We start from the raw sequence: 144179 nt of genomic DNA, 5'->3' as shown, positions 1-144179 counted from the left end.
CGAGTCACATTTTGGGCACTCTGCCTATATGCCAAAAACTTCCATTGCTGTGTCTTTCCTGGATTTGAAAAAGAGAGCGAGTACTTTTTAGTTTTAAATTGATAACATTACCCACCTTGAAGGCTTTGGGGGCATAATAGTAAATTAAGGAATGGATATAAGGCAAATTACCTAGGTAAAATCAAGTAGAATAACTAAGATATAATGAGGCTATTCACATGAGCAGCCTGAGCTAGTCACTGTCTCAGCCCCACCCCAGGAATTTACCCCAGGTTTTAACCTGGGTTTAAGGGCATGAGTGCAGGCAGCCTGTGCATTCACTGAGCTGGGCAGAAAGAGCACCAAGCTGAGGGAGGATCTCTCAATGCACTGTGCTCCTGGTAATGTGCATTAAGGGATGCCAGAGGACTTCCTCCTCTTCCGGCTCCCTGCTCTGCTGCTTCCTGTGGTACTGATCATATTGTTGGGTGAGCAGCAGAGCCAAGGGACAGAGCCAAGCCTGCCTCCCCGCCAGCCTTCCACCCCACCCACTTATTCATTCGTGTGTACGACCTTTATGAATGCTAAAATCTTCAGCCAACAAAACTGGATATCTAAAGCTAGTTCCAGCTAAAAGAGGTTGCAGTGTTTCAGTAATTCATTATGCCAGGTATAGACTTTGTGTGAAGAGCTTCCAGCACTTTAATCACCCTAGTTGGGGGGTTTCGTCAGGATTTTAGGTCTATCACCAAGTCAACACCCATGATGGAACAAGATACAATTTACACTTGGCTGCTGAGATGTATAAACATTGTATAGCCATGGTTCAGGCTTTGATCTGTCTCTAGAATCAGGTTGCTGGACCAGCCTCCATCAAGCTGCTAAAATTATACATAGTTGCTGACATCCTCACTCATGCCGCAAGGATGCAATGGGATAGGCGTGTGCATTTCGATTCGGGTGCAAAACGTTTTGTGCCTGAAAATGGCAATTTTGGAGGTTTTGTAACCAAAACAATATCAAGATTTAGAAAACAGAGATTTTTGTTTCCAAATTGAAATGATTGTGTTTCGGACAGAATGCTTTGTTCTTTGGAAAAGCATTGCAATTCAAATTGACTTCTCTGGCTCTCTCCACTCCAGCTGAGGCACTGAGTGATTAGCAGAAGATAAGATATGCAAAAACTGTTGAGCATGAATAGTTTAGTTAAGTGTTGTATTCAGTGTGATTGAAATGCAAACTGACCTTGCAAAGGGATTTGAAGACAGAAATACCCAAATATCTTTGGGAGCTCAATGCAATTCCAAAGCTCTTGCTAAAAGCCATGGTATAAATTGTGTGGAAAAGCTTTTTGAGAAGCTGGTTAGGAAAGTTCTGAAATTACACAGATTTTTCTTTCCAAAGGTTTAGAAAGAATCTCTTGACTTGTTCAGGGGTCTTTTGAAGAGCTATTTTGTTTTTCTTCTGATTTTTATGAGTTATAGGGGTGTCTAAGTTTTGTTGCCCAAGTTGAATAGTCTAATGTAATTTAGGCCACAATGTAATTTGGTGGGACATGATGTCTAAGGCAGTGGTTCACAATTTTTGCCATTGCAAGGATAGGTCATCCACATGGGACTACAGGAGACAAAAGGAGGGGGGTGGGGAATACCCCTGTCAATCTACTGACATCCCCAGGAATCTTAGTTGCTTCTCTCTTTCTTGTAACCATGATCCATGGTTTTGCACTTTCTTAAATGCAGTGATGATAAATCTCAACAATTCTGAACAGTAGGCTGATTTGTTTGGGCTACAGCTCACTCCACTTCAGTTAAAAACATTTGAAGCTGTTCCATAGTACCAAGGCAGTTCATTGGTCTATCTTGCTATCTCAAATGACCTGTGGTCACTGTTCCATTGGGAGGGAGTGTTTTTATTGAATGATTGCTTGAATCCACAAATGGGTTGTGCTGCTGTGCTAGTGCCACAGGGACAGGCCCCCACCTGCTGCAAAATTCTCAAATAACTGTGCCAAAAAATTAAGTGTCATTGTTGTTCATCATTCTCTTCACTCTTTCAACTTGTTTATGTGGGGCTTCAGGGGCAAAACAGTGGGTTGGGTGGCAGTGCCCCAAGGGTGGTGCACCCAGATTCCAAATAGGGCAAAGGGCTGGTTTCTTAGGAATTTTTGAGGTTTACGCATCTTTAAGATTCTTCCCCATAGGGAATAATGGAGGTTTCAGCAGCCCCATAACTCCACCTGGGGGGCACTGAGATGGCCCGAAGCAAGTGGTGGTGTAGTGCACAGAGGGTGCCAACCACCCCCCTGGATTGCTAACCCATTGGGGTACTGGGCTTTGTTGTTTCTGAGGTGTTGAGTTTAGATTCTCTGGTAGCAAATGAGATTTTTAATGAAAAACCATAAATCCACTCTCATATGCTACTAGAGAATCTACTCTCAGAACACCTCTAGAACAACAAAACCCTGTACTTCATGGGTTGGCAACCCATGTGGGTGGTTGGCACCCTATGTGCACTACACCGCCACTTGCTCTGGGCCACCCCAGTGCCCCTCAAGTGGAGTTATGGGACTGCAGAAACCTCTATTATACCTTACGAGAAAAATCTGAAGGACGCGTAACTTCATTAATTCTTTACAAATCAGTCCTTTGCCAAATTCCTCTGAAAAAGTTGTGGTAGCTTCCTTGTACCAACTGGGCACTCCACTCTGTACCAACCACACTCCACTCTGTGCCACCCCCCACCCCACCCCACATAAAGCTATAATTTTCCTGAAATCTCCATCATACCCTATGGGGAAAATCTGAAAGATGTGCAAACTTCAAGAATTCACCAAAAATCAGCAGTTTGCCCAATTCCTTTGAAATTTTTGTGGTAGCTTCCACTCATTGGGCATTATAACCCCCACCCACTCTTTTGACCATGTGACTGATTTTTTAAATCTGAATTAATTCAGATTTGGATTAATTCGGATACAAAACAAAACTGGGGGGCTTAATTTCGGACAAAATCCAAAATGGGGTTGATTCGGATTTGGTACAAACTGAAACAGAAAAAATACAAAACGCGCAACCCTACAATGGGAGCTGCATCCTTACCGTGGAAGGTTTCTGGAAAGCTTTCTCACTACTTCTACACATGCACATGCATGGGTGATCTGTGTCCCTAGAAGAACCCTGTGCCTTTTCAGTGATCTCCTGAGCCTCTAGAAATATGCTGTGCTTTCTGAAAATATGTCCCTTAGGACATACTAAACATTTTTAGTATGCAAGGGCACTTCCGGATGTAGAGAAGGTAATTGAAAATAACTCTCTCTATATGTGTGGGCACAGTGACACTGAGGAAGTCAGGATGTCAGCCAATGTGATTATAGGTTGTTTTGTTTTATGTATTTTTGAAGAATTTAAAAAACTACCATTGGGTTGTATATATAGAAAGTGAATCCACACTAAGCGCCTCTGAAATCAATAGAACCTGTCACCCATGACCGGTGCTAGCTCGTGACACTTTTCTGCCTGAATGAAGCTTCAGATGGTGTCCCCACCCTTTCCTTCCCTTTCTCTTTTTAGTCTACTTTCCAGTAGGCTTATCAAATCACCTGATATTCCGTGTGTGTGTGTGTATGCATTTATGTGTGTCTGTCTCCCATCAAATTTGCATTGCCTGGACCAATATGAACCAAATCAGGCACAGTTGTAGGAACACATAGGGTCATCTGAACAGTGTGATGATGTCATCCATCCCGATTCAAGATGGGGTTGTGTAAACATTTGAGGCACAAGTGGGCTTACTTGTGAACCGCCTAACCGATCTGAACCAGACTTGGTACAGTTGTAGTGGGTGACACATAGGGATACCTCAAAGGCATCATTTGTGATGATGTCATCCACCCCTATTCAAGATGGTGGACACATGAACATTTGAGCTGCAGTTGGGCTAACTTGTGAGCCACCTAACTGATTTGAACCAAATGTGCTACAGGTGTAGGGCTACATAGGGATAGCTCAAGAGCATACTTTGTAATAATGTCATCCATCCTGATTCAAGATGGCAGACACATGAACGCTTGAGCTGCAAGTGGTAACCAATCTGGACCAAATTCCGTACAGTTGTATGGACACATAGGGACACCTCAAAGGCATAGTTTGTGATAATGCCATCCACCCCAATTCAAGATGGTGGACGCATAAACGTTTGAGATGCAAGTGGGCTAACTTATGAACTGCCTAACAGATTTGGATCAAATTTAGTCTAGTTGTAGGGACAGTGAAAGGAAAATAGGCAGATTAGTTCTTACTGGAACTTGTTTGCTATTCAAATCAGGCCACCATTTCCTTCCTTCCAAATCTCCACCCCCCACTTCCTTTCTTATAGAGGAAATGGTGCCATTTTCCTTCTACTTCAGGCCATCCATGGAGGGTAGTGGTGGTACTGGATGGAATGTTTGTCACTCCTGAGAAGTGGGCCACAGTTTGACTCCTGAAATAGCCTGCTTCACCCTGATTCATGGTACAGCTAGCCCTGGTCATAACTAACTTGTCTCTGTCATTTCAACAGGGCTTAGTCATTGATACAGCCCATTGTCACCATGCTTCTGTCATTTACCTCATTGTGTACCAGTATCTTCAACTATACTACAGTCTGTGCTTTCTTTCATTGTGTGAATTTCTCAAGAGACTGCTTTGCCTGGCTTCCCAACTTGGCACACAGGAGTGTTAAGAGGTGATCCTGCATCTACCATGTACTGTGATTTTTGCTGTTCAGAGACTGATGAAAGCAAAAGTCTGCTCCATCAGAAGTTCAATGGGTGACAAAAATGTGGGCTATAGCCCTGATGGGAAAATCAAATAAAATGTTTTCAGGGTCATCAAAGAACAGATCTATTTATGGAAGCATAGTTTCTATGCTTAGGGTTATAAAAACATCCAGAACGGACCAGAGCTGAACATGACAGGAATTTTTGTACTGAATTCATCACACAATCTGACTGGGTTAAAACAGTTATTTTACTTGAGATAATGAAAGACCTGTTTGCTGTTTACCAGATTGTGGAATATTATCAGAGACCTCAGCTAGTAGGGAAAGGAAATTCCCAAAAAGGAACTGAGATACAATATAGCACTCAAGTCCTCGAGAATGGTGATATTATTAGGGTGGGTTCATATATCATGTGGTGCTTCAGGATCATGTGAGGTGCTACAGCCCCAAGGTGTATGCACGGCCTCTACTTCCATTGTAGATTTTTATATGCTGAGATTGGTTCACACAACATGACCAACTTCGGCATATTATCTGCTACTTGCTGCAGGGACCCCGACATCTGTAACTGAGATTTGAGATGAGGGACAGATGTTGAGTTCTCTGTAGCAAGTAGGCAGGATATGCCAAGACTGATGGGTTCACATTGCACAGCCAATCTCGAAAGTAGGGGAAGCATGCACTTCTGGAGCTGTGGCACCTTGTGTGAACCTGAGATGCCATGCTATGCACAGACCCAGACTTAAGAAGGTTTTGATAAGCATTTTCATTATTAAAGTCAAAGAGGAGAGAGAAAATAAAATGATGGATTGGGAAAATGTATTAGCATTTCCTTTTCTCCTTTTCCCAAATAATGATGGTATCAGTGTTTTGTTACATGGTTTTGTATTTTGGTATTCTATGTTTTCTTTTCTTGAGAGAAGCTAGCGTTCTCTCTCTCTCTCTCTCTCTCTCTCTCTCTCTCTCTCTCTCTCTCTCTCTCACACACACACACACACACACACACACACACACACACACACACACACACTTTAATACAAAATGAAAAGAGGGGGTGTTTGTGATTGATCTTTGTGTGTGTAATAAGTTTTATTAGAAGAGGCAGCTTCTTATATGTGTTGAGTCCAGACTAAGGAAGCACTGGTGTTGTGGATGTGCTTTGGGAAGGGGCAATTTTGGTTGATCTCCTAGCATTTCCTTTGTCTGGATGTTAGCCATTATTAATAAATCACCTATACAGTCTCCTGAAAGGGAAACTTGCCTTGTATTACCCATTGTTCAGGGAACATAAAATAATATTTCCTGAGTTCTGATATCCATTTATGGTCTTTACAAGTGTTGTGTACCTTGCTTTTCTCGCCCTGCCAACAGAGCAAAGAGGCACCTTTTAAAAAGTGGTGATTCTCTTTATTTAGCAGGGGGAGAGCAACTGACCCTCTCTGTCCTCAGCATAGCATCCTCCAGTGGCTGTTATTGGTGTCAATATTATATTTCTTTTTTAGATTGTGAGCCCTTTGGGGATAGGGAGCCATTTAATGTGTTTCTTTTACATCTATCTAAACTGCTTTCAAAACTTTTGTTGAAAACTGTTATAATTTTTTTTTGTCTTATTCATTTTCGTCTCATTCACCATTGAGGCAGTTCTCTGGAATATTCCAGAAGGTGAGAGACATCCCTAGAATCATCATTGTAGGCTTATCTCCCCACCACCAGTCATCTCAGAAATGATTAAATAATTGATTGATTAAGTGTCGTCAAGTCGGTGTCAACTCTTGGCAACCACAGAGATAGAGTCTCTCCAGGATGATCAGCTTGGCATTTAAGGTCTCCCAGGGATGCATTCATTGCTGTCGTAATTGAGTCCATCTATCTTGATGTTGGTCATCCTCTTCTGTTCTTTCCTTCAATTTTCCCCAGCATTATGGGCTTCTCAAGGGATCTGGGTTTTCACATATTGTGTCCAAAGTATGATAGTTTGAGCCTGGTCATCTGTGTCTCAAGTGAAAATTCTGGATTGATTTGTTCTATGATCCATTTGTTTGTTTTCCTGGCAGTCCATGGTATCCTCAAAGGTCTTCTCTAGCACCAAAGTTCAAAAGCATCAATACTTTTTCTATTTTTCTTCTTCAAAGTCCAGCTTTCTCATCTATAGAGGGTCACGGGAAAAACCATTGTCTGAACGATTCTAATCTTTGTAGATATAGACACGTCACAACATCTAAATATCCTTTACAAGGCCTTCATTGCAACCCTACCAAGTGCTAGTCTGCAGCGTATTTCTTGACTGCTGGATCCTTTACTGTTGATGGTAGATCCTAAAAGGTAGAAGCTATCCACTACGTCAATGTCTTCATTCTCAATTCTAAGACTGGTTGCTGTACCCATTGTAATAAGTTTAGTCTTCTTTACATTTAGTTATAGTCCCATTTTTTCACTTTGCCCCTTGACTTTCATTACTAAAGCTTGCAGATCATCTGCATTCTCAGCTATCAGAGTGGTGCCATCAGCACAGGTTATTGATGTTTCTTCCTCCAACTTTAAAACCACACTCATCTTCTTCCAATCCAGCTTCTCTCAGTATATGTTCAGCATATAAGTTGAATAAATAAGGAGAAAGTATACTGCCTTGTTTCATGGAACATGGGGAAACAGACTGGTGCTGATCTGGAACCAGTCTATTTCACCATGTTCTGTCTAGACTGTGGCCTCTTGACCTGTGTATAGGTTTCTCATGAGAACAATGAGATGTTCTGGGATGCCCATTTTCTTAAGGCTATTCCACAACTTGACATGATCAACACAATCGAAGGCTTTTCTGTTGTCCTTGTAAATATTCTTAGAAACGGGTGCCTAAAAGAAACAGGCACTAACAGAAAGAACACTGTGCTAATGGCATCAATTTAGGTAAAGGATCAAATGTACCCTTGTAGAAGCAATGAGATGACACAAGGCAATTTTAAGGCCTATTACCTCATTACAAATGACAGAGCATTTAGGCAAATCTGTACAATGAAGACAAGCAACATTTAGAAAAGCCCTGGAGTCAGACATTTAGAAACAATTTGTTCTTGACAGGTCTTTTTGAGGAGTTGGGCGTATGTGTGAATATGTGTATATGAACTTTACATTATGGAGATAGGAGGCCTGTAAGTAGGACATGAGGTGCGCAGAACCAATTCAAATTGAACCGGGTTTGATCTGAACATGCCCGGTTCAAACAGTTTGAATTCAAACTGAACCAGTCTCGAAAAAAGGCAGCTGGTCTGAGTTCTAACCAAACTGGGCCTGATCCATTATGCACCAGTTTGACCCAGTTTGATGGCTCGAGGGGCTATACGTGTAAAGGGGAATCTGATGTGGATTCCCCTTTACAAGCCAAGAGGAATCCTGCCTTTAAAAGGCTTCTAAGGGTGGCTGGGGTTGGGATGGTGAGAGAGCACATTGCTGGCACTGGCTCCTCTAAATCCCGGCGATCCTCACAGCAGTGTAGGCACGGAGGCTATGCAAATGGCCTTTGCATATGCACAGAGGCCAGAACCACACCACTACATGGGCCACGCTGCTGGGTGAGCGCCAGGGTTCAGAGGAGCCACTGCCGGGGTTTAGAGATGCCCTCTTACTATCGCCCATTGAATTGGGTTGAACCAGTTTGATCCCATATGATCAAACGGGTTGAAGTGCTGGTCCGTTTGACTGAACCGGTTTGCAGACTGGCGGTTCGATTCGGATTCAAACCAAACTACAAAAAATGGTTCTGTGCACACCCAAGGCCCATCGAGCCCAGCATCCGGTTTTGCACAGTGGCCCACCTCTGGGAAGCCCAGAGGCAAGAGCTGAGGGCATGCCCTCTCTCCTGCTGTTACTCTTGCATGTAGAAGTTTCAGGAGGGTGGGAAAGAAAAAAGATGAGTGGGTGTCCCTTTTCCTCCAGCTTGCCTCCTGGAACCAGTCCCCCACCACCCGCACTGGCAAGCTCTTAATAGTGTTACAAGGCTCCTGCTCCAGGCTGGCCGAAACCCTGATTAGGAACACACCTCTTAGGCACTGGAGCTACATTGCAATGTCTTACATATCCCTGTTTGTTCTTTCTGAAGCTACAATACTTTTTCTTTTATTGGTACAACTTCTCATTATGAAGACATGAAGATGCCTTAGACTAAGTCAGACCATTCAGTCTCATCTTGTGGTGACTAATCTAGAAAGACAGCTCCATCCACACATGGAGGTTAGTGCTTGATGAGTACAGGACACGTTGAGCCACTTGACTGAGGCAACACTGGGGCATGGCAGGGGCATCCTATAGAGATCATCAGGCCAGCAGGGTGACAGTGTGATAGAGGAGAGCTGGTCTTGTGGCAGCAAGCATGCATTGCCTCCTTTGCTAAGCAGGGATGACCCTGGTTGCATTTGAATGGGAGACTACATGTGTGAGCACTGTATGGTATTCCCCTTAAGGGATGGGGCCACTCTGGGAAGAGCATCTAGGTCCCAAGTTCTTTCTCTGGCATCTCCAGGTGGGGCTGGGATTGAGTCCTGCCTGCAGACTTGGAGAAGCCACTGCCAGACTGTGCAGACAATACTGGGCTAGAAGGACCAATGGTCTGACTCAGTATAAGGCAGCTTCCTATAAGTGGGGATGGACCTGGATTTGAGGACCATAGGAAGGCTGCCCTATCAGACCCTTGGTCCATCTAGTTCAGTACTGCCAACTCTGACTGGCAGTGGCTTTCCATGCTTTCAGGCAGGAGTCTACTCCCACCCCCATCTGGAGGTGCCAAGTAGTGAACTAGGACCTTCTGAATGCAAGCATGCAGATGCTCTTTCACAAAACTAGGGAACCAGGACAGACCCTGGTTAGCAAAGAAGACAATTCATGCTCATTATTACCACAAGACCAGTTCTTCTCCCATCTTTTAAAAGCCAGATCCCTTTCCATCTGGAAAGGGACCGATGAGAGGGGAAGTTTCAATTTATGCATGCTCCTTGCAAAGATCCTTAGCTTCCTACTCCCTCTCCAAGAAAAGAAATCCTCTGGGTTTCTGATGGGTGCCATACCTCACCCTTCAGGAGAGGAACGCCATGGTGTGCGCGTGTGCGTGCGCACGTGTGTGTGTGTGTTCTTAGCAAGGCAGTATCATTATATATATTTCTCTTAGGTGTCCCCACGCTAACCCCATGCATGGCAGCTCTCATGAGAGTTTGTGAGCAAGCTGCCACATAGTGACGGGGATGGTGGTGGGGGGAGGGGAGGAATCTGCGGTGGCAGGTGGGTGGGTGGTGTAGAGGGTGGTGCAGCCTCTCTCTTCGGCCCGCCTGCCGGCCCAAAGGAAGGAGGGCCCGGCCGCCAGGTGGTGGCAGGTGGCAGTGGTGGTGGGTGGCAGAGGGTGTGTGTGCACTCCCTCTTGGGCTCCCCTGCCGGCCCAAAGGAAGGATGGCCTGGCCACTGGGAAAAACCAGTGCCAGTGGCCAGCTGGTGGGCAAACCCGGGGCTGGGGGGTGCAATCCCTCTCTGGCCTGTCTGCCGGCCAAAAGGCAGAAGCGCTGGGGTCAGGAGCACCGGGTGGGGGGGATGGCAGCCAGCCCAAAGGAAGGATGGTCCGGCTAGCTCAATATTGTCTGCACTGACTGGCAGTGCCTCTTCAGGTTTTCAGGCAGGAGTCTCCGCCAGCAATACCTGGAGATGCCAGAGAGTGAATGTGGGACTTTCTGCATGCCAAGCAGATGCTCTCTGCCACGGAGCTTACGAACCCATCCTGTAGTAGCCTTGATGTGAAAGTCAAATTTTCACATATCGATAGTGTCATTCAAGCTAAAATTGGGCACATTTCCATCTAGATTGCCTTGAAGCGGAATATATATATTCTATGCATTAGTGAACTGCCTTGAACAGTATTGCCTTACCGTCGAGTTTCTAGTTTCTACTACAAATGAGTATGAGGAAGTAACCCCTGCCATTTTGCATCCCCCGCGCCCCCCAGTTTGATTTTTCCATATGAATGTCTGAAATCCCATTTCATTTATTTTTTTAAAAGCTTAAGCTTTGTGTAATCCACATCTAAGCATGCTATGCTAATGGAGATGGTCAAGATTAGAAACCCCAAGCCTGAATGATTTTCTTATGCATTATTTTGGTACATTTATCAGTTCGCCAGTTGGGTTTAATGGCATCTTTTTTTCCTGTGGGATGATTCAAATAGAAACTTTAAATTGCTAATGTTAAATGTATTAGACCTTATGCTATGGTTCTTTAAAAATATCCAGTATTTTATTCTGATTTGACAGCTAATTTTTTAAACCAGTTACTATAATCTCATGGCATTTAAAATCTTTCCCCCCCTAGGGGTGTCTGATTTAACATTATATGGGGGAAGAAAGTTGATATCTCCTTATTCTTGAGCATCCAGGAAGGCTTTATGTGTTTATAGAAGTGAAAGAGAGGGTGGAGGAGGGGAGGCTACTACAGCATACATGAATGTTACTACAGCACACATTCTCAGAATTGTGGGTTGAAGCAAGGAATATCCTGTTCCTTGTCTTCCTTGTACTTCAGCACCTTTGTAATAATGCCACCTATGCACAGGGGCTTATATGGAAGACCCCATATGCGGGCTATGTGAACTCCAGAGATGTAAGTTTGGGAGCAAGTTACGCCCAGAGACGTAAGTTTTGGTGGGGTATAAATTTAATAAAACAAACAAACAAACTCCACAATTCTGAATTCTGAACAATTTGAACAACAATAGAGAGAGAAAGAGACAGAGGTGCACCTAGGTGATTTTGGAGCCTGGACCTAAAGGCCTTTGGAGGCCCCGCTCTAAAGTTAAGCATCATTTTTTAACACATAGGTTATTGAAGGCACCACTCAGAACAGACTAAAGAAGATTTGAGGACCCCCAGGGGGTCCCGAAGTCCCGGGGTAAGAGCACCGCTGGAGGGAAATAATTGGTGCTGAGCTGAGTGCTAAAATTTAGGATATTTGAGAGTCTCAGCATACTCACCCCGCCAAAAAAAGCAAAGTTGCAAAGAGAAGTTTAATAATCTGGTAGAAATGCCTAGTGAAGTCAAAAACTCCCAGTTCATACGTAATGTGAAACTGGAGGGTCTCTTCACTTCCGGTTTCCAAACCTGAACATACAAACCTGGGGAAATGGGAGTTTGTGGGGGAAACTGGCCTGCAGTTCCCCTCACCAAGCTGTATTTGGAATATTGGGGCAGAATGGAGTTTCACTGCTGCAAACTCCATTTTTGCAGTGCCAGCATTATGTACAGACACCGGCAGCACAGTGTTTAGGACCCATGGAGCTAGAATTGAGTGAGGAAGCTCCTCCATCCCAGTTAGCTGTGCAGGCTGTCCTTCCGCGAAGGAGGAAGCCCACACAGCCAGTTTCCCCGCCTCTCTGCAGTCCTGCTGACTGGCTGCAGAGCGATGCTCTCCCCAAATGTGGACAGGAGAGTGGGGGGGGCACTGAACTGGGGGTCTGCTGGACTTGCAGTTCTGTGTTACATATGACCCAGGCCTATGTGTCTTTTAAGCACCTTCATTTGGAAGCAGCTTCTACTAAACCAGTCTCCTGTTGTGTCTGGTCAAATAAGTTCTGCAGGGTTTTTTTTTTTTTGCAGGTTGCAAGTTCAAGCACAACACAAACTTGCAAAGCTTGTGGACAGAGACACAACAGTGTGTGAGCATCCTGGGCAATGATCCCTGTATTGAATTCATTCTACCTCTTCAACACTCTTAAAAGGAAATCAGCCCTACTCTCCAGCCTTATCAGTGCTCTGAAGTGATAATTCAAGGGAGTTGTTGTTTATTTATGATCTTAGATCAAACATTATTCAAGGGAGTCTTTACACTCTCCTGTGCCAAAACAAGGTCATTTGGGGTGTGAAAAAGAGAAGAAAGAGAAAGCAGGCACAATGGTCTGTCTGTTAAGTGAATGTACTACAGAGTTTTCAAGCAACTTTTAAAATATGTGCATTATCACAGACTACACGAACCTGCTCAATATCTCCTATTTACCTTAATCGCAAGAGAGTCGGCTTGCAACCTAAAGACTGGAAGCAGCAATCCCTCCCAGCCCTTGGACCAAAGCACTGACCTGGGAAGATTTCAAAAGGGAGCGAGGCTTGTTTCTCTTTTGTTAGGGTGTGATGTAGGAGAAGAGCAGCTCCTTTTCAACCACAGAAGACAGAGGAGGAAGCAGGTGCTAGAAACACAGCTGGCAGCTGGCGTTTTAATGTGATACATGCGTTACTAATGTCATTACGATCTTCATTCATAATGCCAAACCAGAGCAAGTGTTAGATCTGACATTTAATTGCAATGCTGATATTATTTGCTGCCGGTTTCATAATTTATGCCAGGCTGCTTACAAAGCTGGTCATTGCCCATGCAGTAGCAGGGTTGGTTTAAGCCTACTGTAACTGTAGGGGGACACAGCATTTGTGGAGGGGAGTGGGGGGGGGGCTCATGCTGGGCTGGGGTCTGGGCAAATGAACAGCAACAGGAGGAGGTGGTGGAGGAAGCTGTAGTCTCATAAGACAGGATTTCACTCAGGCTGGCCCTCCACTGATACTGAGAAAGGAGGAGAGGCAGCAGCCGCAGGGCAGCTGAGGATGATGCCGGCCGTGGAGAGCTGACGGACCGCAAAGCAGGGGGGGTCTATCCCATAACGTTCCCCTGGACATAGGAAGCTGCCTTGCACTGAGTCAAGACTTTGGTCCACCTGACCCAGTATTGGGTGAATCAAATTGCACATCCAATTTGGGGTCAGCAGGTACAGGGGACACTGGTGTTGGAGGTGGAGGTCCCTTGAACCCTGCCTCATCTTGAGAGTTTGTTGTGCCAGACCTCGGCATTGTGGAGTCAGTTTCAGGGCTATTGACTGCCTCCACTTGTGAATCCTCAGGCTCAGGGTTCATGACAGAAGCTGCCCTTTACATAACAACATAGGAACATAGGAAGCTGCCGTATACTGAGTCAGACAATTGGTCTATCTAGCTCGGTATTGTCTACACAGACTAGCAGTGGCTTCTCCAAGGTTGCAGGCAGGAGCCTCTCTCAGCCCTATCTTGGAGAACCTTGGAACTTGAAACTTGAAACCTTCTGCTCTTCCCAGAGCGGCTCCATCCCCTGCGGGGAATATCTTCCAGTGCTCACACCTCTAGTCTCCCATTAAAATGCAATCAGGGTGGACCCTGCTTAGCTAGGGGGACAAATCATGCTTGGTACCACAAGACCAGCTCTCCTCTCTCTCCTTTGTAAAGAGAAAGTTGAATTAAAGTTTGTATCACTTGATATGGAAAATGCAGAGGCCTGCCTTCTAAAGTACACATTGAGTGGGTTCAGATGCCATGTGGAACCCAGGTTAATGCCAAGCTCCCTGTGACATCCCTCAGCCTTGGGTGCGCATGCCCGTGTGAGCATATCTACTTCCTTTCTCGGTTAAGATATGCTGAGATTGGTTCAGATATCACAACCAACCAACCAAGGCTTATTTTAACCTTCTTGCTTCAGAGAACCCACAATCTGAACTCAGGTTAGAGTGGTTTTAAGATCTCAAAAGCTAGTTGGTTAGAGTAAGTCAAGATTGGTTGGTTTAGAGGTTATGAGCAGTCTTGGAAAGTCTCAGAAAGGAAGTAGGCACTCAGGCAGGTATGGGAAGGGGATTGTGTGCTCCTGAGGCTGAGGAACATCACACAGAACTTGGCATTCACAGAGGTTCTGTGTGACATCTGAACCACCTGCCTATCGGTGGTTTTTTTTTTAACCCCAAAGATCCCTTTTCATTCTCTGTTGAGAAACAATCTGATTTAACAGGACAATTGGCAGGATTAACTATCCCTTATCTATTCCTGACTTTGAAGAAGCAAGATAGAAAAAGCATTGGCACTTTTGAACTTTGGTGCTGGAGAAGACTTTTGAGGATACCATGGACAGCCAGGAAAACAAAAAAATTGGATCATAGAACAAATCAATTCAGAATTTTCACTCCAGAAACAAATAACCAGCCTCAAACCAGCCTATCATACTTTGGACACATTATGCGAAGAACAAGCTCCCTTGAGAAGCCCATAATGCTGAAAAAAGTGGAAGCAAAGAGCAGCAAGGTGGATGGACTCGATTACGACAACAATGAATGCACCACTGAGAGACCTTAAAGGCCAAATTGAAGACACCGACTTGACGGCACTTAATCAGATCTATTCTGTCTTTGCATCACTGGAGGAGTTTTGATAGTTAACTGACTGGGTGCCAAAAGTTATCAGCCCTGGCAAAGCCTCCTATTCTTATTTATTTCAGAAGCCATAACCTTAGGTGAGTTTTCATCATTCCTTGAACAGTCCTTTGCTCACACGCATTCTGCACTCCAGTCCACTCCTTTTTGACCACTTTTCCCTCTTTCCCTTCTTTTAAAAGCACACATTTGCCCCAGACATATTTGGTTCCTTGTTTGTTGCTATCATCAGAACATAGGAAGTTGCCTTGTAGCTCAGTATTGCCTACATTGACTGGCCGTGGCTCTCCAAGGTCTCAGGCAGGAATCTCTCCCAGACCTACCTGGAGATGCTGCCAAGGAGTGAGCCTGGAGAACTTTCTGCGTGCAAAGCCGATGCTCTGCCACTGAGCTATAGCTCCATATCCTGAGGATTTCTGCATCACATCTTCATGGATGTTCACACAAAAATAAAATGCTGGCAAAGTATAATAATGACTTTGTAATTTGCTTCAATAAAACTGTCTTGATAGAAACTAGAGTGATGATGTGTTAAGTTTGTGCTCAAATGGCCCAGTAACTCATTATACCGATTGACATCCACTTACAGCTTATGTCAAACCACTGGTTCATCTAGTTTACTCTTGACTGCCAGCGTCTCTACAGGATCTTTCCAGGCAGGGATTTTTCCCTGCTCTGTGACCTTGAATCCTTTAATTGGAGATGCCAGAGATTGAACTGGGACCCTTCTGCATACAAACCCTGTGCTCTTCCACTTAGCAGTCATTTAACATTTCTTATTTATTTGGAAGATGTACTATATATGCTTCCATTCTTCACTTTTGAATTCATGGTGGCTTACAGTTAAAACAAACACACTAAAAGACAAGAAAACACAATGGCCTCTAACATCATAAACGTGCAGGATAAGAACATAAGAACAGCCCTGCTGAATCAGGCCGAAGGCTCATCTATTCCAGCGTCCTGTTTCACACAGTGGCCCACCAGATGCCTCTGGGGAGCCCACAGGCAAGAGGTATGTGCATGCCCTCTCTCCTGTTGTTGCTCCCCTGCAACTGGTATTCAGAGGCATCCTGCCTTTGAGGCTGAAGGACAATCATTAAATTAGGGCAGGCGCTTATATATAGTTAGGGGATGGTCTTCTGAAATAAGAAATTTTGTCAGCTTTTGTTTAAAATTGAACTGGGATAAGTGAGGCTAAAATCAAGGGGCAGGGAATTCCAGAGGGCCAGGGGCAGCATAGAGAATGCTCGCCCACACAACCCCTCTACACAATCTCTCAGGCTGGACAGAACTATACGGGAGTAGGTGGTCCTTCAGTTTCCCCCCCCCTTCCCATCAGACTTGGTATGACTTTTCCTTTTACCCTCTGTCTCTTCCCTGAAAATAAGAACCTTAAGCCACAAAAGAAAACATTTAGAAAAATTGTGGCAGTGCCACTGATCCAGTCCATCTTGTATCAATTAGGGATGTGCCTGATTTGTTTTGGGCACCTGCTGAGGGTGGGGGGTGGAGAGTGATAGCTTTAAAGAGGCAGCACACAGGTCCTTACTCCTTACCTGCTGCTTCACTGCCCCACTGCTCTTCTGGTTGCAGCACTGTCTGTCCCCAAAGGCTGTGCACAGTTGCATCACACACATGGGCACCGTGCATTCGCGGCAGCCATTTGCAAGGTCAGCAGCACCATGCTGACCATGCAAATGGCTGTGGTATGCAGTTACATGCGGCCTTTTGGGAAGGACAGCACTGCAACTGGAACAGCGGTGGGGTGGCAGAGCAGCAGATAAGGACTTGCATGCCTCCTTCTTAAAGCTACCACTATTCCCCACTGAATTTTTCAGCTGCAGCCACCCAAATTGTTTCAACATCTCTCTAATGAGGCACCAAAACAATTTGGGCACAAATCTAATGTTGATCCTTGAGCAAGTAGTGGGTCCCCAGACAGAATAATGAAGATGCTCATTAGGTATGGGGCTGTAACTCAGTGGTAGAACATCTGCTTGCATGCAGAAGGTTCCAGGTTCATCCCCTGACATCTCAAGGTAGGGCTGAGAAAGATTCCTGCCAGAAACCTTGAAGAGCTACTGCCCATCTGTTTAGACCAGGGATTCTTAAAGCTGGGTCCCCAGATGTTATTGGACTTCAACTCCCATAATCCCCAGCCCCAGTGGCCTTTAGTTGGGGATTATGGGAGTTGAAGTCCAATAACTTCTGGGGACCCAATGTTGAGAATCCCTGACAATACTGAGCTAGATGGTCCTTCTCAATATGAGGCAGCTTCCTCTGTTTCTATCATGACTTAACAGTTTAATTGCTACTTTGTTATGTCCTCTTCCAAGAAAGTCAGGGCAGATGATGTGGTTGCCCCACTTGCTTCTCAGAACAAGCCTGTAAGGTGGGTTAGGCTGATGGAAAGTGACTGGCTCAAAGATACCTAGTCAGTTTCATTTGAACCTGATCTTTCATGTCCTAGTCTCTGTGGCACAGTTAGTGTCATTGAACAAATGTTATGAAAACTGTGCTCTCTCTTTCCAGCTGCCTTCCCTTTGACTTCCAGGATCCAGGAGCTGCAAATCTGGAGCTGACAGTGGATGTCAGAGGTGCAAGGCCAGCTGGCCTTGCATCTGTTTTCTGTGTGATTAAAGATTCCACGGATGCAGAAAGGACCAGGGAACTGAGTTTACTGGGGAGAGACATTAAGAGAAAAATCTGTGTACTCCACTACCAATCTGAGAGTGAATGAGAGTTGTGAGACAGAATAAGACACAGCAGACTTTAAAAATTAAATAAATCTGGTACTGCAATGCATGAAAGGGTAGAAGAGAGATTTATTTAATTACAGGCATTAATACAGAGTTAGCAATGGAAACAAAGTGATTATTTCAAAATAATTTAAAGACAGATCCATTGCATTGTTTAACAACCAATTGCTAGTTAGGGAGTTCTAGAGAAGAGTATGGTTCTGTCTTGGGCAGGTTGTGACTGAAGGAGAGCTCATGAGGATTTAAACCATGACTTTTATTCATTGCCAGAACTTGGTCCTAGAAAACATGAACAAAAATAACAAGAGGACCTTTGAGCATTGCTATGTTCATTGTCCACAGCACTGAATAGCTGCAGCCATCTACCTGATGACTGAGATATGAAGGCTTCATGCTCAGAGGACATGTGTGCAGTCCAGGTGAAGCCCGTGGTCGAATATGCAGGAAGCAAGTCAGGCAGTGGCCTGGAGTTGAGATCTAGGCCAACAAGCCCGGACTGTAGATCTACTCGAAGGTTCAGAATTAGGAATCAAGAGTAGTCAGGTCCACTCTCCAGGACCCTGGAGAGCTCCCAGGGAGAAGCAATATCCTCCAACAAGAGACAAAGGAGGGGGTGGGGGTTGTTCTCATGACTGACAGCGCGCTAGAAGAGCATCCAGCCAGGCCTCAAGCCCCCTGTACACTCCTGAGAAATTGTCACGTGTCATAAAAAACCAAGATAGGAGGAAGGTGAAGTGATTGTGTGCTAGCCATCTGGGTAGGATGGCGCGGGGATGTGCTTTTTCTCTACCCTTGATACAGTGCTCAGTACACGATATGGGTTGGCTGCTAACTGTCTGTTGCAGCTGCCACATGATCACTTCCTCGTCCTCCTACCTTGCTTTTTGCCAACACATGGCCATATATTGGGAGTGTGCATGCGTCTGGGATCCCACCTGAACACTCTTCTTATCCAGCTGTCGATCTTGAGAACCAGCCTATTAGTTGTACCTGCATTCAGATGTCTGTACATTTCTGTGTGAATGACTGTACCTGCATTCATTTAAAAAGTAAACCTAGGTACAGACCCCCTACAATTCAGGATACAGATAGGAAGTGTACCTCTGTACCTGTGTCCCACATAACCTGTTTTTGGAATTAAAATGAAACAAAACGTCTAAATTTCACTCTCATCTACTGAGGCATGGTTAGAATTACAGTTTTGATGCAACCACCCCTGTTTTTTGTTTGGAAGAGTAAAAGCAATATACTAGGGCTCAACTGTTAGGCAGAAAATTTCAAAAATAAGGAAAGTAGTTTTCTTCGGCTGCGGGAAAAGGTATTTGAGAGGAAAAAGGGGAGATGAAAGAGACAGAAAGTGTGTGTGTGTGTTAAAAAAAAAAAGACCATGCATGGTTAAGATCTTGGTTTTTTTAAAAAGAGAGCATTAAAAATATTATCTATATGCCCCTTCCAGATAAATTCAATGGTCAGTTCGCAAGTTTTGTTATTGCTGTTGTGGGACTATAACTAAATGTAAAGAAGACTAAAATAATGACAGCGGGTACAGCAGGATTATTTTTCAAGGCTTCAACCAGAAAAACTCCAAACCCTAAAGAAAATCCCTGTCTTTAGATCTTGTTTTTTTCCTCTTGCTTTTTTTTTTTTTTTTTTGCCAACCATTTAACTTCCCTCACAGGCAGCACATCTTAAGGCGGTTTAAAGGCTCAGCATTAAAAGGATGGAGAAATCTTCCTTGCCACAAACAAGTTGATGACAGAAACCACGTAGCAGGGCGTCAGTGGGTTTAGGTGCCTAACTGAAGCTGAATGTGGTCAAAATTCAACCACAAATCAGGGGAATCATCAGAAAAAGAGGTAGCTGTGGTGAGTTACACATTGGCTAAAAGCCACAGGGAACTGATATCTATGAGATGCAATAAACACCAGTTCTGTGGAACTCACAAGCCTCAGAGGTGGAGACTAAAAGAATGAGTTTTCTCAAAGGACGAATCAGTAAACTAGAGTAAAGGCCTTTGATGTCAACTAGCCTATAAGAACAGAAGGAATAACAGCTGTCCTAATATGGTACGAGGTTCCTATGATAGAACAAGTATTTGAGAGCTCAGCAGGAGGTGCTTGGGGTCACCATTTTCCAATCCTAACCTGGAGTTGTGACTTTGACGACCTACCAGGTTCCATACTTTGCTGTGCTTGACCAACCCATACGTGAGGCTTACTGTGTTGCTATTCTATCTGCTGGAATTGGTGAGTTGCTAATAATGCTTTAAAATTTTATTCTGTGTGAGTGGGACAGAAACACCAAGGATTTGAATATAAGGGCTCAGTTAACTGCACTAGGTCACAAGAACATTGGCAAGAGAGAGCCGAGGGAGGGGGGCAGGCTCAATCATGGTTCCATTGGACCCTTCCATGTTATGTCCAAAGGCATATTAAAGAAGGTCTACCTCAACAAAGCATAAATTCTTATGACAAAGCAAGCTAATCTCTTATCAATACTATCAATGCTATTAATATGTTTTCCTTATCAATACATTCTATATTGTGAATAATGTGTACAGATTTATACCTGTTTACATTGTACATGGATTGTAAGGGTGTTGAACTTAATGTGTCATTAGGGCTAAGGGCTTGGTGAAAACTACCTGAGTCCCTCTCTTGGGCCGCACCTTTTTAGTGAGGAAAGGAGAGATTTAAAGTGCCAAAGTACCTCTGGTCTAGATGCTGGTACACTGTTGGTTCTTCATTATCTCTCACCAGACCCACAGTTGGTGGCAGTAAATAGGCTCCACCGAATGTGAGGCCCTCAATGGTGCAGATGTTTATTTATTTGTTTTATTTATATAACGCCCGAATCCAAAGGCTTGGGTGGATGACAACCATAAACACAATAAAAACACAACAAAACTATTATAACAACAATTAGTTAAAACAATTTTAAACATTCAAAGGTTACTAAAAGCCAGGCTTAAAAAAAGGTGTTTTAAGGGCTCTTTTAAAGGCAGACAAAGATGCTGAGCCACAGATATCTATAGGGAGTGCATTCCACAGCCCAAGAGTGATTACAGATAAGGCCCATTCCTGAGTTGCTGCCGGATGAGCTGGTGGCATCCAGAGACGGACCTCTCTTGATGATCTTAATGTGCAGTGGGGATCATGCAGAAGAAGGTGCTCTCTCAGGTAACCCAGTCCCAAGCAGTTTAGGGCTTTAAAGGTAATAATTAACCAGCACTTTGTATTTTGTCAGAAACCTATTGGTAGCTAATGCAATTGTTTAAAAACAGGCATAATGTGATCTCTTTGAGAAGCCCCAGAGACCAATATAGCTGCTGCACTTTGGACCAAGTGAAGTTGACTAAACTACATACAAAGGCAGCCCCTTGCAGAGTGCATTGCAGTAGTTAAGCCTAGAGGTTACCAGAGAGTGCACCACAGTTCTGAGATCATTATCTTCAAGGAATGGATACAGTTGTCGCATCAACCAAAGTTGATAGAAAGTGCTCCTGGTCATAGCCTCAACCTGAGAAACCAGAGTGAGGCCTGAGTCCAGAAGCACTCACAAGCCACATACCTGTTTCTTCAGGGGGAGTGCAACCCCATCCAGAACAGGAAGATCTATCACGTCCCTTGAAGTATGACCACTTACCATGAGTAGCTCCATCATGTTTGGATTCAGTTTCAGTTCATTGGGTGTTGGGCCCTCATCAGTATCCAGCTTGAGGGGTCTGGATTCACCTCAAGAAATGGATGTAGCTGATGTATCAGCTGAAGCTGATAAAAAGCTTTCCTGGCCACCACCTCAACCTGAGAAACCAGGAAGAGCTTTTGGTCCAGGAGCACTCGCAAGCTATGTACCTGATCTTTCAGGGAGAGTGTAACCCCATCCAGAGCAGGCAGATCTAAACCATCTCTCAGGTCCTGAGCCCCCACAGTCAGTACCTACATCTTATTTGGATTCAACCTCAGTTTGTTATCCCTCATCCAGCCCATTACTGCTTCCAGACCCCCAAAGTCAGTACCTCCATCTTATTTGGATTCAACCTCAGTTTGTTATCCCTCATCCAGCCGATTACTGCTTCCAGGCAGGCATTAGGGAAGATATGCCATTTCTTCAAGGGTAGAGATGGAGAAGTAAATCTGGGTGTCATCAGCATATTGGTAACACCCAGCACCAAAGCTCCTGATGATCTCTCCCAGTGGTTTCATGTAGATGTTAAAGAGCATTGGAGACAATATGGAGGCTTGTGGAACCTCCATACTTCAGTTCTTGTTTGGCAGAGCAATAGCCTCCAAGCGGCACCATCTGGAATCTGCCAGAGAAGTAGGAGCAGAACCACTGTAAAACAGTGCCCCCAATCCCACCTCCCTCAGGCCGTCCAGAAGGATACCATGGTTGATGGTATCAAAAGCTGCAGAGTGATCCAAAAAGATCAGCAGAATCATACTCCCTCTGTTGATAGCCAGTTGGAGATCATCCATCAGGTCGACCAAGGTAGTCTTAATCCCATAGCCCACATGAAAGCCAGTTTTAAATGGGTCTAGATAATCTGTATCATCCAAAACTGCTTGGAGCTGAGAGGCCACCACCCGCTCAATCATCTTGCCCAACCATGGCAGGTTAGAAACATGTCTGTAATTAGCTAACTCTGAGGGATCCAATGCAGGTTTCTTCAAAAGTGGTCTAATAATAGCCTTCTTAAGACAAAGAGGAACCCTGCCATCCCTCAGAGAAGCATTTATAATATTTACCAGACCCTCCCTGATAATATGATTATCAGATTAAATAAGCCAAGTTGGGCAAGGGTCAAGAGAACAGGTTGTAGGGCGCACAGTCTGAAGCAGTTTGTCCACTTCCTCAGGAGTCACAAACTGAAAATGATCCAATCTAATCCCACAAGAGGAGTTGCTGGACACATCCACAATAGACTCTGCAGTAACTGTGGAATCCAGCTTGACCCGAATGTGATAGATTTTATCCTCAAAGAAGTTGTTAAAAATGTCACAGTGAGTAACCAATGGATCCAAGTTTAAATTCAAGGGGGAAGGGTTACATACTAATTCCCTAACAACCATAGACAACTCAGCTGGGTGTGAGTTTGCAGAAGCAATGCGGACAGAAAATAACTGCTTCTTTGCCACCCACACTGCCATAGATCTTCAGATGTGCTTTGTTTTGTACCCAATCAGACTCATGCGGAGTCTTTCTCCACTTGCTCTCTAGTTGTCTACCTTGCCATTTCAGCTCCCGTAGTTCATCCGAATACCACAGGGCTGTCTTTAAAGCAAGTTGGAAAGGATGCTTAGGAGCAATTGTGTCAACTACTCTAGTGAGTTCGTCATTCCATGTTTGCACCAGAACATCAACAGAATCACTAGCAGGTTGGTGGTGGTGGAGAGGTGAAGTGGTGAGGTAGATGACTAGAGCGCAAGTGGAGAACATTGAAGCCCACCCCCAACAATCCTAAACCCTTCTAAGGCTTCTTGGAATCCTATTGGATCCAATAAACTCCTCGGGCAGACCAATTTAATAGGTCCTTCACCCCTGTAGAGGTGAGTAGAGGCTGTAAGTTCTACCTTAACCAAATGGTTAGGGTCCATGACAATGGGGAGATGACAGGGGTCCCCACCCACAGAACACCATCCTGATCAGAGCAAAAGACCAAATTGAGTGTGTGACCAGCATCATGTGTTGGTCCAAAGACCAACTGGAAAAGGCCCACAGTTGTCATGGCTGCTATGAACTCTTGAGCCACTCCCGACAACCCAGTCCCAAAATGAACATTGAAGTCCCCCCCCCCACTACCAACCTGGACCACTCAGCAACCACGTCCGTCAGCTCAATTAGGGACTCCAATGGGCAGTGGGATGATTGGTACATCAGCAAAAGTCCCAGTTTATCCCTGGTCCCTAGTCTTAGGTACACACATTCATTATAGACCAAATCCTAAACAGGGATCCTGGTAAGGGAGATGGTATACTTATAGACCACCTCACCTCCCCGCCCACGTCCTCTTACCTGCTCCACCATGGAGTAACCCTCTGGGAGAAGCTGGGACCAAACAGGACCACTAGCCTCTCCTGACCAGGTCTCTGTGATACATACCAAGTCAGCTCCTTCATCCATGATCAAGTCGTGCATTACCTCAGATTTATTGTGAACTGCCCTGGCATTACAGAGTAATAAGGTGAGGTTCTGTGGGTGGTTAGCATTGCTATCCAAGGTCAAAGAGGTGGTAGGCCTGCTGGAAGCGGCGATAGCAATTAAATTTCTGAATTCCTTTCCCCTATAATGATCCACTGGCCTACGAATGCCATAACTTCATCGATTACCCACTACCACTGGTATAGCTGTCCCAGGGTTGCTGTATCTGGCAATGTAGCCTCTCCTGCTGTCTCTGGATGCAGAGGCTTGAAATTTGACTTCCATGTTCATGGCGCAGACTGGAAGGCCAGAAAGCAACAGAGGGAACATGCATGAGCAGAAATAGTTCTATTTTATTCTGCATTTTAAGAAGGAGGTAGTGGAATGGGTTTCAGAGGAAGGCAACAAAGATTATCAGGGGTCTGGAAAACAAGCACAAAGATTGGACGAACTGGACATGTTTAACCTGGGGAAGACTGAGCAGGGAGATGATAACACTCTTCCAATACCTGAACCTAGACGAAAGCAAAGACTTGTTCTCTGCTGCCCAAAGGGTGTGGTGTTTTTGGTTAACCCATTCCTTGATCCTGGCCAACTTTTGAATGAGGCTTTGGTTATTTGTATTCCTGTCCTGGAGGTGGGGCTAACAAATAGCAGCACGAGTACTGAAAAGCAGTCTGTATTTGCCTCTCTGTAAAGGTAAAGGTAAAGTGTGCTGTAAAGTTGATTTTGACTCCTGGAGCCCAAAGAGTCCTGTGGTTTTCTTTGGTAGGATACAGGAGGGGTTTACCATTGCTTCCTCTCACGCAGAGACGATGCCTTTCAGCACCTTCCTATATCACTGCTGCCTGATATAGTACCAGTGGGGATTAGAACCATCAACCTTCTGCTTGTTAGTCAAGCATTTCCCTGCTGTTCCACTTAATACTACCAATTTCAATTAACTATTAATATTCCTGATTCCATTCCACTGCCTTGTCCTTGCATACCACAACTCTTTTCTTTTGATTCTGCAAAGGGCAGGACTAGATCTAATGAGCTTTCGTTACAGGCGGGCAGATTTTGGTAGAACATTAGGAGAAACTTCTGAACTGCAAGAGCTGTTTGATAATGGAACCCAATAACTGGGGGTAAATGGGCTCATCCTCACAGGAGGGCTTCAAGGAGCGTTTGGACAGCCATCTGTTGGTGATGCTCCCTAGCTCTAGATTTCCTGTACTGAGCAGCAGACTAGATTGATGGCCTCTAAGATTCCTCCAACTCTATGATTCTATGAATTTTGTGGTTATTTTTACAGTTGCTCACTGGAGATAAAACTTTCTTGCCAGACACCCTCAAGTGAAGGAACTGTTAGTCATTGCTGAAGTTTCTTTCTTTTTTCCATCCTGGATTATCCTGAGAGAATTGCTTACTGTTTATTGTGGCCTGTGAATAGGACTCCAAGTTTAGAGGATTGTATGCAAAGTATCTTCTGATGGTGCCCTTCCTGTGGATGGGCCCTGGGTGGTTTATCAGGCAGCAGGAGAGCTAGCGGGCCCCTGCAGTGATTTTTCCCTCAGTGTCATGGGTTGGCTATGGTGGGCTTAGCTGGTAATGAGTACTGGCAGCTTTCAGCACATGGCAACTGGACCACCATTTTGTCACTCCAGAGAAACATTACATCTGGGGCACTATGTGGGAATAAAAATGGCCACCCCAGCTAGCCTGGAGAATACCACTAGTGGGAAGGAAGGGGAAAAATGTAAAGGGCCCAATTGCAGTGCAGGTGTAACCATGTGTTGGTCTCTGGAGTGAAATAGGAGAGGGTTACAGAACTGGTGCCTGAACAGGGACCAATACTGAAATGAATTTAGTGGCAATTTAACCCTCATCTGGATTTTGGGGTAGCTTTCCAGCCTCAGCTGTGTAAAGCTGCATAAACAAGCAAAACACTGAACTCCCAGCTATGCTCTTGTTGTCCAACTCTTACCTGGATTATGGCACATGAGGCATCCATAATCATGGCCCCTCACCAGTTATGATATTTATATTATTAATACAAATATGACACAGGGTAGAAAACTACTCCCAAATAAATAGACTCCCTATGATGGGGTGGAATCTCTCCCATTCCCATGTTAAGTTAATTGGGAGGAAAACCACCCCAGAAATGAATGTGCTTTCTATGGTGGGGTGGTTTCTATCCATTCCCATTATAAGTCAATTGGGAGAAAAATCACCCTGGAAATGAATGGACTTTCTATGTTGGGGTGATTTCTATCCCATGGCCATTTAAAGCCATTTGGAATGACAGAAAACACCCTGTTTCTCTTTGGAAACTTCAGTTTTGCTTGCCTTTGCAAGCTCAATTGACCTTGAAAGACCATAGTGTCTGAAAAATAGTCTGAGAGACTGCATAATTCTCTGCTCCTGAGTTCAGAAAGATGAAACCAGCCCTCTCACAATGTTAGACCTAGTATTTGGAACAAGTTAATTCAGAAGAAGAATCTGACCTTACAGAAGCAAGGGATTTTTGCCTGCAGAATAAAGCCAAAAGGATCATAACAGCAGCAACCACAATGTGTCAGCTCCAGTAAGCCTGGCTTCAGTGGCTCAGACATTCACAGTATGTCTCTGGTCTTTCTCCATTCCTCCTGGTGGGATACAGCCCGGAAATTGGGGGTGGGTGGGTGGTGAGACTGGAGATTGGTTCCAGGTGGATAAAATGAGAAGATGTAGAGGTGGGATGTGTGGCACTGAGCAGTCTGCTGAACCTCACTCACCTGCCAGTGAAGATAATGGGTTATAGAACAAGCAGAAATGACAAAAAGTTGTCTAAAACCAGTGCATCACTGGCCCAATGTGTACATCTTCTGTGAGCACACAGGGATAGCGTGTGGAACAAACAGAGACACCATCACTCCCTCACACCAGAAAGGGGGAAGCAACATCAGGAGACATAGGAGTGGTGCAGGGTCGTGACATGCCTCAAAGGCCTGGTCAGAGTGAATGATGCTGTTCAAGCGATGGGAGGAAGCTGGGCAACAGCAGAGGCCAGCAGATGCTGGTGTAGCAGCCGGCATGCACAATGGTGATGAGGTGGGTTTTCTGACACCTGAGACTGCCCCAGAAGAAAGTGAGGAGCTAGGCTTGGGAAAGAGCAAGATAAGAGTGGGTAAGGAGATTCATCAGGAAAGGACAGGGATGGAGACACGAAATGGAGGAGGAAGTGGAAGGCCTTTGAAGGGATGTGCGGGTGAAACAGAGGTGTTTAGGGATGCATAGATTGGTGATGAGGTGAACAGTGCTGAGGTGGGTCCTTTGTCCTCCAGTGAGAGGCCAGAACAAGAGAAGTTTAGTCCAGCAGGTAGCGAGTGAAGCAACTCCCTCCCCTGCAATATGAGAGAGAGGTGGGAGGACCATGGTAAATACAAACACTGCCTGAAGTCCTGGAGAGTTACCACCAGCCAGAGTCAACAATGTTGCTCTAGATGGACCTATGGCCTGACTCAATAGGCAGCAGCTTCCAAAGTTCTGATGGAAGGGAAGGACCTTGACCTAACTGAACTGAAAGCGTATCTTGACCTGCTAGTCCTGGCTGGTGTGTTTCATACCAGTCAGGGCACTGTAGTACATTTGGGGCCTTCCTTCTTCTGTGCCATGATGCAGCTTAGATGGTTTGATTTGAGGACATCATAAGTAATCTAAGGTTTGATGACAAAGCCACACGACAGAAGACTGATTGCCATGCTGGCACCATCAGAAGTATCTGCACTTTCTGCTGCAGCTGCAATCACTTTAGGGCGGACTTATGGGGGAGTAGAAACGCCATGGAAGCTGGGGTGGAGCCATGATAGCGTGAACGGGTTCAAAGAACCAGAGCCACCATTGTCAGGGGCTGCGCCTCGTGTCCCAGCCACGCCCCCTGTGCCTGACGTCAGATGCAGGGTGTGTGGTTCTGCTTGCAAATGGGGCTGCATGTCCCATTTGTGAGCAAAATCCGACCAGCACTGCATTTGCAGCATGGCCAGGAGCAGCTCTTTAAGGCAGTGCCTTGAATGTAGTTGCGCCACGAATGCAGCGCTGGCTGGATTTTGCTTGCAAATGGGACACGCAGCCTCATTTGCAAGCAAAACCACACACCCTGCATCTGAGGTCGGACGCAGGGGGCATGGCTAAGGGGGCTGATGGCGGCGGGCAGAACTGGGGCTGCCGCTGGCCTCTCTATGCTACTGCATGGAAGGGAACATGTTTCTGTTAATTCACTCAGAGATTTCCACTCTAAAAGCCTTCCCTCAATTAGCTCACCATGCTGAGGATTTCAATCAGGTGTCTAACCTCCCCCCGCCCCCCACTGTTCTCTAGTATAATCCTTTTCTCCCTGTGTTGTATGGGCTTTTCAGATATTTTGGATTGGGACCTAATACACCCAAAGCAAGAACTGTACTCCCCTAAACCTACCCCCCGCCATACACTTGGTAAATGCTTAGCGTTTGATAGGGCAGCCCTTTGGAGGCAGATATTCAATGCAAATGATGAGACGTGGAGCAGTTAAGAGCACAAACACCACAACAAAGGAGGCTTCCGTTGCTTGCAATTTACGTAACTCCTGATGCAGACTGACTCTTCACCGGAAAGGCAACTCTCACCTGTTTCTGGGAATCAAAAGATTTGTTAATCTATTTAGCAGTGGTGTAAACACAGACTTTATAAGGCTAAGGGAACATTTCATCCACTCTAGTTTTGCTCAGAAACTCCCCTTCAGGGGTAAATAGCAGTTGTGAGAGGTGCCAGTTGTGACCAGGGAAAGCCATGTATTCTTTTAGAGGGAATTTGAGATGAAGTAAGAGAATCTAGAATCAATTGCTTGGTTGGAACAACAATTTCTCTTTATATTCTGAGGCTTATATTTGGCAACGTTGCCCTTTCCCCACACTTTGAAGATGATGACACCATCCCTTTGTCTACAGTCCAGTACTTGCACGTGCACACTTTATGCCCCCCCTCCGATGGTATAGGGCAGCAGTTTCAGACTTGCTGCAGCTGCTAAAGTCGCTCAAGGCTCCTGCCTGCTCCTCATAGCTGTTCTGACCCTTGCTGGTCTGAGGGCTGATGGTTTGGACACCGCGAAGAGGACCTTCTTTATGCTTTGAGAACCCACCAAAATCCCAGCTCCTCACACCTGAAACCAATTCCTGTTCGGTTCTTCTTCCCCAACCTTCTTCCCCCACTATTTTCAAGGGCCCTCATCCCATTCCACACACTCCCTGGCAACGGTTGCCTAGCACACATTGGCTGGATTCTCCTTCTGTCACAACATAGCTCAGAGCCATGGTAGAGGCAAACAGTTAAAGCTACAGCAAGGACCTCATTTGAATGTGCACCCCCACTGCACCCAAATTAGACGAGCTATGAAAAGGGCCAAGGCAAGACTTTTAGTGCATGCCTTGGCACTGTGGGCTGCAGTTTCTATTTAGAAAAAACAAATCAAGGCTCACAGAGCCAAGGCACACATTAAAGGCGTTTTCTTGGCCTTTATTGTAGCAATTCTAACAGAGATAACAGAAATGCCTTGGACGTGCTCCGCTTTGGACACTGGAAAAGAAACAGCCCACATTCTCAGAAATTCTGAACTGTTTACAGGAGTCTATCAAGTTGCTTAGCAATTGGTAAGACGCAATGTTTATTCAAGATAATAAAGGATCCATTCACTTTCATTTGCATTCTAAATGTATTTGCTGGTTCCAAAGTGTGATCTAGCCAAAATTCTTGGCCCATCTATTCTTATATTCTTCTGCTATGTTTCTGAAGCTAGATCTAGGCTGCATTCACACATAGCACAGAACTGAGGGTCCAATGGACCCGTGGCTCCCCCCCCACCCCCAGCGCACCTGTCTGCATTTGGACGTAACTGCCAGGACCTGAACTGTAGTCAGGGAGACAGCAAAGAGGATGGGGAACTCGCTGCCCAGATGGGTGAACTGGCTGCCGGGGATTCTTCCTTCTCATGAAGGACAGCTGCAACAGCGAATTGGAATGGAGAGAGGGAGGACCTTCCCTCAACTCTGGTCTTGGATAAGGCTGCCTCCAGTTCAGTAGTCGGACATAATGCTGCTAAACACAAACCTCAAGTCGGAGCAGCAAGGGTTCAAACGGGAGTTTGGGGAGGGAAACCTCAGGTCACTTTTTGAATGGGACAGAGGTTCCATGCATTCAGACATACAAGAAATCTAGTGGGGCTGTGCATTTAGGGGTGGTGGTGGAGGGAGTGGTCATTTTAAGAGGAGGAAGGCAGGTCTTAACCTTCCCCTCTGTTGCTCCTCTGCCATGCCCTACTTGCCAGCGTGACGCTTTCCTATTAAGAAGCCGCGTTGTCTGCTTTGAAAAGCCACATCATGTGGCTGCTTCTTGTTTGGGAACAGGAAGTTCCCTTTTCCCAGCAGCCCATGGGTGGTGTCGGCATGTAAATGGCGTCTGCACATGTGCAGACACCATCTTGAGTGGTCAGCAACACCATGCTGACCACTCAAGATGGCATCCGCACATGTGCAGATGCCAGTAAATGTCCCATTGCCGCCGCCACCCACGGAATGCTGGGAACAGAGAACTTTCTGTTCCCAAACAAGGAGCAGCCAGGTGGCATGGCTTTTCAAAACAGACAGTGTGGCTGCTTAATATAAACAGTGCTGCACTGGGGTGGGGAGCAATGGAGGGGCAGGTAAGACCTGCCTTCCTCCTGTTAAAGTGACCCACTCACCCCTGCCAAAATGATTCAGCTGTGGCAGCTTGAAGCATTTCGGTGCCTCAAAATAGAGGTGCCAAAACGCTTTGTACACATCCTTAGTTTCCACCCCATCACTTCAGTTGTTTAAACTAAGGTTCACACATCCTCAGTATGTAATCACAATTGCTCCTTCCCTCCCCATACTTAAGATTGTTATTATGGTAATTCTAAAAGGGGCAGTAGAAATACTGAAGGTGTTTGTATAATGGCCAAGAGAATGTCTGCTCAGTCGCCAAGACAAGGGGAAGATAAATTCTGGTTGATATTTGACCCCACAAGAGATCTAGCCCAATTGCCCTGACCCTAACTCTAAGCTATTCAGAAAAATCAACCTGTTTCTCAAGTTGCCAAGACACTGGTTGATATCCAGACTAAATTACTCATAAGTAGTCCCATTAAATTACTGGGATGAGTTAGTCATGTCCCATTTACTAATATGTAATTTATTCTGGATGTTAGTCACTAATTTAGTGGCTGACAACCACTAATTTAATAATTTAGTCTGGATTTCAGCCTCTGTAGTGAAGGTTAAGGGAGTATACTGTAATGACATTGCCTCTCACTTTAAATTCGAAGGGTGTTTTCTCCTAGTTGCCGTGGGCTTTGCTGTGGACCCTGGCAGAGATGCAGCCCCAAATTCCAGGAATTTCAAACTGTAGTCTAAAGTGAGCCATTCTGCTTATTATGAAAAGTTAAGGTAATCACACTTTTTTTCTATGTTGAAAGTTGAATGAAAAGTTTGAAAAACAAGATTCAGGGGATGTTTGACCATGGGAGACCAGCTAAACGTCCTGGGGTATAAATTCTCAAGACTGTTATTCTTCCACTATGTTTCTGCAAGCAGATCCAGAACAGATTACTTCCCATGGGTTGGTCAGTCCGAACTGTGCTCTTCTTGATCATCTCATGCTCCCTCTGGGATACAGAAGGCCGAGATTTTAAAAGCATCCTCTTGGTGCCAAATGGAGGACAACATGGTGATTGGGGGCTGGCACAATTTTGTCTTAATGGTTATGCTCGTGGTTTCTCCTTGAAGGTAAGAGTCTCCCCTAGATCTCTCTCCCCCCCCCCCAGACACCCTGATGCTGGGTAACTGATAAAATTGACTGCTCTGAAGTGTCTTCCCTCTTTTCTTAGAAAATAGTTGTAGAACTCATAAGAACATAAGAACAGCCCTTCTGGATCAGGCCCAAGGCCTATCTAGTCCAGCATCCAGTTTCACACAGTGGCCCACCAGATGCCTCTGAGAAGCCCACAAGCAAGAGGTGAGGGCATGCCCTCTCTCCTGCTATTGTTCCCCTACAACTGGTATTTAGAGGCATCTTGCCTTTGAGGCTGGAGGTGGCTTGTAGCCACCAGACTAGTAGCCATTGATAGACGTGTCCTCCATGAATTTAGGAACATAGGAACTTAGGAAACTGCCATATACTGAGTCAGACCATTGGTCTATCTAGCTCAGTATTGTCTTCACAGACAGAGGCGTATCTAGGGAAAATAGCGCCTAGGGCAAGCACTGAAATTGCGCCCCTTGCCCAAACGTCTGACACCCATCTTTCACATAACTTCACCATAATATCAGCTGAAAAATGCAAGTCAAGCTCATTAATCTTTTAATATCTCAAAAACTATTTAGCAGTGGATGTAGCCAGACCAAAAAATGCTGGAAAAGTACAAATTTCAGTATGCTGGGGCTCATGAAATACCCAAATACTATGTGGAGGTGTACTTGGAAAACTAAACAGAAGTGCCTGTCTAATTCTCTACTATGCATTGTAGCATCACTGTTACATAAGTTTTAAAAATAAATGGAGAATTTGACTTTTCCCAGATGCTCAGAAAATACTTAAGGGATATGCAGAGTAAACTGTGTCACTACTTGGAATATATTCTAGTATTTCAGGAACACAGTTAAAATGAGAGAAAGGGAACAAGAAACTCCCAGTGAGCCTTAATACTAAGGATTTCACACTGATTCAAAGGCAAACTCACCATTAATAGCCATATTATTAAGATATCACATTTAACACATTTATCACAAGAAGCAAAGTAAGAACAAATGAATACAATCCTAGCTCATAAGCTTCAGCTCAGTATTCACAAGCCCCGATTCTCTGTACATAGTTGCCAAACTAAGTATGTGTACAGCGACATATTATATTAATTTTTTTTAAACCTATAGCCCCTTCTGGGAGCTTCCTAAAGGCCATGGGGGGTGTCTGCAAAGGTTCCCCCTCCCCCACTGGCCTCGATTGTCTCACAGGGACCATTTGAGCATGTGTGGTGGCCATTTTTTAAAATAAATTTTGTTTTTAAAAAATGGCCGCTGAAAACAAAATGGCCACTGCTCATGCTCAAATGGCCTCTGCAAGGCCTGGCATGGCCTAGGGCCTCACAGAGGCCATTTGAGCATGCACTGTGACCATTTTGTTTTCAGTGGCCATTTTTAAAAAAATTAATTTTAAAAAACTCCTGCCCCCTTTCAAGTGGCGCCCGGGGCACGTGCCCTCCCTGCCCTACCCTAGATAAGCCCCTGTTCACAGACTGGCAGCGGTTTCTCCAAGGTTGCAGGCAGGAATCTCTCTCAGCCCTATCTTGGAGAAGCCAGAGAGGGAACTTGAAACCTTCTGCTTTTCCCAGAGCAGCCTCATCCCCTGAGGGGAATATCTTGCAGTGCTCACACATCAAGTCTCCCATTCAGATGCAACCAGGGCAGACCCTGCTTAGCTATGGGGACAAGTCTTCCTTGCTACCACAAGACCAGCTCTCCTCTACTTAGAATTTGCCTAAGCCCCTTTTAAAGCCATCCAAGCTAATGGCCATCACCACATCCCATGAGAGAATTCCATAGATTAATTATGTGCTGTGTGAAAAAGTACTTCCTCTTGTGGGTCCTGAGTTTCCCAATTTTCCGTTTCATGGAGTGACCCCTGGTTCTACTATTGTGAAAGAGGGAGAAAAACTTCTCTCTGTCCACTCTCTCTACTTCATACATAACTGCATACACTTTGATCATGTTTCCCCTTAGTTGCCTCTTTTCCAAGAGAACCCCAGATGCTGTAGCCTTGCTCATAAGGAAGGTGCTCCAGGCCCCTGATAGTCTTGGTTGCCTTCTTCTGTACATTTTCCAGTTCTACAATGTCCTGGGGCAGGGCGGAGGGGAGGGCAAGAGGGAGTGGGGCAGGGGGAGGGCAGGAGAGAGGAGCAGGGGGAGGGGGAGGGCAGGAGAGAGGATCAGGGGGAGGGAAGGGAGGGCAGGAGAGACTGGGGCAGGAGGGTGAGAGGGAGGGGAGGGTGAGAGAGAGGGGAGGGAGGGGGAGGGCGGGCAAGAGAGAGTGGGTGGGAGGGAGGGGAAGAGAGGCAAGAGTGTGGGGCAGAAGGGAGGGAGGGAGAGTGGGGCAGGAGGGAGAAGGGAACAGCCAGCTCCAAAGAGTGCTGTTGTCCTCTTCAGACATTGGTTGAAGTCAGACATAACACATAACTGGAGTTAAAGAGGGCAGAGGTTGGAACTCCAATACATCAGGATTTGTGAAACCAGAGTTTAGAGCTGAAAGGAACCGCAGTTTGCCTCACCAAAGTCTGACTGGAACCTTGGTTTGCAGTAAGGTTCACCGCCAAGACTCCTGATTTGGCTGCCAAAGCATTACTTCTGAACCCAGATGCCACCATAACCACAGTCTCGTGTCATAGGAAGCTGCCATATATTGAGTCAGACCATTGGTCTATCTAGCTCAGTATTGTCTTCACAGCCTGGCAGTGGCTGCTCCAAGGTTGCAGGCAAGAATATCTCACAGTCTTATCTTGGAGAAGCTAGAGAAGGAACTTGAAACCTTCTGCTCTTCCCAGAGCGGCTCCATCCCCTGAGGGGAATACCTTCCAGTGCTCACACTTCTAGTCCCCATTCATATGCAACCAGGGTAGACCCTGCTTAGCTAAGAGGACAAGTCATGCTTGCTACCACAAGACCATCCATTTAAATGCCCTTTCCATGCCGAGCTCAAAACCTATCTTGCACACCAGGAAGTCTTCCAGATAGAGAGATAATAATTATTTTGGTGCTAACAACTGTTCCTCCTGGTTCGTGCCAGGCCATTAGCATGGTGATAGTAAGGTGGGAGTGCCCAGCTTTATCTGAGTTCCTCTGAAGATGGTTAGTGAAGCTAATCCTCTTGTCCAAAACAGACTTTGCTATTCCGTTTTTGCATGATCATGTTTGGCATGTCCCCTTCAATCTCATGGCCAATTGCAGCTGCTCTGCTGACATGTTGATGCTTTGCCCATAGTCTGGCCGTGGAGCTTGCTGGGATTAGCCTTGGTGGCCGAGCAGCAGGGAGGGGCTCCCCTCTCCTGGAACTGGAGGTTGCCAGACAGTGGTTGGATGAATGTCTGTGGTGCAGGACGGGTTCTCCAACCTCCTGTTTTGTGTTATATTTGACTTCGGCCAATTATGTTACACCTGCATTCAGTAGAACATGCATTTATTTGTGAGAGTGACTGTAATGTGTTTGTTTTAAAAGTGAACCTGGATACAGGCTCCCTGAAATGCAGGTTACCGACTGGAAGCATACAGCTGTATCTATGTTCAAAATCACATATGAATAATTATACCTGCATACAGATATGTACCTGTGTACATTGTACACAGATTGTATGAGTGTTGAACACAACATGTAAATAGGACTTGTGTGAGATTGGTTTCTTTTACAAGGGAAAACACTGGAGTCTTTGAGGGGGAAATGTTCATCTAGAAACTAGTTGCTAGGGTTAGTTAGCGCTAACACTATTCAATTGTTGACTTAGCCTGGCTAGTAGAATAGTGTTCAATTCAGGTTGAAAGCTGTTGGGTACTAGTAATTCTCACTGAAAACATTATGCTTTACTCATGCAAAAATGTGGGTTGTATCATAGCCACAGCTGTATCAAATTTCTTTATTATTTCCTCACTAGGTAGAGCAAACGCAATCTTGTTGGTTTCTCTGTGATAATACAGCCCTAAATGGCATCCGTCTGCACTGTGATGACGGCTCAATAATTGAGTCTGCAGTTGCACCGTGAGTAGCTTTGTACTTCCTCATCCTGTTTGTCTTTGTTGCTAGGAATGTAGTGGTGTAAGAGGCTGGGTTTATAACACTTACGATAGATTAGACCAGCACCAATTAAAGGTAATGACAGAATCTGGTTTGCTCTGAGCTCTTGGACTCAAAGCGTAGATATTCTACGCCCTTCCTAGTTTCCGACACACCTTCACAGGACCCTAAGCTGCAGGGAGTAAAAAAATGAAGATAAAAAGAGACTCCAAGTATAAGTGTAAGGTTCAAGGCAATCATGATCCCACCCACACCCAGGTGGAATATTCCAGTGGGGAAAGACACAAAAGAAGCTGCCAATGATCCATCTAGCTCAGTATTACACCAGGCCTGCTCAACTTAGGCCCCCCCAGCTGCTTTTGGACTACAGCTCCCATAATCCCCAGCCACAGTGGCCAATAGCCAAGGATTATGGGAATTGTAGGCCAACATCTGCAGGAGGGCCAAAATTGAGCAGCCCTGGTCTACACTGACTGGCAGTGGCTCTTCAAGGTTTCAGGAGGCAGGAGCTAGACTTTCCCAACCCTACCTGGAGATGCCAGGGATTAGACCTGGGACCTTCTGCATGCAAAGCAGGTTTCAGTTTGAGATTGAATACCTGCCAGGAAGAACTAACACCTGTATTTTTGTTTTCATTTCTAGCTTTGTGGTTTAGTAACTAGCCCCCCTGCCCTGCCCCAAGGGACATTATGACAAGATAGTATGGGGTACAGGGCCAAGGTCCCATATCCCACCCCATGCCCCATATCTTACGATGGATGAAGCAATTCATATTGCAGTTGAGATGAAAAAATAAGATTAAATAGTGCCATGGGCTCACATTTGGAGAAAAAAGAACAGTTATTTTTATATAGTTCTGAGACCATTATCTTCATTGTCATCTCTGGCAGGTGGGGAACTTGGACGACGGTTCAGTATTGCCTCAAAACCAAAATGATCTCTTTTGCTTTGAGAGTGCAAAAACCCCAAGGAACCTCTGATGATACAGCAGCCAATAACATCCAGTTCAGCTGTGGCAATGAGTCTATTCTGACAGGTCACGCAGGTGAAAGGGGGAGTTTTGGTGCATGGAGTAATCGCTGCTCTGTTGGCATATGTGGGATCCAGACAAGGGTGGAAAGTTCCCAGGGTCTTGGTGATGACACAGCACTTAACGATGTGAGGTTCTACTGCTGTGGCTAAACCATAAATGTTTCAGTCTCCTACAGTGTAGCTGCTGGTGTTTCCACGGCTATGTTGATCTGAATCTTAACCATAATATAATCTTGAACTTAAAAAAAAAACATGTTTCTTTTTAAAATTTGAATTGCTTGACTCTGCATGTATAGCTGAGGATGGGTCATTTCCATGGGTCATTTCCATGTAAGTGTTTTTTAAAAAATAAATCACATTCTCAGTTACTTTTGCTGCTTCTAACAGCTAATCAGGTTCCATCACTGGCATCTTCCAATTATAACTGAAATGTAAAAAATAAATTTCAGATGTATTTATTTATTTTTATTTATTTTTACATTGTATCCCGCTTTTTGTCTGAGGAGTTCAGAGCACTGTATATGGTTATTTCCTCACAAAAACCCTGTGAGGTAGGTTAGGCTGAGAGATACATGACTGGCCCAGAGTCACCCAGTGAGTTTCATGGTTGAATGGGGATTTGAACCTGGGTCTTCCCAGTCCTAGTCCAACACTCTAACCATTACATTATGCACTATTATACACTATTTAACAATTCAGATCTGGATATCAATTTCTGATCAGAGAATTTGAGTGGTTTAGTTCATAGAATAGATTTGTCCAGAGACAGATCAATGCCAAGCAGATCAAGACTTCAAGACATATGATCCTGGGGAGTGTTCATTCCAATGGTTCCCTTCAGAAACAAATCCTGTTTTATCCAAAATGTTGAAATATAGCATATGGATTACAAAACAACAATTTGTTTACAAAGAGATTATTTTTAAAAATGAGGGTATCAAAAATGGATTAACACCCAATATAGACTGAATATGAGCCATCAAATAATGAAACTAAAATCTCAGGGACCACTAGAGAATAAGAAATCCCAGCTACAAGATTTCTGAATAGAAAAAGTAGGGATTCAGATGAAAATACACATTATTTAAACTTGCTTTGGGTGTTCTCCTGAATGAGATGCCTGAAGCTTATTGATATTCTGGCCACATTCGCATGTAATGTGAAACCGCAGTTAATCGGGACAATGGTTAGGACTCTGATACATCCAAATGCATGCAACTGCAGATTCGCAGCGAAAGCAACCTGAGATTTACCTCGCCAAACTCCAGCTTGAATCTTCAGTTTGTAGTGAGTTTCATGGCCATAACTGGAGGTTTTTCGGCAGCAGCATTATGTCCAAATGTGAATGGTGCCATCACCATAGTTTTGTTCATTTCCTGGAACCGTAATCATATAGATGTTGGTGCAGACCCACCTGGGATCACACCTGCTCCATGCCTCCGGTGCTTCTTGCTTGCCACCTCTCCGAGCATTCACCTCACCCCTGTCTCCGATCCAATAAAGCAGTTGCTCGGCAACAGGGATGCCGCCATATCCCATCCCAAGCTTGTCAGCCTGTCAAAAAGCAAAGTCACGCAGGGGCACGCCCTCTTCACACCCTGTCCCTTGCTCCCCACTCCTAGCAATCAGGAGAGAAAGGGGTTGGGATGACAAGACAGGCACTCCATGCTTTGCTCTCTGAAAATGAAGCAACAAAGATATATGTTCATAGGCACATGCACTTGAGGCTGGAACATAAGCAGGGCAACCCCATTAGAGTGCTGGGATGGCAACATATAGCACGGCAGTGTTACCCAGGATTGGGTTTATAAGGCAGCCCCAACCAGGAATTCTCAAATGGCTATAATCCATTTTTTTTGTACAATGATGTCAGGGAAGGGGGTTCCAATCCCTTCCACTTGGGGGAATGTGTGTAGTCCCTAGGCTTACTCATAAGAAGGGCTGGGCAGAAGGATCAGCATTGCCAACCTTGACAGGTGAGATTTCTCCTCTGTAAAGATGATGGATGTTGTTCCTGAGAGGACAGCTTCACTCATGAGAATATAAGGCCATGGGGATACCCCTTCACAGCTCACAAGAAGAACCGTCTGTGGGGGTTCTTGTGAACATGTAAGTGTGAAGCAGTCACAGATATCATTCAGACGGCTAACTTCTGAGACAAGGAAGCATTTTTATACATTACAATAATATAATATAAAGTGGCAGCACCTTATATTAGGGGGTGTTTGATAACCCAAGCTACACCACTAATTAAAAATAATTTATTTTTTATCATCATCGTCACCCATCATCATCATCATCATCATCATCATCATCATCATGCTGCTACTTTTCAATAAAACAGTTTTCAAGGCAAAGTTCACTTATTTTAGGGATGTGCCTGGAACTGTTCTGGAGGTGGCAGGGGTGTTCACTTAAGGGTGGGGAAGGGTGCACTCACTCCTCCTGCTGTATGTCTCCCACTGGCGCTCCATTGTTCTAAAGCCCCTCAGGGTGGCAGTGTTCCTCCCCTGCCGCCCCGTTGCCCCCATCAGCTGGAAGTGTCCAGAAGTACCAGGCATGCATGCACCCATTGCGTGCGCCCATCTGCTGTCATGCACATGCGCGCCCGGTACCTCCGACCACTTCTGGCCAATGAGGGCAATGGGGAGGCAGGAGGAATGCCGCTGCCCCGAGGGGCTTTAAAACAATGGAGCACTGGCAGGGGAAATGCGGCAGGAGGGGTGAGTGCACCCTCCCCCACCCTTAAGGGAACACCCCGCCACCTCCGGAATGCCGAAATGACCCAGGTAGCCGAAACGTTTCAGAGGCCTCTATAATGGCCTCCGAAACGTTTTGGGCTCAAACCTAACTTATTTATCTAGATATTGATCCAATTTGTATACCACTCCAACTTTATTAATTATTTATTCATTTGATTTCTATACCTTCCAGAAATGGCTCAGGGTGGTTTACACAGAGAAATAACTTTCATCTCTAGGAGGTTTTGGACCTGTCAAAAACCTACATATTGTAGGTTCAACCTACATTTTGTAGCTCTGTCCCCAAGGGGCTCACAATTTAAGAAGAAATACAAGAAAGAAAGAAAGATAAGTTTATTAAGTCATTGAGCAGCAAACACTTACAAAAAACAAAACAGTACACATTTTACAAATAATATAACAGAATCTGGCCATGACAGAGATAATATCATTATCCACATTTGTTAAAAGATAATTTAAATAAAATTCATCAGACCGGCCAGGCAAATTATCTAACATGGGAGATATAAGTCTTAAACGGGGTTCACTATAAAAATCACAATGAAGGATAACATGCGAGGTGGATTCTATAACCCCTTTACCACATAGGAAAAGTCATAAAGATAGTGGAACTCCCTTAAATCTGTCTTCCAATACTGCTGTGGGAAGAACATTTAATCACGCTAAAGTGAGAACTCGTCGAAATTTAGAAGCAAGCACCACATCAAGATACTTAGCAGGTTTAAAATTAGTAGCTTGACTCCCTAAGTATAAACCATGCTTGATCCATGCAACTTCTTGTTGAATTTCTATATCCAGCACACGTTGCTTAACTAACTTCCTGGCTTGCTCAATATGAGCAACAGCCACTGGAGGGGGCACCACGCTGGGCTGAATAGGGACAATTGTTCTCCCCCTCCCTAAACATGACACTGATTTAAAAGGCATCTCTTTGCCCAGTTCTAACAGGTGATGGAGTCCTAAAATTTTATTTGGCCAGTGGACAAATCTGGGCATGACCTTTGCGGTGGACCGAGAGTGTTCAGCTGTACCCAAGAGTGACATAATACTCTGTGCACATGCATAGAGAAATAGAAACCTCATTTCCAAGAAGAGGTCAATCAATACCTGGTACAAAGTTTATTCCATATATTGCTCTTTAAACAAAAAAGTGTTACAGTCAAAAAGCAAGTAAAGGATGGGGAATTCTTTCTTGCCTCAAATGTTGTAACTTGCCTCTAGTGTGTGCAAGAAAAAGTAGTACATAAATGAAGTATACAAAGACATGCACACACACACACACACACACACACACACACACACACCACACACACACACACACACACGGAAACAGAAGAAGAAGGTGGCAGAAGAAGAAGAAGGTGGAAACAGAAGAAGAAGGGGGGAGCTTTGGATGAGAAGCAGCAGCAGCAAATCAGAAGGGAATCCAGCCCAGATCCAAGAGATCCCAGGGGATTGGAATGCCCTCGCCCCCCGTAATTTGCAACACACACATACACATACAACACCACCACCCAATATGATTTCAGGAAAGTGATTCTTCTCGTTTGCAGGGTCTGCTGTGCTGCTGCAGGCAGCTCCTGAGAAGATGGAGGCAGACATGGCTGTGCCCTGCGGAGGTGCGGGGTAGGGTAAAGGGAGAGGGAATGCAGACGTTTCTGCTGGGGAGGCGCAGGAGGAAGAAGCAGCCCAGGCAGTGATTGGTCAGCCACCTATTGGCTGTTGTGGGGGTCTGGCCTGCTGATCCCTGGTACTGTTTTACCTGCAAGAGATGGCAGCCGAAATGGCAGCAGTGGCAAGAAGAGGAGGAGACCTGGGAGGGAGGAAGAGTGGAGGAGAGGGAGGGGTTTTCCCTGAGAAAAAAGTGGGGTTTGCTCTCACCGTCCTCCTGAATGCTGGAATTTCCTGGGCTGGAGACAAAGAGCTTCTGCTGGCTCACCTGCTTTTATCTCTGAAGCTCACAAGAGGAAAATAACAGGGTGGTGGTGACCGGGAAACACCTGATGCAGTGCAGGTGAGTGGTGGGAGGCGGCACAGCCAACCCTGGTGCTGGAGTCACAACCTGACCGTCCACACTGCAATCAAAGCACAACTGCCCCTGCGCCTTGCAATTTCTCCACCCCATTTTCTGGGGCCAGGGAGGGAGCCCTCCCAAGCACAGTGGCCATGAGGGTGCCCTAGTGCTTGGTGCTGGAGGGGCTGCTGAGGCGGCTCATACCCAGTGGGTATGGACGCTGACAGGGCTGTGGCATAGGTGCTCGAGGTCCATGGAGGTGGAGGAAGAGATGGTGGCAGCAGGCTGGCTGGTGGCAGCTCTGGCACTCTTTGGCTCTCCTCAGGCGGTGGAGGAGGATGAGCTGCAGTCCCTGCCATGTCCGGGCAAGGCCTGGCTGAGCCCATGCCACCCAATCTGGGACATCCTTGGTAGCATCCCCCCCCCCGAGGGTGTGGGGGACCGGACTTCTGCCCGGAAGTCCGGTCCAAAGGGTGCCTCTGCCCAGAAGCATCCTTGCAAACCATTCATAAATTAACAGATGGCATTAAAAAGAGCTGAAATTGGATGTGTCTGTAAAGTCTACAAAAACAAGTGTGACTCCTTCACTATTCATGCAGAGAAGCATCTGGTGGGCCACTGTGTGAAACAGGACGCTGGACTAGATGGGCCTTGGGCCTGATCCAGCAGGGCTGTTCTTATGTTCTTCTTCTTCTTATTTTATTATTATTATTATTTTTATATTTATATCCCGCTCTTCCTCCAAGGAGCCCAGAGCGGTGTACTACATACTTCAGTTTCTCCTCACAACAACCCTGTGAAGTAGGTTAGGCTGAGAGAGAAGTGAGTCACTCAGCTAGTATCATGGCTGAATGGGGATTTGAACTCGGGTCTCCCTGGTCCTAGTCCAGCACTCTAACCACTACACCATGCTGGCTTATATTCTAAGCAAAAGGGAAAACCCTATATTTTTGCTTGTGAAAAGTGGTGGGGGGCAGAGTTACTGCTGCTGGGGGAAGCCCAGCTCATTTTATGCTGGAATAATGGGGATTGTTGCAGGGATTTTGCTGGGTACTTAAAAGATCTGAGGCTTGAGCCCACAGCCCCCGCCCCGCTTTGATAACAAAACTCAATAAGGTCCCCTCCAATAATGTTTATGCATGTTTTCTAAAGTCTCTAACACTATAATGCAGCACCTATGAAGGTGGACTCAGCAGTGAGTTAGTCAGGGCGAGGAGCTCTTTCCTCTCCTCCGTGCAGGTGTCTCCACTACTGCCCTTCCTTCTTGGAAGAGGTCACGGAGGTGGCTGATGAGATCCGGGGCTCTGAGCAATTCATTCGGGGCCCGTGCCCCATGGGCTATGCCAATGACACTCCTGGATTGTTGTTTTATAGTTTCACTGCTGTTAATATTTCTTCTTTTCCTCAGCTTTTCTTATTCAAAATGGTTGACAATGATATTAGCAATAGCAATAGCACTTACATTTATATACCGCTCTATAGCTGGAAGCTCTCTAAGCGGTTTACAATGATTTAGCATATTGCCCCCCAACCTTCTGGGTACTCATTTTACCGACCTCGGAAGGATGGAAGGCTGAGTCAACCTTGAGCCCCTGGTCAGGATCGAACTTGTAACCTTCTGGTTACAGGGCGGCAGTTTTACCACTGCGCCACCAGAATGGCCTCTTGTGTTTTGCATACTTCATTTTAACACTTATGAATTCTAATACTCCCCTCCCTCCCCAAATAACATACCCAGCTTCTCCTGCTGTCTCTTCTGAACAGATCTCTTGAGCAGGCTAAGAATGGCCATCAAAGACTACTGTAGTAGCACTTAAGGCAAGAGTAGTCTTTACATTTGCTCTTACCTAAAGGCTACAGTTACTGCCTACTGAATGAAATCCAATGTAAGCATTTGCTGCAAGAGGCTATTGATGACTGAGATGAGAGTTATTGAAGACGAAGGGAAGAGTGAGAGGGGATCAGGAGCAAAATTATGCACTGGGGCCAAGTAGGAATCATTACTTTTGACAGATGGCGTGGCTATCAAGTGGTGATACCTTCCCAACTAAGGCGAGAGGCTGATGAAAGGAGTATGTGGGTTCAAAACAGCCATTTTTGGGACTGGAACAGAAAAAGACTCAGAAATAATGAGACCTGTAAGCTGAAGGCTGTAGATTAGTGAGAAATCCAGAAAAACAGTAGCTTTGTGTGTATGTGATTTTCATTGGGAATATGGTGCACGGGAAAGGGTTAACCCTTTCCTTCGCAACGTTACAGTCCTGATTGGATTCAGCCATTCACACCGATGCTTCCACCTCCATGGCATTCTCTCAGGGAGCAAAAAATAAGAAATTACTTGCCCACTGAGTTGGAAACAGCTTGTTCGTTGAAGAAGGACGGGTTTGCGGTACAAGTCATTCAATGTGTAAAGATCTTAAAGAAAGATTGTTCCTTATCTAACTGAGCAAATGAATAAGTGACTTCCTGGAAACAACTCCAAGCTGCTTTTCCAGTATTTCCCCCACTAGGCCTTTCCTGCCTGCTCCTCCATTCCACAGGGCTGAAGAGGTGCACCAGGACCATTACAGCTCCCTGCATCAGGGGCTTCAGTGCCCTGAGACTTGCTGGGTGGGTGAGGAAGGGGCAGAGGCCACCAAGAGAATGAGGTGTGGGGTAGCTCAGGGCTTGAGGGCTGTGGAGAAGGAGGGGCTCACTCCCATGTGGGTGCATTGCTCCTGGGCATCAGACACATGCAGGGCTCCGCACGTCTCCTCTGGTCTGGGCCCTCAGCCACACTGCAAACTGCCCTTTAAGCATCTGCCATTCAGCCACATGTCATGTCCCACCTTTCCCTGCCCTGCCCACACATTCATAATTTTACTGCTCTGCCCAAGGCCTATCTATTCTTCCTGTAGGAAAAGTGATCACTGTGAAGCACTGCTCTGCTCCAAGCAGCTTGGTGAGGGAGGAAGGGTGGACCAAACCTTCGTCCAAGCTAGAATATAAGCTTGACCAGTTGTTGGCAGACTTGAATGAGGTAAATGCAAGGGGGAAGAATTCAACTGAGCAGTTATTGAATTGCTAAAAATTGTAGGGGTGAGGTAAGAGGAGGGAGGGGCACCCACTTCCTGAACGTTTCTGTTGATGTTGCGGTTTTGACTGCAGCGTGTCTATCTAACCGACATTTGGTCGTCAAAGGTTGCTTCAGTCACATATCTTGCTGGAAAAGATGAGGAGGGACAGCCCAAGGATTTGTGGCACCTGAGGTGAGGTGCTCAATGCTGCATTGCCTCATGACCCTGGTTGAGGCCAGCCCCCTTTCAATACCGATCCTTGCAAACTTTGGAAGTAGTGCGGGAAAGAGGAAAGGTTGCCAGCAGCCCCCTCTTCCTCCCTTGTGTTTCTTGTAATTTTGCAAGGAGTGCAAAGAAAGGGGCTTTCCCCAAAGCTTACAAGGACCAAATCAGTCTGGAAGAGCTGCTCTGATGGCAGTTGTGGAGAAAATCTTATTGGCGTGCTGGCACCCTGATAATCTGCCACCTGAGGCAACTACTTCACCTTGCCTCATGAAAGGACCACTTCTAACATCTGGCAAAGATCCAGTTTCTTCTTCTCTTTCACAAAAGGGCCGAACCTGCTGGGGGACATGGGACTCCTTTGTTGTTTATGCATTTGTATCCTGCTCTTTGTTCAAGGAACCCAAACATGGTTATGTTTAGCCTCACAACAAACTTCTGAGGTAGGTTAGGCTGAGAGATAAGTGGCTGACCCAGAGCCACTATTGGCTTTCCTCCATCTTGGCTTCCAGATTTTTCTACCCTGCTGCCATCACCCAAGGTTCACACACCCTATCCTCAGTATGCAACGACAAATGGTCCCTCATTATTTGGGAGATAAATTATAAATTCTCCTTTCCTCAGTACAGTGACTCTTACTATAGCAGTTCAGAAAAGGACCACAGAAATGGTGAAGGTGTCCATATGATGGCCAAGGGAGTCACAGCCAAGTCACCCAGATATCGGAAGGATCAGTTTTTGCTAGGTGTGGTTGGTCTCCAAAGAGATCCAGCCAGAATTGGGGTCTCAAAACAGGTTAATTTGTGTTGAAGGGAAGGGCTATGATTTCCTAAAACAAGCAAATAAATTTCCAGTTACTCTGGGCCCTTAAAAGGAATCAGAGCATTTTTGGTAGGGTTGAACAATTCCTTCAACATCACCTTGATCAAAATAAAGATAGCTGTACACTGCTATTGCCCTACCTTTCACTTAGTATAGAGTACTTCTGGTTGTCAGGTGTGCTGTGGTCCGGACCATGGAACTGATCCAGTCCAAATTCCAAGCCACTCTGAGCTGTTGATCAGAATCAATATGTACTTTTAAAAAGGCAGTCAGGCACTTCATTCCATCAGCCCATATTAATTACCCTTCCCTCTACAGGCAATGACTGAAAAATGGGATTCATGGAGTTTTTGAAGGGATCTAGCCAAAATTCCCAGGGCATACCTTCTTTCCCTGCAACCTCTCTTCTTAAGGCTATTGTTATCATCAGCTCTATTTCTGCCGTGAGATATTGAACAGGCTACCTCCCATGCAGCTTTCCACCAGCAATGAGCTCTTCTTGATCCTTTCCTGTGACCTCTGGGATGCAGAAGCCTGCTTTGTTCCAGGATTTGTCTTTGTGGATAATGGGGGGAAACGTGGTCATTGGAGGAAAATCGAATATTGTCCCAAAGGTCATGCTAATGGATTCTCACTGAAGGCGAAAGTCTCCCTGTATCTTCTTTTCATTCTCCCTGATGCTGAGTAGATGCCACAATCATCTTTCTTTCTATACACTCTCCAGGTGAGGAGAGCTGGTTTGGAGTGGGGGAGAGCTGGTCTTGCAGTGGCAAGCATGAACTGCCCCCTTTGCTAAGTGGAGTCTGCCTGGGTTAGCATTTGGATGGGTGACCACATGTGAGCTCTGTAGATCACTTAGGTGATGGGGCTATAGCTCAGTGGAAAAGTATCTGTATGCTTGCATGCAGAAGGTCATAGGTTCACTCCCTGGCATCTCCAGGTAGGGATGGGAGGGACTTTTGCCTGTAACCTTGGAAAGCCACTGACAGTCAATGTAGACAATACTGGGGTAGATGGACCAATGGTCTGACTTGGTAAAAGGCAGCTTCCTATGTTCCCATTTTCAGATACTAATGCTAAAACTCAGAAAGGGAAAGGGAAAGAAACAGATGGACACTATTCTTTTTGTGTGTGTGTGGAAAATATAAGGGAATGAAGTATATATATATATATTTTTTAAGTGAAAGATTTCAACAACAGAGAGAGAGTGGGGGGGGGGTATGGGAGTGGGGGTGGCGGGCTGCCCGCATGCAGAATATGGACTTAACAGCAGTATAAATTCTACTTGTTCTATATCTTCATCAGGAAATGCAAAGCATCTGTGCCACTTAGTTAGTGCATAGGGTAGAGAGCTGGTCTTGTGGGGGCAAGCATGACTTGTCCCCTTTCCAAAGCAGAGTCTGCCCTGGTTGCATTTGAATGGGAGACTGTTTGTGACCACTGTAAGATGGGACTGCTCTGGGAAGAGCATCTTGCATGCAAAAACTTCCAAGTTCCCTCCTTGGCATCTCCAAGATAAGGCTGATAGGGACTACTACCTGCAGCCTTGAAGAAGCTACTGCCAGTCTGTGAAGACAATACTGAGCTAGATAGACCAATGGTTGTACTTGGTAGAAGGCAACTTCCTATGTTCTTTTCAGCACCCAAACTAAAGGAATCCCATTGTGGGTTTCCCCCCTAATATACACTCTCCCCCACCTCATATCCTTTGTGTAAGCATTCACCAACTTCCATTGTTTTGGAAAGATGTTGGATTTGCATTGATGCTGGATTTGCATTTGCTTGTTTGCATTGTACCTTTGTTTTGTTGGTCAACAGACACAATTCTCAGTTTGACTAGAGGACGTCCTAGATTAAACTCCTTGGCAAACCAAGGTGGAGAAAACAAAATTTTAATGGAACTGTTGCAGAGGGTGGAAGAAGGGGGTCATAGCTGAGTAGCAGAGCATATGCTTTGATCCCAAAATCATTCCCCAGCATCCTCACTTTTCAGGACAGCAGTGCTGAGAAATATCCTGTCTTGAGACTCAAGTAAGCTATCGTCAGAGTTGACAGAACTGGTCTCTGTCAAGAAATGCTCAGACTCAGCAAGCAGTTTCACACTGGCTGATAGTGCCACCTTATTTATGCAAATCCAAGACAAGCCCCCCCCCCAATTATTTTCTGTTAAATATGGAGATGTTGGGGAGTCATCTTTAATTCAGAGTCCTCTTTCTTTTGGGTAAAATACAGGTATAACTTGTATTTAACCTCTGTCTTTTGAGACATCATCTTAAATTCAGTGTCACCTTCTATTTAGGTAAATACGGTAAGTAGGAGGAAACCCAAAGCTTGCTGGGGAGTGTGTGTTCCCAGAAAGTGTGCCATCTGAACTTGCCAAAGTCCAGTTCCACAGCCTTCTGCCCAACATTTCTGCCCATTTGTAACCTATATTTGAAGTTGGGTGGTGAATGTTGGGCAGATGACTTGGGAACCAGACCTTGCTGGGTTTGGACTAATTTAGACTAATCTAAATAATTAATTTAGATTATTAATATTATTTATTATTATTTGATATACCTTGCACATGTGATTTACTAGATTCACCTGCAAATAATGCTTTGTTTGGGACTGTTATCCCAATGGGAACAGACTTGGCTATGGGGAATCAAATCTTCTTGTTCTCTTTTGGAATCATATTGTCAGAGTGACAAAATGGGGGGTGAGGTGGGAGGAAACAAGCTGAAATTGCTAGTTTTCATTGTTTTTGTCTTGAGGATCAAGATAATGAGGTTACTAAGGTGGTGGCAAAATTCTTTTATGTCGCTATTAGACTAAGATCCTGTTTAAGATCTAATTCTTAGGAGCTATTGTTTTGTCCTGATTATTATGTATTATATTACTGCTGGCATATTTTGCTTTTAATCTTGTTTTAATCTTTGTATGTTCTCTGTATGGCCTATGGCTGTAATAAATTGATTCTAAATTCATTGGAAAAAAAGTGGGAGCTTTTGGGGAAATGGAGGGAAGCAGAGTTTTTTTTGTCCATGCAAGCAGGTAACTCTGCCGTTGCCAAAATCATAACTTCCACAAAAAGTAGAGTTCCTACCTTGGGTTTGTTTAATTACACACACACACACACACACACACACACACACACACACACACACACACGCTGACAGTTAATGCTGCACATGTGCTACAGCAAAGTGGGGGTTTCTGCTGATCTTCCCTTTCTTCTCTAGCCTATGCGCCTCCCAAAATATGTCCCTGAAGGTTGTATGGCTCTCAGGGACATGTAGTAGGCTACAAAGGGAAGTGAAAATACCCATTCTCTATAACGTGTGTGCAGTGTTAATCTGCATGTCAGCCACAAACAACTTTATCACCACTACCACTAACACTACCCCCCACCCCCATGATTATGGAAATTATGTCTGGCTAATGGGTACTAGAACTAAAAGTACGGTCTTCATCTGTGGAGACAGTACACTTCTGATTATCAGGAATCACAGTGGGATTTTAAAATGTTTTTAAAAGTGGGAGATGTTTAAAAAAGAAATTTTATTTCATAAGTACAGGTTACTGTATAAATGAAATAGGAAAATTGGAGCTTATTATTTTAAACATTTTATTCAGAAATAAACTTCCTTCCAATATTACATATGGACAAAATGTATTGAAATATAGGATAAAGGTCATCATTTGTATACTAAATTTGGATTGGGTTCAGATAATACTTTCACAGTGGCCCCACTCCCACATTATTAAAATGTGAAGGTGCACTTCTGTCCCCAAGTTCCTTGTTGATAGAAATAGAAATATTAAATTCAGTCCCTTTTGCATAAATATAGGTATAACCTGTATTTATTTTTAAGGAGGTCATCTTAAATTTGGAGGTGTCCTATTTAGGTAAATATGGTAGTATTTGGAGTGTGTGTAATGGAGCACTTTGGATGAACTGTGTTACTATGTGGTTAAGGAACAGCACACCATGAGGGGAAGGTTTGAGTGTTTATGAGCCCCTGGTGGCGCAGTGGTAAAACTGCCGCCCTGTAACCAGAAGGTTACAAGTTCGATCCTGACCAGGGGCTCAAGGTTGACTCAGCCTTCCATCCTTCCGAGGTCGGTAAAATGAGTACCCAGAATGTTGGGGGCAATATGCTAAAAATCATTGTAAACCGCTTAGAGAGCTCAGGCTATAGAGCGGTATATAAATGTAAGTGCTATTGCTATTGCTATGAAGTGTTCATGTTTAATCAAATGGGAGCAGGGCTAGTTGAACAGTATTGTCTGAACCAGACATTTGAAATAATAACTAAATCTGATCTCTGTCACACCTTACCAGTTACCTTATTTATCTCAGGCATGTTTAATGATTTCTATAGCTATTTCCTGATTGAGAGAACAGGACAAGTCTTCTGTTGATGTGGCCAAACTAGTTTAGCGGTAGGTAATAAATTCATGATAAGAAGTTTTGATAAATACTGAAGTTCAGTAACAAGAAAGCATACATATATGTACATCTCTAGATGACTCTAGAGATTGTACATATATCTGAATGCAATATGTTTGATTTTTGACAACCCCATCACAGTAGATCTGCAAAAAGATGATTTTATTTGGCCTGGGTCATACTACAAAGTGAATTATTCTGAAAATAGAGTATTTTTAAAGCAAGAAGGTAATATTTAGCCAACTGACCCCACCTAAAGGGGAAACATGAAGCCCTGTGCTGATCAACATTTTTAAAAATGACTCGGAGGAGCGAATAGAAATTATGCTTATCAGATTTGCAGATGAGACAAAGCTAGGGGGATAGCTAACACTTTAGAAAAAAACAAAATCAAGATTCAGTCTGATCTGGACTGGACAAGCTCACAAGAAGCAGTTGTTTCCCTATAATCTGCATGGGTCAGAACCATTTGGAATACTGTGGCCAAGAAGGACATTGATGAGCTGGAATGGGTTCAGAGGACAACAAAGATGGTGAAAGGTCTGGAAAGTCCTTTGAGTAATGGTTGAAGAAGCTGGGTATGTTTAATCTGGAGAAGAGAAAACTGAGGGAAAACATTATAGTAATTTTGGGATAGGGTATTTAAGAGAACTAGCTTAACCCATGCAGAACATCTACACGCTAGTACTTGATTGCTCCTCTCACCCCCTGCCACAGCCCCCCTCACCTCAGAGATCTCTCCACCCTCACCTGACCTGCACTCCTGCTCCTCCTCCTCCATCTGGTTACTTCCATCCCCCTCACCCCTCTTGGTCAATCTTCCTTCTCTTTACTCCACCCCCCTCACCCCTCTTGGTTGCAGCTGTAGCATTATGGCACCTATTGGCCAAGCTGCAGCTCCCATGCCCAGAGACCTCCCTAACCAAACCTCGCTCCTGCTCCTCCCCACAGAGGCAGCAGCAGCAGCAGCAGCGGTTGACCAGGCCCTTCCTTGATGCTGCCATCTCCATAGCGGCTAATTCCCCTCAGGCCACTGACAGGCCTGGGCCTGTCCCTTGCCTGCCTGCCTGCCTGCCTCTGCCAATTGCCTCGGTAGCTCCAAACAGCAGCAGTGGTTGACAGGGCCCTTCCTTGCTGCCAATAGGTGCCGCCATGGCTGCTCATTCCCCTCAGACCGCTGACAGGCTCGGGCCCATCCCTCGCCCTTCCTTCTTTCTTGCTCTCTTCCCCTCCCTTCTTTTCTCTCTCCCTGAGTTAACAGATCTTGTTTTCTCATCTAATTCACATATTGGCAGCCTACACACACACACTCCTCTCCTCTACAGTCAAGAACATCTTCCAACCTGTAACAATTGCATTCCAACTGACCTTAACCATCACAGGCTCCTCCTCTCTATCTGCATATGGAATCCCCACTGCCCAATCACCACAGTGCTTCTGCTATCACAGGCTCCTCCTCCCTATCTGCATATGGAATCTCCACTGCCCAATCACCATAGTGCTTCTGCTTGCAAACTCTCGCAAGAACTGCCATGCATGGGATTAGCCATGGGTATGCCTTAGATAATTATATATATAGATAGATGTCTGCTTTGCCATGATTCCCACCTCCCATTAAGATCATTTGGAGAGGTTCATCTACAGTTGTCACTGGCTTATCTGGTGGCTACTTAGGGACGGGCCTTCTCTGTTGCTGCCCTGAGGCTCTGGAATGTGCTCCGTGTTGAAATAAGAGCCTCTCCATCTCTGACAACTTTTAAGGAGTCGATCAAGACACATCAGTTCACCCAGGCTTTTAGTTAGTTAGATTTACTGTTTTAATATTTGTAACCTTGTTTTAAGTTTTAAATTGTTTTAGGAACATAGGAAGCTGCCATATACTGAGTCAGACCATAGGTGTCTTGATCATATCTAAAGTAATTTTTTCTAAGACAATATCTTGCAAATCTAGAAGAAAATGTGTGTGTGTGTGTGGGTTGGGGGAGGGTTTGTGACTGATCAACTCTGTAACAAAAAATACTCTGTTGCATTTCTAGCCCCCACATGGGGAATGGAAGTAAATAAAGCTTCCACATCTAAGGTGCATAAACAGATGTCTTTTTCTAATGATAAATTCTCCACTATGTTGATAAATGGCTTTGTGTCTTTCATATAGCGAGTCTGTCATTCCACGAAGGGCTGGAGAAAAAAATCTAGGTAATCTGAAAGGGGTTCCAACAAAGAATTGCAGCCTGATATTATAGGGTGATCTGGGGGAGGATGAGTGTTCTTATGCATCTTTGGGATAATATAGAATATTGGGGTCCTGTATTCTTCCCTCATTAGAAAATCTTTAGTAGCCTCATCTATATAGCCCAGTGAAAAAGCTTCTTGAACAGTTACCTTAATAAGAAGTTTAATCATCCAGCTAGGATCATCATGTAACTTTCTATACGCTGTGCTATTGCTCAACTGTCTGTCCCTTTCCCGACAATAATCACTCTTATTCATTACTACAGTTCCTCCTCCTTTATCTGCTTCTTTAATGATATTTTTTTATCTTTTTTCTGTAATGACTCTATTGCTAACTAGTGATGATTCCTCCATATTTTATATCCTTCTGTTCCAATAATTGTATAGCCCTAAGGACTACTCTTTCGAAACATTGAATATTGGCATTAAAATTATGAGGTATGAATGTAGATTTGAGTCTAAATGATTTAATAGTAGCCTTTTCTGAAACTCCAAAATGATCCTTCAATTTAATCAAATGTATGAGTTTAAATAAGTCAACTCTAGTATTGAAAGTGTTATATTTTGTTGTAGGTACAAAGTTCAATCCAAGATTCAATTCTTCTTTCTCATCCACTAACCTCATGTTAGCACTGCAGGTTCTTCATTATTTGACATATCATTTACTTGTTACATCACTACTACCTGTTGTATATTTACCATTTGCTCTCTGCTCTTTCATTTTTTGTCATACCATCCACATATTCTAGAATTTTGTTACGTGCTGTATATTTGTTATTAGCTTTTTACTCTTTATATAAATTATACTACTTTTCATATCATTCTATATCGTTCTGTAAATTGGTTAGTTTATCTTTAAAGCACTTGTTTATATCTTTTCCATTTTATTTTAGGTTCGCCACATTCATTGTTACTTTGGTATGCATCTTTAGGTACCGTGGTTTTTGGCTCACTACCATAGCAGTATTGTGCAGAGGTCATCACCATGGGAAAACGGCTCTCTCATCGGAAGTTGATTGCCAGAGTGACCCCCGCTTGAACAATAGTGAAGATCACTGGTGTAGAAAATACTGAGCTAGGTGGACCAATGGTTTGACTCAGTATAAGGCAGTTTGCTACATTCCTGATGCAGAAACCTGAAATGATGCCCCAGCCTTTCTTAAGCACCCCCCTTCTGTAATTCAAAAGCAAATGGGCTTCCTGCTTTGGAAACACTTTTGAACACACTCCATAGCCTTTTGTTTGCTTACTGAATGATGGAGCAGCAGGGCATGGCAGGTGCTGCTCAGGATAGCCAAGCCCTGCCCTTCACTGCCCTGCCCTGTGCTCTGGCCCTGCCCACATTCATATTTCCGTGCTCTGCCCAGGGTCTCTCTCATTCTTCCTGTAGGAGAGCTGGCAGTGCTGAGACTGTAAGTAGAATTGCACTGCTCTGTTCCCAGGAGCACAGCAAGGGGGGAAGGGTGGAGGAGTCTCCGTCCCAGTCAGGTTTGGAGGGAAATGGGGCGCTGCTTTATATACTGAGCCAGACCATCGGTCCATGTAGCACAGTATTGTCTACTTTGACAGGCAACAGTTCTCTAGGGCTTCATAGTACCCAGCTCACAATGGAGATGCCCTTGACTGAACTGGGATTTTTCTGCATGCAAAGCAGATACTCTACCACTGAGCTACAGCCTTTGTCCTGACCTAGTCCCAACAGGGCTGACCACTTGCTGCCAAAATAAAATGAGGCCAAACAAACATTGAGCCAAACTGTTCTTCCTAAACGTGTGCGGGGAGAGGCCCAAGTGGAGGAAGGGCCACACTTGCTGAAGGTTTCCCCTGACTTTGTGAGATTGGCCTCAGTTTGCCTATCCAGCCTCAAATTTTGTTTCGAAATGTGGTGGTGAGATGTTCCAGCCAGTCTCACTTGCTGGGAGGGAGACCATGCTTGGTAAAGACCCAGCTTTTCCTTCTCTCCCCAAATAGGGCTTGACCCTACAGACCCCTCTAGACTGGGGTTCAGAGCCTTTTAAAACCAGTTTACCCCTTTTGTTGCAGACTTCAGTTGAAGTACCCCATAGGGATATTTAGTCCGTGTACATGTGTTTATATGTGCATACCGGTTAAAAAAGTTATTTATCATATTTATATACCGCCTGATATATGTATAAGAACATACAAACATAAGAAGAGCCCTGCTGGATCAGGCCAAAGGCCCATCTAGTCCAGCATCCTGCTTCATACAGTGACCCACCAGATGCTGCTGGAAGCGTACAGGCAAGAGTTGAGGGCATGCCCTCTCTCTGGCTGTTATTCCCCTGCAACTGGTATTCAGAGGCAACTTGCCTCTGAGGCTGGAAGTGGCCTGTAGCCCTCACAATAGTAGCCGTTGATAGAGCTCTCCTCCATGAAATTATCCAAACCCCTCTTAAAGCCATTCAGGTTGTTGGCTGTCACCACATCTTGTGGCAGAGAATTCCACAAGTTGATTATGAGTTGTGTGAAAAAGTACTTCTGTTTGCTGGACCTAAATTTCCTGGCAGTCAATTTCATGGGATGACCCTTGGTTCTAGTGTTATGTGTGTGTGAGAGAAATTTCTCTCTATCCACTTTATCTACACAATGCTTGATTTTATAGACTTATGTCTCCCTGCAGTTGTCTTTTTTCTAAACTAACTAGCCTAAACTAGGTGTTTTCTAGTTTCTAGGTTTTCTAAACTAACTAGGTGTTGTAGCTTTGCCTCATAAGAAAGGTGCTCTAGGCCCCTGCTCATCTTGCTTGCCCTCTACTGCACCTTTTCTAGTTTTACAATGTCCTTTTTTAGATGTGGTGACCAGAATTGTATGCAGTACTCCAGGTGTGGATGCATCATAGTTATGGTGCATACCCATGGTGCACCATAGTTATGGGCATTATAATATTAGCCGTTTTCCCCCCAATCCCCTTCCTAACGATCCCTAGCATGGAATTGGCCTTTTTCACAGCTGCCGCACATTGAGTCGACACTTTCAATGAGCTGTCCACCAGGACCCCAAGATTCCTCTCCTTGCCAGTCTGACAGCTCAGATCCCATCAGCATGTACTTGAAATTGGGGTTTTTCATCTCAATGTGCATCACTTTACACTAGCCAACACTGAACTGCATTTGCCATTTTGTTTCTCACTTTCCCAGTTTGGAGAGATCCTTTTGCAGCTCCTCACAATCTGTTTGGGATATCATTACCCAAAAGAGTTTGGTATCATCTGCAAATCTGGCCACCTCACTGCTTACCCATGCTTCTAGATCATTTACAAAAAATTAAAAAGCACCGGTCCCAGTACAGAGCCCTGGAGGATCCCACTTCTTACTTCCCTCCATTGTGAAAACTCTCCATTTATACCTATCCTCTGTTTCCTGTCCTTCAGCCAGTTAGCAATCCACCCATGTACCTGTCCCCTTATCCCATGGCTGCTAAGTTTTCTCAAGAGTCTTTGATGAGGAACTTTGTCAAAAGGTATTTAAGAGAGCATCTTCTTCACTATGACCCACACCGCCCATTGAGGTCATCTGAGGAGATCGGTCTCCAGTAACCACCAACTCTTCTGGTGGCTACACAGAAACGGGTCTTCTTGGTCACTGCCCTGAGATTGTGGAATGCACTCCCTGCTGAGATATGATCCTCCCCATCTCTGGCAATTTTTAAAGAACACCTGAAAACCCATCTTTTCACCCGAGCTTTCCCAGCTTTTAAAAATTGTCTGTTTTTAATTTTATGGCTGTTTTTAAATTATTGCATTGTTTTAACTTTTATATGTGTTTTAATTTTTTTTTATGTTAACTGCCCAGAGATGAAAGTTTGGGTGGTATAGAAGTTTAATAAACAAACAAACAAACAAACAAACAAACAAATAAATAAATAAATGCTTTTTGAAAGTCCAGGTATACTATGTCAACTGGATCAGCTTTTTCCACACACTTGCTGATACTGTCAAAGAACTCCAAAAGGCTTGTGAGGCAAAAGGTTCATTATCTATCTATCTATCTATCTATCTATCTATCTATCTATCTATCTATCTATCTATCTATCTAACTACACACACACACACACACACACACGTATATATATATATATATCAATCATTCATACACACACACACACACACACACACGTCATGAATATATGTGTCTTTGTAATATGCACACACACAAACACTCACACAAACATTTAAATGATACAGTTATGAGACAGGTGACTCCAGTCACTAAATCACTCATAATCAGTCTTATTGAAAATAATGGCGCAAGTCTACGTGTCCTATTAATTTCAATGGGAGTAAAAAGATAGTGTGCTGTGAAGTTGATTCAACTTCTGGTGTCCACAGAGCCCAGTGGTTTTCTTTGGTAGAGTACAAGAGGGGTTTACCATTGACTCCTCCCGAGCAGTATGAGATGATGATGCCTTTCAGCATCTTCCTATATAGCTGCTGCCCGATATAGTAACAACGGGGTTTTGAACTGGCAACCTCCTGCTTGTTAGTCAAGCATTTCCCCTTTTGCCACTTAAGGTGACACTTAAGGTGTACTCAGTGCCAATTTTCTGAAGCCAGTCAGTCAGGCTGAGGGAAGGGGCACACTGAGCTTCAGCCTGCAGTCAGCCAATCAGAAGCAGAGGAGGAGAACCTTTACTCTCCTTGCTTCCATTCTGCAGTGGGTACCTCAATGAGGATGCATTGGCTTCAAGATGGCGATCCTCAAATGGGAACAAATTGCATAGCTGTAGTGTACGGAGGCAGGAGGGTTCTTACTACACCCTTGGAGCCCCAAGGGTACCAAGTACGCATAGTACCCATAGAAGTACTAGTACCCACCCCCACCCCACAAAGAATTCCTGCTCTGTAAAACACTCACATTCCATTACTAGACACCACATAACTTATATAATCATCAGTCGTTATCTATATTTCAGGCATCCTCTCCCAACTATGCTATGCAATGGCAAATTCTCCCTCTCTCTCTCTATACCTGAGACTTTCTGTGGCCATGAGGGAGACATCAGAAATGTTAAGGGTGTATATATGACAGCTAAGTCTACTCAGGCAGGTGACCAAACACAGGGAAGATCAATTTTTGCCAGATGTAATCCTTATGTAAGGTAAAGAAAAATCCACCCACTATATCCCCACCCCTCCCACTGTCTATAGAATATATTCTGATTGTGCTTTGCTGTGGACATTGAAATGGATCCAACCCACATTGCCAGCAACTTTAAGGTGCTTGTAGGACACAAAGTATGGTCCAAAAAGCCAGACAGACAATGAAGCTATTCCCACGATCAGTAGAAAGCGGGCGAAGGGAGCCTAGTCTGCTCTCTACTGATCGTGGGAACCACCGGGTTCGCAGGCGAGCCCAAGGTGGCTAGCCCATTTAATTCACCCTCCCCTTCAATGAGGTTAATGGAGCGAGCACTCTGTTAACTTCATTTTTCCCCTTGTGTGCCGCCGCGGTGCGTGACGACACATGAGTAGACCCTCGACCGATAGGCTGCAGCCAGCCTTCCGGCCTCGGGGGTTTCTCCAGAATGTCCTCCACGCTTGCACGGGACATCCTGGAACTTCTGGGGGCCGTGTGGTCCCCAATCCTCACAGCCCCCAATGGCTCTGTGACGGAGCTGGTAGTCATGTGGGTGGCCGATCCAGCTGCCCAGGGCTGCAGGCATGATCCTCTGCGGGGAGAGCGGGCTAAGCCTGTTCTCTCTACAGAGCCCGGTAAGGCTCTTCACATGAATCGTGTGAAGTGCCTCAATGTATAGCATTAACCCAGTGTAAGCATGTTTCCCTCCAGGGACACTGTCCAAGAGGCAGAATTGATTGATGGATGTCCTCCAGCCAAACCTCCAACAGTCCATTCTCAGAGCTGTTATTCTTCTGCTAGGTTTTTGCAGGTAGATCCAAAACAGAGCATCTTCTATGGCTCTCCCTGTCAGCATTTTGTTCTTCTTGATATTCTCCTGCTGCCTGGGGAGAAAAGAACCCCGAGATTATAGGACAGTCCTCAAAGTGGAAAATGGAGGACCATTCGGAGACTGGGGTGAAATCGAATTGTGCCCTGAAGGTTATGCTCGTGGATTCGCAATCAAGGTAAAAGTCTCCCTACTTTAGGACCTCCCTCCATTGAGACACCTTGATGTCTGGGAGCTGCTTCAATCAGCAATTTCCCCCATCCAGGGGTAGAGGGAGCCCAATGGCAGTCGGGGGACAGGCTACAGCTCTCCCCTCCCCCACCACTGTGCGTGCACACTGGCCACATCCCTTGCAACTGTCATCAGATCTAGGGGGCGTGGCCAGCATCCGGAAGTGATCCTGCAGCTCCTCCCCACTCCTTGCCAGCCGGTGTATCAATGACAGCTGGTTGCTGCCTTTCTTCCTCTCTCTTCCTCTGAGTGAGGAAGAGAAAGGTAGGAAGAAATGAGTCAATGCATGGGATGCTGATGCATGGGGTGTGGCCAGAACCTGGGGTGGGGGCCTGGACAGCCCTTCACTTGTCAGGTGGAAAGGAGTGGGGCAAGGGCTGTTCCTCTTACCCTCACTCCAACCGGTGAAGGTTTTGTTCATAGCTGGTTGCATGTGGAAGACAAGCTGGTGCCCCAGGGGAGAGGGCACCACGGCAGCCACCCACACACCAGCAGCCCAGGGACACTTGTCCTCTTGTCCCCTTGTCCAATGAGGGTTTTGCCACTGCTTCCACCCTTTCTTTTGAACGTTCCCCAGACAACTGCTTTAGAACCCCAAAAGGCAAAGGTGAAGCAATAGTAGTACATAAAGGAATCATCTAAAGGAATGGGAGAAGGCAAGAAAATGATGATGGTGCTGGGATTAGTTTTGATGAGGACAGGAAAGCAGATGTCAGCACAAGTATGGAGGAAGGTGATAGTGTTGCATTACCATAGTTGCCTCACTTCCTGGAGCACTGAGAAGTCTTAGGGGTTTGCCGTGCTCCTTGGATTCTGGTTTCCCTTTTAGGGGGAGTCACTGAAGATTCATCATGCCTTTGTAGGATTTGGCTTCTTTACACAAAAATACAGGCTGAACATTGGGTGAAGTTAGAAATATTGTAGAACATCCATCTGAGTCAGCAGCACATTACATCAGGGAGCCCAAACTCTGCCTCCATGAGCAAAGGACAAGCAAAGGACCTAACTTGGCAAAGAGGCACCTTTTTACGTGGTGATTCTCTTTATTTAGTAGGGGGAGAGGATCTGGTTCTATCCACCCCCAGCACAGTACCTCCAGTGACTGTTGCTGGTGTCTATCTTGTGTTTCTTTTTAGACTGTGAGCCCTTTGGGGAGAGGGATCCATCTTATTTATTTGTTATTTCTCTTTTTAAACCGCCCTGAGCGGTTTTTTGGAAGGGTGGTAAAGAAATCAATCAATCAATCAATCAATCAATCAATCAATCAATCAATCAAACAAACAAACAAATTTCAGATGAACCTGTTAGTGTAGCAATAACTTGAATCAGGTTAGGAGCTTCATTGCTGGAAGATGAAGAACATCTCCTGCAAAATACAAAGCCAGTTGAGGCCTGCAAGGTTATTGAAGGGGTTATCTAAGTGCCAATAACAAGACTGAATTTCTCCTGTGGCTTGCCCATCTGGGTCCCACAGGACTGGCTGGATGTACAAGTTGCTGTTTTCTGATGCAGATGTGAATGCAAATACCCAAGCTTGGCTAGCAGTTGTTCTGCACAACTAGTTGGCAATGACTAGTGCTGAAGCTGCTCATCGTTTATCTGACTGGACCAGTACGATGCTATCCAATTCCAGCAGGGAGGGAGCCAGTGTGAATGGCTAATTCCCACTGAAAACATTGTGCTTTAATTTTACAAAATGTGGGCAGCTGTAGAGTGCAGCATCAGTGTTATCATCACTCCTTCTCTTCACCACCAGGTACAGGCACACCAGGGTATATGGTATGATGATACAGCTCTGAATGGCATTCGCCTCTACTGCACTAAGGGCCAAGTCATTGAGTCTAAAACTGGGCCGTGAGTGACCTTTTGCTTTCTTTTCTTGAATTTCTTCTTGAATTTCTTGAATTTCTTGAATTTCTTCCTTGATCTGTAGAAGGGCCTGGGTTGCTTTCACTGTTGCTCTACTGACAAAGACAGAATCTGTCTGAATCATTCTGAGCTCTCTCTGGCTGACATACTGTGCAATGTACCACCTGCCTTTTAACATAAAGTATGGGCATTTATGCAAGAGGGCACTTGTGCAGAATGCAAGAATTGCACTGGCAGAGTTGCATATGTTATGTGTTGTATTTTTTGGATGGACATTGGAAGCAATGGCTGTCAATAGCTTATGGGCCTGCAAATACCTTTTCTTCTGCCCCCTCCCTCCTTAGGCTTGGTATTGTACTTTACTTGTAAAGGGAAATCCTTGCTGGATTCCCCTTTACAAATATATACCCGAACCGACCCATGAACCGGTTCGGCCCATTTCCGTGTTTGAACTGGACCAGACCCAGTTTGGCCAGACAGGGAATCTTACAAGACCAGGCCAGGTTGGTTCAAATCCAATTCAGATTTGAACTGAAATGGCAAAAACAGTTCTGTGCCCATCCCTTTCTACCTGTTTGTATTTGATTTGATCTAAGATTGTAATACATTTTGATTGATTGATGGATCTACATGGTCTACCATTCTTTATGCAAGATCTCAAAACTGCAGTATCCATGCACTCTTGCTGACAATACATTTCAAAATGTATGAGATGTTATTTGTACAGTATGCAATGGTTTAATATTTAATATATTTATCAGAATCTTATAATCATTGTTTTCTTTGGCAGGTGGGGAAATTGGTCGGAGGCTAAGTATTGTCCCAAAGGGAACTTTATTTCCTTCGGTTTGAGAGTGGAAAAACCCCAAGGGCCTTTTCTTGATGATACAGCAGCCAGCAATGTCCGGTTCACCTGTGAAGGTGGGCACGTTTTGACGGGCAAGTCACATAACTGGGGGACTTTTGGCCTATGGAGTGATCGCTGCATATCAGGCTTCATATGTGGGCTTCAGACAAAGGTAGAGGATAAACAAGGTGTTGGTGATGACACAGCACTTAATGATGCAAGGTTTTTCTGCTGTGACTGAACCATATGAGTCCCCCCTTCTTATAACACGGCTTGCCTGTGCTCAAGTGGGTTTGTTGAGATGAAACAACCACAATTAAAAGTTGAACCAAGAGCGGTGTGTGTTGTTTTTGATCTGATTTATTTGCCTCTGAGTGCATTGCTACTGTGTAGGACAGATCAGAAATGGATTACCACAATAGAAATTCTCCACCCCCTTGCACAAATCCCAATGAGGATAGGACGGGCATGGTAAGTTGAACTAGGGCCATACTTTATGAACTAACTGACAAGGATCTGCAATACTTAGCATAACGTATAACTAGCCCTTTGGGGACAGGGAGCCATTTTATTTATTTATTTATATTTATGTAAACTACTTTGGGGACTTTGGTTGAAAAGCAGTATATAAATATTCATTGTATTTGTATTTGTAACTAGAGCATGGGCAACTTCTCACCCCATGGGGCAGCCTCACAACAGGACTGTTTTCCCACTGCTGGGTGAAGCAACCAGGCTTGGAGACTGCCAAAAGTCATCTGACTGCCATAGCCTCCTCTTTGCCACAAGGTTTCCCAAGTCGAGGGAGAACTGTCCATATCACTGCCCCTGAGCCCCCAAGCTCTGTGTGGGTGAGCCCAAGCATACCCCCAAAGGGGTTAATTCCCCCAAATCCTTGGGTCACATAAACCTGAGGGGCTGTCCCATGTAAACCCCATTTCTCCTTAAAGGTGCCCCTGGTTGAACACCATTCTTTGAATTACCTCCCCAAACCTGCACTCACCTGCAGGGTGACCAAAACTATGCTAGTAGATGGTTCCCACCCGTACTTACCACCCCCCAGTGTCAAACATACACCAGTGAGATGACGGCGAAAAATGTTCCCACCAACAGCCATTCAGGTGAGAACAAAACATTCCTGTTTGGTCCTGCAAGGCAACCAGCTATAATCTCATGGAAGAAGCATGGCAGCTCGAAGCTGGATTCCCTGCATGGGCTGTGGGGAAGGCAGGTGGGGTTTGGCTGTGCCTTTGAGGCTGAGTCTGCAAAGCAAGAATCAGGCATATACCTGGACATCTTTAACATGTGTTTCACTGTCCCATACTTCCTCAGACAGATGATTTGGCTGGGAAGGTCCAGCCAGTGTGTGGTTCCTTGGCAAGCTGCTGTGGCACCACCAGAGGACCAGCAATAGAGGAGGGAGGTGAGGGAAAAGAGTGATATTGGGGTGCACTGCCAACACCCTGGCTTGGAATGTCCCAACCTGGCATGTAAAGGAAGTGGCTGGGTGGGACAGGAGCATGATGGGAAATGGAGGGAAGGAATGGAAGGGGCTGGGAGGGAACAGAAATGAGGCAACCTGGGGAAATGGGGAAAGGAACAGGAAATGGGGGGAAAGCCCTGGAGCAGTTGTGTGGGCTCTACAAAGCTATTTAAACCAGAACTGGCCAGCATTGAGGACAGACAGTATAAGGACCAGGCCTGGGTCCTCCAGTGGAAGACCAGGTCAGCAATAAGCTGTCCCCCAGGAGAACGGAAACTGTGGGTCCCCATTCTGAACCACTTCAAATTCTGAGCTCATTCTGAATGCTTATCTCAAAGTGGAACAACTAGCACAGTGGGACTGTGGCAGTATAACCATGGAGGGGTGGATGAGAAAGCACGGAGATCTCTCTCTCTCTCTCTCTTTTTTTGGCATGCTGAGGGTTCTTCATGGTGGCCTCAAGATCTTACCCAGCTGTATCATTGGCATTTTCCATATAGAAAGAAGATTTTGAAACATTTTGAAACTTTTCAGAATGTGTAAGTTTCACATTTAGGAGTTTTAGTTTTGATCATTTTAGTGCTTCCGCTAAGGGAACAGATATGTCCAGAGACATAGGCATCAATAAGAGGGACTGTCTTCTGGAACCTTTGCTCTAGTGATCTCCTTGGGAAACAAGATTGGTTTGACCTGGAATCAAAATATAGTATATTACCAGACCACAACTGGGTTACAATTAGTTTCAAGTTGGAATACAGCTAAATACATTCAATACAGATGGAATATGTATCTCAGTGTTAACATCATCAAGCAGAGGCGTAACTAGGGAAAACGGCGCCCGGGGCAAGCACTGAAATTGCGCCCCCCCGCCGCGCCCCTCCCCGCCGCTCCCCCAGCATACATCTGACTGACACACATGTATCATACAAGCCAACTTCACAGGGTTGTTGTGAGGAAAAACCTAAGTATAATGTAGTATGTATCATCATTGCATCATAATTCTGATGTTTGGGATACAAGTTGTATCCCAAACATCAGAATCATGATGCTATGATGATACATACTACATTATACTTAGGTTTTTTCTCACAACAACCCTGTGGAGTTGGCTTGTATCTCAAACATTAGCTGTTTTAGAAAGGGCCCCAACATTAGCTGTTTTAGAAAGGGCTGTGAAGACGTTCCATCTTGCTTTGGATGCTTGATTCCTGACTTTTAATGTTGGTTTCATTTTCAACATTATCTTATTTGGACTTATCTTGCTGAAAATTGTCTGCTGTTTTATGTTGCTTTGCTTTGGGACAAGTGATATCACGAGTAACTTGTCCTATTAATTTCAATGGGACTTCCCTTCAGTAATTTAGTCAGGATATCAGCCATAGTTATTATGTATTTAACCATGTTGTGAATTGCTTTGTGAAAAAACAGCATAGAAATAAGGAAAGGAGTCAAAGGGGAGATTGTTGGTAAGGGAGGAGAAAGAGAGAAAAAGAAGATTGTTTGGGGGAGAGCTTGTTCAAGAAGTGGGCTTTAAAGAGGGGCTTAAAATGCCAGCAATATAAAATTATACTAATATATATATATATATATATTTTAAAAAGGCTGCTATTTTTCTTTTAAGGGCTGTTTTTTTGAACTCTCTGATTTTTAGCTTTATGGCAAACCTTTTTCCTTCTTTCCTCCCCAGAGTTGGTGCCATGTGATCTGCGATTTGCATAAAATATGATCTGCGATTTGCATAAAAGTGTTTTGTGCAATTATTAATCGCCCCCCTCCTTAAAAAAAAATTAAGGAAAGGAGACTATGGCTAGGTAGTAGGTAGTAGGTAAGTAGGTGGCGCTTTTATTTCAGGGTGGGGTGGGGAAAAAACCAAATAATCTGGCAGGTTTAGTGGGGAGAGAGGGATCCTAGCAATCCTATGCAATGCAAACTGTGGATTGCCCTGTGTGCAAACATGCTTTGGTGATTTCCCCCCCACGTGCTGAAGAGTGTGGATTGTGGGGATCTTGCCCTGCATCTCAAATCCCGGCGGGAAACGCTCCTTGGAGGTGAAGGAAAGCGCGTGAGAGAAATCACACCACCCAAGCCCCGTCTCTAGATTTATGGTTGTTTGCATAAGGGCTTGGTCATTTCCATATATTGAAATGTGGTGTCCTTTGCACGCATCGCCCAAGCCCTTGGAAAAAAAGGAGGGGGGGCGGGAAGGATACGGCAGTGGTTGGGGTGGCGGGGAGAGATGTTGGATTCCGGCTTGATCGATGCTAACTGTGAAGCTGGGGGATTGAAAAACACACACCTTGTTGTGACCACCGCCATGCTTCTTTACGCGAGCGCGACTCTGGTCCACCCGCCGCCCGCCCGCCGCCGAATCCTGGCTGTCCGTGCTGGGTCAGTGTCCGTGTGTCCTGCTGCTCCTGCCTGCGCCTGCTGCAGCCCCAGCCAGCCCCAGCAACAATGTTCGGCTCTCCTTTCCTCCGCTCCGCGACCGCCATGTGCAGGCAAACCGAGCTGGGACTGGGAGGATGGAGACGCACCGCACGCATGCGCAGTAGGGGTGTGCACGGAACTGCGGAGTTACGGTCCGGCACTGGGGTGGGGGGTTCCACAGGAGTACGGGGGGGGCTTCACTTACTCCCTCAAGAATGCCGCCGTATTTCATTGAGTAAGCGGGCGGCATACCCCCCTGCCACCCGCTTCATTCCCCCTCCTCTCGGCGCGGCTGCTAATCCATTCCTACTCCTTTTGAATGAATACTCAATCGGGTGGCAGGGTATCTCCCAGTCCCTGCTGCCATTTGCAGCCCAGCCGGGGAAGGGGACGGGGTCGGCAGGGGATTTCTCCTGCCGACCCCTTGAGTATGGGAAGGGAAGGGGCGGCAGGGGTCCTGGGGCTGCGGGGGGCGGCCGCCAGCCGAGCCAGGCTCATTGAAGAGACTGGGAGATACCCTGCCGCCCGATTGAGTATTCATTCAAAAGGAGGAGGAATGGATTAGCAGCTGCGCCGAGAGGAGGGGGAATGAAGTGGGCGGCAGGGAGGTACGCCACCCGCTTACTCAATGAAATACGGCGGCATTCTTGAGGGGGTAAGTAAAGCCCCCCCGTACTATTTTGGAACCCCCCACCCGAACCAAAACCACCCCGTGTCCGGACTGGTCTGGAGGCCTTTAGAATGGCCTCCGAACCGGTCCGTGCACATGACTAATGTGCAGCGCGACTCGGCACGCCGGCCGAGTTGCACGTGCGCAGCGTGACTAGCAGAGTGAGCATTAAAGGCGCCCGCCGCGGCGCCCGCCACCAAGCCAGCCAGGCCAGCAGCAATGCCAATGGGGGGGAGGACCACTCGTGGGGGGAGGGAGGGGGCACCGACACGCTCCCTTGACTACTGCTGCGGCTGAGCTGCAGAAATTTGTATTAAAAATTTTTTTGGGGGGAATCGGCGGGGGTCATGGCGGCGCCCCACACATGACCCGCAACGATGGCGCCCGGGGCAAGTGCCCCCCGCCCCCCTATCGTTATGCCTTTGTCATCAAGAGAAGGCATAACTTTCCTAAATGCCTGCCTGAATGCAGTGATAGGCTGGATGAGGGATAACAAACTCAGACTGAATCTAGATAAGACAGAGGTACTTATTGTGGGGGCCGGAACCCAGGAGACTGTTTTGACCTGCTGGTTCTGGATAGGGTCACACTTCTCCAGAAGGAGAGCTTCTGGATCCAAACCTCTCCTTGTGTCCCAGGCTGAGGCAGTGGCCGGAGGTGCTGTCTATCAGTTTTGGCTGATAAGCCAGCCACATCCAATTCTTAAAATAAATGACCTTAGGACAGTGGTACATATGCTGGTAACCTCCAGACTTGGCTACTGCAATGGTCTCTATGTGGATCTGCCTTTGTATGTAGTCCAGAAACTGTAGTTGGTACAGAAGGCGGCAGCCAGGGTGGTCTCTGGGTCATCTTGGAGGCACCATATTTCTCCTGTACTAAAAGAGCTACACTGGCTCCCAATAAGTTTCCGGGCAAAATACAAGGTGTTGGTTATAAGTTATAAAACCCTAAAGAGCATAGGTCCTGGGTATTTAGGAGAATCTCTTCTTTGCTATGATCCTCACTGTCCATTGAGATCATCTGGAGAAGTTCATCAGCAGTAGGGGTGGGCATTCTCTGTTGCCCTGAGACACTGGAATGTGCCTCCTGCTGAAATAAGAGCCTCCCCCATCTCTGACAACTTTTAAAAAGTCTCTAAAGACTTATTTTTTTTTACCCAAGCTTTTAAAATTGACTGTGGTTTTAAATTTTTAAAAAGTTTTCTATTTTTAATCTGTTTTATGTTTTGTAAACTGCCCAGAGATGGAAGTTTGGGGTAGTATACAAAATCAGTCAGTCAATCAATCAGTCAATCAATCCAAGGGAATTATGCATATCACAATAAAAAATACAACACAAGAGAACATGCCCCACTGTCAACTGTTTCTGAACCACAGGGGCAGATATGTTCTGAGAACTGAATTTTACTGAATCTGCCCTCTAAGACTGCAGAGGGGAAGGCATTGCACCTGGCCCTTTGATGGGTAGGGATTATAAGATTAGTGAGATAATCTGCTGGCATAGTACTATCGATTGATCTTCCTGGGCTGATGAATTTAGGCACTAGACTTTAAATCTTTTTGGCACTTGACATCTGAAATGCGCTGCCTAAAGCTCTATTTGGCTTGATTGTACCCCGGTGATGATTTCAATGGGATAATTCCCCCTCTTGCCTGTGGGAAAAGTTTCACTCTTTTTGGAAGTCCACTGGGCCAAAGCAATTACAGCTCAGAAAGGTTTCATTTCCTTTCCCATAATCTGTAAGGGAGCATAACATATAAGTGTGGTTTACTTTGCAGGGACCAGTAGACAAACTGAAAATCACACAAACAAGGTTTTTCATTTAGCAATAGAAATAGCAATAGCACTTACATTTATATACCACTCTATAGCCGGAGCTCTCTAAGCGGTTTACAATGATTTAGCATATTGCCCCCCAACATTCTGGGTACTCATTTTACCGACCTCGGAAGGATGGAAGGCTGAGTCAACCTTGAGCCCCTGGTCAGGATCGAACTTGTAACCTTCTGGTTACAGGGCGGCAGTTTTACCACTGCGCCACCAGGGCAGTGGTAAATTTAAAAGGAGTTAACTATGCACATGCTTTCTAAGTAAGGTTACAAGCCATGTGATCATATTATGCAACCATGAACCAAGGAAGAAATCTCAGTGAGACTTTATCTGGAGTACAGTGTCCAGCTCTGGGTGCTGCAGTTAAAATGGGTGAGGATCCAGGAAACAGGCTGGGATGAGAGCTGGGATCTTCCCCTTAGCAGATGGGGCCACTCAGGGAGGAGCATTTAGGTTCCAAGTTCCTTCCCTGGCATCTCCAAGATAGGGCTGAGAAAGACTCCTGCATCCTGCCTGCAACCTTGGAGAAGCCAATGACCATCTGTGCAGACAATACTGAGCTAGATGGACCAATGTTCTCACTCAGTATAAGGCAGCTTCCTATGTTCCTGTGTTCATAAGCTTGATGAGTAAAGGTTGAAGGAAACTGAGCATGTTTCCCTAAGTTCCCACAAGGGTGAAGGAGAAGAGAAGACTAAGGGTGAGGGGACAGAAGAGCATTTTTCATATATCTGGAAGGCTGTAACACAAAAGAGGGCAAAGACTTGTTCTCTTCTGCCCAGAAGGCAGGATTGGATCGAATGAGCTTACGATGTAGGAAGGTAGAGTTTGGTTGACTCTTGGAAGAAACTTCTTAACGGTAAGAGCAGTTTGATAATGGAACCAGTAGGGGTGTGCAATTCGGATTTTTGGTTTTTTGATTCGGATCTGAATCGAAATACTCCAATTCATTTTTGGGTCTGAATCTGACCCATCCAAATCAACCCTGATTTGATTTGGATTCAAATTAATCCAAATCCGAATTGATTCAGATCAAGAAAATGGGTCCCAGGGCCAAAAGAGTTACCACCCAAATTGCAGAGGAATTGGGCAAAAGGCTGATTTTTGGTGAATTGTTGAAATTTTAGTGTCTTTGTGGCAGATTTGGGGCATAAAGTGGGATCTAGGGCAGAAGAGTGGGGTGGGGTGGTAGTTCCTAGTATGTAGAGGTTACCACCCAAATTGCAGAGGGATTGGGCAAAGGGCTGATTTTTGGTGAATTGTTGAAGTTTAAGCGTCTTTAAGGTTTCCCCCCATAAGGTATGATGGAGGTGTATCGCTTCACGTCGGGGGGAAAGGGGTGGCATAGAGAGGTGTGGGGTTGGTGGTAGTGCACAAGGGGGGCAAGGAAGCTACCAGAATTTTTTCAAAGGATTTGGGCAGAGGGCTGATTTTGGTGATTTGTTGAAGTTTATGCATCTTTAAGGTTTTTCCTCATAAGGTATAATGGAGGTTTCAGCAGCCCCATCACTGCACTTGGGGGGTGCTGGGGTACCCAGAGTGAGTGGTAGTGTAGTGCACATAGGGTGCCAACCCTATGTACAGGGCTCTGTTGTTTCTGAGGTGTTCTGAGTGCGGATTCTATGATAGCAAATGAGATTTTCAATGAGACACTCTGAATCCACTCTCATTTGAATTACCTCCCCAATTTGAATTACCTCCTCCTCCACCCATTAGGCACTACCACCCCACCCCACTCTACCGCCCCAGATCCCACTTTATGTCCCAAATCTGCCCCAATGACACTAAAAGCAGCCCTATGCCCAATCCCTCTGCAATTTGGGTGGCAGCCTCCACCCATTAGGCACTACCACCCCACCCCACTCTTTTGGCCCTGGGACCTGAAATTCAAGTAGACATTAGATTGGACCTTTTTGCATTGAAGTCAATGGGAGGCAAAAAGGTGGGAAATTCAAATAGACGTCAGAACTCAAAATGGAGGAGGAAGAAGAAGCGCTTTATCAGCCACAAAATGGAGGGCTGAAATGCCAAATAATTCGGAGCCGAAACGGGGGTGATTTGTTTCGGCTCCAAAACATTTCGAGAGGGCAAAAGGGTGATTCGTTTTGGCAATGAATCACCCAAAACGGGCAGTTTCAGGTACAGATTGTTCTGTACCCAAAACATTTCGTACATCCCTAGGAACCAGTTATCTGGGCCAGGGTTTCTTAACCTTGGGCCCCCAGATGTTGGAGTACAACTCCCAGAATCCCCAAGCATGGCCTATGTGGCTGGGGATTCTGGGAGTTGTAGTCCAACAACATCTGGGGGCCCAAGGCTAAGAAACCCTGATCTGGGCAATAGTCAGTTGTCCCTCACTGGTCGGCTTCAAGGAAAGGCTGCAGAACTATCAGTTGGGATGCTCAATAATATGGGGTCATTCACACGATCAAAAAATGTATTCTACCCAGGTTCGGGATAGGGATACACCTGAATCATTTCTGTGCCTCAGTAGAGAGGCACCAAAATGATTCGGGTGGCCACATCTGAACCATTTTGGCAGGGGTGGGTGGGGAGCAAGCAGTAGCTTTAGGAATGAGGCATGCAAATCCTTACTTACCGCTGCTGTTCCCGTCAAGGCGTTGTACTTCCCCAAAGGCTGTGCTCAGCTGTGTCGTGGCAGTGTCATGTGCATGGATGCCGTAAAGGCACACAACCTTTTGGGATTGACAGTGCCATGACTGAAACTGTGTGTGTGTGTGTGTGTGTGTGTGTGTAGGAGCAGGTAAGAACCTGTGTACCTCATTCTTAAAGCGATCGCTCTCTGCTCCCCTACCCCCTGCAGGTGCCTGAAATGATTTGGGCACATCCCTAGTTTGGGAGATGTGTGTGCTCTGAATTTTTGGCTGTGTGGAAGCAAGGTAGGAGAAAAACCTGGGCAGAAGTGATTGTGTGAAAGCAAGGTAGGAGGATAACCTGGGTAGCCTGTCTTGCTTCCACACGATCATCTCTGCCCAGGTTTTTCTTCTACCTTGCTTTGACACAACCAAAAATTGGGAGCACCCACAGTTCCTAAACTCGGGGAGAACATAGCTTTTGCTTGTGTGGATGGCTTCTTTGTCAAGCTTAAAAGGCTCCATAGCATTACAAAATGGGTTGGACATCCCAACTTGGTGTGTCAGTCGCTTCGCCTTGCCACAATTCTCACGCTTATGGCAGCATTCATCTGAAGCATTTGCCTGCAACTGTGATGGCAGGTGTTGGTCTAAACCAGGAACTGGTCTAATAAAATATCAAAATACAGTCAGTATAAGACATATTCAAGCAACTCGCCTTACCTAACAGGTAGCTACCATGTATTCAATGACACCACGTTTGACATCACAGAAGTCTGAATGTCCCTGAGGATTTAGTTAAGTGATTTTGCTGCTCTGAGGGCAACTCTGCACCACGGATTTATATCAGTTTGGTATCAGTTTAACTGTCCCAGTTTCCCCACAAAGGATTCTGGGAACTTGTTGTTGTTGTTGTGCCGTTGAGTTGGTGTTGACTCCTGGTGACCACAGAGCCATGTGGTTTTCTTTGGTAGACTACAGGAAGGGTTTACATTACCATCTCCCGTGCAGTATGAGCGGATGCCTTTCAGCATCTTCCTATATCGCGGCTGCCTGATATAGGTGTTTCCCATAGTCTGGGAAACATACCTGCGTGGATTTGAACGAGTTTAGTTTGGTGAGAATTCTAATAGATCCCTTGTTCCTTCTCCTCCCACAGATATAGAATTGGGCCTGGATTCAGTGAGAAGAGAGAAGGACTATTTAGTCTATGGAGTAGAGAAGTTTTATAGCACAGATCACAGGAAAATAGGAAGCTGCCTTTTACTGAGTCAAAACGTTGGTCCCTCTAGCTCAGTATTGTCTTCACAGACTGGAAACAGCTTCTCCAAGGTTGCAGGCAGGAGTCTCCCTCAGCTCAGCTATATCACGGAGATGCCAGGGAGGGAACTTGGAACCTTCTGCATGCAATGTAAATGTCTCAATGTTTTAATGATTTTTAGATTGTGAACCGCTTTTTGAATGGGGAGGTATAGAAATGTAAGTAAGTATGTATGTAAGTAAGTAAGTACGTAGGTAAGTATGTAAGTCAGAAATAAGTAAGTAAGTAAATGTAGATGCTCTGCTTAGAGTGGTCCCATACCCTAAGGGGACTATCTTACAATGCTCTGTGGTCTCCCATTCAAATGCAAACCAGGGTGGACCTTGCTTAGTAAAGAGCACAATTCATGCTTGCTACCACAAGACCAGCACTCCTCCTCCATGGTGATACAAAATACTACTGAAATGATCCCCTTGCCTTTCTCATGCGCTCGTCCTTCCCAGAAAGTTAACCAGCTTCCTGGTTTGGGAAGCAGCAATTAAAAGCAACTAGGGATGAGAATGTGGCAGGTGCAGAAGAAAGGAGATTCCATTGCCTTCCACCGGCTGCTGTGTTCAGTTATGAAGGAGTGGAGCGTGACAGGTGTTGCCCAGGACAGCCAAGTCCCACAGGAGTGGTCTGCGGCTTATCTGGATGGAAGGTGGGGGGATCCTTTGGAGCATGGAAGCTTGAAGTGAGTGAGAAGGGACAGAAAGCTTGGAGGGTGGACTGTTTGAGGAAATGACTGTTGTGGTTTGGGGGCAGTTATTGTGGTGAGGTTGGAGGGCGGATTAGATCTTTAGGTTAGGTAGGGTTTGAAGCGATGTTATGAGATAAAAGATAAACATTTACTTGAATAATTAGAACAGGCACATTTGGGGACACTTTATATGTTTTCCGGGTTTGTTCTCAATAAAAATAAGTAAACCTTAACATCTGATTTGTTCCTTTCAAATCCACTTATCTTCAATCTTTGAACACATGTTCTGAAATCTGGAGCAGGCAACTGGGATGGCAAATCACATTTCACTGCCCTGATCCTCCTGCTCACAGCCCTTCCCAGATCCATGAGGAGGAGAGACTCTTTGCCCACCAAAGGCAGATGGGACAAAGCTGTTGAGCATCCTAGAGAGCTGAGCAGGGAGTTGCAGAACATTGAACAGAAGATTTTATTATTTTTTAACTTCTTAAATGGGGTATAATTGATCATATTATTAACTGAGGGTTTAGCAAGATATTGAAGCTGTCCTCACGAGCAGCTTAGTCCAGGCACTGCTTGCCCACCTAACCATTAAGTTGGGGTAAGCAGTAAGTTGGCTAAATTTGCAGATGACATCAAACTCCTTTGGGTAGTGAAATCCAAAACAGATTATGAGGAGCTCCAAAAGGATCTCTCCAAACTGGGTGAGTGGGCGACAAAATGGCAAATGTGGTTCAGTGTTGGCAAGTGTAAAGTGATGTACATTGGGACGAAAAACCCCAACTTAAAGTATACGTTGATGGGATCTGAGTGGTCACTGACTGACCAGAGTCAGGGATCTTGGGGTTGTGGTGGACAGCTCGTTGAAAGAGTTGACTCAATATGCGGCAGCTGTGAAAAAGGCCAATTCCATGCTAGGGATCACTAGGAAGAAGATTGCAAATGAAACTGCTTATATTATAATGCCCTTATACAAAACTATGGTGCAGCCACACCTGGAGTACTGTGTACAATTCTTGTCACCACATCTAAAGAAGGACATTGTAGAACTGGAAAAGGTGCAGAAGAGGGCAACCAAGATGATCAGGGGCCTATAGCACCTTCTTTATGAGGCAAGACTACAACACCTGGGGCTTTTTAGTTTAGAAAAAAAATGACTACGGGGAGACATGATAGAGTTCTATAAAATCATGCATGGTAAGGAGAAAATGGATAGAGAGAGTTTTTCCTCCCTCTCACATAACACTAGAACCAGGGGGTCATCCCATGAAATTGATTGCCAGGAAATTTAGGACCAGCAAACAGAGGTACATTTTCACACAACGCATAATCAACTTGTGGAATTCTCTGCCACAAGATGTGCTGACAACCAACAACCTGAATGGCTTTAAGAGTGGTTTGGATAACTTCATGGAGGAGAACTCTATCAATGGCTACTAGTCAGAGGGCTATAGGCCACCTCTAGCCTCAAAGGCAGGATGCCTCTGAATACTAGTTGCAGGGGAGTAATAGCAGGAGTGGGTGCATGCCTTCAAAACCTGCCTGTAGGCTCCCAGTGCCATCTGGTGGGTCACTGTGTGAAACAGGATACTGGACTAGGTGGACTGATCCAGCAGGGCTGTTCTTATGTTCTTACTGTATGTAACCTGACTTTTAACCTTGACAGGTGATCATCTGGGCAATCATTGCCCAGTTAAAATGCTCCCCTCTCTGGTCTGCCACCATTTCTGGCAGAGAGCTTGGGTGCAGGGAAGGAGCGGCCGCATCGAACATGGTAGCCGCTCTAATGTGAGCAGCTGCTGTACTCATTGTGTGGCACACCCTGAGATCTGAGAGGAGTGAAGACTTCCATATACATAGAGGTGTCAGGAAAAAGCATTTTTGTTCCATCTGGCACCTGGCTCATTATTTTGTTGTTCATATAGGCCCCTGCTGGCTCCCCAGCACTATAGGAAGCACCCACATAAAGGCACCCACCCCCACTCACTGAAAAAAGCAGTACTGTACAGAGGTCACCACCATGGGAAACCGCTCTCTCATTGGAAGTTGATTACCAAAGAGATCCCCGTTTGAACAATAGTGAAGATCACTGGTGCAGAAAATACTAAACTAGGTGGACCAATGATTTCGGCTTGGTATATGGCAGCTTGCTATGTTCCTCATGCAAAAACCTGGAATGATGCCCCAGCCTTTCTTAAGGACTCTCTTACCACATTGTCAAGCTAAGGGGCTTCCTGCTTTGGACACACCTTTGAAGAAGTGAGGTTAGGTAGGCACAAAAGGAAGGTGACTCCAAAGCCTTTTGTTTGCTTACTGAATGATGGAGCAGCAGGGCATGGCAGGTGCTGCTCAGGATAGCCAGGCCCTGCCCTTCACTGCCTTTCACTGCCCTGCCCTCTGCTCCCTGCCCTGCCCACATTCATATTTCCGTGCTCTGCCCAGGGTCTCTCTCATTCTTCCTGTAGGAGAGCTGGCAGTGCTGAGACTGTAAGTAGAATTGCAATGCTCTGTTCCCAGGAGCTTAGCAAGGGGGGAAGGGTGGAGGAGTCTCTGTCCCTGTCAGGTCTGGAGGGAAAAATTGGAAGATGCTTTATATACTGAGCCAGACCATCGGTCCATGTAGCACAGTTTTGTCTACCTAGACAGGCAAGAGTTCTCCAGGGCTTCATATTACGCAGCTAGAAATGGAGTTGCCCTTGACTGAATTTGGGTTTTTCTGCATACAAAGCAGATGTTCCACCACTGAGCTATAGCCTTTGTCCTGACCTATCCCCAACAGGGCTGATAAGTTGCTGCTAAACTAAAATGAGTCCTAACAAACAAACAAACAAACAAACAAACAAACAAACAAACAAACAAACAAACAAACAAACTGTTCTTTCTAAAAGTGTTAGGGGAGAGGCCCAAGTGGAGGAAGGGCCACACTTCCTGAAAGTTTCCCCTGACTTTATGAGATTGGCCTCAGTTTGCCTATCCAGCCTCAAGTTTTGTTTTGAAATGTGGTGGTGAGAAGTGTCAGCCAGACTCACTTGCTGGGAGAGACCATGCTTGGCAAAGACCCAGCTTTTCCTCCTCTCCCCAAATAGGGCTTGACCCTACAAACCCCTCTAGACTGGGGTTTCAGAGCCTTTTAAAACCATTGTACCCCTTCTGTCGCAGACTTTCAGTTCAACCCCCCCTAGAGATATATGCCAGATTCAGATGTAACATGGAACCGTGAACCTGCGGTTTCTGTTGTATACTGTGAATTGTGCCCCAAATGTTCATCAAACAGTGGCCTGCCAAGCTCCAGATTCAGGAGAAGGGAGCCCCTCCCTTCTGCTCATCCTCCCAGGCCTACCTAAGCAAGTTCCATGGCCCGACTGTGGGCAAAGCATCAGCTTGTCAGCGGATCATGGCCATGTTCTCAAAGGGGGCGTGCTGAGCACGATCGTGTATTTTTGAAGCACTCTGCTCACCCTTGTCATGGAAAGGGCATTTAAATCCCTTTAAATTCCATGCCATGCCAGTGCTTCTTTTGACAGTGAAGGTACTGCTGCTCCCTCCATGTGCCCAGTAGGAGTGTGCATGGAACTGGCTGGTCCAGTTTCGTCTGAGTACAGACTGGACCTGAACCGAACAGGGCCAGTTCAGTCTGATATCCCCTCAAACCCACCCGGTCTGGTGGGGGTTCGCAAACTATTTTTTAAAAATAATATATATATATTTAACTACTTACCCCCTTCAGGGGAATTGTTGGAGGTGGCGGGGGGAACACGTCCGACAGCGGACCTATTTGCACATCCCTAATACCCTGCACCCAAACAGTCTTGCAAAAGCATGATTTTAGGAGGGGAGTGGTCGGTGGTGGGAACCACTATTTCCCTGTTACTCAGGAAAGAGACGGGAGCATGAAGACTTCCTATGAGGGGATATGTTTAGGATGGAGGGCATCTGTCCCACTGTGTCCTAGTATGCTGTTGCAAGGGATCACCCCAGCAAAGCAGTCTATGCAGATCAAGCCAAACTCCTGGGCTCTCCTTCTCATGAGAAAGCCAGCCTACTTGGGAGGACTACGGAGTTGAGCCCTTGGTCTCCCTTTGGATTGCAGGCTCCTCAGTCAAGCTAACCCCCCAAAGCTCCCCCTTTTGTGGGGCCCCCCAACTGTCTGTGGTAAGAAATAGCAGAGAATTGCTGCAAACCCCCCCCCCCCCTGGCGGTGAAGCCTTGCACACATCTAAAGGAGATTTGGACACTCCATGTGGGAGGAACACTGGGTACGTGAATGGATCTTTAACCCCATTTAAAATTCCTGTCTTTGGTCTTCTGTTGCGCCATGTGCAGATTTGCCGCTGCGGAGAATCGGTGGAGAGGGGATCCCTGATTTCCAGTGACCCCAGGAGAGCGGGGTCAATGTTTCAGGGCATGAGCAAGGATGCACATGTCCACACGGGCGGGCTGACTGGCAGGGGGCACTCTTTGGCAGCTAATTAGTGGTGAAGACAGGGAGAACAGTTTCCAGGGTACCAGTACCCATGGCTTACCTCCATAGAGCAACGTGGCTCAATAGAGAGCCCCAATGGCCTGTCACTCACATGAGAGAGCTGTCCGTGAGGAAAAGGGATGTTTTATTTCCTCAAATTATTAGAGATTTTGCTTGTCAGTTCTCTCTTCTCTGCTCTGATGGTTCTTCTCATGAGTTGTGAGGAGGTGTCCCCATGGTCTGGCACTCTCTTGAGTGAGCATGGTCCACTCTGCCCCGCTTAACTCCAGTTTTGTTTTACATCTGGATCTGGTGTCTGTGTATAAATACATTTAAAAAAAAATATTTATCATATGAATAAACTGCCTTCCAGCCAGCCAATCAGAAGCAGGAGAGGTGGATCTTTACTCCCCCTTTTCCCTCTTCTGCACCGGGGACATCACTGAGGATGCATTGGCTTCACGCCAGCAATCCTCATACAGAAACAAATTGCATAGCTGTAGTGTAGGGAGGCAAGAGGGCTCTCACTGAGGTCTTCTAGTACCCCTAGGAGTACTGGTGCCCTCCTTGAGGAATTCCTGCTCCAGATAACACCCCACTTTCAATTACAGGATTTCCCCCATTTTTGTCAAGTGTAATCTTTACGTGCGGCAACGAGAAATTCACTCACCATAGCCCCGTCCCTCCCAGTGTATTCAGAATATTTTCTGGTTGTGCTTTGCTGTGGACACCGAAAAGGATCCAACCCAGATTGCCAGCAACTTTTAGCTGCTTGTGGGACTCAAACTATGGTCCAAAAAGCCAGATAGACAATATACAGCATTAACCCAATGTAAGCACGTTTCTAAAAAGCAGAACTGATGGAAGTTTGGCAACACCCACCAAACGTCCAAACTGTTCCCTTCTCAGAGCTGTTATTCTTCTGCTAGGTTTTTTGCAGGTAGATCCAAAGCAGAGCATCTTCCATGGTTCTCCTTGTCAGCATTTTGTTCTCCTTGATATTCTCCTGCTGCTTGGGATATAAAGAACCCCGAGATCATAAGAATGTCCTCAAAGTGAAAAATGGAGGACTATCCGGAGAGTGGGGTGAAAACGAATTGTGCCCTGAAGGTTATGCTCGTGGATTCTCAATCAAGGTAAAAGTCTCCCTACTTTTGGACCTCCCTCCATTGAGATACCTTGATGCCGGGGAGCTGCCTCAATCAACAATTTCCCCCATCCAGGGGTGGAGGGAGCCCAATGGCAGTCGGGGGACAGACTATAGCTCTCCCCTCGCCCACCACTATGCATGCATACTGGCTACATCACTTGAATCTGTCATCAGATCCAGGGGGCATGGCCAGCATCCAGAAGTGATCCTTCAGCTCCTTCCCACTCGGTCCCAGCTGGTGCATCAATGACAGCTGGGTGCTGCCTTTCTTCCTCTCCTTTCCTCTGAGTGAGGAAGAGAAAGGAAGGAAGAAATGAGTCAATGCAAGGGATGCTGATGCACAGGGAGTGGCCAGCACCTTGGAGAGGGTCTGGATGGCCCTTCACTTGCCAGCTGGAACAGAGTGGGGAAAGGGCTGTTCCTCTTGCTCCCAGCCAGTGAGTGTTTTGTTCACTACTTGGCAAGGCGGTGCCCCAGGGCAGGGGGTACCATGGAACCCCCCCCCACCCCAGCAACACAGGGACCTTTGTCCCACTGCCCCCTTGTCCAATGAGGGTTTTGGCACTGCTTCCATCCTTTCTTTTGAACATTTCCCAGACAACTGCTTTAGAACCCCAAAATGCAAAGGTGAAGAAACAGTAGTACATAAAGGAATCATCTAAAGGAATGGGAGAATGCAAGAAAATGATGAAGGTGGTGGGATCCGTTTTGATGAGGACAGGAAAGCAGATGTCAGCACAAGTATGGAGGAAGGTGATAGTGTTGTATTACTATAGTTACCTCACTTCCTGGAGCATTGAGAAGTCTTAGGGGTTTGCCTTGTTCCTTGGATTCTGGTTTCCCTTTTAGGGAGAGTCACTGAAGATTCATCGTGTCTTTGTAGGATTTCGTTTCTTTACACAAAAAATACAGGCTAAACATTGGGTGTTGTTAGAAATATTGTAGAACATCCATCTAAGTCAGCAGCACGTTACATCAGGGAGCCCAAACTCTGTATCCATGAGCAAAGGACTGCAATTTCAGACAAACCTGTTAGTGTAGGAACAACTTGAATCAGGTTGGGAGCTTCATTGCAGGAAGTTGAAGAACATCTCCTGCAAAATACAAAGCCAGCTGAGGCCAGCAAGGTGGGGGTTATCTAAGTCTGCCAATAACAAGAATTAATTTCTCCTATGGCTTGCCCATCTGGGTCCCATGGGATTGGCTGGATGTACAAGCTGCTGTTGCTGACGTGGATGTGAATGCAAATCCCCAAGCTTGGCTAGCAGTTATTCTGCACAACTAGTTGGCAGTGAGTAGTGCTGAAACTGAGTGGCACTCAGGACCTGGTGCGTGATGTCAGTGTCATCGACCCTTTAGGGAACAGTGACCACAGTGCGATCAAATTCAGCATACATGCGGGGAGAGAATCACCAAGGAAGTATAACACGGACATTTTGAATTTCAGAAGAGGAAACCTCCAAAATGAGAAGTATTGTGAAAGAAAGCTGAAAGGGAAAATCAGGAGAGTCACTTCGCTCCAGCGTGCATGGAGTTTACTCACAACCACAATACAAGAAGCCCAGTTAGCTTGTATGCCCCAAAGGAGGAAAGGTACCACTAAGTTCAGGAGGATGCCAGCATGGCTAACAGGTACCATCAAGGAAGCAATAAAAGGGAAGAAGACTTCCTTCCGAAATTGGAAGGCCTGTCCAAATGAAGAGAACAGAAAGGAACACAAACTCTGGCAAAAGAAATGCAAGGTGACAATAAAGAATGCAAAAAGAGAGTTTGAGGAACATTTAGCCAAAAGTATCAAGGGGAATAACAAAATCTTCTTTAAATACATCAGAAGCAGGAAACCTGACAGGGAAGCAGTTGGACTATTAGACAATGAGGAAGTGAAAGGGATTATTAAGGAGGATATGGAGGTTGCAGAGAAGCTAAATGAATTCTTTGTGTCCATCTCCATGGCAGAGGATGCTGAGGATATTCCTGTTCCTAAAACAGACTTTTTGGGAATGGAGGCTAAAGAAGTGAGTCAGATAGAAATGACAAGAGATGATGTTCTAAACTGTATAGAAAAACTGAAAACTAACAAATCGCCAGGGCCGGATGGCATCCATCCAAGAGTCCTCAACGAACTCAAATGTGAACTTGCCTACCTCCTTGCTCAAATATATAATTTATCCTTGAAATCGAGCTCTGTACCAGAGGACTGGAAAGTAGCCAATGAAACACCGATTTTAAAAAAGGGATCTAGGGGCGATCCGGGAAATTACAGGCCGGTTAGCTTAATGTCTGTTCCAGGCAAATTGATGGAAAACATCCTCAAGGATAAAATTGTAAAACAAATAGACGAAAAGGCCCTGCTGGGAGTGAATCAACATGGCTTCTGCAAAGGTAAATCTTGCCTTACCAACCTTTTGGACTTCTTTGAGTGTGTCAACAAGTGTGTGGGTCAAGGTGATCCAGTACATAGTATAATTTGACTTCCAAAAAGCTTTTAACAAAGTTCCTCATCAAAGACTCCTGAGGAAACTTAGCTGTCATGGGATAAGGGGACAAGTACATGTGTGGATTGCTAACTGGTTGAAAGACAGGAAACAGAGGGTAGGTATAAATGGAGAGTTTTCACAATGGAGGGAAGTAAGAAGTGGGGTCCCCCAGGGATCTGTACTGGGACCGGTGCTTATTAATTTATTCATAAATGATCTAGAAGCAGTGAGGTGGCCAAATTTGCAGATGATACCAAAGACTTATGGGTAGTGAAATCCAAAACGGATTGTGAGGAGCTCCAAAAGGATCTCTCAAAACTGGGTGAGTGGGCAACCAAGTGGCAAATGCGGTTCAATGTTAGCAAGTGTAAAGTGATGCACATTGGGACAAAACCCCCCAACTTCAAGTATATGTTGATGGGATCTGAGCTGTCGGTGACTGAGCAAGATTGGGATCTTCGGGTCATGGTGGACAGCTCATTGAAACTGTCGACTCATTGTGTGGCAACTGTGAAAAAGGCCAATTCCATGCTAGGGATCATTAGGAAGGGGATTGAAAATAAAACGGCTAATATTATAATGCCCTTATACAAAATGATGGTGCGACCACATTTGGAGTACTGGGTACAATTCTTGTCACCACATCTAAAGAAGGACATTGTAGAACTGGAAAAGGTGCAGAAGAGGGTGACCAAGATGATCAGGGGCCTAGAGCACCTTTCTTACGAGGCAAGACTACAACACCTGGGGCTTTTTAGTTTAGAAAAAAGACGACTGCGGGGAGACATGATAGAGCTCTAAGAAATCATGCATGGTGTGGAGAAAGTGGATAGAGAGAAATTCTTCTCCCTCTCACTTAGCACTAGGACCAGGTGTCACCCCATGAAATTGATTGCCAGGAAATCTAGGACCAACTAATGGAAATACTTTTTCACACAATGCATAATCAACTTGTGGAAGTCTCTGCCACGAGATGTGGTGAGAGCCAACAACCTGGATGGCTTTAAGAGGGGTTTGGATAACTTCATGGAGGAGAGGTCTATCAACGGCTACTAGTCAGAGGGCTAAAGGCCACCTCCACCCTCAAAAGCAGGATGACTCTGAGTAACAGTTGCAGGGGAGTAACAGCAGGAGAGAGGGCATGCCCTCAACTCTTGCCTGTGGCTTCCAGCAGCATCTGGTGGGCCACTGTACGAAAAAGCATGCTGGACTAGATGGTCCTTGGGCAGGATCCAGCAGGGCTGTTCTTATTTTCTTAAGCTGCTCATTGTTGATCTGACTGGATCAGTATGATGCTGTCCAATTGCAGCAAGGAGGAAGCCAGTGTGAATGGCTAATTCGCATTGAAAACATTGTGCTATAATTTTACAAAATGTGGGCAGCCGTAGAATGCAGCATCAGTGTTATCATCAATCCTTCTCTTCACCACCAGGTAGAGCCATACCAGGGTTCTTGGCAGGACGATACATCTCTGAATGGCATTCGCCTCTACTGCACTGATGGCAAAGTCGTTGAGTCAAAATCTGGACCGTGAGTGAATGTTTGTTTCCTTTTCCTTTTTGGCTGTCCTGCTTGAACTGTGGAAGGGGCTGGGTTGCTTTCACTGTTGCTGGATTGACCTGGACGGAATCTGTCTGAATCCTTCTGAGCTCTCTCTGGCTGACATACTGTGGAATGTTCTGCCTGCCTTTTAACAGAAAGTGTGTGCACTTGTCCACAATTCAATAATTAGCCAGGCAGAATGTCGTTGCCATGTCACCATTCCACTGGACAGGAGTTGAAAGGCTTTTTATAGGGGTTGTTTTTATTGTGGGCTTCTAGGCCATCTGGGGTTGTGGACGGATGGCTTCCAAAATACCTATAGAATGTACTGCTATTGTCTATAGGAATTTGGATCCACTGATCTATAAAAGGCATGGAGGTATTTGTGCGATGTTCTCATAATGTGCACTCCTGGACCGTCCCTGATCTGTCTAAGATCCTGGATGGCAGCAACGTTTCTCATCCTTTCCTTCCTGTTCCTAATGTGGCAACACTGTCAATAGCTTACAGGATCCCAATTTTGAGGGGGAAAGGGACCAAGAGGGACTGAGAAACTCCAAGTGTAATGTAGAGAACTCAAGGGAGCTGGCCTTTTATTGAGATGAGGGCATATTCCAGGAGGGAGGGACTGGTGTGATAGTAACCCATCTTTGGCGTGAGATTAAGAACCTGGAAGAGGAACCCGACATCTATAGCTCTCAGCTTATTGCTAACTCCATAGGTGAGCAACTAGGTATTTTGAAGCACCACTGAGACCAATAGATATGTCTTGAGTGTGTATGAATGTGGTAGGAACTGACCGATCATGCTCCTGAGAGATCTCATAAGAGCAGTAGCGGCCTGCACTAACAAGGTGGAGGACTCCCGATGTCCCAGACCAGGGGCTCCCAATCTGTGGTACTCCAGATGGTGCTGGACTACAACTCCTATCATCCCCAGCTACAATTTATAGTGGCTGGGAATGATGAGAGTTGTGGTTCAGCAACATCTGGAGTACCACAGGTTGGGAACCCCTGTCCCAGATGACCAGAGATTCCTGGGTTAACCTTCTCTTACCCACGTATCTCTGATTGCAAGAACAACCTTACCATGTGCTATGAAATGGGTAAAGTGACGATAGAGTGATATGTGGCTAATGGGCATAACCGTTGAAGGTATAATCATCACTTGCAGAGTTTGTGCATGGTTGCCTGCAAGACCATTCCTGGGGGTGGGGGCAAATCTGCAATCTTCTACCCACACCTGGAAGTAAGCCCCATTGAATTCAATGGGATTGGCTCAATGTAGAGGGGAGCTGCCTTCCTTACTCCACCTCCAGAGGCTCATGTAAGCACTTCTGTTTTTAGAAATGGAGGATTAAGAATGGGAGAGTTCTCTCTCCATTTTACCCTGTTTGCTAACTCCCCTGCCCCCACGCACCTCCGAGGTTGGACACTGTCTTTGGAAACACTGTTCAATCTTCTCCCTGCCTTTTAACGGAAAGTGCACTTGTGCAAAATGCAAGCATTACACAGGCAGAGTTGCATAATGGACAGACAGTGGCTGTCAATAGCTCACGGGTCTGCAACTACCTTTTCTTCCCCCCACCTCTCCACACCGCATCCTTAGGCTAGGGATTGTCCTTTACAAGTATATACCCAAACTGGCCCGCGAAATGATTAATCCTTGTTCTGTGTTCAAACTGGACCGAACCCAGTTTGGCCGGACAGGGAACCAGAACCGGCCAGGTTGATTCAAATCTGGTTCAAATTCAAACCAAAATGGCAAAACCAGTTCTGTGCCCATTTTGATTGATGTTTGGGTCTAGATGTTCTAGTGTTCTTTATGCAAGATTTCAAAACTGCAATATCCATGCACTCTTACTGACAATACCATTTGAGACATGTGGGATGTTATTGGTACAGTACGTATATTGTTTAATATAATTCATATAGTTCTCAGAATATTATAATCATTGTCTTCTTTGGCAGGTGGGGAAAATGGACAGAGCCTAAGTATTGTTGCAAAGGCAACTTAATCTCCTTTGCTCTGAGAGTGGAAGCACCCCAAGGGCCTTTTTCTGATGATTCAGCAGCCAGCAATGTCCGGTTCACCTGTGAAGGTGGACAAGTTCTGACAGGCAACTCACATAAATGGGGTGTTTTTGGCCCATGGAGTGATAGCTGTAGCTCTAGCTCCATTTGTGGTCTTCAGACAAAGGTAGAGGACCAACAAGGTAGTGGTGATGACACAGCACTTAATGATGTAAGATTTTACTGTTGTGTCTGAACCATAAGAGCTCTCCCTACTTATAAAACAAGTGTGTCTGTTCTCGAGTGGTTTTGTTGAGATGAAACAAACACAATTAAAAGTTGAATGAAGAGCTGTGTGTATTTTTTTTCCTGACTTGCTTGCCTCTGTGCGCATTGCTACTGTGCAGGGGATATCAGATATGAATTACCACAATAGGAAAACCCCCACCACCCCCCGCCAATCCTAGTGAGGATAGGATGGGCATGGTAGGTTGAATGAGGGCCTTATTTTATGAACTAACCAACAAGGAGCTGTAAGAGTGCGATACTTAACATGGTATCTTGCAGGGCTCTATATTGTCTCCAGGGCTCATTAACGTCTACAAGAAACCACCATAAGGGAATATCAGGAGATTTGGTGCAGGGTGTTATCAATATGCTGATGAGACCCAGATCGTTCTCTCCATGTCAACATCATCAGGAGAAAGCATAGCCTCCCTTAATGCCTGCCTGGAGGCAGTGATAGGTTGGATGAAGGATAACAAACTGAGAATGAATTCAGATAAGGCAGAGGTACTTATTCAGTCAATCAAGCATTTTATTTATTGCCATAAGCCAAACAAAATTAAAACAGATAAATATGAAGCATAAAATAACTAAAAGATACACAATCAGCCTCATAAATCCCCATGACGAGAGGTCAGTTTCATAGCCCCATATAAAAATTTAGCAACCAGTTCAGTAAATACCTAAATGCCTGCCTGGAGGCAGTGATAGGCTGGATGAAGGATAACAAACTGAGAATGAATCCAGATAAGACAGAGGTACTTATTCTGCAGGGTTGGAACTCGGGAGTCGATTTTGATCTGCCGGTTCTGGGTGGGCTCACACTTCACCAGAAGGAACAGGTATGCAGGCTGGGGGCGCTTCTGGATCCAAACCTCTCCCTGGTATCCCAGGTTGAGGTAGTGGCTAGAGGTGCTTTCTATCAGCTTTAGCTGATATACCAGCTGTTTCAGTTTCTTGAGATAAATGACCTCAGAACAGTGGTACATATGTGGGTAACCTCAAGAACTGAAATGCACTCTATGTGGGGGCAGCCTTTGTACATAGTCCGGAAACTGCAATTGATAAAGAATGCTGCAGCCAGGTTGGTGTTAGGACTACCAATAAGTTTCCATGCAAAATATGTGGTGCTGGTTGTAAACTATGCAGCCCTAAACAGCTTAGGCCCTGGGTGTTTAAGAGAACATCTTCATTATGAGCCCCATTGCCCATTCAGATCATCTGGAGTGAAAATCTGCAGTTGCCAGCTGCTCTTCTGGTGGCTATGCAGGGATGGGCCTTCTCTGTTGCTGCCCAGAGGCTCTGGAATGCAATGAGAGCCTCCCCATTCCTGCAATGAGAGCCTCCCCATCTCTGACAACTTTAAAAAAGTGTCTCAAGACTTATTTTTTTCACTCAAGCTTTTTAACTGGACTGTGATTTTAAATTGTTTCATGTTTGTTATTTTTAATCTGTGTTATGTTGTAAACAGCACAGAGATGAAAGTTTGGGGTGGTATACAAATTTTTAAAATCAGATCTTATCAAATCAAATAAAGGAATTATGCAGATCACAATAAAAAACACAACACAAGAGGACATGCCCCAATGTCTGTCCCTGAATCACAGGGGCAAGTACGTTGTGAGAATAAAATTCTGCCCTCTAAGACTGTGGAGGGGAGGGCATTACACCTGGCCTGTCAATGGGTAGGGAATGTAAGTTTAGTGAGGTAATCTGCTGGCATAGTAATATCGATTGAACTCCCTGGGCTGATGTATTGAGGAACTAGACTTTATGAGCCTCTTCTCATGACCAGTGAGAAGGGCTCCAGAGTGGACTGTGGGGAAGGTGGGTTAAACGTACTTTCCATGCGCCGGTGGGGGAAATGTGGTGGGAGAGGTGAGTACACCCTCTCCCGCCCTTAAAGAACCACCCCCACCGGCGCCAAAATGGCCCCCAGAGACAAAAGGTTCATAGCCTTCATAATGGCCTCTGAAACATTTCAGGCTCAAGCCTTTTACAAAAGGGGTTGGACTTCCCACCCTGGTGTGTCACTCATTCCACACTGCTCACAGTTACAACTGCATTCATCTGAAGCCTATGCCTGTTGCTGTGATGGCAGGTCTTGGTCCAAACCAGGCCTAAACAAATTCCAATATACCTTACAGGGTTTTTTTTTCTGCACAGATCTATCAACTAAATATGATAAATAATTGTGTAGCCATATAAGCATTTTTTTGGTCTTATCTGAACAATACTGCCTGTTTTAGAGTCTTTCCCCCTTTCTCCTTAATTTTTCAACCAATTATGTAAAACCTGAAATTTAGTCAATTTTTGGTAACCAGGTGCCCCCTCATATGGGAGGCACTAGGTTGTAGCTTGCTTAGCCTGCAGCTAACTCTGGCACTGCCTATGATATAGTCATAGTTTCTACCTCTCTTCCTATGCCTGTGATGCTCATTATAGTAATTCTAAAGGAGATGACACAAATGCGATGACTCTGCATGTAACAGTCAAGTGAGCTGCATCAGATCATCGAGACATATAATGGTCAAGTGAGCTGCGAGACATTAAAAAAAAGAAGAAAATCAGTGTTTGTCAGGTGTAGTTAGTATTTGCTCCTAAAAAACTGGCCCCCTCTGTGGATGCAATTCAAAAGAAACAAAAAGAAAAAACCAAATGAGCAGGAGAATTGACCACAGATCTCCCCATCTCACATCTAGGTTGGACTTCAGTCAGAAGCCCTATCCAGACATTATGTTCAACATACATAGAGTGAGTGTACAGTGCACATAGATGTTGTGGGAAAAAGTCCTCTGGAACTTGCCCCCCTGTTTGATTAAGCCACTTTCATTCATCCTTCTATCACATGGATAGAGAATGGGGCGTCTTGCCAGAACCAAAGAGGATTAGGCAGAGTTCCCACAATTATACTTGTTGCCTGACTAAATGGAGTTCAAACAACAAGGGTGCTGTGCTCAAATAAGCTTTTATTTCGTGATCACGAAATACTAAGTACAAGCCAGAGATTTTGGCTGATACTGCATATTTATTCATTCAATTTCTATACTGCCCTTCCAAAAATGGCTAAAGGGCAGTTTAGATGTAGAAATAACAAACAAATAAGATGGAACCCTGTCCCCAAAGGGCTCACAATCTAAAAATAAACATAAGATAGATACCAGCAACAGTCACTGGAGGTACTGTGCTGGGGGTGGACAGGGCCAGTTACTCTCCCCCTGCTAAATAAAGAGAATCACCACGTTAAAAGGTGCCTCTTTGCCACGTTTGCAAGGGTTAGCATTGAAGCTGGCATTTGACCAGTTTATATAGGTTTCAACAAAGAAACATATCAGTAAAGCAATAAATACATGTAATTGGTAATTAAACATACACATTCCAGAGGTGCTATTTAGAGCCCTGGAAGATGAGTTACTACTTGGGCTTTCTGATAACCTTACTCCCCTATCAGTATCTGGACTAATGGACTAGTTTCATACCTATGTTATCTATCTCCTGACAGGTTCTGGCATTTGTTATTTCTGTCTCACTAACTTACTATGATGAGAAGAGTTCTTTCCACCTTTTTCAATGAGTGTTGAACTTTGCTTGTGGAGTATCTGGATTATAAAGATATGAAATGTTTTGATCACACATAAGTGTCATAGAGGACTATATATGTTGTATAAGATCCTTTGCAACATTTGTATGTATTTTGCTACATAGAGGTGGTGTGTAATTTCTGTTCTGATACATGTACCATATAAAACTGGGGGTGAGTTTTTGAGCATTCCTATTCTAGTTCATCTAGTCACGTTGTCTTTTACATCTGTTTGTTATTTCTGGCCTCCCATCTCACATTCTTGAGATGGGCCCCACATTTCTGGTTCTATCCCCTGACTCAAGTTTCTTAGTTTCAAGCCTATGGCTCTATATTCTGTTAGGGACATGAACCAAACTAACTTTTATACTCGTTTATACAGAAGGCTCCATAGCATTATAAAATGTGTTGGACACCCCAACCTGGTGTGTCACTCACTTTACCTTGCCACACTCTCACGGTTATGGCAGCATTCATCTGAACTAAGCATTCGTCTGCAACCGTGATGGCAGGTGTTGGTATAAACCAGGCACTGGTCTAATAAAATTTCAAAATACAGTCAGTATAAGACATATTCAAGCAACTCACCTTACCTAACAGGTAGCTACCAGGTATTCGATGACACCACTGGGGCTGGATTCAGTGAGAAGGACTATGTAGTCTATGGAGTAGAGATGTTTTACAGCACAGATCACAGGAACATAGGAAGCTGACTTATACTGAGTCAAAACATTTCGTCCATCTAGCTCAGAATTGTCTACACAGACTGCAAGTAGCTTCTCCAAGGTTGAAGGCAGGAGTCTCCCTCAGCTCTATCATGGAGAAGCCAGGGAGGGAACTTGGAACCTTCTACATGCAATATCAATGCCTCCATGTTTTAATGGTTTTTAGATTGTGAACTGCGTTTTGAATGAAGAGGTATAGGGATGTAAGTAAGTAAGTTTGTATGTAAGTAAGTACATAAGTAAGTACGTAGGTAAGTATGTAGGTCAGTCAGCCATAAACAAATAAACAAACAAACATAGAGGCTCTGCTCAGAGTAGTCCCATACCCTAAGGGGACTATCTTGCAGTGCTCACACATGTAGTCTCCCATTCAGTGCAAACCAGGGTGGACCTTGCTTAGCAAAGAGCACTATTTGTACTTCTACCTCAAGACCAGCACTCCTCCTCCATGGTGATACAAAATACTACTGAAATGACCCCCTTGCCTTTTTCATGCACTCCTTCCCAAGAAGTTAATCAGCTTCATGGTTTGGGAGACAGCAATTAAAAGCAACTAGGGATGAGAATGTGGCAGGTGCAGAAGAAAGGAGATTCCATTGCCTTCCACCTGCTGCTGTGTTCAGTTATGAAGGAGTGGAGCATGACAGGTGTTGCCCAGGACAGCCAAGTCCCACAGGAGTGGTCTGCAGCTTATCTGGATGGAAGGTGGGGGGATCTTTTGGAGCATGGAAGGTTGAAGTGAGAGGGAAGGTTGAAGTGAGAGGGAAGCTTGGAGGGTGGACTGTTTTGAGGAAATAACTGTTGGGGCTTGGGGGCAGTAATTGTGTGATTCAGTTTTGGTGAGGTTGGAGGGCAGATTAGATCTTTAGGTTAGCTAGGGTTTGAAGTGACGTTATAGATAAAAGATAAGCATTTACTTGAATAATTAGAACAGGCACATTTGGGGACACTTCATATGTTTTCCTGGTTTTGTTCTCAATAAAAATAAGTAAACCTTAACATCTGATTTGTTCCTCTCACATCCACTTATCTACAAGCTTTGTAACACTTGTTCTGAAATCTGGAGCAGGCAACCGGATGGGAAATCACATTTCACCGCCTTGCTCCTCCTGCTCACAGCCCTGCCCAGATCCATGAGGAGGAGAGACTATTTATCCTCCAAAGGCAGATGGGGCAAAGCTGTTGAGTATCCTGGAGAGCTGCGAAGAGAGAAGAGGGCTATAGATTCCTGCGAGGTAACAAGAATTATGTAGAATGATGAGCTTAAGGGATTGGGGTGACGTATAACCACTGGGATGCTCATAAACCCAAGTAGGGTCAGGGGATTGGTGCTCAAGGATGGTGTCTACTATAGCCTGCTGGTGACATGCCATTAAAAGTTATTGGAAGCATCTGTTACGGTCTCATTGCAAGTCTGTTGATCCCAAGCGCTTTTGACATAAAGCTGCCACTGCGGCGGGGGCACATGGATGTTACAGGTATCGACAGCCACTATTTTTATAGAATTATTATATATTAACAATATTGTCAAATATAATAGTACATTAGGCAATATTACATGGGGATGGTGGATGAAATGCCACAGGGCACTTAAACTCATTGTGGCTGATCCTGACCTGGAAGACAGAGTTGCAGAAAAATTAACAGAAAGTTTTATTATTTTTTAACTTCTTAAATGGGGTATAATTGATCATGTTTTTAACTGAGGGTTTAGCAAGATATTGAGGCTGTCCTCATGAGCAGCTAAGCCAAAGCACTGCTCGCACACCTAAACCTTAAGTTGGGGTAAGGAGCGAGTTGGCCAAATTTGCAGATGACACCAAACTATTTTGGGTAGTGAAATCCATAACAGATTGTGAAGAGCTCCAAAAGGATCTCTCCAAAAGATCACCCATTTTGTTGAGTGGGCAACAAAATGGCAAATGCGATTCAATGTTGGCAAGTGTAAAGTGATGCATGTTGGGATGAAAATCCCCAACTTCAAGTACACGTTGATAGGATCTGAGTTGTCAGTGACTGACCAGGAGAGGGATATTGGGATTGTGGTGGACAGCTCATTGAAAATGTCAACTCAATGTGCGGCAGCTGTGAAAAAGGCCAATTCCATGCTAGGGATCTTTAGGAAGGGGATTGAAAATGAAACGGCTAATATTATAATACCCTTATACAAAACGATGGTGTGGCCACACTTGGAGTGCTGCGTACAATTCTGGTGACCACATCTAAAGAAGGACAATGTAGAACTGGAAAAGGTGCAGAAGAGGGCAACCAAGATGATCAGGGGACTAGAGCACCTTCTTTATGAGGCAAGACTACAACAGCTGAGTCTCTTTAGTTTAGAAAAAAATGATTGCAGGGAGACATGATAGAGATCTATAAAATCATGCATGGTATGGAGAAATTGGATATTGAGAAATTTTCCTCCCTCTCACATAACATTAGAACCAGGTGTCATCCCATGAAACTGATTGCTAAGAAATTTAGGATTGACAAAAGGAAGTACTTTTTCACACAACGCATAATCAACTTGTGGAATTCTCTGCCACAAGATGTGGTGATAGCCAACAACCTGGATGGCTTTAAGAGCAGTTTGGTTAACTTCGTGGATGAGAAGTCTGTCAACAGCTATTAGTCAGAGGGCCATAAGCCACCTCCAGCCTCCGAGGCGGGATGTCTCTGAATATCAGTTGCAGGGGAGTAACAGCAGGAGAGGGGGCATGCCCTCAACTCCTGCCTCTTGTTTCCCAGTGGCATCTGGTGGGCCACTGTGTAAAACAGGATGCTCGACTAGATGGGCCTTGGGCTAGATCCAGCCAGGCTGTTTTTATGTAGGCCGACTTTTAACCTTGGCAGGTGATCATCTGGGCCAATCATTGTTGGGAGCGGCCATGCCGAGCGTGGTGGCTGCTCTAATGTGAGCAGCTGCTCTACGCATGGTGTGGCACACCCTGAGATGTGTGTGTGTGGGGGGTGAAGTCCTCAATATACATTGAGGTGTCAGGCAAAAGCCTTTTTGTTCCACCAGGCACTTGGCCCATTATTATGTTGTTTATATAAGCTCCTGATGGCTCTTTTCTGCTTCTTCCCATCACTACAGGGGGCCCAATAGATTGTCCAAGTACTTAAAAAAGGCCCCTCCTAGCATTGAAAAAAGCAGTATTTTGTGGAGGTCACCACCATGGGAAACCGCTCTCTCATTGGAAGTTGATTGCCAAAGTGACCCCTGTTTGAACAAAAGTGATGATCACTGGTGTAGAAAATACTAAACTAGGTGGACCAATGATTTCGGCTTGGTATATGGCAGCTTGCTTTGTTCCTCACGGAAGAACTTGAAATGATGCCCCAGGCTTTCTTAAGGACTCCCTTTCCACATTCACAAGCTAATAGGCTCCTGCTTTGGACACACCTTTGAAGAGGTGAAGTTAGGCAGGCACAAAAGGAATGCTGACTCAGGACAGCCAAGCCCTGCCCTTCACTGCCTTTCACTGCCCTGCCCTCTGCTCCCTGCCCTGCCCACATTCATATTTCCGTGCTCTGCCCAGGGTCTCTCTCATTCTTCATGTAGGAGACTTGGCAGTGCTGAGGCGATAAGTAGAATTGCACTGCTCTGTTCACAGGAGCTTAGCAAGGGGTGAAGGTTGTAGGAGTCTCTGTCCCAGTCAGATTTGGAGGGAAATGGGGTGCTTTATATACTGAGCCGGATCACCGGTCCATGTAGCTCAGTGTTGTCTACCTTGACGGGCAACAGTTCTCCAGGGCTTCATAGTACCGAGCTCGCAATTGAGATGCCCTTGACTGAACTCGGATTTGTCTGCATACAAAGCAGATGCTCTGCTACTGAGCTACAGCCTTTGTCCTTACTGAGCCCCAACTGGGCTAACCAGTTCTTGCCAAACAAAAATGAGGCAAAGAAAACAAAAAAACCCAACCAAACTGTTCTTTCTAAAAGTGTTAGGGGAGAGGCCCAAGTGGAGGAAGGGCCACACTTCCTGAAAGTTTCTCCTGGCTTTGTGAGATTGGCCTCAGTTTGCCTATCCAGCCTCAAATTTTGTTTTGAAATGTGGTGGTGAGATGTTCCAGCCAGACTCACCTGCTGGGAGAGACCATGCCTGGCAATGACCCAGCTTTTCCTTTCCTCCCAAAATAGGGCTTGATCCTACAGACCCCTCTCGACTGGGAGTTCAGAGAGCCTTTTTAAATCAGTGTACCCCTTCTGTCGCAGACCTTCAGTTCAGGTACGTCATAGAGATATAGGTCAGATTAAGATGTAACATGTAACCAAGAACCCGTGGTTTTGATTGTATACTGTGAATTGTGTTGCAAATATTAATCAAACGGTGACCCACCAAGCTCCAGATTCAGGAGAAGGGAGCCCCTCCCTTCTGCTCATCCCCCCAGACCTATCCAAGCAAGCTCCATTGCCAGACTGTGGGCAAAGCATCAGCATGTCAGCAGAATGGCCATGATTGGCCATGTTTTCAAAGGGGGCATGCTGAGCACGATCCTGCATTTTTGGAGCACTCTGCCCACCCTTGTCATGGAAAGGGCATTTAAATCCCTTTATATGCCATGCCAGTGCTTATTTTGACAGTGATGGTACTGCTGCTCCCCCCATGCAGGCCCTGTAGGGGTGTGCACAGAACCGGCTGGTCCAGTACGGTTCGAGTCTGGACTGGACCCAAACCCGACTGGGCCAGTTTGGTCCGGTATCCCCTCGAACCGCACCCCTGGTTTGGTTTGGACTGGGGGGTGTTATTTAAATAAAAAATTCTTTTGACTACAGGTGAAACTCGGAAAATTAGAATATCGTGCAAAAGTCCATTAATTTCAGTAATGCAAATTAAAAGGTGAAACTGATATATGAGACAGACGCATTACATGCAAAGCGAGATAAGTCAAGCCTTAATTTGTTATAATTGTGATGATCATGGCATACAGCTCATGAAAACCTCAAATCCACAATCTCAGAAAATTAGAATATTACATGGAACCAAGAAGACAAGGATTGAAGAATAGAACAATATCGCACCTCTGAAAAGTATAAGCATGCACATGTATTCAGTACTTGGTTTGGGCCCCTTTTGCAGCAATTACTGCCTCAATGCGGTGTGGCATGGATGCTATCAGCCTGTGGCACTGATGAGGTATTATGGAAGACCAGGATGCTTCATTAGCGGCCTTCAGCAGTTCTGCATTGTTTGGTCTCATGCCTCTCATCCTTCTCTTGGCAATGCCCCATAGATTCTCTATGGGGTCAGGTCAGGCGAGTTTGCTGGCCAGTCAAGCACAGTATACTGTATACTTTTCAGAGGTCCGATATTGTTCTTTTCTTCAATCCTTGTCTTCTTGGTTCCATGTAATTTTCTAATTTTCTGAGATTGTGGATTTGAGGTTTTCATGAGCTATACTCCATGATCATCACAATTATAACAAATTAAGGCTTGACTTATCTCGCTTTGCATGTAATGCGTCTGTCTCATATATCAGTTTCACCTTTTAATTTGCATTACTGAAATTAATGGACTTTTGCACGATATTCAAATTTTCCGAGTTTCTCCTGTATTTACCCCCTTCGGGGGAATTGTTGGAGGCGTCAGGGGAACACTCCAACGTTGAACCTGTTTTCACATCCCTAATGCCCTGCACCCAAACCGTCTTGCAAGAACATGATTTTGGCAGGGGGTGGTCTGTGGGAGGCAATCCCTGTTTCTCTGTTACTCAGGAAAGGGAATGGAGCATGAGGACTTCCTATGAGGGGAAATGTTTATGAGGGAAAGGGGATCTTTCATTTCCTCAAATTATTAGAGATTTTGCTTGTCAGTTCTCTCTCCTCTGCTCTGATGTTTCTTCTCATGAGTTGTGCGGGAGTGTCCCCATGGCCTGGCACTCTCTTGAGCAAGCATGGTCCGCTCTGGGTCAGCATCCATTGCTATCACATACATGGAGAAAATCTCCTTTGATTGGAGTACTGCAGACCCTGATGACCAGCCCTGCTCATGAGTAAGCCTAGGGACCAGAAACCCCCCAAAGGGAGATGGCTGAGCCCCCCTTTCCCAACATTTCTGTGGGGAAGAAATAGAACTTGGCTGCTCAAGAATCCCTGCTTGGGGCAGCTTTTTATACCCAACCCTAGACCCGCCCCCGGCCAAATGTTCTCCTCCCAGTGCTGTGAAGGGGTGCCCTGCTTATATTTTTGATTTATATATTTGATTTATATACTGCCCTTCCAAAAATGACTCAGGGTGTTCTACATCAAAACAAACACAATTAAAATCAATTTACAGTTAAAATCAAAACTAAATTGATTGAACAATTAAAATAATCTAAACATAAAAATCATTAACATTAAAATCATTTCTAACCAACATTAACAATTAAAAACTATGAATCTAATTTAAAAGCCTGGGTGAATAGATGTGTCTTCAGTTCATTTTTAAAAGTTGCCAGAGATGGGGAGGCTCTTATTTCAACAGGGAACGCATTCCAAAGCCTAGAGGCAACTACGGAGAGGGCCCATTCCTGTGCAGCTACCAAATGAGTTGGTGGCAACCACAAATGAACCTCTCCAGATGATCTTAAAGGCACCGGGGCTCATGGTTAGGGATGTGCACAAAATCGGTTTGCCCGGTTTGACTTGAATTCGAACTGGCTTCGAACCAGGAGGGGGAGGTTCAGTTTTCGTTTTCCTCGAACCCCTTTGTTTGGTTTGAATTCGAACAGTTTTGAACCATTTTGAACTGGTTTTAACCAGATTCAACCTCTCAAAGTGGGTGGGGTGGTAGTTGGCACCCATGGGTACTTACCACCCAACCCCTGAAGCGATCAGACACTCGTATAATATTTTAGTGAGTTTTTGAAAATTTTCATTTTTTCATAGTGTATAATGGGACTCTAACCAGCCCATTATTCCCTATTGTGGAGCACCCATGAATGCCAACTACCACCCAAATCCTGAAGCAATCGGACACTCCTATGATTTTTTAATGATTTTTTGAAATATTTTTAATTATTTTTCTCATAGGGTATAATGGGACTCGAATCAGCCCATTATCTCCTATTGTGGAGCACCTAGGGGCACAAATGGCTGATTTTTGAAGTTTATGCATCTTCAAGTTTTTTCTCCACAGGGAATAATGGAGGTTTCAGCAGCCCCAAAACTGCACTTGGGGGGCGCTGGGCTGGCCCTTTGACCAATTCCTTTGAAATAATTCTGGTAACTTTCTTGTCCACCCTTGGGCACTACCACATACTGCTCTAGGCCACCCCTTCGCCCCCGACGTGAAGCTATGCATTTTCTGGAATCTTCATTATTTCCTCAGAGGAATTCAAAAATACTTTAAAAATTCACCAATAATTGGAGGATTGGAGTTGGTTGGTGGTAGGAACCTCTGGGTGCCTACCACCCACCCCACTTTTGTGCCTCTATGTGCTCCACAATAGGGGATAAAGGGCTGGTTCAAGTCCCATTATACCTTATGAGAAAAATAATTGAAAATAATTCATAAATTCATAAAAGATAGTAGGAGTGTCCAATTGCTTTGCGGTTTGGGTGATAGTTGGACTGGTTCGAGTCACACTATACCCTATGAAAAAATATATAAATAAAATCCAAGAATTCGTAAAAAATAATACGATTTTCTGATTGCTTTGGGGGTTGCATGGTAGGTACCCATGGATGCCAACTACCACTACACCCACTTTGGGAGGTTCAAAACAGTTCAAATCAATTTGAATTGGAACCACCCCCCAGTTCGGTTCATATTTGAACTGGCAGCTCGAACCTAATGGCTGGTTTGGTTCGAATTTGAACCATCAAACCGAACCAGTTCGAATTTGAACCAGTTTGAATTCTAACTGGTTTGCACATCCCTACCCACGGTGAAGAAGACATTCTCTTATGTTACCACCTGGAGTATTTGTGCTTGTAAACATACATCATTGTTGCTTCTTCCTTCTTTGGGAGCAAAGCACTTAGGGCTCATCCTGTCATCCCGTCCCCTTTCTCTCCTGCTTGCTAGGTGAGGGGAGCAAGGGACAGAATGGGAAGAAGGAATCCCCCTGTGTGACTGCCTCTTGATAGGCTGACAAGTCTGGGATGGGACGCGGCGGTGTGCTTGTTGCCAAGTAACTCCATAGATGGATAGGTGAGAGGAGAGATGGGGCTGGTGACTGGATAAGCCTCCAGGGAAATGCACCGTGGATATGGAGCAGGCTCGATCCCAGGCACATTTTCACCACTACCTCCATGGTTTGGTGTGAAAATCAGCATAAAAAGTTAGTTATGGAAATGGAAGCATCAGGGATCGGAACTAACTTTTTGGCGGCCAAACCAGAAGTCTCGGAGGTGAACCTTTGTGCAAACCTAAGGTTCAGATTGGAGTTTAGCGAGACAAAACAAAAGTCACTTTTGCCACAAAACCATGGTTTCCAGAATTCAGATGTACAGGAATTCCAACCTCTGCCCCGATTTTGTTTTACATCTGAATCTGGTGTGTGTGTGTGTGTGTGTGTTTAAATACATTAATTTTTTTATCATATGCATATACCCCCTTCCAGCCAGCCAATGAGAAGCAGGAGAGGGGGATCTTTACTCCCCCTTTCCCCCCTTCTGCACCGGGGACATCAATGAGGACATATTGGCTTCAAGCCAGCAATCCTCATACAGAAACAAATTGCATAGCTGTAGTGTAGGGAGGCAGGAGGGCTCTCACTTGAAGGTCTTCTAGTACCCCTAGGAGTACTGGTGCCCTCCTTGAGGAATTCCTGCTCCAGATAACACCCCACTTTCAATTACAGGATTTCCCCCATTTTTGCCAAGTGTAATCTTTACGTGCGGCAACGAGAAATTCACTCACCATAGCCCCGTCCCTCCCAGTGTATTCAGAATATTTTCTGGTTGTGCCTTGCTGTGGACACCGAAAAGGATCCAACCCAAATTGCCAGCAACTTTTAGCTGCTTGTGGGACTCAAACTATGGTCCAAAAAGCCAGATAGACAATGTATAGAATTAACCCAATGTAAGCATGTTTCGGAAAAAGCAGAACTGATGTAAGTAAGTATGGCTGGAGGACAAACACCAAACTTCCAAACTGTCCCTTCTCAGAGCTGTTATTCTTCTGCTAGGTTGTTTGCAGGTAGACCTAAAGCAGAGCATCTTCCATGGCTCTCCCTGTCAACATTTTGTTCTCCTTGATGCTCCCCTGCTGCCTGGGGGCTAAAGTAGCCCGGAATTATAAGACCATTCTAACAGTGAAAAATGGAGGGCCATACGGAGTTTGGGGTGCAATCGAATTGTGCCCTGAAGGTTATGCTCGTGGATTCGCACTCAAGGTAAGAGTTTCCCTATTTTGGACCCCTCTCCGTTAAGACACCTTGATGCCGGGAAGCTGCCTCAATCAGCAAATTCCCCCATCCAGGGGTGGAGGGAGCCAATGGCAGTTGGGGGGCAGGCTACAGCTCTCCCCTCCCCCACCACTGTGCATGCACACTGGCCACATCCCTTGCATGTGTCATCAGATCCAGGGGGCGTGGCCAGTATCCGGAAGTGATCCTGCAGCTCCTCCCCACTCCTTCCCAGCCGGTGTATCAATGACAGCTGGGTGCTGCCTTTCTTTCTCTCCTTTCGTCTGAGTGAGGAAGAGAAAGGAAGGAAGAAATGAGTCAATGCAAGGGATGTTGATGCACGGGGAGTGGCCAGTACCTGGGAGGGGGGCTGGATGGCCATTTACTTGCCAGCTGGAAAGGAGTGGGGAAAGGGCTGTTCCTCTTGCTCCCAGCCGGTGAGTGTTTTGTTTACCAGCTGGTTGCAGAAGGCGGACATGGCGGTGTCCCAGGGGAGGGGGCACCATGGAAGTCACCCCCACCCCAGCAGCCCAGGGACCTTTGTCCTCCTGCCCCATTGTCCAACGAAGGTTTTGCCACTGCTTCCATCTTTTCTTTTGAATGTTTCCCAGACAACTGCTTTAGAACCCCAAAAGGCAAAGGTGAAGAAACCGTAGTACATAAAGGAATCATCTAAAGGAATGGGAGAAGGCAAGAAAATGATGATGGTGGTGGGATCAGTTCTGATGAGGACAGGAAAGCAGATGTCAGCACAAGTATGGAGAAAGGTGATAGTGTTGCATTACCATAGTTGCCTCACTTCCTGGAGCATTGAGAAGTCTTAGGGGTTTGCTGTGCTCCTTGGATTCTGGTTTCCTTTTTAGGGAGAGTCACTGAAGATTCATTGTGTCTGTGGAGGATTTGGCTTCTTTACACACAAATACAGGCTAAACATTGGGTGAAGTTAGAAATATTTTAGAACATCCATCTAAGTCAGCAGCACGTTACATCAGGGAGCCCAAACACTGCCTCCATGAGCAAAGAACAAGAAAAGGACCCTAACCCTGCTACCTTGGCAAAGAGGCACCTTTTAAAGCAGTGATTTATTTAGTTGGGGGAGAGTAACTGGCCCTATCCACCCCAGGCAAAGTACCTCCAGTGACTGTTGCTAGTGTCTATGTTATGTTTCTTTTTGGATTGTGAGCCCTTTGGTGACAGGGATCCATCTTATTTATTTGTTATTTCTCAGTGTAAACTGCCCTGAGCCATTTTGGGAAGGGCGGTATAGAAATCAAAGAAAGAAAGAAAGAAAGAATTAATTAATTAATTAATTAATTAATTTCAGATGAACCTGTTAGTGTAGGAATAACTTGAATCAGGTTGGGAGCTTCATTGCAGGAAGATAGCAATAGCAATAGCAATAACATTTATATACTGCTCTATATCCGGAGCTCTCTAAGCGGTTTACAATGATTTAGCATATTGCCCCCCAACATTCTGGGTACTCATTTTACCAACCTCGGAAGGATGGAAGGCTGAGTCAGCCTTGAGTCCCTGGTCAGGATCGAACTTGTAACCTCCTGGTTACAGGGTGGCAGTTTTACCACTGTGCCACCAGGGGCTCTTATAAACAAGATTCATCTTATGAACAAGATGAAGAACAAGACTGAATTTTTCCTATGGCTTGCCCATCTGGGTCCTACGGGACTGGCTGGCTGGATGTACCTGTTGCTGTTGTCTGACGTGGATGTGAATGCAAATCCCCAAGCTTGGCTAGCAATTGTTTTGCACAATTAGTAGCCAATGACTAGCGCTGAAGCTAGTCATGATTGATCTGACTGGACCAGTATGATGCTGTCCAATTCTAGCAGGGAGGGAGCCAATGTGAATGGCTAATTCCCACTGAAAACATTGTGCTGTAATTTTACAAAATGTGGGCAGCCGTAGAGTGCATCATCAATGTTATCATCACTCCTTCTCTTCACCACCAGGTACAGGAACATCTGGGTGTATGGTATGATGATACAGCTCTGAATGGTATTCGCCTCTACTGCACTAATGGCAAAGTCGTTGAGTCAAAAACTGGCCCGTGAGTGACTTTTTGTTTCCTTTTCCCTTTTGGCTGTCCTGCTTGAACCGTGGAAGGGGCTGGGTTGTTTTCTAGGTTTGTGCATTTTGATTCGGGTACAAAACGTTTTGTGCCTGAAAATGGCAATTTCAGAGGTTTTGTAACCAAAACAATATCAAGAATTAAAAAAAGAAGAGATTTTTGTTTCCAAATCGAAATGACTGTGTTTTGGACAGAATGGTTTCTTCTTCCGAAAAGCATTGCAATTGAAATTGACTTCTCTGACTCTCTCCACTCCAGCTAAAGCACTGAGTGATTAGCAGAAGATCAGATATGCAAAAAGCTGTTGAGCATGAATGGTTTAGTTAAGTATGTGTTGTATTCAGTGTGATTGAAATGCAAACTGACCTTGCAAAGGGATTTGGAAGACAGCATTTTGAGACAGACATATCCAAATATCTTTGGGAGCTCAATGCAATTCCAAAGCTTTTGCTAAAAGCCATGGTATAAATTGTGTGGAGAAGCTTTTCGAGAAGCTGGTTAGGAAAGTTTTAAAATTACACAGGTTTTTCTTTCCAAAGGTTTAGAAAGAATCTCTTGACTTGTTCAGGGGTCTTTTGAAGAGCTATTTTGTTTTTCTTCTGATTTTTATGAGTTATAGTGGTGTATAAGTTTTGTTGCCCAAGCTGAGCAGTCTAACGTAATTTAGGCCACAATGTAATTTGGTGGGACATGATGTCTGAGCCAGTGGTTCAAAACTTTTGCCATTGCAGGGACAGGTCATCCACATGGGACTACAGGAGACAAAAGGAGGGGGGTGGGGAATACCCCTGTCAATCTATTGACATCCCCAGGAATCTTAGTTGCTTTTCTCTTTCTTGTAACCATGATCCATGGTTTTGCACTTTCTTAAGTGCAGTGATGATAAATCTCAACAATTCTGAACAGTAGGCTGGTTTGTTTGAGTTACGGCTCACACCACTTCAGTTAAATGAACATTTGAAGCTGCTCCATAGTACCAAGGCAGTTCATTGGTCTATCTTGCTATCTCAAATGACCTGTGGTCGCTGTTCCATGGGGAGGGATTGCTTGAATCCACAAATGGGTTGTGCTGCTGTGCTAGTGCCACAGGGACAGGCCCCCACCTGCTGCAAAATTCTCAAATCACTGTGCCAAAAATTTAAGTGTCATTGTTGTTCATCATTCTCTTCACTCTTTCAACTTGTTTACGTGGGGCTTCAGGGGCAAAACAGTGGCTTGGGTGGCAGTGCCCCAAGGGTGGTGCACCCAGATTCCAAATAGGGCAAAGGGCTGATTTCTTAGGAATTTTTGAGGTTTACGTGTCTTTAAGGTTCTTCCCCATAGGGAATAATGGAGGTTTCAGCAGCCCCATAACTCCACCTGGGGGGCACTGGGATGGCCTGAAGCAAGTGGTGGTGTAGTGCACAGAGGGTGCCAACCACCCCCCTGAATTGCTAACCCATTGGGGTACTGGGCTTTAGATTGAGTTTAGATTCTCTGGTAGCAAATGAGATTTTTAATGAAAAACCATGAATCCACTCTCATATGCTACTAGAGAATCTACTCTCAGAACACCTCTAGAACAAAACCCTGTACTTCATGGGTTGGCAACCCATGTGGGTGGTTGGCACCCTATGTGCACTACATCGCCACTTGCTCTGGGCCACCCCAGTGCCCCTCAAGTGGAGTTATGGGACAGAAACCTCCATCATACCCGACGAGGAAAATCTGAAAGCCGCATAACTTCATTAATTCTTTACAAATCAGCCCTTTGCCAAATTCCTCTGAAAAAATTGTGGTAGCTTCGTTGTACCAACTGGGCACTACCACCAACCGCACTCCACTCTGGGCCACCCCTCCCCTGACGGGTGAAGCTATACTTTTCCTGAAACATCCATCATACCCTATGGGGAAAATCTGAAAGATATGCAAACTTCAAAAATTCACCAAAAATCAGCAGTTTGACCAATTCCTTGAAAATTTTGTGGTAGCTTCCACTCATTGGGCACTATAACCCCAATCCACTCTTTTGACCATGTGACCCATTTTAAAATCTGAATTAATTCGGATTTGGATACAAAACAAAACTGGGGTGATTCGGAAGGCTTAATTTTGGACAAAATACAAAATGGGGTTGATTTGGACTTGGTACAAATCAAAACAGAAAAAATATAAAACACGCAACCCTATTGTTTTCAGTGTTGTTGGATTGACCTAGACAGAATCTGTCTGAATCGTTCTGAGCTCTCTCTGGCTGACATACTGTGCAATGTTCTGCCTGCCTTTTAACGGAAGTGTGTGCACTTGTCCAAAATTCAATAATTCCCTGGGCAGAATGTCGTTGCCCTGTCACCATTCCACTGGACAGGAGTTGAAAGGCTTTTTTATAGGGGTTGTTTTTATTGTGGGCTTCTAGGCCATCTGGGGTTGTGGACGGATGGCTTCCAAAATACCTATAGAATGTTCCGCTATTGTCTATAGGAATTTGGATCCACTGATCTGTAAGGCTTGGAGGTATTTGTGCGCTGTTCTCATAATCTGCACTCCTGGAGCGTCCCTGATCTGTCTAAGATCCTGGATGGCAGCAACGTTTCTGATCCTTTCCTTCCTGTTCCTAATGTGGCAACATTGTCAATAGCTTACAGGATCCCAATTCTGAGGGGGGAAAGGACCAAGAGAGACTGAGAAACTCCAAGTGTAATGTAGAGAACTCAAGGGAGCCAGGCTTTTATTGAGATGAGGGCATATTCCAGGAGGGAGGGAGTGGTGTGATCGTAACCCATCTTTGGCATGAGATTAAGAACCTGGAAGAGGAACCTGACATCTATAGCTCTGAGTTTATTGCTAACTCCTTAGGTGAGCAACTAGGTTTTTTGAAGCACCACTAAGACCAATAGATATGTTGTGGGTATGTATGAATGTGTTAGGAACTGACCTATCATGCTCCTGAGAGATCTCATAAGAGCAGTAGTGGCCTGCACTAACAACGTGGAAGACTCCCGATGTCCCAGACCAGGGGCTCCCAATCTGTGGTACTCCAGATGGTGCTGGACTACAATTCCCATCATCCCCAGGTACAATTTATAGTGGCTGGGAATGATGAGAGTTGTGGTCCAGCAATATCTGGAGTTTCACATTTAAGGATCCCCTGTCCTAGATGACCAGAGATTCCTGTATTAAACTTCTCTTACCCAGGAATCTCTGCTTCTGAGAACCATCTTACCCTGTGCTATGAAATGAATGGGTAAAGGGATGATAGAGCGATTATTGGCTAATGGGCATAACCGTTCAAGGTATATCCATCACTTGCAGAGTTTGTGCATGGGTGGCCGCAAGACCTTTCCTGGGGGTGGGGGAAAATCTGCAATCTTATACCCACACCTGGAAGTAAGCCCCATTGATTTCAATGGGATTGGCTCAATGTAGAGGGGAACTGCCTTCCTTAATCCCCCTCCAGAGGCTCATGTAAGAACTTCAGTTTTCAGAAACGGAGGATTAAAAATGGGAGAGTTCTCTCTCCATTTTACCCTGTTTGCCTACAGCCCCCCACCCCACCCACCTCTTAGGTTGGACACCGTCCAATCTGCCTGCCTTTTAACAGAAAGTGTGTGCACTTGTGTAAGAGTGCACTTGTGCAAAATGCAAGCCTTACAAAGTCAGAGTTGCATAATGGACAGACAGTGGCTGTCAATAGCTCACGGGTCTGCAGCTACCTTTTCTTCCATCTACCACCCTCCTTAGGCTAGGTGTTGCCCCTTACAAGTATGTAGCCAAACTGGCCCGCGAAATGATTCAGCCTTGTTCGGTGTTCAAACTGGATCGGACCCTGTTTGGCTGTACGTAGAACTAGAACGGGCCAGATTGATTCAAATATGGTTCAAATTCAAACCAAAATGGCAAAACCAGTTCTGTACCCATTTTGACTGATGTATGGGTCTACATGTTCTACTGTTCCTTATGCAAGATTTCAAAACTGCAATATCCATGCACTTTTATTGACAAGACCATTTGAGACATGTGGGATGTTATCTGTACAGTACGTATATTGTTTAATATAATTCATATATTTCTCAGAATATTATAAACATTGTCTTCTTTGGCAGGTGGGGAAAATGGACAGAGCCTAAGTATTGTCCCAAAGGCAACTTAATCTCCTTCACACTGAGAGTGGAAGAACCCCGAGGGCTGGTTGCTGATGATACAATAGCCAGCAATGTCCAGTTCACCTGTCAAGGTGGACAAGTTCTGACAGGCAACTCACATGCATGGGGTGTTTTTGGACCATGGAGTGATCACTGTCGCTCTAGCTCCATATGTGGGCTTCAGACAAAGGTAGAGAGCAATCAGGGTACTGGTGATAACACAGCACTTAATGATGTAAGATTTTTCTGTTGTGCCTGAACCATAAGAGCTCTCCTTACTTTTAAATCAGCGTGTCTGTGCACGAGTGGGTTTGTTGAGATGAAACAAACACAATTAAAAGTTGAGCTGTGTGTCTTTTGTTTTTTATCTGACTTGCTTGTCCCTGTGTGCATTGTTACTGTGTACGGGAGATCAGAAATGAATTACCACAATAGGAATCCCACCCCCCACTGATCCCAATGAGGATGGGACGGGCAATGTAAGTTGAACGAGGGCCTTATTTTATGAACTAACCAACAAGGAGCTGCAAGTGCAATACTTAAGATGCTATCTTGCATGGCATCTAGAATGGTATCTTGCAGGGTTAGCATGGTATACCCCTGCTAACTGGGCAAAGAGGCACCTTTTACCGTGGTGATTCTCTTTATTTAGCAGGGGGAGAGTAACTGGCCCTATCCACCCCCAGCACAGTACTTCCAGTGACTGTTGCTGGTGTGTGTCTTATGTTTCTTTTTAGAATGTGAGCCCTTTGGGGACAGGGAGCCATCTTATTTGTTATTTCTCTTTGTAAACCGCCCTGAGCCATTTTTGGAAGGGCGGTATAGAAATCGAATTATTATTATTATTATTAACTTGCAGGGCTCTATATTGTCTCCAGTGCTTGCATCTACAAGAAACCGCTGTAAGAGAATATCAGGAGATTTGGTGCAGGGTGTTATCAATATGCTGATGACACCCAAATCTTTCTTTCCATGTCATCATCATCAGGAGAAACTATACCCTCCCTAAATGCCTGCCTGGAAGCAGTGATAGGCTGGATAAGGGATAACAAACTGAGAATGGATCTAGAGAAGTCAGAGGTCCTTATTCTGCAGGGTTGGAACTCGGGAGTCGATTTTGTTCTGCCAGTTCTTGATGGGGTCACACATCACCAGAAGGAAGAGGCATGCAGGCTGGGGGTGCTTCTGGATCCAAACATCTCCCTGGTGTCCCAGGTTGAGGTAGTGGCCAGAGGTGCTTTCTATCAGCTTTAGCTGATATACCAGCTGTTTCAGTTTCTTGAGATAAAGGACCTCAGAACAGTGGTATATATGTGGGTAACCTTCGAGTACTGCAATGCACTCCATGTGGGGGCAGTCTTTGTACATAGTCCGGAAACTGCAATTGATAAAGAATGCGGCAGCCAGGTTGGTGTCAGGACTACCAATAAGTTTCCATGAAAAATATGAAGTGCTGGTTATAACCTATACAGCCCCAAACAGCTTAGGCCCTGGGTATATAAGAGAATGGGGGTATTCTTACGATCACAAAAACTGGGCTAGGAATCCTAGCCCGATTTTTTGATCGTAAGAACCACTGGGCTTGCAGCCGAGCCCAGTGGTTCTGGAGTGGCTAACCCGCTTCTGTAGCCCACCCCTTAGCCCGGGTTTGCTTAGCCCGACTGCTCCGCAAACCCGGGCTACTCATGAGCAGACCCCCGGCCGGGAGGCTTAAAAGCAGCCTCCCGGCTCGGGGGTCTCCCCAGTATGCCCTGAGCGCTCGCGAAGGGTATACTGGGGCTTCCGGGCGCCGCGTGGCCCCGAAGCTCCCCAGCCCCCGCTGGCTCCATCTTGGAGCTGGCCATCACGTGGGCGGCTGATCTGGCTGCCCAGGACTCCCTCCCCGCTCGTGAGTGTGGAGAGCGGGCTTAGCCCAGTCTTCCCACTCACTTCCCAAAACCAGGTCTCACAGATCGTGAGACCTGGCCCAACATCTTCTTCATTATGAGCCCCATTGCCCATTCAGATCATCTGGAGAGAAAATCTGCAGTTGCCAGCCACTCCTATGGTGGCAACGCAGAGATGGGCCTTCTCTGTTGCTGCCCGGAGGCTCTGGAATGCGCTTCCTGCATTGAGAGCCTCCCCATCTCTGACGACTTTTAAAAAGTGTCTCAAGACTTATTTTTTCACTCAAGCTTTTTAACTGGACTGTGGTTTTAAATTGTTTCATGTTTGTTATTTTTTGTTAAATAAAATAAAGGAGTTATGGGAGTTATGCAGATCACAATAAAAAATACAACACAAGAGGACATGCCCCACTGCCTCAGCCTTTCCTGAACCACAAGGACAGGTGCGTTCTGAGAATAGAATTCTGCCCTCTAAGACTGTGGAGGGGAGGGCATGACACCTGGCCCGTCAATGGGTAGGGACTGTAATTTTAGTGAGGTAATCTGCTGGCATAGTAATATCGATTGAACTCCCTGGGCTGATGTGTTAAGGAACTGGACTTCTAGTTCTGGAGCCTCTTCTCTTCTCATGGTGAGAAGGGCTCCAGAGTAGGCTGTGGGGAAGGCGGGTTAAATGTACCTTCCCCGCAGATGAGCAGTTCCTGCTAGTAGCTCCGAGGGTCAGGGTGTGGAACATGCTGACCCATGTCACCCAACCCTGGTGCTCCGATAATGTACTGCACAAGTGCGCAGGGCATTATTGGGATCCCCCTCCCACCCGAGTCTGCCAGCCATGGCTACTAGTAGCCGCAGCTATCACACGACCAGAGAAACAAGGTTAAGGAATTGCTCCTTTAACCTCATTTTAAAGGGTGGTTCAATAGGCTGGTTTGCCATTGTGGTATTGATGGGATGGGGCCTGGTCCCAGTGGGTGACACATGGGTGCAAAACTGGGCTGGGCTCCCTTAGCCTCTAAATCCTTTTGGCACTCAACAGCCAAAATGCGCTGCCTAAAGCTTGATTTGGCTTTACTGTACCACAGTGATAAATTCAATGGGATAATTTCCCCCCTTGCCTGTGGGCAAAGTACCACTCTGGGAAGTCCACTGGGCCAAAGCAATGAGTGCTCAGAAAGGTTTAATTTCCCTGCCCATAATCTGTAAGGGAGTATGATATATAAGTGTGGTTTACTTTGCAGGGATCAGCAGACAAATTAAAAATCACACAAGCAATATTTTCATTCAAGAGGAGTTCGCTAGACACAGAGCCGGGTCTCACAATCAGTGAGACCAGGTTTTGGAGAGTGAGGGGGGAAAGTGGGCTAAGTCTGCTCTCCCCGCACATGAGGTTCATGGTTCCTTGGTTCATGGTTGCATAAGATCATGTTAACCTTTGTTAGAAAGCATGTGAGGCTGTTCACACGATATTTGCCCCTGCTCCCCCAGCCCCCACCGGCTCCGTCACAGAGCCGGCAATCATGTGGGCAGCCGATATGGCTCTTTATTTGGAGTACAGTGCCCTGCTCTGGGTGCTGCAGTTGAAGAAGGATGTAGACAAATCGGAATGGGTTCAGAGCAGGGCAATGAATATGGTCAGGATCCAGAAAACAAGTTCGATGAGTAAAGGTTGAAGGAAATGAGCAGGTTTGGCTCAGTTCCCACAAGAGTGAACAAGAAGAGCAGACTAAGATAGGGATGTGCAAGCCGGCACAATGTAGAGCTGGCTTGCTCTCGAAGTGGCCCAGTTTGAGGGTTCGGCCTCAAGCCAGAACAGGCCCAGTTCAGCTTAAAGTTGGGCTGAACCTGCTGGTGCTGATCAGGGTCAGTTTGGTTTTTTTAAAAAACAGTGGAATTACTGTGATTGCTGGGCTTGGGGGATGCTGTTGTCATCGGGGGGGGGGGTGTCTCCTGATGTCCCTCTCCCCCCATCATCCTCCCCTGGTCATTTTTAGCAAATTATGGGCCTGTTTGGGGCCTGTTTGGGGCGGTTTTGGGCCCATTATGGGCCTCTCTGTGGTAGCGTTGGCCATTTTGGAGGCTGCCATGCATGCCCAATGGCCATCTGCAGGGCCAGGTCATGACCCAGGTCATGCAGATGGCCACTGGGCATGTGCAGTGGCCTTCAAAATGGGTGCTGCCACTGCAGAGAGGTACATAATGGGCTGAAAATGGTCCCAAATGGGCCAAAAATGGCTTGTAACTGGCCCAAAATGACTGGGGTGAGGCCAGCAAGGGGAGGGGGACTTCAGGAGACCCCCTATGGCTGCAACAGCACCCCAACAGTCCAGCAGTGATGGTAATTCTGCTATTCCCCCTCTCCAGATATTATTTTTTGTCCCACCCCTGAGCCAGGCCTGAACCAGTTTGGACTAGAGCCAAACCAGGACCAGCTCCAGTGTATGGAGAACTGGGCCAGACCCGGTTCAGTTCGAGTCTGGTTCCACTTGAACCCAGTTCCACCAGGTTTTCCAGTGTTGTGCACAGCCCTAGACTGAGGCAGTGTGGGGGAACTCACATAATAGCATTTTTCATATATCTGAAAGGCTGTAACACATAAGAGGGCTTGTTTTCTGCTGCCCCAGAAGGCAGAATTGGATCTAATGGGCTTAAGTTGCAGGATGGTAGAGTTTGGTTGAATCTTGGAAGAAACTTCCAAGTAAGAGCAGTTTGACAGTGGAAGCAGTAGGGTTGTGTGTGTGTGTGTTTTTTTCCTGTTTTTTTTTTGGCCCGAATCCGAAACACCCCAATTTTGTTCTTTGTGCGAAATTGCAAAATCCGAATCCGAAACATGGATTTAAAAAAATGGCCCCAGGGCAAAACTAGTGGATGGGGTTGGTAGTGCCCAATGGGTGGAAGCTACCACCCACATTTCAAAGGAATTGGGCAAAGGGCTGATTTTTGGTGAATTTTTGAAGTTTAAGATTTTCCCCATAGAGAATAATGGAGGTTTCAGCAAAAGTATAGCTTCACATTGGGGGGAAAGGGGTGGCCCAGAGCAGAGTAGGGTGGGTGGTAGTGCCCAGTGGGGGCAAGAAAGCTGCAAGAATTATTTCAAAGGAATTGAGCAGAGAGCTGATTTTTAAAGATTTAATGGAGTTTACAAGTCTTTAGTTCTTCCCTATAGGGAATGATGGAGATTTCAGCAGCCCCATAACTGCACTTGTGGGGCATCTGGGTGGCCCAGAGCAAGTGGTGGTGTAGAGCACATAGGGTGCCAACCACCCACATAGGTTGCTAACCCATGGGGTACTGGGTTCTGTTGTTTCTGAGATGTTTTGAATGTAGATTCTCTGGTAGCATATGGATTCATGGTTTGTCATTGAAAATCTCATATGCTACCAGAGAATTTACACTCAGAACACCTCAGAAACATCAGAACCCAGCACCCCATGGGTTAACCACCCATAGGAGTGGTTGGCACCTTGTGCGCACTACACCACCACTCGCTCCTGGCCAACCCAGTGCCCCCCAGGTGGAGTTATGGGTCTGCTGAAATCTCCATTATTCCCTGGGTGTGTGGGAACCTTAAAGACGCGTAAACTTCAACAATTCCTAAGAAATCAGCCCTTTGCCCTGTTCCTTTGGGATCTGGGTTGTTGCAGGCGCCCCTTGGAGCACTGCCACCCAACCCACTGTTTTGCCCCTCAGACCCCCTTTCTGCCCTGAATCTGCCCCCAAAACATGTAAACTTCAGAAATTCTTTAAAAATCACCCCTTTCCCCAATTTCTTTGGAATCTGGGTGACAGCAGGCACCCATTGGGGCACTACCACCTGACCCATTCTTCTGCCCCCAAAGCCCCCTTTTGCCCTGAATCCACCCCAAATAACATCAACATCACACATCATCATCAGCAGCAGAGCTTTGCAAAGAACCAGGCAGATTCCCAAAGGTCATGCACATCCACATCCCCCACCCCCGAAATGCAATTGGGAGTCAGCGTGGTGTAGTGGTTAGAGTGCGGGACTAGGACGAGGTAGACCCGAGTTCAAATCCCTATTCAGCAATGATACTTGCTGGGTGACTCTGGGCCAGTCACTTCTCTCTCAGCCTAACCGACTTCACAGGGTTGTTGTTAGGATAAACTTAAGTATGTAGTACACCGCTCTGGGCTCCTTGGAGAAAGAGCAGAATATAAAATGTAAAAATAAATAAAACTAATAAATAAATTGATCTACATAGAACAGTGTGAAAAAACAACAATGAAATGCACACTGCCCCACACAGTATGCACACTGCCCCACTGGCCAATGAGGGTAAATTTTACCTTCAAATTTCCTTAAAAGGAATAAGGAGGCAATTGCCAGCAGATCAGCTCATTCTTTCGCTCTCCAATCTGCAGGATGGAAGGGCCAGGAATTCAAACAGATGTCAAAACTCAAAATGGAGACTGAAGGAGAAATAATTTTGATGATTGCAAAATGGAGTTCCAAAACAGCCGAAACAACAAAATGTTTTGTATCCGAAACAGAGATGTTTTGTTTAGGCTACAAAACTTTCTGTTTTGAACATTGGGTGTTTTGTTTCGGCTACAAAACAGCCGAAATGGCCTGTTTTGGGCACAAAACATTATGTGTATGAAACAAAATGCACAGCCCTAGGAAGCAGTTACCTGGGCAGTAGTTGGTTGTCCCTCACTGGTTGTCTTCAATGAAAGGCTGGAGACCTATCAGTTGAGATGCTCTAGCTCTGGATTTCTTGCACGGAGTGGACTAGGGGTGGACTAGATGGCCTGCAAGTTACCCTCCAATTCTATGATTCTGTGAGCCCACTCTTGGTCTTGCCTTACCTGTTCCTGCTTTGCTCCCCACAGGCTCTGAACTTCTCCTACTCCTTATTCCTGCGAGTCATGCCATGTCTTGTAATCATTGCACCAGTCTCATTGACTTACTTACTTACTGATGACATTTATACCCCTATCTTCCTGTAAGGAGCACAGAGCAATGCACATAGTTATGTTTATCCTCACAGCAGCCCTGTGAGGTAGGTTAGGCTCCCATCAAACTGACAGGCTCAGAGTCACCCTGTGAGTTGGAAAGGGTTTTGAACTTGTGCCTCCAATACTCTAAGAACAATACCACGCTGGCTTAGACTGTCTTTAGGAAATTGTTACCCATTTGGCTTTCAAAACAACACACCTCTTGATCAAATGGTTCACCCAGATTATTTCACCAGAAAGGGCCAAGCCTATCAAAGATCCAGATTCTTCTCCTACCCTCCAAGAGGATATCCCATCCCAGAGAGCATATCATCCAATACTGAGCTTTCTTCTTCACTGTTCCTAGATTTCTTAAAAACACTGCTGTCAGCATGCTTGTTCATAAACTTAACCATAAGATTAAAGGTAAAATGTGTAGTCAAGTCGATTTCGACTCCTGACACCCACAGAGCTCTGTGGTTTTCTTTGGGAGAATACAGGAGGGGTTTACCATTGCCTCCTCCAGAGCAATATTAGATGATGCCTTTCAGCATCTTCCTATATCACTGCAGCCCGATATAGTACCAGCGGGGATTCGAAATGGCAACCTTCTGCTTATTAGGCAATTATTTCCCCGCTGCGCCAAAGTTGGATTATAACATGCTGAGGACCTAAACTATGAGGTCATTCACACAATCAAAAATGGTGTTTACCCGGGTTTGGGAGTTTTGTGTGCTCCCAATCTTCAGTTATGTGGAAGCAAGGTAGGAGGAAAACCTGGGCAGAAGTGATTCTGTGGAAGCAAGGTAGGAAGAAAAGCTACCCAGGTTTACCTCCTACTTTGCTTCAATACATCTGAAAATTAGGAGCACACACAGCTCCCAAACAGGGGCGTATCTAGGGGTAGGGCAGGCAGGGCACGTGCCCTGGGCGCCACTTGAAGGGGGGCGCCATTTTGTAATTTTTTTTAAAAAAATGGCTGCCAAAAACAAAATGGCCACCGTGCATGCTCAAATGGCCTCTGTGAGCCCTAGGTCATGCCAGGCCTTGCAGAGGCCATTTGAGCATGCTTGGTGGCCATTTTTTTTCAGTGGCCATTTAAAAAAATGATTTTTAAAAATGGCCACTGCACATGCTCAAATGGTCCCTGTGAGGCCCTAGAGGCCAGTGGGGGGAGGAGGAACCTTTGCAAACCCCCCAGCCTTTAGGAAGCCCCCCAAAGGGGCTACAGGTAAAAAATAATAATATATAATATAAGTCACTGTACATATATTCAGATTGGCACTATGTGCAGAGAATCAGGGCTTGTGAATACTGAGCTGATGCTTATGAGCTAGGATTGTATTCATTTGCTCTTACTTTGCTTCTTGTGATAAGTGAGTTAAATGTGATGTTTTAATAATATGGCTATTAATGGTGAATTTGTCTTTGAATCAGTGTGAAATCCTTAATATTAAGTCCCACTGGGAGTTTCTTGCTCTCTTTCTCTCATTTTAACTGTCTTTCTGAAAGACTAGAATATATTCCAAGCAGTGACACAGTTTACTCTGCATATCCTTTAATTATTTACAGAGTATCTGGGAAAAGTCAAATTCTCCATTGATTTTTAAAACTTATGTAATGGTGATGCTACAATACATACCTGTAGTAGAGAATTAGACAGGCACTTCTGTTTAGTTTTCCAAGTACACCTCCACATAGTATTTGGGTATTTCATGAGCCCCAGCATACTGAAATTTGTAGTTTTACAGCATTTTTTGGTCTGGCTAAGTCCACTGCTAAAATAGTTTTTGAAATATTAAAAGATTAACAAGCCTGACTTGTATTTTTGAGCTGATATTATGGTAAAGTTATCTGAAAGATGGGTGTCAGAAGCTTGGACAGGGGACGCAATTTCAGTGTTTGCCCTAGGCGCTATTTTCCCTAGATACGCCTCTGCTCCCAAACCTGGATAGAAGACAATTTTTGACTCTGTGAACCACCTCCTTGTCAAGCTTAAAAGCCCCCATAGCATTAAAAAACGGGTTGGACATCCCACCCTGGTGTTTCACTCATTCCACACTGCTCACGGTTACAACTGCATTCATCTGAAACCAATGCCTGTTGCGGTGATGGCAGATCTTGGTCTAAATCAGGCCCTGGTCTAAACAAATTCTAGTATACCTTACAGGGTTTCCCCCCACACACAGATCGATCAGCTCAATATGATAAATAATTGTGTAGCCATATAAGCAGTTTTTTTTGGTCTTATCTGAACGATACTGTCTGTTTTAGAGTCTCTCCCCCCTTCTCTTTAATTTTTCAACCAATTATGGAAAACTTGAAATTTAGTCATTTTTTTGGTAACCAGGGCCCCCTCATAATGTGAGGCACTAGGCTGTAGCTTGCTTAGCCTGCCCCTAAGTCTGGCACTGCCTACGATATAGTCATATTTTCTAACTCTCTTCCTATGCCTGTGATGCTCATTATAGTAATTTTAAAGGAGATGACACAAATGCCATGACTCTGTATATAACGGTCAAGCGAGCTGCATCAGATCATCGAGACATTAAAAAAAAATAATCAGTGTTTGTGAAGTGTAGTTAGTATTGGCTCCTAAAATACTGCCCCCCTCTGTGGATGCAATTCAAAAGAAACAAAAAGAAAAAAACAAATGAGCAAGTGAACTGACCACAGACTTTCCCCATCTCACATCTAGGTTGGTCTTCAGTCAGAAGCCCTATCTAGACATTATGTTCCTCTGGAACCTTGTCTTCCTGTTTGATTCAGCCACTTGCATTCATGCTTCTATCACATGGATAGAGAATGGAGCATCTTGCCAGAACCAAAGAGGATTAGACAGAGTTCCTGCAAATATACTTGTTGCCTGACTAAATGGAGTTCAAACAACAAGGGTGCTGTGCTCAAATAAGCTTTTATTTCAGGATCATGAAAGACGAAGTACTAGCCAGAGAGTCTGGCTGATACTGCACACTGAAGATGCGCAGTTAACCAGTTTATACAATTTTCAGCAAACAAGCATATCAGTAAAGCAATTAATACATGTCATTGGTAATTAAACATACAAATTATTGAAGTGCTATTTAGAGCCTGGGAAGATGAGTTACTACTTGGGCTATCTGATAACCTTACTTCCTATCAGTATCTGGTGCCAAGGCTGTCTATTTTTGCTTACAGGGTTTTTCCCCCTGCACAGACCTATCAACTCAATATGATAAATAATTGTGTAGCCATATAAGCAATTTTCCATCTTACCAGAACTATAGTGTCCGTTTTAGAGTATTTCCCGCCCCCTCCGTAATTTTTCAACCAATTATGTAAAACTTGAAATTTAATTAATTTTTTGGTAACCAGGGGCCCCTCATAATGTGAGGCACTAGGCTGACATTATGATCAACATACACAGAGTGAGTGTACAGTGCACATAGATGTTGTGGGAAAAAGTCTTCTGAATGGGACGTCTTGCCAGAACCAAAGAGGATTAGACAGAGTTCCCGCAATCATACTTGTTGCCTGACTATACGGAGTTCAAACAACAAGGGTGCTGTGCTGAAATAAGCTTTTATTTCGGGATCATGAAAGACGAAGTACAAGCCAGAGAGTCTGGCTGATACTGCGCATTGAAGCTGCACAGTTGACCAGTTTATATAGGTTTCAGCAAACAAGCATATCAGTAAAGCAATTAATACATCTCATTGGTAATTGGTACACATTCCAGAAGTGCTATTTAGAGCCTGGGAAGTTGAGTTACTACTTGCGCTTTCTGATAACCTTACTCCCTATCAGTAACTGGTGCCAGGGATGTCTATTTTTGCTTGAGTGAGGACTTTGGCTAATGGACTAGTTGCATACCTATGTTATCTCTCTCCCGACAGGTTCTGGCATTTGTTATTTCTGGCCTCCCATCTCACATTCTTGAGATGGGCCGCACATTTCTGGTTCTATCTCCTGACTCAAGTTTCTTCGTTTCAAGCCTAGTGGCTCTATATTCTGTTAGGGACATGAACTGAACTAACCTTTATACACTTGTTTGATACACTTTTATGTGCTTGGATTAAATAATTCCATATCCCTCCTGCCTATTGACCCTGCTCCGTATCAGGAGCGAAGGGTCACTCATTAACATATGTCTCATTCACATATACCTTGCGCAACCCAGCTTTCTGCTGTTCAGTCAGCGTTCTCATGGATATTTGGGGATATTGCCCATTTAGGGTTTGAGGCCACATTTTCCGCAGGTTACAAATACATTGAAAGCAGCAGTATCCACTAAATATAATTATAGCAATAGCAAAAAGCATTATAATGAGTTCTTTTAGCCAACTCAGGTTTGGTAACCATCCGGTTAACCAACTCCACAGTTCAGGAGACTCTCCCTTTGGGACCTGAGGCAGCTCATAACTAATGGACTCCATGTGTCTAAGAGAACCTGAGATGTTAATTTTCTAATCAGAAATATACAGGTGAAACTCGGAAAATTAGAATATTGTGCAAAAGTCCATTAATTTCAGTAATGCAAATTAAAAGGTGAAACTGATATATGAGACAGACGCATTACATGCAAAGCGAGATAAGTCAAGCCTTAATTTGTTATAATTGTGATGATCATGGCGTACAGCTCATGAAAACCCCAAATCCACAATCCCAGAAAATTAGAATATTACATGGAACCAAGAAGACAAGGATTGTAGAATAGAACAATATCGGACCTCTGAAAAGTATAAGCATGCATATGTATTCAGTACTTGGTTTGGGCCCCTTTTGCAGCAATTACTGCTTCAATGTGGCGTGGCATGGATGCTATCAGCCTGTGGCACTGATGAGGTGTTATGGAAGACCAGGATGCTTCATTAGCGGCCTTCAGCTCTTCTGCATTGTTTGGTCTCATGTCTCTCATCCTTCTCTTGGCAATGCCCCATAGATTCTCTATGGGGTCAGGTCAGGCGAGTTTGCTGGCCAGTCAAGCACAGTACACTGTATACTTTTCAGAGGTCCAATAAAATATCTTCAAAAAAAATCTTCAAATATCTTCAAAAAAAGGATTTCGGAGTGGATTTAATATAATGTTATCCTCCAAATTTGACATAAACAAATTGGCTAGATTGGGGGCAATTTTATTCCCCATGGCTATGCCCTTTATTTGCAAATAGAATTGGGATTTAAAACGAAAATAGCTATGCTCAAAAATGATATCCACAAGTTCCAATAAAAAATATGAGGGGGGATCCCGATCCGGTCTATTGTCAAAGGCCTCTTGAATGACCAAATGTGCCTCCTCTAGAGGTATATTGGTGTATAATGAGTTCACATCCAAGGTAACCAACACAGAATTTTTAGGAACTAACATCCCTTCTGCCTTAATTATAAATTCCCGAGTATCCTTAATGTATGTTTGTACTTGAAGAACCGAAAATTTCAAAAATTGTTCTATATAGAATGATATTGGTTCAAAAACAGAATTAGAGCCAGATACTATAGGTTGGCCCGGTGAATGGAATAAGTTCTTATGTATCTTAGGAAGGGTGTAAAAAATCGGAACCCTAGGATATTTGTTAACTAAAAAGTCAGCTAACCTGTCAGGGATTATACCCATCCTTAAAGCTTCATTGACCACAATGTTAATGAGTTTCTGAACCTTCAAAGTGAGATCATGATCATGATCAATGGGGACATATGTAGTCCGATCAGCCAACTGAGTATTAATTTCTAAATCATACTTATCCCGATCCTGTATAACCAAAGCTCCACCTTTGTCCGCAGGTTTTATAACTATACTCTCATCATTAGACAAATCCTGAACAACTCCCCATTCTTCCCTTGTTAAATTTCCATGTTTGAATTTCATAAATTTATATTGTTTTTCCAATTTATGTATATCTTTTTTAACTTCATTCATGAAAACAGTAACAGTGGGATGTTCAAGATATGGAACAAAGTGGGATTTAGGTCTGAAACTTTCCTGATCAGATTCCTGGGTATCCCCAAACAAAATCCGTAATTTTATAAGTCTCTCCAGTTTGAATAAATCCACCTCTAATTTAAATTCATCATGAAAGGACAATGGAACAAAAGACAGTCCTAAATTCAGAACTTTAAATTCCATAGGAGAAAGGGCTCGACTGCTGATATTTATCACTATGTTTTCCTTCTTGTTGGTGGGCGTGATCTTGGTTGAAAAATTTTTCTTTTCTTTAAATGAACGTTTAGAAGCACATTCCAATCGGGGTCCACTACCAACTGGAACCTCATTCTCAAGAAGAGCACTCGATGAACCTCCAGAACATAGGCTATTTCTTTGTAATTGTGTGCTTCATAACATATGTTTATTTATCCTTTGTGTGTGTGGGAATAGATTCTCTACACGGTATATATACTTTCTAGTATATGTTTTGTTCATTGGTCTGTGTATCCTCCTTGTTTTCCCATGACTGATAGTTTTGGCAGCATGAGTAGGGAGGATTCATCCCTAGTTTGGGAGATGTGTGTGCTCCGAATTTTTGGCTGTGTGGAAGCAGGTTAGGAGGGAAACCTGGGCAGAAGTGATTGTGTGAAAACAAGGTAGGAGGAAAACCTGGGCAGCCTGTCTTGCTTCCACACGATCATCTCTGCCCAGGTTTTTCTCCTACCTTGCTTTCACACAACCGAAAATTGGGAAAACACAGCTCCTAAACTCAGGGAGAACATAGCTTTTGCTTGTGTGAATGGCCTCTTTGTCAAGCTTAAAAGGCCCCATAGGATTACAAAATGGGTGGGACATCACAAGCTGGTGTGTCACTCACATTAGCTTGCCACCCTTCTCACGGTTTTGGCAGCATTCATCTGAAGCATCTGCCTGCAACTGTGATGGCAGGTGTTGGTCTAAACCAGGCACTGGTCTAATAAAATTTCAAAATACAGTGAGGCAGGTCTCACAATCAGTGAGACCCGCTTTGGCCGTGTTTAGGAGGAGAGTGGGCTAAGCCTGCTCTCCTCACAGACGACTGGCCAGTCTGTGCTGGGCGGCCAAAGTGGCCGCCCACACGACTGCGGGCTCCGTAATGGAGCCAGTGGGTGCTGGGGGGAGCGGAGGCCGATCTGGAGAGCCCTGGAGAGACCCCCGGCATGCTGGAGAGACCCCTGGAGCCGGGAGGTGGCTTTTCGCCTACTCGCGGCAACTCATGATCGGAAGCCCAGGTTAGTGGAGCGCTTGCTCTGCTAACCTGGGCTTAGGGGAGGGCTACATGAGCGGGTGACCCGCTTTGACTCAACCGGGCTCAGCTGCGAGCCCAGTGAGTCTCACGATCGGTGGGAAATGGGCTAAGCACCCTTAGTTCTCTTTCCATGGATCGTCAGAATAGCTCCAGTCAGTATAAGACATATTCAAGCAACTCACCTTACCTAACAGGTAGCTACCATGTATTCGATGTCACCACTGGGGCTGGATTCAGTGAGAAGGACTATTTAGTCTATGGAGTAGAGATGTTTTGCAGCACAGATCACAGGAACATAGGAAGCTGCCTTCTACTGAGTCAAAACATTGGTCCATCTAGCTGAGTATTGTCTACACAGACTGGAAGTATCTTCTCCAAGGTTGCAGGCAAGAGTCTCCCTCAGTTCTATCATGGAGATGCCAGGGAGGGAACTTGGAACCTTCTACATGCTATGTCAATGTCTCAACGTTTTAATGGTTTTTAGATTGTGAACCGCTTTTTGAATGGGGAGGTATATATAGAAATGTAAGTACGTTAGTAAGTATGTCAGTAAGAACATAAGCCAATCATTCATTCAGTCAGTCAGTCAGTATGTATATATGTAAGTAATCAATCAATCAATCAATCAATGTAGATGCTCTGCTTGGATTGTCCCATACCCTAAGGGGACTATCTTGCAGGGCTCACACATGTAGTCTCACATTCAAATGCAAACCAGGGTGGACCTTGCTTAGCAAAGAGCACAGTTCATGCTTACTACCTCAAGACCAGCACTCCTCCTCCATAATGATACAAAATACTGCTGAAATGATCCCCTTGCCTTTCTCATGTGCTCGTCCTTCCCAGGAAGTTAACCAGCTTCCTGGTTTGGGAGGCAGCAATTAAAAACAGCTAGGGATGAGAATGTGGCAGGTGCAGAAGAAAGGAGATTCCATTGCCTTCCACCTGCTGCTGTGTTCAGTTATGAAGGAGTGGAGCATGACAAGTGTTGCCCAGGACAGCCAAGACACACAGGAGTGGTCTGCGGCTTATCTGGATGGATGGTGGGGGATCTTTTGGAGCATGGAAGGTTGAAGTGAGAGGGAAGCTTGGAGGGTGGACTGTTTGAGGAAATGACTGTTGGGGTTGGGGGCAGTTATTGTGTGATTCGGTTTTGGCGAGGTTGGAGGGCAGATTAGATCTTTAGGTTAGGTAAGATTTGAAGTGAAGTTATAAGATAAAAGATAAGCATTTACTTGAATAATTAGAACAGGCACATTTGAGGACACTTTATATGTTTTCCTGGTTTTGTTCTCAATAAAAAATAAGTAAACCTCAACATCTGATTTATTCTTCTTAGTGGGCAACAAAATGGCAAATGCAGGTCAATGTTGGCAAGTGTAAAGTGATGCACATTGGGACAAAAAACCCCAACTTCAAGTATACGCTGATGGGATCCGAAATGTCAGTGACTGACCAGGAGAGGGATCTTGGGGTTGTGATGGACAGCTCATTGAAAGTGTTGACACAATGTGCGGCAGCTGTGAAAAAGGCCAATTCCATTCTAGGGATCATTAGGAAGGGGATTGCAAATGAAACAGCTCATATTATAATGCCCTCAAACAAAATGATGGTGTGTCCACACTTGGAGTACTGCGTACAATTCTGGTCACCACATCTAAAGAAGGACATTGTAGAACTGGAAAAGGTGGAGAAGAGGGCAACCCAGATGATTAGGGTCCTAGAGCACCTTTCTTATGAGGCAAGGCTACAAGACCTGGGGCTTGTTAGCTTAGAAAAAAGACAACAGCAGGGAGACATGATAGAGGTCTATAAAATCATGCATGGTGTGGACAAAATGGATAGAGAGAAATTTTCCTCCCTCTCTCATAACACTAGAACCAGGGGTCATCCCATGAAAATGATTGCCACAAAATTTAGGACTGACAAAAGGAAGTACTTTTTCACACAACGCACAATCAAGTTGTGGAATTCTCTGCCACGAGATGTGGTGACAGCCAACAACCTGTTAGGTTTTAAGAGAGGTTTGGATAACTTCATGGAGGAGAGGTCTATCATCAGCTACTAGTAAGTGGGCTATAGGCCACGTCCAGCTTCAGAAGCAGGATGCCTCTGAATACCAGTTGCAGAGGAGTAACAGCAGGAGAGAGGGCATGCCCTCAACTCATGCCTGTAGGCTCCCAGTGCCATCTGGAGGGCGACTGTGTGAAACGGGATGCTGGACTAGATGCTGGACTAGGTGGGCCTTGGGCCTGATACAGCAGGCCTGTTCTTATGTAACCCAACTTTTAAACTTGGCAGGTGATCTTCTGGGTAATCGTTACTGGGTTAGAAATCATTGTTCCCACCTCCGGTCTACTGCCATTTCTGACAGCTAACCTGGGTGCGGGGAAGGAGCGGCCACAGGGGCGTAACTATAACAGGCAAGGGGAGACAGTTGTCTGGGGGTGCACTGCCTTGGCCCCCCCCAGAGGCAAGTCACATGACTGACATCCCCAGCCACGCACCCATCTGGGCTTCCTTCATTTCTATTCATCCTCCAAAATTGATGTGAGTGTTAAAACCTGGAGCTACCAGAATAGCACGTCTTTCTCTAGTATCATGAAAGGAAATTTTATATACAAACAGACACACACACACATTTTACTTTGGTGAATACTTGTCTCTGGGCCCACTCCAACCTTGCTACGCCCCGAGCGGCTCAATGAGAGCAGCTGCAGTGCACCTGGCCCACTGTTTTGTTGTTTACATAGGTCTCTGCTGGCTCTTTTCTGCTGCTTCCCACCACTACAGGAGGCCCAATAGATTGTCTAAGCACTGAAAAAAGGCACCCACCCCCGAGTACTGAAAAAAGCAGTTTTTTGCGGAGGTCACCACCATGGGAAACCACTCTCTCATTGGAAGTTGATTGCCAAAGTGACCCCCGTTTGAACAATAGTGACGATCACTGGTGTAGAAAATACTAAATGAGGTGGACCAATGATTTGGCTTGGTATATGGCAGCTTGCTATGTTCCTCATGCAAAAACCTGAAATGATGCCCCAGCCTTTCTTAAGGTCCCCCTTTCCACATTGTCAAGCTAAGGGGCTTCCTGCTTTGGACACACTTTTGAAGAGGTGAGGTAAGGTAGGCACAAAAGGAAGGTGACTCCATAGCCTTTTGTTTGCTTACTGAATGATGGAGCAGCAGGGCATGGCAGGTGCTGCTCAGGATAGCCAAGCCCTGCCCTTCAGTGCCTTTCATTGCCTTGCTTCCTGCTCACTGCTCTGCCCACATTCATATTTCCGTGCTCTGCCCAGGGTCTCTCTTATTCTTCCTGTAGGAGAACTGGCAGTGCTGAGACTGTAAGTAGAATTGCACTGCTCTGTTTTCAGGAGCTTAGCAAGGGGGGAAGGGTGGAGGAGTCTCTGTCCCTGTCAGGTCTGGAGGAAATGGGAAGCTGCTTTATATACTGAGCCAGACCATCGGTCCATGCAGCTCAGTATTGTCTACCTTGACGGGCAGCAGTTGTCCAGGGCTTCATAGTACCCAGCTCGCAATGGAGATGCCCTTGACTGAACTGGGGTTTGTCTGCATGCAAAGCAGATGCTCTACCACTGAGCTACAGCCTTTGTCCTTACTGAGCCCCAACTGGGCTGACCAGTTCTTGCCAAACAAAAATGCGGCAAAGAAAACAAACAAACAAAAAAGCCCAGCCAAACTGTTCTTTCTAAAAGTGTTTGGGGAGAGGCCCAAGTGGAGGAAGGGCCACAATTCCTGAAAGTTTCCCATGATTTTTTGAGATTGGCTTCAGTTTGCCTATCTTGCCTCAAATTTTGGTTTTCCATGTTATGGTGACTCACCTGCTGCGAGAGACCATGCCTGGCAAAGACCCAGCTTTTCCTTTCCTCCACAAATAGGGCTTAACCCTACAGACCCCTCTAGACTTGGGGTTCAGAGCCTTTTAAAACCAATGTACCCCTTCTGACACAGACCTTCCGTTCAGGTACCTCATAGAGATTTAGGCCAGATTCAGATGTAACATGCAACCGTGAAGCCGCGGTTTCAGTTTTATACTGTGAATTGTGCCGCAAATATTCATCAAATGGTGACCCGCCAAGGGAGCCCCTCCCTTCTGCTCATTCCCCCAGGCCTATCCAAGCAAGCTCCATGGCCCGACTGTGGGCAAAGCATCAGCATGTCAGCGGAGTGGCCATGATTGGCCATTTTTGGAGCACTCTGCCCAGCCTTGTCATGGAAAGGGCATTTAAATCGTTTTAAATGCCATGCCAGTGCTGCTTTTGACAATGGTGGTACTGCTACTCCCCCCATGCAGGCCTTGTAGGGGTGTGAACAGAACCAGCTGGTCCATTTCAGTTTGAGTCTGGACCAGACTGAAATGGACTGGCACCTCCTCAAACCCCCCCACCCAATTCGGTCCAGTCCGGGGTGGGGGGTTTGCGAATGTTACACACACCACACACACACACACACACTTACACTTACTATATACCCCCTTTGGGGGGGGGATTGTTGAAAGCGGTGGGGGAAACATGTCCAACATTGAACCTGTTTCCACATCTGTGCCATGCACCCAAACAGCCTTGCAAAAGGATGATTTTGGCAGGGGGGTGGTCAAGGGTGGGAACCACTATTTCCCTATTACTCAGGAAAGAGAAGGGAGCATGAAGACTTCCTATGAGGGGATATGTTTATGATGGAGGGCATCTGTCCCACTGTGTCCTAGGATGCTGTTGCAAGGGATCACCCCAGCAAAGCAGTCTATGCAGATCAAACCAAACTCCTGGGCTCTCCTTCTCATGAGAAAGCCAGTCTACTTGGGAGGACCACGGAGTTGAGCCCTTGTTCTCCCTTCGGATTGCAGGCTCCTCAGTCAAGCTAACCCCCCAAAGGGCCCCCCCATTTTTGTGCCCCCCCACTTTCTATGGTAAAAAATAGCACAGAATTGCTGCAACCCCCCCCGTGAAGCCTTGCACACACCCAAAGGAGATTTGGACACTCCATGTGGGAGTAACTCTGGGTACGTGAATGGATCTTTAACCCCATTTAAAATTCCCGGGTTCTGTTGCGCCATATGCAGATTTGCCACCGCGGGGAATCGGTGGAGAGGGGATCTCTGATTGCCAGTGAATCCAGGAGAGCAGGGTCATTGTTTCAGGGCACAAGCAAGGATGCACATGTCCACATGGGCGGGCTGACTGGCAGGAGTCACCCTTTGGCAGCTAATTGGTGACAGTGGGAAAGACAGCAAAAAAAGTTTCCAGGATACCCGTACCTGTGGCTTTCTTCCACAGAGCAACCTGGCTCGATATAGTTCCCCAATGGCCTGTCACTTACATGAGAGAGCTGTCCATGAGGAAGGGGATGTTTCATTTCCTCAAATTATTAGAGATGTTGCTTGTCAGTTCTCTCTCCTCTGCTCTGATGGTTCTTCTCATGAGTTGCGCGGGAGTGTCCCCATGGCCTGGCACTCTCTTGAGCGAGCATGGTCAGCTCTGGGTCAGCATCCATTGCTATCACATACATGGAGAAAAGCTCCTTTGATTGGAGTACTGCAGACCCTGGTGACCAGCCATGCTCATGAGTAAGCCTAGGGACCAGAAACCACCAAAGGGGAAAGGGCTGGGCCCCTCTTTCCCAACATTTCTGTGCTGGGTGGGGGGGAACAGAACTTGGCTGCTCAAGAATCCCTCAATGGGGCAGCTTTTTATACCCAACCCCACCCCCCGCCCCCCCCCTGCCAAATGTTCTCCCCCTAGTGCTGTGATGGGGTGCCTTGCTTATTTATTTGATTTACTTGATTTATATACTGCCCTTCCAAAAATGGCTCAGGGTGTTCTACATCAAAACAAACACAATTAAAATCAATTTACAGTTAAAATCAAAACTAATTGAATTGAACAATTAAAATCATCTAAACATTAAAATCATTAACATTAAAACCATTTAAAACCAACATTGCACATTTAAAACTATGAATCTAATTAAAAGCCTGGGTGAATAGATGTGTCTTCAGTGCCTTTTAAAAATTTGCCAGAGATGGGGAGGCTCTTATTTCAACAGGGAGTGCATTCCAAAGCCCAGGGGCAGCAACGGAGAAGGCCCGTACCTGAGTAGCGCCAGATGGGTTTGTGGCAACTGCAGACGAACCTCTCCAGATGATCTTAACAGGTGGTGGGGCTTATGGTGAAGAAGAAGTTCTCTTATGTTGCCAACTGGAGTGTTTGTGCTTGTGAACATACATCATTGTTGCTTCTTCCTTCTTAGGGAGCAAAGCACCCAGAGTCCGTCCTGTCCGTCCTGAGCAAGGGACAGAATGGGAAGAGGGAATCCCCCTGTGTTACTGCCTCTTGATAGGCTGACAAGTCTGGGATGGGATGCGGCGGTGTGCTTGTTTCCAAGTAAGTCCATAGCTGGATAGGCGAGAGGAGAGGCAGGCCTGGTGACTGGAGAAGTGGCCGGTGAGATGCGCTGCGGGTATGGAGCAGGCTCGATCCCAGGCACATTTTCACCACCACCTCCACGATTTGGTGTGAAAATCAGAATAAAAAGTTAATTATGGAAGCATCAGGGATTGGAAGTAATTGATCAAACCAGAAGTCTTGGTGGTGAACCTTTGTGCAAACCTAAGGTTCAGACTGGAGTTTGGCGAGTCAAACCAGAGGTTGCTTTTGCTGCAAAACCGCTGTTTCCAGAATTCAAATGTACTGGAGTTCCAACCTCTGCCCCACTTAACTCCGTTTCCCCCCCATCTGAATCTGGTGTTTGTGTGTGTGCGTGTGTAAATACATTTTAAGAAATTATTTATCATATGAATATACCACCTTCCAGCCAGCCAATCAGAAGCAGAAGAGGAGGATCTTTACTCCTCCTTTCCCCTCGTCTGCACCAGGGACATCACTGAGAATGCGTTGGCTTCAAGCCAGCAATCCTCATACAGGAACAAATTGCATAGCTGCAGGAGGGCTCTCACTTGGAGCTCTTCTAGTACCCCTAGGAGTACTGGTGCTCTCCTTGAGGAATTCCTGCTCCAGATAACACCCCACATTCCATTACTGGATTCCCCCCATTTTTGCCAAGTGTAATCTTTATGTATGGTAAGGAAAAAGTCACTCACCATAGCCCCGTCCCTCCCACTGTCTTCAGAATATTTTCTAGTTGTGCTTTGCTGTGGCACTGAAAAGGACCCAATCCACATTGCCATCAACCTTTAGCTGCTGGTGGGACTCAAACTATGGTCCAAAAAGCCAGATAGACAATGTATAGAATTAACCCAAAGTAAGCATGTTTCTAAAAAGGAGAAGTAATGTAAGTGTGGCTGGAGGACACCCACCAAACTTCCAAACTGTCACTTCTCAGACCTGTTATTCATCTGCTAGGTTTCTTGCAGGTAGATCCAAAGCAGAGCATCTTCCATGGCTGTCTCGGTCAGCATTTTGTTCTCCTTGATGCTCTCCTGCTGCCTGTGGGCTACAGCAGCCCGAAATTATGAGACCATCCTAACAGTGGAAAATGGAGGACCAAAGGGAAATTGGGGTGCAATCAAATTGTGTCCTGAAGGTTATGCTTGTGGATTCGCACTCAAGGTAAAAGTCTCCCTACTTTTGGAGCTCCCTCCATGGAGACACCTTGATGCCGGGGAGCTGCCCCAATCAGCAATTTCCCCCATCCAGGGGTGGAGGGAGCCCAATGCTAGTTGGGGGACAGGCTACAGAACTCCCCTCCCCCACTACTGTGCATGCATACTGGCCACATCCCTTGAATCTGTCATCAGATCCAGGGGGCGTGGCCAGCATCCAGACGTGATCCTGCAGCTCCTCCCCACTCTGTCCCAGCTGGTGCATCAATGACAGCTGGGTGCTGCCTTTCTTCCTCTCCTTTCCTCTGAGTGAGGAAGAGGAAGGAAGGAAGAAATGAGCCGATGCATGTGATGCTGATGCACGGGGAGTGGCCAGCACCTTGGAGAGGGGCTGGATGGCCCTTCACTTGCCAGCTGGAACAGAGAAGGAAAAGGGCTGTTCCTCTTGCTCCCAGCCAGTGAGTGTTTTGTTCACTAGTTGGCAAGGCGGTTCCCCAGTGCAGGGGGCACCATGGTAGCCCCCACCACCACAGCAACCCAGGGACCTTTGTCCCCCTGCCCCCTTGTCCAATGAGGCTTTTGCCACTACTTCCATCCTTTCTTTTGAACATTTCCCAGACAACTGCTTTAGAACCCCAAAAGGCAAAGGTGAAGAAACAGTAGTACATAAAGGAATCATCGAAAGGAATGGGAGAAGGCAAGAAAATGATGATGGTGGTGGGATTCGTTTTGATGAGGACAGGAAAGCAGATGTCAGCACAAGTATGGAGGAAGGTGATAGTGTTGCATTACCATAGTTGAATCACTTCCTGGAGCACTGAGAAGTCTTAGGGGCTTGCCTTGTTCCTTGGATTCTGGTTTCCCTTTTAAGGAGAGTCAGCAGCATGTTACATCAGGGAGCGGAAATTCTGCATCTGAGATCAAAGGACCCTAACCCTGCTAACTGGGCAAAGAGGCACCTTTTAACGTGGTGATTATCATTATTTAGTAGGGGGAGAGTAACTGGCTCTATCCACCCCCAGCACAGTACCTCCAGTGACTGTTGCTGGTGTCTATCTTATGTTTCTCTTTATATTGTGAGCCCTTTGGGGACAGGGATCCATCTTGTTTATTTGTTATTTCTCTGTGTAAACCGCCCTGAGCCATTTTTGGAAGAGCGGTATGGAAATCAATCAAACAAACAAATAATAAATTCAGATGAACCCTTTAGTGTAGGAATAACTTGAATCAGGTTGGGAGCTTCATTGCTGGAAGAGGCCAGTTGAGGCCTGCAAGGTGGAGGTTATCTAAGTCGGCTAATAACAAGACTGAATTTCTCCTGTGGCTTGCCCATCTGGGTCCCTGGGACTGGCTGGATGTACAAGTTGCTGTTTGCTGATGTGTATGTGAATGCAAATCCCCAAGCTTGGCTAGGAGCTGTCCTGCACTAGTAGTCAAGAACTAGTGCTGAAGCTGCTCATCGTTGATCTGACTGGACCAGTACGATGCTGTTCAGTTCCAGCAGGGAGGGAGCCAATGTGAACGGCTAATTCCCACTGAAAAGATTGTGCTGTAATTTTACAAAATGTGGGCAGCAGTAGAGTGCAGCATCAGTGTTATCATCACTCCTTCTCTTCACCACCAGGTACAAGAATACCAGGGTGTATGGTATGATGATTCAGCTCTGAATGGCATTCGCCTTTACTGCTCTAATGGCAAAGTCATTGAGTCAAAAACTGGACCGTGAGTGACTGTTTGTTTCCTTTTCCCCTTTGGCTTTCCTTTCCTGCTTGAACTGTGGAAGGGGCTGGGTTGCTTTCACTGTTGCTGGATTGACCTAGACAGAATCTGTCTGAATCCTTCTGAGCTCTCTCTGGCTGACATACTATGCAATGTTCTGCCTGCCTTTTAACAGAAGTGTCTGCACTTGTGCAAAATTCAATAATTAGCCGGGCAGAATGTTGTTGCCCTGTCGCCATTCCACTGGACAGGAGTTGAAAGGCTTTTTATAGGTGTTGTTTTTATTGTGGGCTTCAGGGCCATCTGGGGTTGTGGACAAGTGGCTTCCAAAATACCTATAGAATGTTCTGCTATTGTCTATAGGAATTTGGATCCACTGATCTATAAAAGGCATGGAGGTATGTGTGCACTCCTGGACCATCCCTGGTCTGTCCAAGATCCTGGATGGCAGCAACGTTTCTGATCCTTTACCTCCTATTACTAATGTGGCAACACTGACAGTAGCTTACAGGATCCCAATTCTGAGGGCAAAAGGGAACAAGAGGGACTGAGAAACTCCAAGTGTAATCTAGAAAGGTGAAGGGAGCCAGGCTTTTATCTATAGCTCTGAGCTTATTGCTAACACCTTAGGTGAGCAACTAGGTTTTTTGAAGCACCACTGAGACCAATAGATATGTTGTGGGTGTGTATGAATGTGGTAGGAACTGACCTGTCATGCTCCTGAGAGATCTCATAAGAGCAGTAGCGGCCTGCACTAACAAGGTGGAGGACTCCCGATGTCCCAGACCAGGGGCTCCCAATCTGTGGTACTCCAGATGGTGCTGGACTACAACTCCTATCACCCCCAGCTACAATTTATAGTGGCTGGGTATGATGAGAGTTGTGGTTCAGCAACATCTGGAGTACCACAGGTTGGGATTCCCTGTCCCAGATGGCCAGAGATTCCTGGGTTAACCTTCTCTTACCCAGGAATCTCTAATTGCAAGAAAAACCTTACCATGTGCTATGAAATGGGTAAATGGACGATAGAGCGATAATTGGCTAATGGGCATAACCGTTGAAGGTATAACCTCCACTATTCAGAGTGTGTACATGGGTGGCCCCAAGACCTTTCCTGCGGGTGGGGGCAAATCTGAAAGCTTATACCCACACCTGGAAGAAAGCCCCATTGAATTCAATAGGATTGGCTCAATGTAGAGGGGAAATGCCTTCCTTAATCCCCCTCCAGAGGCTCATGTAAGAACTTCAGTTTTCAGAAACTGAGGATTAAGAATGGGAGAGTTCTCTCTCCAATTTACCCTGTTTGCCTACAGCCCCCCACCCCACCCGCCCCTTATGTTGGGCACTGTCCAATCTGCCTACCTTTTAACAGAAAGTGTGTGCACTTGTGTAAGAGTGCACTTGTGAAAATGCAAGCATTACAAAGACAGAGTTGCATAATAGACAGACAGTGGCTGTCAATAGCTCACGGGTCTGCAACTAACTGTTCTTCCAACCACCACCCTCCTTAGGCTAGATGTTGCCCTTTACAAGTATATACCCAAACTGGCCTGTGAAACGATTCAGCCTTGTTCGGTGTTCAAACTGGACCGGACCCTATTCGGCTGGACAGGGAACAAGAACGGGCCAGGTTGATTCAAATCTGGCTCAAATTCAAACCAAAATGGCAAAACCAGTTCTGTGCCCGTTTTGACTGATGTATGGGTCGACATGTTCCTTATGCAAGATTTCAGAACTGCAATATCCATGCACTCTTACTGGCAATACCATTTGAGACCTGTGGGATGTTATTTGTACAGTACGTAAATTGTTTAATATAATTCATATATTTCTCAGAATATTATAATCATTGTCTTCTTTGGCAGGTGGGGAGAATGGACAGAGGCTAAGTATTGTCCCAAAGGGAACTTAATGTCCTTTACTCTGAGAGTGGACAAACACCGGATTGGTCATCATGATTGAAAAGCAGCTGTCAATGTCCAGTTCATTTGTCAAGGTGGACAAGTTCTGACAGGCAACTCACATCCATGGGGTGTTTTTGGCCCATGGAGTAATTGCTGTAGCTCTAGCTCCATATGTGGGCTTCAGACAAAGGTACAGGACGATCACTATATGGTTGATAACACAGCACTTAATGATGTAAGATTTTTCTGTTGTTCCTGAATAATAAGAGCTCTCCCTACTTATAAAACAGTGTGTCTGTTATCGAGTGGGTTTGTTGAGATGAAACAAACACAATTAAAAGTTGAATGAAGAGCTGTGTGTACTGTTTTTTCTCTGACTTGCTTTCCTCTGTGTGCATTGCTACTGTGTAGGGGAGATCAGATATCAATTGCCACAATAGGAATGCTCCAACACCCCCGCCGATCCCAATGAGGATGGGTCGGGCATGGTAAGTTGAACAAAGGCCTTATTTTATGAACTAACCAACAAGGATCTGCAAGAGTGCGATACTTAACGTGGTATCTTGCAGGGCTCTATATTGTCTCCAGTGCTTGTTAACATCTACAAGAAACCGCTTTAAGAGAATATCAGGAGATTTGGTGCTGGGTGTTATCAATATGCTGATGACACCCAAATCTTTCTCTCCATGTCAACATCATCAGGAGAAAGCATAGCCTCCCTAAATGCCCTCCTGGAGGCAGTGATAGGCTGGATGAGGGATAATAAACTGAGAAAGAATCCAGATAAGACAGAGGTACTTATTGTGCAGGGTTGGAACTTGGGAGTCGATTTTGACCTGCCGGTTCTAGATGGGGGTCACACTTCACCAGAAGGAAGAGGTATGCAGGCTGGCGGTTCTTCTGGATCCAAACATCTCCCTGGTGTCCCAGGCTGAGATAGTGGCCAGAGGTGCTTTCTATCAGCTTTAGTTGTTGTGCCAGCTAAAGTACTGCAGTGCACTCTATGTGGGGGCAGTATTTGTACATAGTCCGGAAACTGCAATTGATAAAGAATGTGGGAGCCAGGTTGGTGTCAGGACTACCAATAGGTTTCCATGAAAAATATGAGGTGCTGGTTATAACCGATACAGCCTTAAACAGCTTAGGCTCTGGGTATTTAAGAGAACATCTTCTTCATTATGAGCCCCATTGCCCATTCAGATCATCTGGAGTGAAAATCTGCAGTTGCCAGCTGCTCTTCTGGTGGATACGCAGGGATGGGCCTTCTCTGTTGCTGCCCGGAGGCTCTGGAATGCAATGAGAGCCTCCCCATTCCTGCAATGAGAGCCTCCCCATCTCTGACAACTTAAAAAAAGTGTCTCAAGACTTATTTTTTCACTCAAGCTTTTAAACTGGTTTAAAATTGTTTCATGTTTGTTATTTTTAATCTGTGTTATGTTGTAAACATCACAGAGATGGAAGTTTGGGTTGGTATACAAATTTTTTAAATAAAATAAAATAAAGGAATTCTGCAGAACACAATAAAAATACAACACAAGAGGACATGCCCCACTGTCTCAACTGTTTCTGAAGCACAGGGACAGGTACGTTCAGATAATAGAATTCTGCCTCTGTCGGGGGGAGGGCATTACACCTGGCCTGTCAATGGGTAGGGTCTATAGGTTGAGTGAGGTAATCTGCTGGCATAGTAATCAAATCTCCCCCCCTCCTTTCCCCCCCAAATTCATTTTTTATTAATTTTAACAATAGCAATATTGTCATTCATTACAAATACACACATAAAAGATGGACTTCCCGCTCACATTTCTTCGTGAATCATCAACTATAAGATTTACCCTTGCTATAATAATAATTCAAAACATAAGTTCAAGCCCTTACGAACATAATTAAACTAACCAACCTGCGATTTATACTAAATTTCAAACCCTGCTGTCAAGTCCATAGTAGGGAAGTAATTTTTTAAATACAACAAAAATGGTTTCCAATCTTCTTTAAAACATTCCAAGTTTTGATCTCTTAATAGTGCTGTAAGTTTTGCCATCTCCGCATATTCCAAAATTTTTATCAGCCAGTCTTCTTTTGAAGACAGTTCACTAGACTTCCATTTCTGTGCATATATAATTCTAGCTGCCGTAGAGGCATACATAAAAAATGTTAAATTGGTTGTAGAAATAGCTCCCTGTGTTATTCACAGCAGGAAGGATTCTGGCTTCTTAGGAAATGTCATTCTAAATATTTTCTTTAATTCATTATATATCATATCCCAATAGGCTTTAGCCTTCCCACAGGTCCACCACATGTGAAAAAAATGTGCCTTCAGAATGTCCACACTTCCAACATTTGTTTGAAACATTTTTATACATTAAAGCCAGTCTTTTTGGTGTCCGATACCATCTATACATCATTTTATAATAGTTTTCTCTGATAGCATAACATGCAGTAAATTTTAAATCCTTTTTCCATAACTTTTCCCAGGCTGCCATTTCTATATTACGCCCCGCATCTTGAGTCCATTTTATCATAGTCGTTTTAACCACTTCTTCTCTTGTCTCCTCCAAAAGCAACAGTTTATACATTTTAGAAACTAATTTTTCATCATTTTGACATAATTCCTTCTCAAAATTTGAAGTCTGGTCCTCAAATCCGACTTTAAGGTCCTTCTTGTACATCTCATTTAACTGATGATACTGAAACCAATCTCTAACTATATCTTGTATTTCAATTAAACTTTTTAACTTACAATCCTTTTCGTGAAAATGTACCAAATCCCTATAGGTACCCCAACCCGTTTGCATATTTACTTCTTTACGTGATAAGGCTTCAATCGGAGATACCCACAATGGAGTTTTAGGTTCAAACCAATTTTTATATTTTAACCACACCCTCATTAAACTCCTTCTCACATAATGGTTCAAAAAATCTTATGTATTTTACTTTTTTCATACCATACATATGCATGCCAACCAAACCTTCTGTCAAATCCTTCTAAATCAAGAATTCTAGGGTTTCTTAGCGTTAATAGTAATCAAATCTGATTAGATTTTATTAGATTTGATAGTAATCAAATCTAATCAGATTTATTATTAGAGTCAATGACCAAGAAAACAAGGAATAAAAATAATACAATACAGTAAAAAGATACAACATCAAAAGATTGCAAGGTCATACACAGCTAAGTTGATCTTGTCTCATTTTGCATGCTGCAGCACAAAATCTTGCAATCCTCTCTGTAACCTCCACAGGGAGAGCCATTAAAAATAAAAAACATAATAATCTTCAGAATAAACCAGTTTATCTTTTAAAAGTGGTTCTATAAATATAGGATGAATACTCCTATAAAGGCACAGTGTCAAAGGATGTGCGCTATCAACTCAACAACTCCAGCGCCACAAGGGCATAACCGATTCCTTAAGTTAATTCCCTTAAACCTTCCTTCTAACACCGCAGAAGGTAACACATTAACATGTGCCTGTGAGAAAGCTCATGTATGACTTAAAGTGACCAGGCATATCAAGTATCCTGCTGGCTGGGGATAGTTGAAAAAACTGCCTAATGTGTTCTTTGCAGTAATCAAACTTAGTTCTCTTTTTTCCTCCATATCTAGCACTCTTTGCTTAACTATCTTTTTAGCAGCATCAGGTGTTAAAGATGACAGATCTTGCCATGAGTACCCACAGTTACCAGAGATGACCTGTGAGTACTTTCACCAGGTTGACTGGAATTCATCTTCCAACACTAATGGCCCAAGGCCCAAGGGGCGGGCGGGGAGTTTAAGCCAAAAATTAGTCAGATATAACCACGCCTGGGCTTCAACTCGAATCACTCCAGATTCAAGGTGTAATACGGCTTTGGAAACACATTTAGTAAGGTGAAAAATAGCCCGAAGGAAGCCCGGCTCAACAGCTTCCAATATAGAAAAGTGACCTGTAGGGAAGATCTGAATCCCATATAACATTTGAGCTAATATTTTTGCCTGGAACACCTTGAGGGCTGCTGGAATATAATATCCACCTTTAGTATAGAAATTTTTAAAACACAGTTGCACTCTTTTGGTCACTTGCTGCCACATACTCATAATGCGGTTTCCATGACCCTCCAGAGTGAAAAACAATCCCACAATATTTATAAGTTTAAACCTGTTGAACCCTGATGCCATTTATTACCCATTTATGGTTTTTCGGTTTCTTACCAAATACCATGAGTTTAGACTTCTGGGTATTAATGATAAGAGATTCATTCTCACAAAATTGCGTGAGTACTCTCAAAGCTCTTCACATGCCGACTAGTGTTGTAGATAATACAACCACATCGTCGGTATAGAGCAGTATCTGCTGGCATAGTAATATTGATTGAACTCCCTGGGCTGAGGTATTTAGGAACTAGACTTTAAGAGCCTCTTCTCATGACTGGGGAGAAGGGCTCCAGAGTGGACTGTGGGGGAGTCGGGTTAAATGTACCTTCCCTGCAGATGAGCAGTTCCTGCCAGTAGCTCAGAGGGTCGGGGTCCTGGGACATGCCGCCCCTGGTGCTCCGATAATGTGCTGCGCAAGTGTGCAGTTCATTATTGGGATCTCCCTCCCTCCCGAGTCTGCCAGCCATGGCTGCTAGTAGCCACAGTTGTCACACGACCAGAGAAACAAAGTTAAAGGAGTGCTTGCTCCCTTAACCTCATTTTAAAGGGTGGCTCAATAGGCTGGTTTGCTGCTGTGGTGTTGTGGAATCGGGCCCGATCCCCATGGGTGACACATGCGTGCAAAACTGGGCTGGGCTCCCTTAAGATCTAAATCCTTTTGGCACTCAGCATCCAAAATGCGCTGCCTAAAGCTTGATTTGACTTCACTGTACCCCAATGATAACTTCAATGGGATAATTTCCCCCCTTTCCTGTGGGCAAAGTACCACTTTTGGAAGTCCACTGGGCCAAAGCAAGGAGTGCTCAGAAAGGTTTCCTTTTCTTTCCGATAATCTGTAAGGGTGTATGATATATATAAGTGTGGTTTTCTTTGCAGGGACCAGTAGACAAACTAAAAATCACACAAGTAATATTTTTCATTCAAGAGGAGTTTGCTAGACACATGCTTTCTAACTAAGGTTAGCATGATCGTATGCAACCAGGAACCAAAGAAGAAATTAAATTGGAATTTCAATGAGACCTTATCTGGAGTACAGTGCCTTGTTCTGGGTGTTGCAGTTGAAGAAGGATGTAGAAATAGAAAAATCGCAATGGGTTCAGATCAGGGCAATGAAAATGGTCAGGAGCCAGAAAACAAGTTAGATGAGTAAAGGTTGAAGGAAATGAGCTTGTTCTGCTCAGTTCCCACAATGGTGGACTAAGACTAAGCTTGGGCTGTGCAAGTCGGCTCGAGGTAGAGCTGGCATGCTCTTGAAGTGGCCCAGTTTGAGGGTTTGGACTCAAGCTGGAACAGGCCCAGTTCAACTCGAAGTTGAGCCAAACGTGCTGATGCTGACCAGGGTAGGTTTTTTTATTTTTTTAAAATGGTGGAATTACCGTGATTACCAGGCTGGGGGGGGATGCTGTTGCGGTCATGCGGGTGTGTGTGTCTCCTGATGTCCCCCTCCCCCCACCATCCCCCCCTGGTCATTTTTGGCCAGTTATGGGCCATTTGGGGCCTGTTTTGGGCAGTTTGGGGCAATTTTGAGTCAGCCTTGCATGTCCAATGGCCATCTGCATGGCCAGGTCATGATCCAGGCCATGCAGATGGCCATTGGGCATTTGCGATGGCTTTCAAAATGGGTGCTGCTACTCAAGAGAGGCCTGTAATGGGCCAAAAATGGCCTGTAACGGGACAAAATTGATGGGGGGGGGGAGGCCAGCGAGGGGAGAAGGACATCCAGAGACCCCCACACGGCTGTGACAGCACCCCCAGAGTCTAGTAGTGATGGTAAGTCTGCCATTTTCCCTCCCCAGATATTTTTTGCCCCACCCCTGAGCCAGGCCTGAACCAGTTTGGACTAGAGCCAAACTGGCCCAGATCCAGTGTGTGCAGAACTGAGCCAGACCCTGTTCATTTCGTGTCCAGTTCCACCAGTTTTTCCCATTTTGTGCACACCCCTAGACTAAGGCAACATGGGGGAATGGACATAATAGCATTTTTCATATATCTGAAAACTTGTAAAACATAAGAGGGCTTGTTCCCTGCTGCCCCAGAAGGCAGAATTGGATCTAATGGGCTTAAGTTGCAGGACGGTAGAGTTTGGTTGAATCTTGGAAGAAACTTCCAAGCAAGAGCAGTTTGACAGTGGAAGCAGTTACCTGGGCAGTAGTTGGTTGTCCCTCATTGGTCGTCTTCAAGGAAAGGCTGGAGAGCTATCAGTTGAGATGCTCTAGCTCTGGATTTCTTGCACGGAGTGGACTAGGGGTGGACTAGATGGCCTGTAAGTTACCCTTCAATGCTATGAATCTGTGAGCCCACTCTTTGTCTTGCCTTACCTTTTCGTACTTTGCTCCCCACAGGCTCTGAACTTCCCCTTCTTATTCCTGCCAGTCATGCCATGTCATTTTATCACTGCACCATTCTCATTGACTTACTCACTTACTTACTTACATGACATTTATATCCCAATCTTCCTGTAAGGAGCACAGAGCAATGCACATAGTTATGTTTATCCTCACAACAACCCTGTGAAGTAGGTTAGGCTCCGATCGAACTGACAGACTCGGAGTCACCGTGTGAGTTGGACAGGGTTTTGAACTTGGGTCTCCAATACTCTAAGCACTACACCACGCTGGCTTAGACTGTCTTTAACAAATTGTTACCAGCTTGGCTTTCACACCAACACACCTCTTCATCAAAAGCTTCACCAAGATTATTTCACCAGAAAGGGCCAAGCCTATCAAAGATCCAGGTTCTTCTCCCCCCCTCCAAGAGGGTATCGCGCCCCAGAGAGCATATCCTCCAATACTATGCTTCCTTCTTCACTGCTCCTAGATTTCTTAAAAACACTGCTGTCAGCATGCTTGTTCACAACCTTAACCACACGATTAAATGTAAAGTGTGCAGTCAAGTCGATTTTGACTCCTGGTGCCCACAGAGCTCTGTGGTTTTCTTTGGTAGGAGGGGTGTTTACCCGGGTTTTCACCCGGGTTTGGGAGTTGTGTGTTTTCCCAGTCTTCAGCTGTGTGGAAGCAAGGTAGGAGGAAAACCTTGGCAGAAGTGATTCTGTGGAAGCAAGGTAGGTGGAAAAGCTACCCAGGTTTACCTCCTACCTTGCTTCTATACAACTGAAAATTAGGAGCACACACAACTCCCAAACCTGGATAGAAGACAGTTTTTGACTCTGTGAACCACCTCTTTGTCAAGCTTAAAAGTCCCCATAGCGTTACATAATAAGGATGTGCCTGAAACAACTTCGGTGCTGGACACTTCCAGCTGATGAGGGCAATGGGGCGGATGGGAGGAACACTGCTGCCCCAAGGGGATTGAACAATAAAGGAGTGCTGAAAAATAAAGGAGCAACAGTCACTGGAGGTACTGTCCTGGGGGTGGATAGGGCCAATAAATATATTGACTTACTGACACCTGTCATTTTGGGTACATAGTTAACTCTTTAGGTTAGCAACTAAGTTTTCAGAACCATTAGGACAAGAGAGTGGTCGGTAGAGGGTCAGTCCCATTATCCACTGCATAATACCGAAATGCCCTGCTTTCAGCTCCTATTGCCACCATTCCCATCTTTTGCATATGGGGCTGGCACCTGGTGGATCTGAAGGGAGGCCATGCTTGGTAGCTCCAAGGCTACCAGTTGCTGACCACAAGATTACTCCATATGATTCTGATGCCTCATTCTTTCAGGTGCCGAGAAGAAGGAACTTGCTTACCCATTGGATTGGAAACAGCTTGTTTGTTCCTCAAGGAGAGTTTTGTGTACAAATCATTCATTAACTGAAGATCTTAATAGAGATCATGCCTTAATTTCCAAACAGGCAAATACACATTGTGCTTCCTGGAAGCAATTCCAAGTTGCTTTTCCAGTGGAGAAAAGAAAAAAGCAAGTTGCCTCCTTGGCTCAAGTGCCCCCATTGCTTGACTCTGGTACCCAGGAAATGCACACATGCTTCCTTTCCTGCACATGCACTTTCTTAATCAGGATGTTTGCCAGTATCTTATATACATTTTAAAAAGAGTTGGAAATGTTATGAATAGAGAACCAGATAACTTGTAGGCAAGTGGGAGGTATCAGTATACTTGTCCAGTGTATAAGAAATTGTATTTCTTATTAAAGGTTAATCATGAATGTGCTCATTCTTTAAAAGGTCTCTCTTTTGCGCCATGAAGAATTGCATTGACTGAACTTCAGTTTCAAACTATGCCCTCAGCTTTCTTAGATGGAAGGCTGAGACAAATTCTTAAAGAATTATGATTTACATACTATGTATTGTATTGATCTCTCTATCAGGAGCATAGAGAGAGATTTCTAAGAGAAATCCCATTCTGAAACACTTCAGATTTGGAGCTCATTCTGACACCATGTTTGACACCACAGAAATCTGAATGTCCCTGAGGATTTTGTTAAGCAATTCTACTGCTCTGAGGGCAACTCTGCACCACATATTAGTATCAGTTTAACTGTCCCTGTTTCCCCACAAAGGATTCTGGGAACTTCCTGTTGTTGTGGTGCCATTGAGTTGGTGTTGACTCCTGGAGACTACAGAGCCATATGTTTTTCTTTGGTAGAATACAGGAAGGGTTTACAATTTCCATCTCCCATGCAGTATAAGGTGATGCCTTTCAGCATCTTCTTATATCGCTGCTGCCTGATATAGGTGTTTCCCATAGTCTGGGAAACCTACCTGCAGGGATTCAAAGCAGTTAGATTGGTGAAAATTCTAATAGATCCCTAGTTCCTTCTCCTCCCACAGATGTAGAACTGGGGCTGGATTCAGTGAGAAGAGAGAAGGACTACTTAGTCTATGGAGTAGAGAAGTTTTGCAGCACAGATGACAGGAACATAGGAAGCTGCCTTTTACTGAGTCAAAACATTGGTCCATCTAGCTCAGTATTGTCTACACAGACTGGAGGCAGCTTCTCCAAGGCTGCAGGCAGGAGTCTCCCTCAGCTCTATCAAGGAGATGCCCGGGAGGGAACATGGAACCTTCTGCATGCAATGTCAATATCTCAATGTTTTAATGGTTTTTAGATTGTGAGTGGCTTTTTGAAAGGGGAGGTATAGAAATGTAAGTAAGTATGTAAGTAAGTACATAAGAAAGTAAGTAATAAATATAAATATAGATGCTCTGCTCAGAGAAAGTAAGCAAGTATGTAAGTAAGTAAATACATAAGGAAGTATGTATGTATGTAATTAATTAATTATGTAAGTAAGTAATAAACAAATAAATAAACAAACTAATCAATCAATAAATGTAGCTGTTCTGCTAGGAGTAGTCCATACCCTAAGGGGACTATCTTGCAGTACTCACACATGTTGTCTCCCATTCAAATTCAAACCAGGGTGGACCATGCTTAGCAAAGAGCACAATTTATGCTTGCTACCTCAAGACCAGCACTCCTCCTCCACTGTGATAAAAATACTGAAATGTCCCCCTTGCCTTTCTCATGCATTCGTCCTTCCCAGGAAGTTAACCAGCTTACTGGTTTGGGAGGCAGCAATTAAAAGCAACTAGGGATGAGAATGTGGCAGGCGCAGAAGAAGGGAGATTCCATTGCCTTCCACCTGCCGCTGTGTTCAGTTATGAAGGAGTGGAGCATGACAGGTGTTGTCCAGGACAGCCAAGTCCCACTGTAGTGGTCTGCAGCTTATCTGGATGGAGGGTCGGGGGATCCTTTGGAGCATGGAAGGTTGAAGTGAGAGAGAAGTGGCAGAAAGCTTGGAGGGTGGACTGTTTGAGGAAATGCATGTTGGGGTTTGGGGCCAGTTATTGTGTGATTCAGTTTTGGCAAGGTTGGAAGGCAGATTAGATCTTTAGGTTCGGTAGGGTTTGACGTGATGTTATAAGATAAAAGATAAGCATTTACTTGAATAGTTAGAACAGGCACATTTGAGGACACTTTATATGTTTTCCGGGTTTTGTTCTCAATAAAAATAAGTAATCCTTAATATCTGATTTGTTCCTCTCACATCCACTTATCTTCAATCTTTGAACACATGTTCTGAAACCTGGAGCAGGCAACTGGGATGGGAAATCACATTTCACCGCCCTGCTCCTCCTGCTCACAGCTCTGCCCAGATCCATGAGGAGGAGAGACTCTTTATCCCCCAAAGGCAGATGGGGCAAAGCTGTTGAGCATCCTGGAGAGCTGCGAAGGGAGAAGAAGGTTATAGATCCCTGTGAGGCAACAAGAATGATGTAGAATGATGAGCGTAAAGGATTGAGGGTGACGTCTAACCACTGGGATGCTCATAAACCCAAGTAGGGTCAGGGGACTGTTGCCCAAGAACGGTGTCTACTATAGCCTGTTGGTGACATGCCATTAAAAGTTATTGGAAGCATCTGTTACCATCTCATTGCAAGTCTGTTGATCCCAAGCACTTTTGATATAAAGCTGCCTCTGTGGTGGACATGGATGCTACAGGTATCAACAGCTACTATTAATATAGAATTATTATATAATAACAATATTGTCAAATATAATAGTACATTAGGCAATATTACATGGGGATGGTGGATGAAATGCCACAGGGCACTTAAACTCATTGTGGCTGATCCTGACCTGGAAGACAGAGTTGCAGAACACTGAACAGAAAGTTTTATTATTTTTAAACTTCTTAAATGGGGTATAATAGATCATGTTTTTAACTGAGGGTTTAACTGATATTGAGGCTGCCCTCATGAGCAGCTTAGCCCAGGCACTGCTCAACCACCTAACCCTTAAGTTTGGGTAAGCAGTGAGGTGGCCAGATTTGCAGATGACACCAAACTCTTTTGGGTAGTGAAATCCAAAACAGATTGTGAGGAGCTCCAAAAGGATCTCTCCAAAGTGTGTGAGTGGACAACAAAATGGCAAATGCGGTTCAATGCTGGCAAGTGTAAAATGATGCACGTTGGGATGAAAAACCCCAATTTCAAGTATACGTTGATGGGATCTGAGTTCTCAGTGACTGACCAGGAGAGGGATCTTGGGGTCGTGGTGGACAGCTCATTGAAAATGTCGACTCAATGTGCGGCAGCTGTGAAAAAGGCCAATTCCATGCTAGGGATCATGAGGAAGGGGATTGCAAATGAAACTGCTTATATTATGATGCCCTTATACAAAATGATGGTGCGGCCACACTTGGAGTTCTGCGTACAATTCTGGTGACCACATCTAAAGAAGGACAATGTAGAACTGGAAAAGGTGCAGAGAGGGCAACCAAAATGATCAGGGGCCTAGAGCACCTTTCTTATGAGGCAAGACTACAACACCTGGGGCTTTTTATTTTAGAAAAAAAGATGACTGCGGGGAGACATGATAGAGGTCTATAAAATCATGCATGGTGTGGAGGAAATGGACAGAGAGAAATTTTCCTCCCTCTCACATAACATTAGAGCCAGGGGTCGTCCCATGAAATTGATTGCCTAGGAATTTAGGACTGATAAAACGAAGTACTTTTTCACACAATACATAATCCACTTGTGGAATTCTCTGCCACAAGATGTGGTGACAGCCAAGAACCTGGATGGCTTTAAGAGGGGTTTGGATAGCTTCATGGATGAGAGGTCTATCAACAGCTACTAGTCAGAGGGCTATAGGCCACCTCCAGCCTCCGAGGCAGTATGCCTCTGAATATCAGTTGCAGGGGAGTAACAGCAGGAGAGAGGGCATGCCCTCAACTCATGCCTGTAGGTTCCCAGTGCCATCTGGAGGGCCACTTTATGAAACAGGATGCTGGACTAGATGGGCCCTGGGCCTGATCCAGCCAGGCTGTTCTTATGTAACCTGACTTTTAACCTTGGCAGGTGATCACCTGGGCCAATTGTTGTCGGGAGCGGCTGTGCCGAGCGTGGTGGCTTCTCTAATGTGAGGGGTGAAGGCCTCCATATACATTGAGGTGTCAAGCAAAAGCCATTTTGTTCCATCAGGCACCTGGCCCATTATTTTGTTGTTTATGTAGGCCCCTGCTGGCTCTTTTCTGCTGATCTCCACCACTGCAGGAGGCCCAATAGATTGTCCAAGCACTGAAAAAAGGGCCCATCCTAGCACTGAAAAAAGCAGTATTGTGTGGAGGCAACCACCATGGGAAACCGCTCTCTCATTGGAAGTTGATTGCCAAAATGACTCCAGTTTGAAAAATATTGAAGATCAGAAGGGTAGAAAATACTAAACTAGGTGGACCAATGATTTGGCTTGGTATATGTCAGCTTGCTATGTTCCTCATGCAAAACCTGAAATGATGCCCCAGCCTTTCTTAAGGACTCTCTTACCACATTGTCAAGCTAAGGGGCTTCCTGCTTTGGACACACTTTTGAAGAGGTGAGGTAAGGTAGGCACAAAAGGAAGGTGACTCCATAGCCTTTTGTTTGCTTACTGAATGATGGAGCAGCAGGGCATGGCAGGTGCTGCTCAGGATAGCCAAGCCCTGCCCTTCAGTGCCTTTCATTGCCTTGCTTCCTGCTCACTGCTCTGCCCACATTCATATTTCCGTGCTCTGCCCAGGGTCTTGCTCATTCTTCCTGTAGGAGACCTGGAAGCGCTGAGACTGTAAGTAGAATTGCACTGCTCTGTTCCCAGAAGCACAGCAAGGGGGGAAGGGTGGAGGAGTCTCTCTCCCAGTCAGGTTTGGAGGGAAATGGGAAGCTGCTTTATATACTGAGCCAGACCATCGGTCCATGTAGCTCAGTGTTGACTAACTTGACGTGCAACAGTTCTCCAGGGCTTCATATTACCCAGCACGCAATGGATATGCACTTGACTGAACTGGGGTTTGTCTGCATACAAAGCAGATGCTCTACCACTGTGCTACAGCCTTTGTCCTGACCTAGTCCCAACAGGGCTGACCAGTTCTTCCCCAACTAAAATGAGGCAAAGAAAACAAAAAAGCCCAGCCATACTATTCTTTCTAAAAGTGTTAGGGGAGAGGCCCAAGTGGAGGAAGGGCCACAATTCCTAAAAGTTTCTCCTGACTTTGTGAGATTGGCCTCAGTTTGCCTATCCAGCCTCAAATTTTGTTTTGAAATGTGGTGGTGAGATGTTCCAGCCAGACTCATCTGCTGGGAGAGACCATGCCTGGCAAAGAACCAGCTTCTCTTTTCCTCCCCAAATAGGGCTTGACCCTACAGACCCCTCTAGAATGGGGGTACAATGCCTTTTAAACCACTATACCCCTTCTGTCATAGATCTTCAGTTCAGGTACCTCATTGAGATATAGGCCAGATTCAGATGTAACATGTACCCATGAACCCGCGGTTTTGATTGTATACTGTGAATTGTGCCGCAAATGTTCATCAAACAGCCCGCCAAGCTCCAGATTCAGGAGAAGGGAGCCCCTCCCTTCTTCTCATTCCCCCAGGCCTATCCAAGCAAGCACCATGGCCCGACTGTGGGCAAAGCATCAGCATGTCAGCGGAATGGCCATGATTTGCTATGTTCTCCAAGGGGGCATGCTAAGCACGATCGTGCATTTTTGGAGCACTCTGCCCACCCTTGTCATGGAAAGGGCATTTAAATCCCTTTAAATGCCATGCCATGCCATGCCATGCCATGCCATGCCATGCCAGTGCTTATTTTGACAGTGATGGTACTGCTCCTCCCCCCATGTGCTCAGTAGGAGTGTGCTTGGAACTGGCTGGTTCAGTTCGGTTTGAGTACAAACCAGACCTGAACTGAACAGGGCCAGTTCGGTCCCACATCCCCTCAAACCCACCCAGTCCGGTCCGGTGGGGGTTCGCGGACATTTTTTTTAAAACTACTTACGCACTTTGGGGTAATTGTTTGAGATGGCGGGGGGAACACGTATGACAGCGAACCTGTTTGCACATCCCTAATACCCTGCTCCCAAACAGTCTTGCAAAAGCATGATTTTGGCAGGGGAGTGGTCTGGATTGAGGGGGATCATATTTCTCTATTACTCAGGAAAGGGAAGGGAGCATGAGAACTTCCTATGAGGGGATATGTTTATGATGGAGGGCATCTGTACCACTGTGACCTAGGATGCTGTTGCAAGGGATCACACCAGCAAAGCAGTATATGCAGATCAAACCAAACTCCTGCTCACCTTCTCATGAGAATGCCAGTCTACTCAGGAGGACCATGGGGTGTGAGCCCTTGGTCTCCCTTCGGACTGCAGGCTCCTCAGTTAAACTAACCCACCATGGGGCCCCCCACCTTTGTGTCTCCCATCTATGGTAAAAAATAGCACAGAATTGCTGCAACTCCACCCTTCCCTGTGAAGCCTTGCCGACACCCAAAGGAGATTTGGACACTCCATGTTGGGGGAACACCGGGCACATGAATGGATCTTTAACACCATTTTAAATTCCCAGGTAATGTTGCACCATATGCAGATTTGTCACTGCGGAGAATCGGTGGAGAGGGGATCCCTGATTTCCAGTGACCCCAGGAGAGCAGGGTCGTTGTTTCAGGCCACAAGCAAGGATGCACATGTCCACATGGGCGGGCTGACTGGCAGGGGGCACCCTTTGGCAGCTAATTGGTGACAGTGGCAAAGACAGGGAGAACAGTTGTCAGGGTACCCGTACCTGTGGCTTTCCTCCACAGAGCAACATGGCTCAATATAGAGCCCCAATGGCCTGTCACTCACATGAGAGAGCTGTCCGTAAGGAAAGGGGATGTTTCAGCTCCTCAAATTATTAGAGATGTTGCTCATCAGTTCTCTCTCCTCTGCTCTGATGGTTCTTCTCATGAGTTGTGAGGAGGTGTATCCATGGCCTGGCACTCTCTTGAGCGAGCATTGTCAGCTCTGGGTCAGCATCCATTGCTATCACACAGACGGAGAAAAGCTCCTTTGATTGGCGTACTGCTGACCCTGGTGACCAGCCTAGGGACTAGAAACTCCCAAAGGGGAAAGG

General features: G+C 45.3%; 4 protein-coding genes and 1 pseudogene across 4 annotated transcripts; all 5 read left to right on the top strand.

The window, feature by feature from the left end:
• Positions 1–29201: 29201 nt before the first annotated feature.
• On the top strand, positions 29202–37157 carry LOC128351724 (vitelline membrane outer layer protein 1-like). Its single transcript, XM_053311490.1, has 5 exons — positions 29202–29522; positions 31214–31334; positions 31482–31673; positions 35582–35685; positions 36612–37157. The coding sequence occupies exons 3-5, from the start codon at positions 31503–31505 to the stop codon at positions 36901–36903; spliced, it is 567 nt and encodes a 188-aa protein (XP_053167465.1). The 5' UTR covers positions 29202–29522; positions 31214–31334; positions 31482–31502; the 3' UTR covers positions 36904–37157.
• A 4334-nt stretch (positions 37158–41491) lies between these two features.
• Positions 41492–61409, top strand: LOC128351536 (vitelline membrane outer layer protein 1-like). Its single transcript, XM_053311147.1, has 4 exons — positions 41492–41529; positions 58194–58399; positions 60209–60306; positions 61112–61409. Exons 2-4 carry the CDS (start codon positions 58229–58231, stop codon positions 61407–61409), a joined length of 567 nt encoding a protein of 188 aa, XP_053167122.1. The 5' UTR covers positions 41492–41529; positions 58194–58228.
• Positions 61410–77602: 16193 nt separating this feature from the next.
• LOC128349673 (vitelline membrane outer layer protein 1-like) lies at positions 77603–84074 on the top strand. The gene is made up of 3 exons (XM_053306347.1): positions 77603–77773; positions 81697–81794; positions 83777–84074. Exons 1-3 carry the CDS (start codon positions 77603–77605, stop codon positions 84072–84074), a joined length of 567 nt encoding a protein of 188 aa, XP_053162322.1.
• Positions 84075–97567: 13493 nt separating this feature from the next.
• Positions 97568–104219, top strand: LOC128351688 (vitelline membrane outer layer protein 1-like). The gene is made up of 3 exons (XM_053311431.1): positions 97568–97738; positions 99721–99818; positions 103922–104219. Exons 1-3 carry the CDS (start codon positions 97568–97570, stop codon positions 104217–104219), a joined length of 567 nt encoding a protein of 188 aa, XP_053167406.1.
• Positions 104220–125407: 21188 nt separating this feature from the next.
• Positions 125408–129453, top strand: LOC128351689 (vitelline membrane outer layer protein 1-like; annotated as a pseudogene).
• The last annotated feature ends 14726 nt before the right edge of the window (positions 129454–144179 follow it).

Source organism: Hemicordylus capensis, chromosome 3 (assembly GCF_027244095.1).
Source record: "Hemicordylus capensis ecotype Gifberg chromosome 3, rHemCap1.1.pri, whole genome shotgun sequence".
Classification (NCBI taxonomy): Eukaryota; Metazoa; Chordata; class Lepidosauria; order Squamata; family Cordylidae; genus Hemicordylus; species Hemicordylus capensis.
The sequence above is the reverse complement of the archived record's forward strand: the minus strand, read 5'-3'. Positions and strand labels throughout refer to the sequence as shown.

Bases quoted from the DNA above. Each gene is read 5' to 3' on its own strand.
- LOC128351724 (XM_053311490.1), top strand. From the start codon at position 31,503: ATGGGTTGGTCAGTCCGAACTGTGCTCTTCTTGATCATCTCATGCTCC. The intron at 31,674-35,581 runs GTAAGAGTCTCC...TTTCCTCACTAG, and splicing joins CTCGTGGTTTCTCCTTGAAG to GTAGAGCAAACGCAATCTTG. The intron at 35,686-36,611 runs GTGAGTAGCTTT...CATCTCTGGCAG, and splicing joins ATTGAGTCTGCAGTTGCACC to GTGGGGAACTTGGACGACGG.
- LOC128351536 (XM_053311147.1), top strand. From the start codon at position 58,229: ATGGCTCTCCCTGTCAGCATTTTGTTCTTCTTGATATTCTCCTGCTGC. The intron at 58,400-60,208 runs GTAAAAGTCTCC...CTTCACCACCAG, and splicing joins CTCGTGGATTCGCAATCAAG to GTACAGGCACACCAGGGTAT. The intron at 60,307-61,111 runs GTGAGTGACCTT...TTTCTTTGGCAG, and splicing joins ATTGAGTCTAAAACTGGGCC to GTGGGGAAATTGGTCGGAGG.
- LOC128349673 (XM_053306347.1), top strand. From the start codon at position 77,603: ATGGTTCTCCTTGTCAGCATTTTGTTCTCCTTGATATTCTCCTGCTGC. The intron at 77,774-81,696 runs GTAAAAGTCTCC...CTTCACCACCAG, and splicing joins CTCGTGGATTCTCAATCAAG to GTAGAGCCATACCAGGGTTC. The intron at 81,795-83,776 runs GTGAGTGAATGT...CTTCTTTGGCAG, and splicing joins GTTGAGTCAAAATCTGGACC to GTGGGGAAAATGGACAGAGC.
- LOC128351688 (XM_053311431.1), top strand. From the start codon at position 97,568: ATGGCTCTCCCTGTCAACATTTTGTTCTCCTTGATGCTCCCCTGCTGC. The intron at 97,739-99,720 runs GTAAGAGTTTCC...CTTCACCACCAG, and splicing joins CTCGTGGATTCGCACTCAAG to GTACAGGAACATCTGGGTGT. The intron at 99,819-103,921 runs GTGAGTGACTTT...CTTCTTTGGCAG, and splicing joins GTTGAGTCAAAAACTGGCCC to GTGGGGAAAATGGACAGAGC.